The 125,278-nt window shown below is 39.2% G+C and overlaps 2 protein-coding genes across 7 annotated transcripts; one reads left to right on the top strand and one right to left on the bottom strand.

Annotated features, from left to right (window-relative positions):
• The first annotated feature begins 25,406 nt into the window (after positions 1–25,406).
• st6gal2b (ST6 beta-galactosamide alpha-2,6-sialyltranferase 2b) lies at positions 25,407–51,240 on the top strand. 2 transcript variants are annotated; one of them, XM_051712543.1, is made up of 6 exons: positions 25,407–25,680; positions 39,803–40,520; positions 42,510–42,607; positions 42,704–42,805; positions 43,650–43,824; positions 50,400–51,240. In XM_051712543.1, exons 2-6 carry the CDS (start codon positions 39,845–39,847, stop codon positions 50,645–50,647), a joined length of 1,299 nt encoding a protein of 432 aa, XP_051568503.1. In that variant the 5' UTR covers positions 25,407–25,680; positions 39,803–39,844; the 3' UTR covers positions 50,648–51,240. The 2 variants fall into 2 exon arrangements, with proteins under 2 accessions (XP_051568503.1, XP_051568504.1); XM_051712544.1 differs by having other exon boundaries at positions 39,803–40,322.
• On the bottom strand, positions 46,217–71,533 carry tmtops2a (teleost multiple tissue opsin 2a). Of its 5 annotated transcripts, none has more exons than XM_051712551.1 (5): positions 70,495–71,532; positions 56,967–57,292; positions 54,242–54,475; positions 47,367–47,395; positions 47,098–47,236 (listed from the first exon to the last, which is right to left on the bottom strand). In XM_051712551.1, exons 1-4 carry the CDS (start codon positions 70,862–70,864, stop codon positions 47,369–47,371), a joined length of 957 nt encoding a protein of 318 aa, XP_051568511.1. In that variant the 5' UTR covers positions 70,865–71,532; the 3' UTR covers positions 47,098–47,236; positions 47,367–47,368. The 5 variants fall into 5 exon arrangements, 4 of the variants coding, with proteins under 4 accessions (XP_051568509.1, XP_051568510.1, XP_051568512.1 ...); XR_007898691.1 differs by having other exon boundaries at positions 47,118–47,236; positions 47,367–49,855; positions 70,495–71,533; XM_051712549.1 differs by lacking the exon at positions 47,367–47,395 and having other exon boundaries at positions 46,217–47,236; positions 70,495–71,530.
• Between the last annotated feature and the right edge of the window lie 53,745 nt (positions 71,534–125,278).

Raw genomic sequence — 125,278 nt, forward strand, 5'->3', positions numbered from 1 at the left:
CACGAGTGCTGTTTATCACCTGGGCTGGGACACGCTGACACAGCGCTCGCTGAGATTGATTGTTCATTGTGAGCATGACACTTGAACCCCTTCGCTCTCGGCTTGATTTCTTGGAAAGCTGGCACCATGTCCCTCTCTCTTCCTATGTCTAGTGAGGATGGGGTACGGATCATAGAGAAATTAAGGATGTTCTGTCGCCAGCTTGAGCCTGCGTCTTTCATCTTCTCCATCTCAAGTGGCTTGCCTGTTCAGCATGCCCCATGGTGATTTGTAGTTCACTCCATAGCACTGTTATTGTTTACGTCCGGCAGTAGTGCTGATGTCAATGATATTTTGTAAGGGTTTCTTTAGTGAGACAGGTGTGCACTTATCTGAGTGTCATACCGTAATTTCCCCCACAGTCCTCACTGTAGGTTTCATACATTTGATGATGGGGGTGTGTTTGCGGAGTAGGAACAGGCATAAGTGATCAGATTGTCCAATATGGGGGAGGGGGTTGGCTTTGTAGGCATCAGAGATGTTTGTATAAACATGATCAAGAGTGTTCTCTCCTCTTGTAGGGCAAGAAACGTTTTGATAAAATTCAGGGAGTGCTATCTTCAAATTGGTGTGATTGAAATCCCCAGCAATGATAAAAGCGTCCGGATGTGTTGTTTGCAGTTTACTAACAACAGAAGAGAGTTCCTTCGTGGCTAGCTTAGCAATAGCATCCGGGGGTACATATACTGCAGCGATTATGGTAGATGTAAATTCATGGGGCAGGTAAACGGGTCTGCACTTGATAAAGAGGTACTCAATATTTGTAGAACAGTGGGATTTCGTAATAACAGCACTGGTGCACCAAGTTCTGTTTACATAGATGCAAACACCCCCACCTTTGCTTTTACCAGAGTTCACAGCTGTTCTGTCAGCTCTGTATATATTGCGCCCCTCTAGCTCAATCACACTGGTTGGAATGGTGCTACTGAGCCAAGTTTCCATGAAAACCATAATATTGCAGTCCAAAAACATTTGCTGAGTAATCCGGAGCCATAGTTCGTCGATCTTATTTGCCAGAGACGTACATTAGCGAGGAAGATGCTCGGTAGCACTGGGCGATATGGGATGAGCTTTAACTTAGCCCGCAGGCCACCCTGCTTACCCCATCTTTGTTTACGCTCGCGGCACCGGTGACAGGCACATCCTGTCGGACTGGCTGACTCACTCGAGTTTGGGGACCGGAGTAACTCTGGAGGTAGAAGATGGAGGTCTAATGTTGTATCCACTGTGGTGTTTGTGCAGCGAAGTTTGATATCCAATAGTGTATGATGGCTATATGAAGTTAATACAAAGTTGTGACGAACAACTGAGCTGAAAATAACTAGATAAATAATAACTAATTTGCAAAAACTGGAGAGATGCTGAGCCTCGCGTTGTGCATGTGCCGCCATATTACAGCTTTATCTTGTAGTGATGCACTGCTGTCTAGCCGCATTAGCGATTTACAAAAATGCTTGTGCTTTGTCAGAAGGGTGTTGCGCTCGGCCAGGTGGCTAGATGCAAAATTATCATGATGGATTGGGCTTAGCTCGCAAACATGCGTTTCCTCCCATTCATTTGTTGCGCCAGGTTTTGTGCTAAATTCAGGAGGCTGAGGAGTCCATGCTGTTGGTTGCACTGGATTGGCCCAACTGTCCTTTGTTTATGGACCTGGTGGAGCTCTTGGGATGGCTCCCAAATGAAATTTCCACTGATGAGGGATTTGCTCTCGCAAGCGAGAACTGCAATTTGGAGCTGTGGAGACTGCATGTCTGGCCCTTGAACGGGGCTCGTTTGATGCTGTCGGTTTGTCACAGCCGGTGCTTGACACCTTATTAAAGGCCAGGGCCCCCTCGACGAGGTGGCTATATGCCTTGATATGTGAGTTTTGCCGACTGAGGCTCCTCTCATGCTGAGAACCTTGTGTGTTGCCCTGTGCATAGGGTACTGTACTTCTTGCAAGAGTGGTTGGGTGCAGGACGTATTCCATCAATGCTCAAAAGTCTATGTCGCTGCTGTTGTGCCCCTGCTGGGAAGTTTATCTGTTAGCAAGCACTCTATGATTACAGTAAGTCGTTTTTTTTTTTTTTTTTTTATGGAGTAAGGTGGCATAGACCCTCTTGTCCTGCTACTGTTCCGTTCTGGGACTTAATGCTTTTGTTTAACATGCTTACGGGTTCCCCGTTTGAGCCACTTGAGGCGGCAAGCTTGTGCGCACTCTCCACTCTCACCATTAATCGCTTTGGCTTCTGTGAGGTATCTGGGGGATCTACTGGTGCTGTTGGTCCATGATTCTTGTCTAAGGCTGTACTTAAGCCAAGGCGTGGTTATGTGCCTAAAGTTCTGACCATTCCCTTTAGGGCTCAAGTGATAACTTTGAATGCTTTTTCTCCTCCTTTTGAATCAGATGAGGTACAGAAATTGCACATTCTCTGCCCTGTAAGGGTACTGAGTATGTACATAGAACGTACAAGTCAGTTTAGGCTGATGGAGCAGCTCCTTGTTTGCTTTTTGAAGCTGTTTGAAGGGTTTTGCTGTCTCCAAGCAGAGATTTCTTACAGGATTGTTGATGCCATTGCACTCGTTTGCAAGGTGTACAGTATCCCATAGGGGTAAGGCCAATTCTACCAGGGGGTATCCTCCTGGGCTACCCAATGGCTAGTGTCATTGTTGAATTCTAACTACTTTTTTTGGCATATTACTTCCTATTTTTCAGTACAAAGGGGGGTTTGTGTCTACACTTTTCTACAATATTGGTTAGTAGTGGAAGACGTGTGCAATAGCCCAGCGCAATAGATTCCCCATAGCATCAGCAATTGACTCAGCGTCAAAGTGACCAACTTGAAAGGTAATTTTCAGGTTATGACTGTAAACTCCACTGCCTGAAAGGAGGGAATGAAATGCTGCGTATGCTTGCTGCACTACTGATTTCTCTGTGTTGAGGGTTTGAGAGATGCGCTCTCTTCCTTCATTTGAAAATCATAATGAAATGGCATTGTGCTTTGGATTATATGCCCGCGATGACGTGCGCATCAGGAACATAGCATCAAGTGCCATCTGCCAAAAGATTGGTGTGATTGTAAAAGGCTTCAGAGATCGTCAGTCCTGGGAGGAGCTCCCCACAGCATCAGCAACTGACGCAGCATCTTGTCCTCTCCTTTCAATGAACCGAGGTTACAGTCGTAACCTGAGTGTTACCATGGTAAATTTCTGCAATGAATAAAGCAAACGGATAATAACCATGCTGAAAAAAAAATCTGCTTAAGCTGGTTTGCTGGTCTTAGCTAGTTTAAACTGGTCAAGTATCATGGTTCCGGCATTTGTGCCAGCTCTTACTGTTGTTTGTTTTTCTCTGTCCCTCATGTCTCACAGGTGGAGCCGGCATGCATGATCAGCATTTTCATACGAACACACTCTTCCCTTAGCCCATTAAGTGGCTCGCTTTGACTCTGCTTTCTGCAGCTGGCGCCGGGTGCACCTGACCTCATTCTTTGAGAACTTTTGTGTTTAATAAATCCTTTTGAACTGTCATCTCTGCATTTGGGTCCCTTGTCTACCCTCACCCCCTGACAGTCAAGCTCCTAGCCTGGCCAAGCTTAAGCTGGTTTAGATGCTTCAGTTGGTTTAAGATGTTTTTTGTTTGTTTTTTGTTTTTTTAGTAGGAAACTTAGATTAATATGTGATCAGTAAACACATTATATTGCTACACTATAAACAGATTAATAGTTAATGGACATGTGACTATGACAACATGACTATGTGAAAATCAAAGTACCATGACTTTTCTTTTATTGCAATGCACATGCACAAATGATCTGTCAAGTGATTTGTAATGTAAGAATGTTTGTTAATGTTATAAATGAGACCTATTATTAATTGTAATGTCAAAAAACCTTTCACAGACTTATGTAAACACGAGACTTGCCTTCCTAATTGTTTTGGCAGTGAACTACCATTTAATACTGAAATGTTCAGCATTTGGGTTTGGATCAGAAACAAACTTGAATTTCTGGATCTCATTAATTTGTGAAAAATATTTCTTGTGGTTTGTTCTGTATAAATGTATTTGTTTAACCAACAACTAAATAGATTTAACAAAATTTAGCCTTGAAGACATGGACAGGCATTTTGATTGTCAAATACTGGAGATTGTGCACATGCAAGTTATGCACATGCAGTGTTATATTAAAAATCATTTATTAAGGAAATAATGAAATGAAAATCCTCTGTTAGTAATTCTACCCCAACTAAAAAAAACTACTGCACCTCTTATTAAAAACAGCTCATCCAATATAGAGGTATTGAAGGATAGGACCAAGTGTCACTGGCCTGACTCTTGTCATGGGCTGAGTTGACTTTCATTTAAGAACTGCATTTCATTTGTCACCAACCAGACCATCTGAAAGAATCTGCACTATAAAGTTTACCATTGAATCTAAGCCCAGCTTAATTCCTGTTTTTTTTTTTTTTTTACAAGTTATACAATAGCACCCAGAGGCAAGTGTTCTTTTGTGTGGTTAAAAGCTTTCTGAACATCCATCTATCCATCCATCCATCTATCTATCAATCTATCTATCTATAATTTTGTGAATACCCATCCAATATCAGAGTACAGGATATAAGTATGGCAGCTAGATAAGCATTTTGTGAATTGTGCAAGACCAGTATGTTTATTTCCCCCATGCCAAGGTAAGAACTTGCTGGCATAGGGGTGCTAATTTTTTGAAACAGCCTTAACATTCTCTAAACTGTAAGTGCAATTGTCACAACTGTTTTATGGGACATCATATCTCTACTGCATGTCTGCAAAATGTAGTAACTCACCCAAAACGTTTATTTCATGCTTCAAAACCTAGTTATTGTGTCAGTAAATTGGCCAATACCACCAAAATGAAAAGTTTTTTCATCGTGTGAGCCGTACTGGTCAAAATGTTTCGATGTTTTTTCACCATAGCAGTCAACCCTGGAAATATTTGTTTTATACAAATTTAATTTTTGTTCTACTTTTTTTGTTGACACTGACTGCTTACTGTACTATACAAGAATGTCAGTTTTGTCTAGCTGAATGCTATTGTGTATCACACTGAGCTTTTTAGATACCGATTTCAACAGTAGGTAAAAGTTTACTGGGAAAAGTCAATACTTACATTACTGTAGTACACAGAAAAAGAATATGCACATTTGTATGTATACAGTACATTTATTTTTCTAGAAATGTGTTACATGTAAACAGAAAATTCACATTTGAATGTCCATTTTTACACATTTCTTACATGTAAAGTCATACAAATATAGTGAACAGAAAATTGCCACAAAATGACATTATGGCATGGGGGACGTGGTCATGTGTCAGTCTGCGGGAGAGGGAGAGCGGTAAGGCTCGTCACCTGGCTCATAATTATCTCTAACACCAGTCTCTCATTATAGTGATGGCGGATGGAGACTTAAAAGGCACGTCAAACCTATCACCTCAACCTCCTGAAACCATGGAGGGAGGCGGTACCTGTAGCCTTGGCGACGGTAGTTCTGGAGAAGGCGGAGCTCAGGCCAGAGGTATTTCCCAAATCAAGTTCATCCTCCCTTGCGGAGACCCCCTCTCACTGTCGCAGCTTACAGATATTGCCAGGTTGCAAGCGGAATTCACGGATGTTTTTTCAGCCCTACCCGGTCGCAAGAAACTCATAGAGCACCATATCGACTGGCTGGTTACTACCGAAGGTTTGTGCCTAGTTATTCTGATGTCATCAGCCCGCTGACTGACCTTACTAAAAAGGGGGCTCCCGATCTGGTCCAGTGGACAGAGTCGTGCCAACAGGCCTTCCTTAAGGTAAAGTCTGTACTGTGTGGGGGGGCCGCTTTTACATGCACCTGACTTCTCTCTCCTCTTTATTTTGCAGACTGATGCATCTGACAGGGGGCTGGGCGTGGTACTCTCGCAGGAGGTGGGAGAGGAGGAATGGCCAGTGCTATTTATTAGTCGCAAACTCTCCTTCAGGGAGACTAAATATAGTACCATCGAGAAGGAGTGTCTTGCGATTAAGTGGGCTGTTCTGACCCTCCGCTACTACCTGCTGGGGCGGGCCTTTGCCCTCTGTTCTGATCACGCTCCTCTGCAGTGGCTCCACCGCATGAAGGATACTAACGTGTGGATCACCCGTTGGTATCTGGCTCTCCAGCCCTTTAAGTTCAAGGTGATCCACAGACCAGGGGCGCAGATGGTTGTGGCTGACTTCCTCTCCACAAATGGGGGGGGGGGGAGTAGGCAGGCTGGAGGTTGCCCCGGCCTGAGTCAGCGGTGGGGGCATGTGGCATGGGGGGCATGGTCATGTGTCAGTCTGCGGGAGAGGGAGAGCGGTAAGGCTCGTCACCTGGCTCATAATTATCTCTAACACCTGTCTCTCATTATAGTGATGGCGGAGGGACAATTAAAAGGCATGGCAAAGCATCAGAGAGGAGGGGAGAGAGTCCAAAAAGCACGACGGCACAGAGAGAGTGTGGACTGTTTAGAGTGCTTTCATTTAGTTAAAACCATTTGCTTAATTATCGACAGTTACCGTTGATCGTGTGTGTGAGAATAAAAGGACTGACCTTAAATTTGCTTCGTTGTCTCCTGACTCCTCCATTGCCCCGAACTAAGATCCTTTTACAGACATCCATGTAAAAAAATAAACAAATAAACCTGCAACAATGAAAAAACATTCCATGTCATAGATACTTATGGAATATACATGTATGTCTGAAAGATTTTGATAACTGAATGGATCATGTTGCATGTGATGGCTCACACGATGAAAGAATGTTTACAAGCTGTGACGAGTATGACAATTTCACTGAGAATCAACTCATCCGTTTTGATCAGCAAGTCATGTGAATTTAGTTATTGTGCAAACTGTAGGCAATTGTACTTACTCTTTTGCACACATGTGCCAAAGCACGTGCAGTTTGCTTAAATGAATAAGAAATTAAAATCTGGTGTGAACAAGAATTCAATAATATTCAGAGATTTGAACTTAATGTTTTGAAAAAAATAATTCTCATTCGAGAATTGAGCAAAAAGCGATTGAGAAAAACTGTAATAACATAAATGTTAAACAACATAATAATATTAAAACATTATAACAGATAATTAGTCCATTTCATAAACTTGAATGCAAATGGACTAATGATTTGCTCCTCAACTTAGTAGAACACTTCAATACCTGAAATAGGTGTGTCAGATAAGGGAGACATCCAAAATGTTTACTGTTGAGGCTTGATGGGCCTCCAGGAAAATGGTTGGGAATTACTGTATTAGACAATACTGTCTAACGGTTTTTCGGTTTCATAAACACATTGCACTGATTCTTCCCTACATACAAAAGTCCTCTTTATATGTGTATATTCTGAGCATTCATTACTTTATTTTTATATTTTTAAATAATTTCATTAGAATTTTTTAAAATGCATGCTCTATACTTGGATGCACATGTAACTTACCCTATCCTCAGCAAGAGATCACAATGTTAAACTGCCAAACAAAGTGTTTACAAATGCAACAAATACATAAATATAAATATCAAATGAAAGATAGGGATCTGTACGATATCAAACAATACACAAAGTTAATTTTAAATTATATTTTCCATAAAAAAAACTTCCTATCATAGTTGTGTCCTCACCAAGGGCGTAGGTTTAGTTTTAAAGTTGGTAGGGACATATTGCAAGGATAATATTCAAAATGTTGGTATTAAGAAAATGTGAAAAAAGTTATTATTACCTCATATAACAAGTCTCGTTTCTTATTTCTCTGCCCCACAATATTAAATATTAGCCTTTTTTTTTTAAGAATTTCTAAAGAATAAACAAATTAAGAACTGAGTACTAGGGCTGTACGGTTGGGAGAAAAAATGTGAAATGCGATAAACTTGGACAATATGTGAAAATATGATTGTTTAAATCTACTAATTTCAAGGATTGGACGTAAAATACCAATGGAAATCCACATGCATAATCTCCAGAAAATGATTTTTAAACAGTGCTGATAAAAGTAACAGGTGCCATGTGACCACACCATTTATGCTTTGCTTCAGAGGTAGGTAGGACAATAATTTAGACATTAATAATTATACTAAGGACATTTAATAGTTGTTAAATGAAAATGAGAAAACACAGTATAAATTAAAGTATTTTCTGTGTGGTAAAATTGATCAAAGGTTGGTCCGGACATGTCCGATTGTCTGAAAGTTGATAGGGACATGTCCCGTTCATCCCTACCTAAAATTATGCTTATGGTACTCACTTTGCGTCAACTCTGTGAGATTTTTTTAGAATCCTGAATAAATCAGACATTAACTTGGTCAGCTATACCTCTGAGTAAACTTTCACACTTCCTGTTCATGGTGGATGCAACAGTAGGACACGTGGTCTGGTAAGTTTTATAGTTTTTCATATTTTAAATGTATATTTAAAGTATATTTAAGTTTCTTCTGTCACAGCTTCAACAAGCCCACTCCGTCATTCCCATTATGATCATTTCTGTTAGAATTTTGGGATAAATTTTGGCAAGAACATCCCTTGTGTTACCGGCTCTTATACTTTTGAGGCTTGTTGAGGCGGTGACTGCCCCTTGCTGATGTGGCTCCTAAAAACACAACATTACATGTACTTCAAGCTTGAAGTGCTCCAATGCTAGGAAAATACTTACTTTTATTATAGAATTTACATATGGGTCAGGAAGCAGGATTGATTGCGTTTATTTCTTTAATATGTTATTTTTATATAATTAAACACACTTAATGAATGTGCTAATTGACAGCCCAATTAAATATTTAATCATACATATTTTAAAAAGGCCTATTTGTGTGTACCATAAGCTTTATTCACTCTGTTTACCAGTGAAATTGTGCTGTCCTATAAGGCCTACAAATCATATAAAGTTTTACATTTTACATAATTTTATCTGAATCTTTTTTTATTTTATTTTTTTATGTTTCCCCCATCCCTTTTTGTTCCTTGACGTTGAGATTAAGAATAGGAAAGCAAACACTTTTTAACAAAGAGTCACCTGTGCTCTACGCATTACTGCACTTTCCATTTAAAAATATCTGCAAAATAATACCTGGAATGCTTCCACCTGGAATTCTATTTCTTGGAACGTCCTGGTTACTTTCGAAACCTCCATTCCCTGATGGAGGGAACAAGATGTTGTGTCGATGTAGTGACACTAGGGGTCACTCTTGGGAGCCCAAAACACCTCTGATCTTTGAATAAAGGCCAATGGGAATTGGCGAGTGGAATTTGCATGCCACTCCCCTGGACATATGGGTATAAAAGGAGCTGGTATGCAACCACTCATTCAGGTTTTGTGCTGAGGAGTCGAGACAAAGTCCCGGTCATTTCAGCGGGTAGTTCAGTATTGTGGCAAGAGGGACACAACGTCTCGTTCCCTCCATCAGGGAACTGAGGTTTGAAAGTAACCAGGACATTCCCTATCTGTCACTCACTCGACGTTGTGTCGATGTAGTGACACTAGGTGTCCCTATACGAAATGCCACAATAAGCTGAACTGTGTTACGTGGGCTGGCAGTGCGAGACGGGCAGACCGCTATGTGCCTCGTAGCCAGCGCACCAGGCCGTCACGTAACCTCCCCCAACGCTCTTATGAGCATCGAATGGTCCTTCGGGAACAAGTCGACTGCCCAAAAAATAGGGGCAGGCTAGCCCAGTCGTGGCCTCTTTTCCTCTTTTTTCTCCCCAAAAAGAGTGGAATTTGTTTACCGACTGGGGCCATAAGTGTCTACATCGAAGGGGTGTCACTCCCAAGGGGAAGACACCATGGAGACCACACCCCACCCAGAAAGGGGGGGGGGGCATTTTGAGTGGAAATACGTCACATGGTCTTACCAAGTCTTGTCGGAAGTATGTCATGTGGAGAAGTCCCATGGTAGGTCCTACCCAAGAGGGGAGGAACTCTACAAACACGGTGACCGGGGGCAGTGGAACCTCTGCCCAAGGAAGATGCAGTTTACCAACAGCGAAACGATTTAGCGGCAGATATACATCACATGGGGCCACCTATGGGGAACTAGCACATGTGGAGCACCTACCCCAGTACAGGGCTTAGTTAGCACATGTACTGGGCCAGCAGCGAGTTTCTCTGCAAACTTGTTTGCCACAGGGCTAAGGAGGAAATTCATCCAGGGATCGCCACTTTGTGAACACTACTGGGAGTCAACAGCGCACGTCTTCACCTCAAAGGAGGGAAAGGCGCTATGCGCAAGCGGTACACCCAGCCAGCTGTCCCGGAACTTACCTGTTCGTACCTGACAAAACACGACAAACAAACCGAACGGAAGGGTCACTAATTGGTGTAAACCAAACAGTGTGGGGAAGGCTGTTTTGTCATGGGACATCGGCATTAAGGGGATCTGCCAATATCCCTTTGTCAAATCCAGTGTCGAATAAAAGCAAAAGCGAGTTCTAAAGCGAATTGTGTTTAGCTGTAAAGTATGTAATACAGTAAAGAGGAATGCATATTTTATTAACTCAACCTCCAAACATGAACCCTAAACCTAACTGTCAGTAAAGTAAAAATGTAAACCTCTGAATCATTCTCATCACTGATTATACGAACGCAATTACTTCTTGGTTTCAACACAGGACAAGAACATGGGTCTCACACGCTGCTGACGAAACATGCATCTGGTCACATCATAGGAGCATGTAAACACAATTGAACTGATGCAAAAATGTCTAATAAGAAATGCTGCTTGTTAGTAACTTGTCATGATAGGGCCGAAGTCAGGGTACTGGAACATTCGGAAGCAATATGCCGACTTCCCGTGAGGTCATGTTGTCGGAAAATGTACCAGCCACATAAATATTTTCTAATGGCCATAAAACTCTAGTTTGTTTGTATTTATGTACTGTATGTAATGTATGTATGGATGGATGGATGAATGAATGTATTAATTTATTAATTTATTTAAACAAAACACATTAATTAAAAAAACACTGAATCAAAATTTAGATCAGAACATGAGTGCTGGGAAATGGGAAATATTAATTTATTAGCTTTAACCCACTGACCAATTTTGGAGAGATCAGTATTTGTGGTGAGATTAACTTCTGTCCATTTTAATCATATTAAAAGACTGGTGTCATTACCAAATAAGATTCTTTGAGGACATACTGTTGACATTATATTAAAAAGAGCAAGGGCCCCAACATTGGACCTTGGGGAATACATTGAATATACTTATATTTACAGTACAGAGATAAGTGAGGTGACACATAAATTGATTATAAACTATATATAAAAAAATGGAAATACATGGGAGAATTGCAAAATATAGATTGATCATCTGATTTATATATTGGAATGACTTTTCCCAATTTCAGTTGAGGGAATAAGTGACTTATCTGATGGTGTAAAGAAATGGTTGAAAAACTAGAGATTTAGAAAGACATTTCTTTTCTTTTTTCACATTAGGAACATCTGATTTGAAAGCCCATGTGTTCAAACTAAAATAGCTTCTCATGAATCTCCACACCCCATCGAACAGGCAAACTGCTCACAAGTCTAAACTGTCATGCCAATCTTTGTATTGACTATAGAAATGTGTGTTTGTGGCCTGATTTTATAATGTAAAGAAAAAGTGTGCTGCTGACATGCTCTTCCATAAGAGCACCATTTAACTTCCAGAAGAATTTACATAATGCTTACACTCAAAATACAACACAGTGGCTCCAGGCATGGCGACAACCAGACGGATTCTGTAATTGGTACAGTGGGGATTCAATATTGCACAGAGCCTTCAAAGCCATCATGGGGATTGTAGGCACCAGCTGTACTGACCCATTTGGATGACAGCTGGCAGAAAACCGTGCATTATGGTAGAGCATTGTTAATGGGCTGTACGGGGTGGGTAACGCAGCACAACTGTGTGTTGGTCTTTCCAGAAATGCCTTTAAGTTGTCTGCCTAAACATCCTTTCTAACTTCTTAATGAGGAGAAGTGAGTGCTCTAGTTGAAATTCCTGGTGAGGAACCTAAATTTGTATTGAGACAGAGACTGAATAGAATGAAACCGGTCACTGGTATACTTACAGTATGATTGTGAGAAGTTGTAACGCTAAATATGGTGGTTCAAGGAATGGAAGTCACCTTTCTTTTCGACAGAGAAAATGTGCCTGTATGTTTTCACTGAGAATGCACATTTACATTAGCTGGATCAGCCTTTTTTATTCTGATCTGAGCAAAAGAAGCACAATTTAAGATATGATTGTTGTCAGATTTTATTACTGATTTGATTTGCTAGTAATCTTAACCAACCATTGTGGAGATTTTGGTCTTTCACCATTCAAGTAGATAGGACCTGTTCTTGTATCCACAGAAAATAACATTACGAAAATAGCCTGCGAGTGACCTGACTTGCCTTCTGGGGGTTCTGGGATGGTTGGTGGTGGTGGTGGTGGTGGGCGGGGGGGGGGGTTGTGTGTTTCGTTTAGTACTGGGGCATGCTTACCTGTGAATTTTTTTCACTAAAATGATCTATCTATCTATCTATCTATCTATGAGTTATTACTGACATTGGGAAATAATTCAAGTATATTCTTGTGCTGTAATTATAACAGGAGTGCATCATTAACATCTACACAGTATAGGCCAATACCCTGTCAGTCATCAGCACATCCTTGTAGTACATTAAGTGTCCCAAAGCATTTATGATCAAAAAGTTTCCTTACAACACATTACACAGTGCATAATAACAGTTCAAATGAATGCACAGATAAAAAAATAATAATAATAAAAAAAAGCATACTCCTAAATATGTATCATATCAAACATTCAGAAAAAGTTTTCATTCAGAAACATTAACTCTTTCTGAAAATTACAATTCCTGTATAATAGCCTGTCTACTATCCACACTCAGAAAACAACAACTGATCACATCTATGGATACCTTTAACATCTCCACTGACTCCACATATGACTCATGTGATATGTGTCATGTTTTCTAAAATTCATACTATAGTTTTGTTTGGGGAACAGACCTACATACCGAAATGGCTCATGTTGTCAGCCACTGTCTTATGAGACACAAAGTTTTATTCCTGCAGAGGGGTGCTTGACGCTCCGAAAACCGAATCCTCCATGCATCCGCATTTATATATCAGAATGTTTTATATCTCATTGCAGAGATTTTACACTGGATAGTTATTTTTAATAAAAACTGATAATTGTAAGGATTCATACCTGTGAATGGAAACCCACCTCAGCAGTATTTATAAAACTATTATAAAAATCCTCATCCTGTACTAATAAACAACTGTGATTGGCCCATCCTGGCCAGCGCTGAGAAATGTAACAGGTACCACGTGATACAGCCGTCTAGGCTAGAGGGGATTGTGCAACACTAGTTGGGCGATACCAACTTGTAGGCTACAACAGAGGGGTGACTTCAGTTTTTTTTTTGCCTGATTATGACAGACTCACAGTCATTTTATAGTTTACGGATTTGCCCCATTCACTCCATTGTAAGTGCTTCACTATAACCCAGATTTAACATTTGTACCTACTTTTGTTTAATGTACCCACGGAGTCATCAGCATTTTCTATAGACATTATTCACACTAGCATCATCTTTGTTTTTTAATGGGAATGACAACAAGGCTGTGAGGGATAGACTTATAGTCTCTTCAATGGCACAAATGGTATAAAGCTGTATAAAGCTCCTCGATCACATCTGATCTTCCTCAACTCATGTTGTCTGGAGTTCTTTGTATTCTGAATGTTCTTGGACAGATATTTTATCAATGCTTTGTCTGCTTAACAATCCAAAAACACTTTAAACTGCAGTACAGCCCATTGAAGAGACTGTACATCTTTTCCTCACAGCCTCATTGTCATTCCCATTAAAAATCAAAGACGGCGCTAGCGTGAATAAGGTCTATGGTCCATTCTTAACCATCAATCCATTGTCCATGCTGTGAAAACAAGGTATTTCGAGAGTAAATGTGATAAACAGAATCAAATGTACTCTCTTTGGAAAATCCATTATTCCAGGATAAAGAAATATGCTTGGGTAAAAGTACACAATATGAAGATCAGTCTTCACATTCCTGGCCTTTTGATGTGTTTGATTATTTCAGGCGGGGGCGTATTCAGAAAGCTGTTTTGAAAACAATGTTTATTTTTACAAACAACAAAGGCATATTCTTAATTCACAACCATAATTTCTCATGTTTTAAGCACTGTGTTACAGATGTAGATGATTTATGGAACACGGAGTGATGCATAAGAGTTGGGTTTATTTAGTTCGTAGGCTGCTATCACACTGGGCCAATGCACATGTATAGATGTGTCCATCATTTTGAGTTGTCATGGCAACAGCCTAGTTCCAGCTGGTATGAGACATGGTGCACTGCCACTTTTATGTTTGAAACAAAACAAAGCACTCAGGCCTTCACTGAGGATTGTATCACATTAAACATGCCAGTGCTCCCCTGGGTCCCGGATAGAAACTCCCGAAACACAAGATCACAGTGGTGTACAAAGGTTGCAAATGTTTAATTGTGAAGTAAACGGAAACATCATTTTCAAACAATACAGCTATATTTAAATGTCATTGTCAGCTATGTCATTTTTGTTTGTAATAATAAATGGCATACAGAAGTTTCTAGACCGACTCATAATAAGCTAATTCAATCTCAAAACACATTTTGCTGACCCTTTTATAAGATCTTTGTTTTCTAGATACTAACCAGCTTTTTGTTGTTGTTGTTGTTGTTGTTGTATATATTGTTTTTAAAATACCAGTAGTATAAATGCATAAGAGGCATCCATCCATACATTTTAACTAAAGGTACAGAAAAGGTCTCCTCGAGGGTACCACTGATGGCCATTTGTCCTTAAACTGTACCTTATTTCTGAGAGTGTAACCATACCTTTGAGACCAAAACATTGTTACTTCTTTGCACGTGTAGGACCTGGGGTGTGCAGGGCCTCGGACATCAGGGGGCCCCTGGTTGGAAAGCTGCGCAAAACACTCAAAGGGGTGACTCGTTGTTCTGTGTTCACGCAAGGATACGCTATTTTCAGCCAACTCAGAGTGGTTTACGTGCATTGGGCTTTCCTGGGCTTTATCCCAAGGGGGCTCCGATCTCCTAGGTGGGGGGTGCAGTCATGGCACACTAGTCTATCCCGTGGATGGTCGCAGGAGAATGCGTATGTAAAACGCATTCAGTGGGAGACGCTGACAGTACTGGTGTAAACACAGAGACGATATGCAATAGCGAAATCTGTCTGTGTTGCGCATGGTCATAGAATAATGACATCCTGCCTCCAGCACCATTTATTCCAGCAAACCTGTTAAGGTTAGGGATAATTATAACAAAAATGTTTACTCCCCAAAGCTTTACAAGAGCCTGTTAATTGCAGAGGCTGATCTTAATTGGGTCAAGTTTGTTTGCTATTTGTTGATGCCATCAGGATGTTCACAAATGTTTAACTATTATGTACTTTTACATGTGTTTTTGTAATATGTTTTACAAGACTCAAGACAAAGCAGGTTTACGTACTGACATTTCCAAAGATAAGCAGTTCCATGGATAAGCAGGTTTTTTTTTTGTTTTGTTTTTTCACAGGTTGTGTGTTATATCTTTACATTTATGCATTTGGCAGATGCTTTTATCCAAAGCGACTTACAGTGCACTTATTACAGGGACAATCCCCCCGGAGCAACCTTCTGATTGCCAGTTCTATGCTTTAGCCACTACGCCATATCTGTAAGAACTACTCAGACATAAGTTTACATTTTCTGTTACTTTACTATCGTAACACACTATACACTTTTAAACCGGAACAAAAATAGACATAGAGAATCACCGTAGTGTCAACGTCACTCCCTGTTATATCAAAACATTAAAAGAACAGTCATTCATTCTAGTAATGAACACACTATCTTAGCCAGAACACTAGATTATAAGTGTGTTTATGTATATAACAGCGTGCCTATCACAAATTTAATTTATAGTTAAGTTTAACCTCATAAATATACAATTACTGAAAGACCGATAACCCAGTGTACAGTGTGAAACCTTGGAGGATGAAAACCTAGGGTTAATTAAGTGTATGAACAGTGTGAAAATGTTACATGAAATAAGGTAACTAAGAATTTAATTTACCCAGGGTTAAGAATGACCCTGAATGACCTGAAGAATGATTTGATTAATATAATATAAATACAAAGTGTTATAAATGTGCATGAGTCATGATCAGGGGTGGAAAGAGTACTGAAAAATAATACTCAAGTAAAAGTACTGTTACTTCTTAAAAAATGTAGTTTGAGTAGAGTAAAAGTACCTGTCCTAAAAACTACTCAAGTAAAAGTAAAAGAGTAGCTCATTTAAAAGTAGTCATGAGTAGTGAGTATTGAGTACTGAGTTGCAAAAGCTATGCACCTTTATAATAAAAACTGTATGCTGCAATTTAAAAATGTAGCACACATACTGTAATTTACATTCCATTTTATGGCTGTTTGCCAGAAAGAATAAAAATATAGGTATTTTATAGGTGTTTGTGATTGACAACTTTTAAAATACATCACTTATCTATGATACTGTAAACATTACATGAATCTGATGGAAAAAATAAAAATAAAAGTGTGACATGATTACAGAAATGAAAAGATGAAAAAGTTATTTTTAACATCATAATGTATGAAACAATTACATTAAAATCAGTTTATGTGTAATGTCTAAATTTCCCTTAATGATGACAGAGAGGGTTACTGTTGCGCATAAAACATGTTCAAAACAATGTAAAGAATGCAAAAAAAAAAAAAAAAAAAGAAACACTAAAAAAGCAGGGTCACTTGGCGCGTCATGTCCCGCACAATAGAGGGGGTAGAGCATTTGTTTAGTACAAGGGCCACATCGGGCTTAAAAAGAATAATTCATACAAATTAAATTCTCTCATCATTTAGTCACCCTTATGCCATCCCGAATGTGTATGACTTTCTTTCTTCAGCAGAACATAAATTAAGATTTTAAGAAGAATATCTCAGCTCTTTTGGCCCATACAACGCAGGTGAATGGCTGCCAACATTTTGAAGCTCCAAAAATCACACAAGTCAGCTTAAAAGTAGCCTTATCCATAAGACTCCAGTGGTTAAATCCATGTCTTAAGAAGAGATATGATAGGTTGGGTGAGAAACAGATCAATATTTAAGTCAATTTTTACTATAAATTCTCCTCCCTGCTCAGTCAATCTCCACTTTAACTTTCACTTTCTTCTTCTTTTGTTTTTGGTGATTCACATTCTTCATGCATATCGCCATCTACTGGGCAGGGAGAAGAATTTCTAGCAAAAAATGGACTTAAATATTGATCTTTTTCTCACCCACACCTATCATATCTCTTCTGAAGACATGGATTAAGCCACTGGAGTCTTATGGATTACTTTTGTGCTGCCTTTATGTGCTTTTTGGAGCATCAACATTTTGGCATTGTATGGACCAAAAGAGCTGAGATATTCTTCTTAAAATCTTAATTTATGTTCTGCTGAAGAAAGAAAGTCATACACATTTGGGATGGCATAAGGGTGACTAAATGATGAGAGAATTTTCATTTTTGAGTGAATTATTTCTTTAAGTAGCACCTGGGGGGCCACATTTACTCAGATACATTGTATTGAGATACAATGTTCCACACTGATTTAATTATTGTATCTTTTAAGCCCAGAAATAATTGTGTTCTCATTCTAATGCATGATGCACAATTGTCTGAAGTTTGTGACTGGTGGAATATTCTGCTGAAGTATTGCTCTACAAGGGTTGATACTTTCTATCAGGCATTATAAAAAACTTGATAAAGGCTAAGCATAATTATATATTATTTTATCATCTCTACTTTCCTGGTAATTTATTATATAAATTAACAATCTCTACATTAGGGGTCAGAATAAAAAAATAAATAAAAAAATAACTAACAATATTATTAAAAAATGTCACTGTTTTATTCTATTACCTTAATACATTTAAAGCTATTCAAGTTATTCAGCCAAATGTAGTGAGTGGTTTTCTCGTTTCCTTGTTATTGTTGTTTGATTAATAGCCTTTATATGACACAGCCTTCTAGACAGTGCTCAATTCGGTTACATGTACACTTCAAGTCCAACATTTTGATGCAAATACGCTTTTTGTCCCACTGTTTATGTTCACTTTAGACCAAACCGACTGCGTTTACAATAATGCCTCAACAAGACGGGCATTGGAGGAATTATGAAGTGTATTTGACCATTTAGTCATGTACCCGCATTAGCGCACAAACATTAGCTGCCTGTCAATCAAACAGCACGCAGCTACAGACGTCAGGAAATAAAAAGTCAATCTTTTATATTTTATCTAGATCAACCAACCAGTGGTTGTCTTGCTATCACAATCCATGTAATGAACACCCCTGGTCTAGATGTAGAACATAGGCTCAAAAGTTTATCATCAGTATCGAGGACATCTCTCTCTCTCTTTTTCAGATAAAAATCAAGATTGTTTTATTGCCCAGCCCTATTGATAACGCTGCCTTAATCTCTCACAGCAACCATATAATCTCACTGATAGTTAAATTACAGGCTACACTATAGACACAGAATCTAGTAAACAGAAATATGAAATTTACCTCGATATGTTTCTTAAAATTAGAGGCAGGATTAATGCTGATATCTGGCTTAAGCGAGTTAAACTCACATGACACAGTCAAGCAATTGGCCTTTTTCACTGCGAGAAGCCCTTTCAGGTGCGGTCGTGATGTTCAGGTGCTGAACTGTGTTTGAGGCATCCTCCACATCCATTACACTTGGCGCCTGATCTACAGCTGCCGTTCAAGTTTATTATGTGCGATTTGATTTGACAGGAGTCACGAGACTCTCTCTAGCCAACCATGCTGATAGATAAAAATAAAATCAGGACAGGGAAGTAATGAACACAGATGGAGGGAAAATAGCACAGTAAAAGTACAGTTACAGCACTTAAAATGCACTCAAGTAAAAGTATAACATTTTTAAACTACTTAAAAAAGTAAAATTCCTAGGAAAAACTACTTAATTACAGTAACATGAGTATTTGTAATTCATTACTTTACACCCCTGGTGTATCTTTTAATAAAATGATCTCTCAATCAGCACACGTAAATGGTAAACTTATAAAGCATTGTTGTGGTTTAACTTTTAAAAAATAGTGAGTGACGCAAAAAAGAAAATGGCTTCACTCCCACTTGTAGTACCTAATAGAAAGGGATTTGTTTAAATGGTAACATATTATATTTGGAAATGTACAGTATAAGGATATCAAGTGTATCCTCTGGAGTGTATTGGCAAGTTGGCAAGGTGAATAGCCAGGACTCGAGAGCTAAGTAAAGAACCTTAATCACCAACACAAAGAATAACTTCAGCATACTAGGGTGTAACGAGGTAAAACGGAAAGGAGGAGGCGAGAACCGGCTTGACAATATAAATAATTTAATAATAAACTTAAACAAAAACACACAAACATAAACACATACAGGGCAACTGCCCATTATTCTCTCTCTCTCTCTCGAACTGCCGTCTCTGGTCGCCTTTATCCCTGCTCCCCTCATCAGGCTGACTGGGGTCTGGGCGTGCGTCATTCTGGCCCGGCCCCACCCTCCTCCACGCTACATTACTCCCCGTGTTGCCTCAGGCCAGGGAGCACCTCCCTGCCTTGCGCCCCGCCTTCTTCGACCTGGGAGGAGACAGAAGGGGGAAAACAAAAAACTAAAAAACAAAACAGGCAAGGGAAAGGCTAACACAGAGCGACAGTGAGAGAGAGAGAGGAGAGAGAGAAAAGAGAAACTCACTCACCGGTTCTCTGATGCGCCGTCACGTGGTCCTCGATCACTCCTCCACCCTCTCAAAAGGATGACAGCCGCTCCTCCCCGGGTGGGCCGGAGTTAAACCTCCGACCCTCAGCAGACAGAACTCCCCTCTGCCTTTCTGGTGTCACGTGGGGACACTCCACCACCCCTGGCAGCGGCCCTACTGCTCCAGGCGGTTGGGGAGTTGATTCCCTCCTCCCCTCATGGACGGCGGTCTTCCCTTGACCCCTCTGCATTTCTGCTGGCCGGCAGGGCACTCCTCTGCCCCTGACAGTGGCTCCATCTCTCCAGGCGGTCGGGGAGTCCAGTCTCTCCTCGCCTCGCGGACGGCGGCCGCTCCCTGCGTCCGGGCGGTCGGTGTACTCCGTCCCTCGGCGGATGGCAGTGGCGCCCCCCCTGGGAGGACGGCGGTGTCGAGGACTCTACGACGGGCATCCCTCCTCCCTCCCAGGTTTTGCCACCAATGTAAAGGGGTTATAAGGGAAATGAGGAGGCGAGAACCGGCTTGACAATATAAATAAAGTTGAATAATAAACTTAAATAAAAACTTTGTTTAAATGGTAACATATTATATTTGGAAATGTACAGTATAAGGATATCAAGTGTATCCTCTGGAGTGTGTTGGCAAGGTGAGTAGCCAGGACTCGAGAGCTTGAGACAACCAATCACAAGGTTACAAATGTAAAAAAAACAAAAAAAAAAACAAAACAAAACAAAAAAAACACAAAGGCATAAGTAAAGAACCTTGATCACCAACACAAAGAATAACTTCAGCATACTAGGGTGTAACGAGGTAAAAGGGAAAGGAGGAGGCCAGAACCGGCTTGACAATATAAATAATTTAATAATAAACTTAAACAAAAACACACATACATAAACACATACAGGGCAGCTGCCCATAGTTCTCTCTCTCTCTCGAACTGCCGTCTCCTGTCGCCTTTATCCCTCGCTCGCCTCATCAGGCTGATTGGGGTCCGGGCGTGCGCTACATAGGGTTCTTCAGGAAAATTTGATTCCAAATAAAAAATAATTTATTCATAAAGAACATTTAAAGAGACATCTTTTTTTAGAGTGTGGCTTTTCCCGTCATTCAAATGGTACTCAGTTAGTTGTCTCTTTTCCACCCTCTGACACTGTGGTATGATCTAACATTACCGCAATTTGACATGCATTTTAGCCTAGAAGTTGCTTAGGTGTTACTAATATATTCCTTACAGACAACCCTAAAAATGCTTGCTTGCCTTCTGTTTTTTAGGGCTGTCTCACACTTATGCTTTAGACAAATATAAATGTAACTACCCAGGGTGTGGCTGGTGGTAACTGTCTTTTAAAGTTGTAGTGTGAGTGAGTAATGTGCCTCAAAACCAGTACATTGCTGGTAGAACAAACAATGTGTTTAAGGCGGGCCGATTTGAAGTCAGATTTTCCCTCCTCTTAGATGGCTGTGAGCTGCATCTGGTAAGGGACCTAATTTGTCATTTCTTGTGATATGCATGTCCGTGTGGTGATACAGTTCTGGTATTTATAACTGCAGAGAACAACACATATTTTATAAAAAGATAAACGAAACTATAAATACATTACTAAGCACTGCAAGGGTGGTGCCTGTCACAGGCTCTCTGTTGTCTATCAATAGCTTAATATTGGAAAAATTATTTTATAACTGCTGAATAGTTTATTGCCCATCTAAATGTTTCCATTTTCTCTAAAGTGAATTAATTAATAGTTGGAAGTGAGAGCTTTTCACAATGTTGTAACGAGCAGAGCTTCTATTAGTCCTTTCTTACTGTTTTTTTTTTCTTATGAAGATGACTGTGCATTCTGGCTTTCATTATAGAGCTAATAAAAAAAAAAAAAACTCTTCTGTAAATAATTTATTTTAAGTCATGAACTGTTTCTTACATGTGAGCTGTTTCTCACCCTTGAACTCAATCCAAACTGAATTTGAATATAAAAGTAATCGGACAATCACCAGTATGCAGGAACTTCTTGGAACACAGTTTATAATATTCTGTGAGATTATTTTATTATGTATTTATTTATTTATTTTTTGTTTTTAAACGTACAAAATTAAAATTAAAATTTAAATTATGAATACTCACGAGATGACACCTCCTTCATTGTAAAAGACTGTGTAGATAAATAGGTTTATAGTGCATTTACAACATGTTTCCGTTGAGTTCAGCGTGTGCAGTGTGGTTAAAGAGTGCTTTTCGCTGCCTCGTCTCATCTCTCACAACGGTTTCACATATCCTCCTTGTGTGAGGCTGCAGCACGGAGCACCGCACACGCGGCTCACGTGCCCAGTTTAAACTGTAACCTGAAGACACAAACTGCGTACGAAAACTGGAAAATGCTGCCTTCGAAGGCTGTATTAGGATGGATGAAGGTAGGATGAAATAAGGTGCTTTTTAAACTGTTCAGAGAGTTCCATTCATCCAAAAACACTGTTGTTTAAACCATTACATAGGCAGTAGCTCCACGCATCATTCAAATAGTGCTCCTCACGTGCAGCGCACGAGACTCGACTCACAACTGATTTCAATACAGGTGACGTAATGAGCCTAAATACGCACGACACACACACATTTTGCGTAAAATATATGGTTTTGTGTCATGTTAAACTGTTATTTATCAATACTTTTCAGTATTGAGTGGATTATAAAGATATTTATAATATAAATTTCTCTCGCTTTTTCCACCATCTTGGATTTATTTTTCTGCTGAGTTCATCACGGTGCATTCTGGGATCGCCTGCCATGGGAAGGATACATCCGATGCTACCTTAAAATTTGGCCAAGACGATATACACTATATTGCCAAAAGTATTTGCTCACCCATCCAAATAATTGAATTCAGGTGTTCCAATCACTTCCATGGCCACAGGTGTATAAAATGAAGCACCTAGGCATGCAGACTGCTTCTACAAACATTTGTGAAAGAATGGGCCGCTCTCAGGAGCTCAGTGAATTCCAGCGTGGTGCTGTGATAGGATGCCACCTGTGCAACAATTCCAGTCGTGAAATTTCCTCGCTACTAAATATTCCACAGTCAACTGTCAGTGGTATTATAACAAAGTGGAAGCAATTGGGAATGACAGCAACTCAGCCACGAAGTGGTAGGCCACGTAAAATGACAGAGCGGGGTCAGCGGATGCTGAGGCGCATAGTGCGCAGAGGTCGCCAACTTTCTGCAGAGTCAATCGCTACAGACCTCCAAAGTTCATGTGGCCTTCAGATTAGCTCAAGAACAGTGCGTAGAGAGCTTCATGGAATGGGTTTCCATGGCCGAGCAGCTGCATCCAAGCCATACATCACCAAGTGCAATGCAAAGCGTCAGATGCAGTGGTGTAAAGCACGTCGCCACTGGACTCTAGAGCAGTGGAGACGCGTTCTCTGGAGTGACGAATCACACTTCTCCATCTGGCAATCTGATGGACGAGTCTGGGTTTGGCGGTTGCTAGGAGAACGGTACTTGTCTGACTGCATTGTGCCAACTGTGAAGTTTGGTGGAGGGGGGATTATGGTGTGGGGTTGTTTTTCAGGAGCTGGGCTTGGCCCCTTAGTTCCAGTGAAAGGAACTCTGAATGCTTCAGCATACCAAGAGATTTTGGACAATTCCATGCTCCCAACTTTGTGGGAACAGTTTGGAGATGGCCCCTTCCTGTTCCAACATGACTGCGCACCAGTGCACAAAGCAAGGTCCATAAAGACATGGATGAGTGAGTTTGGTGTGGAAGAACTTGATTGGCCTGCACAGAGTCCTGACCTCAACCCGATAGAGCACCTTTGGGATGAATTAGAGCGAAGACTGCGAGCCAGGCCTTCTCGTCCAACATCAGTGTCTGACCTCACAAATGCGCTTCTGGAAGAATGGTCAAAAATTCCCATAAACACACTCCTAAACCTTGTGGAAAGCCTTCCCAGAAGAGTTGAAGCTGTTATAGCTGCAAAAGGTGGGCCGACGTCATATTAAACCCTATGGATTAAGAATGGGATGTCACTTAAGTTCATATGCGTCTAAAGGCAGATGAGCGAATACTTTTGGCAATATAGTGTATCTTAAGAATCTTTTGGAACAGCCTTCGCGTCGAGAGCACGCCTATGGTGTCTTAAAATGCTGCCTCCGAAGGACGTGCACTAGGTTTTGGAACAGACCTCTATTTAATTGTACAGTTTAAGCTATGTATATATTATGTACATGTTAATATAATTTGCCTTTAATATATACAGTGTATATATTGTAGCAAGGTGAGCAAGAGACAGACACAGTGGGTGTGGTGTCAAGCCTCGGGGAGGCATTTATTGGAAATAATAATACAAACAACAAGTCCATAAAAGGGGTAATAAAGTGTCCAAGGGGGAATAGTGTTCATAATAAAGGGGGAATCTGGCATCCTTGTGGTGAGACGGGGCTACATGAAGGACGGGGTAGTGTCCATAGAATGGCCCAGGCATGAGCAGGTCCGAGGAACGAATCCGGCAGCGCATCCAACTCCGAACCCTCCCAACTCTGGTCCTGGGCGTGCGAGGATGCCAGTGTGTGCACACGTGGAGATTTGAAGCCGGCTCCCCGAGAAGAGGTGCGCTCTGTGTTTTAAAGACAGCGGTGATGAAGCATTATTCACATCAGGTGTGCTTCATTCACCGCTGTCAGAACGAGGCTTATTAATTATGCACCTCTTCTCGCTCTCCCGCCCAACTCCCGTTGTGAGCCTGGCTGAAGGGCAGACCTAAGAGGCAGGGCAACGATGGCGAGCCGGAGGGGCAGATCATTCTGCCACAATGTATAGTTCACCCAAAAATGAAAATTCTCTCATCATTTACTCCTCCTCATGCCATCCCAGATCTGTATGACTTTCTTTCTTCTGCAGAACACAAATTAAGATTTTTAGAAGAATATTTAAGCTCTGTAGGTCCATACAATGCAAGTGAATGGTGATCAGACCTTTGAAGCCCCAAAAAGCACGCTTCTGAAGACATTTACCCACTGGAGTCTTATGGATTACTTTTATGCTGACTGAATGTGATTTTTGGAGCTCCAAAGTTCTGGGCATCATTCACTTGCATTGACCTACAAAGATGAGATATTCTTCTAAAAATCTTCATTTGTGTTCTGCAGAAGAAAGAAAGTCAAACACATCTGTGATGGCATGAGGGGGAGTAAATGATAAGATCATTTTCATTTTCGGGTGACATTCCCTTTAATATATTTTGTGTGTAACGCATAGTTATGTAATATTTTGTTGTGTTTTTTTATGGTTTGGGGCACTACTAGAGGCACTAAGTAAGACAGAGCCGCCATTGTCTTTTAGATTCATTAAAGCAAGTAAAATGATGTTGGTTGAGAATCATTGTGCACAATGCTTGTGCTTTGGGACCACGTGCTGAAGGTTTCGGTTTCTGAGCTGAAAAAAATAAATAATTTATAATAATAATAATAATAATAATAATAATGATACCATAAAATAGGCGTGGAAAAACTCACAGAGGGAGGGCTGAGTCTTTAGGACTCTTCCGCTGTCTTTCTCTCTAGTTTTGCGAGCACAAGTAGAGCCTGAATTCAACAGTTACGTTCTGGTTGCGCAGACAAATTGCTCAAATGAAAGTAATGACAGAGAGAAAGGGAGAGAAAAGTTCGGATCCAGGTTTTTGGCGAGGAAACTGTTAATTGGATCTAAGTTGTAGTGTAGTAAACGTTTACACGTGGAAATTTGTACAGCAGTTAAATATAAACTCGTGCTGAACGGAACGGAGCGCGTTCTCGAAACGCGGAATATCTTCACAGATCAGTAAGTGCACCGTTTTCCTGTGTCTGCTATAATGCATGCAGAACTTTCTGCTCTTTTTATTCTGCGCAATATAAGAAATGTAGGTCACACTTTACAGTTTTCATTTTACCCAGTAATCTAGAACTATATACACTTAAAATGTATTGATCTTGTGGAATTGCATGTAGTGTTCACAGCGTTACTGTTATTACTATGACATATAATTTTAGTTTCAATTCAGTTATGCTGATGCCTTGCGCTTGTAGTCTGTTTGAATTAATATCTATGTATTGAGATGACAGTGTTTGTATGGGATTAAATCGGGAGAGAGGAAAAATGGGTCTGGAATCTTCGTACTTTTAAAGGGACTGCGCATTTTTACTTTCAATTCATCAGATTCTGTTCTTTAAAATTAAAACAGGTACAATATATATATATATATATATATATATATATATATATATATATATTGGGCATATATATATATATATATATATATATATATATATATATATATATATATATATGGGGCTGTCAGTCGATTTATTTTATTTTTTTTGAATGCCGACTAATTAATCAAATTAATTGCATACAACTAGCATTTATTGAGAAAAACCACCAAATAATGTTAATTCATATAAATAATGCATATTATTTGCACTTTCAGTTTGACCACATTTCAACGACTTTTCAGACAGTCCCTTACGACGAACTTAAAACATAACACATAAAACTATCCTGATTAGAATTAACAGTCTGCAAATGAAAAAAGACTCTTTAAAAAAAGGGGAACGGATGATAATAGCCAGTGTTTGAACTTGAGCTCTTTATCACTCTGTAGCGAAGTTCACACCAGCAGAGGTCCTGTAAGTAAATTATAGGCTATTTGTTTATTATATAGTATATTATTTAGCCTAAAATGTACGAAGTATCAATCTTCCTTGTCTTTGATTTTCCTGATTTTTAGTTTGGTACATGCGTTTCCCAAAACTGCACTTAACGTAACTTTATAAACATTTGTAATTTACCATGCTGGAAATGTTATACACATTTAACATAATTCATTACACAATTAGCCTACATATTGTTTTGCAATAATTTTGTGTAGAACAATCTATAGGCCTGTATTTTACACAATCACTGCTTCGTTTATTTAGTGTGTGTGGCAAGGAGAAAGGCATGCCCCTAATCAGGCTAATCAAGCCAATGAGAGGGATAAAGGTTCGGGAGAGAGAGAGAGCTACAGGCAGCTGCCCTGTATGTGTTTATGTTTGTGTCTTTTTGTTTAATTAAATATTACTTTGATGCTTCCTCCGGTTCCTCCTCCTTTCCCAACTTTACCCCATTACAGTGTGCATTTTTAATATTTCGTTTTCACAAATTGCTCTGTTGGTCAAGATGAAAGTTTCCAGGATCAGTGAAGACAGCAGAGGCCCTGTGTATGATCCTGCCAATGACAAGCACTAACTGAATCTAACGAGGTTCGCCGTTATTGTAGAGTGCAAAATAAGGAGATGCATGGAAGCGACGCTTTAGGGACATTCACCAATCAAAGGGAGGACTGCTCTTTACTCCCCACAACATGATGCTGCCACCGCCATGCTTCACGGTTGGGATGGTGTTCTTCGGCTTGCAAGCCTCACCCTTTATCCTCCAAACATAACAATGGTCATTATGGCCAAACAGTTAATTTTTTGTTTCATCAGACCAGAGGACATTTCTCCAAAAAGTAAGATCTTTGTCCCCATGTGCACTTGCAAACTGTAGTCTGGCTGAGCAGCATTTCATGTTATGTCGATATAGAACTCATTTTGCTGTGGATATAGATACTTGTCTACCTGTTTCCTCCAGCATCTTCACAAGGTCCTTTGCTGTTGTTCTGGGATTGATTTGCACTTTTTGCACCAAACTACATTCATCTCTAGGAGACAGAATGCGTCTCCTTCCTGAGCGGTATGGCTGCATGGTCCCATGGTGTTTATACTTGCGTACTATTGTTTGTACAAATTAACGTGGTACCTTCAGCCATTTGGAAATTGTTCCCAAGGATGAACCAGACTTGTGGAGGTCCACAATTTTTTTCTGAGGTATTGGCTGATTTCTTTTGATTTTCCCATGATGTCAAGCAAAGAGGCACTGAGTTTGAAGATAGGCCTTCAAATACATCCCCAGGTATGCCTCCAATTCAGTACACCTCCTATCAGAAGCTAATTTGCTAATTGCCTAAAGGCTTGACATTCTGGAAAGTTGCTTAAAGGCACAGTTAACTTAGTGTATGTAAACTTCTGATCCACTGGAATTGTGATATAGTCAATTCAAAGTGAAACAATCTGTCTGTAAACAATTGTTGGCAAAATTACTTGTGTCATGCACAAAGCAGATGTCCTAAACGGCTTGCCAAAACTATAGTTTGCTAATATTAAATCTGTGGAGTGGTTAAAAAAATGAGTTTTAATGACTTCAACCTAAGTGTATGTAAACTTCTGTCTTCAGCTGTAAAAAAGAAGACAGATATGGCCAGGGGCTGCATTAGCTGAAAACTCATCTGTTGATTTAAAAAAAAAAAGATTTCAGATTTCGAAGGGAGGCTGTGTGATTTCATGACTGCATACATCATTCATAACGTCAGTGTGTTGCTGCCAGTAACTGATAATATAACATGATAATAAAGCACATGTACACGATTGAAAAGAAAGTGTGGAAAATTTGCGCACCGTTTCTGCTGGTTATACTTGGTTTGAATCTAAGCTTAAACATGACGTTTAGTGCACAGTTCTGAGTTATTTTAGTGGAGTAGGCTGCCTGTATTATTCAGTTTTAGATGTAGGCTACGTCCTTCTCATCCGTGTCACTGCTTGCATGTTGATAGCAGACATTCTGAAGAAGATTCATGAGGTCTTTTCTTCTTTATTTCATGGCAGGTTTTCTTAATTGTGTTTAAAAGCTTTACTGATTTAAAATTCTCCTCTGCTGTGGATCGCCTTTGTTGGTGTAGGCGTTTGTTTCTCTCAGTGGTACTGGGCACAGGCCAAGTATGAAGGACTAAGAGACAGCACAGCAGGTGAACTTATTTATATCCTCTAATTTGTGATTGTAGTCACATAAAGGTTAAGGGTCTCAGCTACAAAATACAGAAACAAAAAGTTTGCAGTTTAAATCACCTGGGGGTATTCCAGAAAGCGGATTTAGACACTTACCCAGGTAAGTTTACTGAAAGTAAGCGGATGTCCTCTGCTTTCGGTTCCAAAAATGGAGCTTCAGCATTTTTCAAAAAATCTTAAATTGTGTTCTGCTGAAGGAAGACAGACATACACATCTGGGATGGCATCAGGGTAAGTGAATAATGAGAGAATTTTCATTTTTGGGTAAACTATTCCTTTAATACATTGACACCATCAGCAACTGTGGGAAATAAAAGATGATATGTTGCCAATTCAAAGTAAGTTTTCAGAAACCCCAATGTTAAACTGGGTACATCAAATAGTATAAAAAATAAAAGAAGTACATACACATGACATACAGTAAAATAAAATTAGCATGCACAGTACATGGTCAATACCAATAAAATTAACCTTAAAATAAATCAATATAGTAAACTCCTAGCCTTTTATGATAATATTTCTAGAATGTGAAGGTTAATACCTATTATGAAGTTCAGTGCAAACAAATAACATAACGGTGGACCTATTAAACATGAATGTAGGCGAGAGAGTTCTAAAATAAATGTTGAATTAAGCTTTTACAAGTATGGTAAAATGTTATAGTTTTATGAAATACAAAAACTCACAAACTGATTCAATAAAATTTACATCAAGCAAACTGTCCTGAACTGATGCAGTTCTTTTCACTATTACGAGTGAAGAGGAAATAATGATCGTTTGCAGTCATTAAAACATCTTGGTTATGTTCGTAACCTCCATTCCCTGATGGAGGGAACGAGACGTTGTGTCGATGTAGTGACACTAGGGGTCACCCTTCGGAGCCCCAAACACCTCTGATCTTTGAGAAAAGGCCAATAGGAATTGGCGAGTGGAATTTGCATGCCACGCCCCTGGACATACGGGTATAAAAAGAGCTGGCTCACAACCACTCATTCAGGTTTTGTGCTGAGGAGCCGAGACAAGGTCCCGGCCATTTCAGCGGGTAGTTCAGTGTTGTGGCAGAAGGGACACAATGTCTCGTTCCCTCCATTAGGGAACGGAGGTTACGAAAGTAACCAAGACATTTCCTATCTGTCACTCACTCGACGTTGTGTCGATGTAGTGACACTAGGGGTCCCTATACAAAACGGCACAACTAGCTGAACTGTGTTACGTGGACTGGCGGTGCGAGGCGGGCAGGCCATTGCGTGCCTCGTAGCCAGCGCACCTGGCCGTCATGTAACCTCCCCCAATGCTCCTATGAGTGTCGTACGGTACCCTGCACCTAGGGGACAGGTCGACTGCCCAAAAAATGGGGAAAGGCTGCCCCAGCCATGGCCTCTTCTCTTTTTTTCTCCCCAAAAAAGAATGGAAATCTTGTTCAGCTGGGGGCCATTAAGTGTCCATGTTGGTGGGTGTCACTCCCAAGGGGAAGACACCACGGAGACCACACCTTGCCCGAAGGGGAGGAAATGTGTGGAAATACGCCACATGGTCTTACCGAGCTTTGTCGGCAGTGATGCATGTGGAGAAGTCCCCATGGTAGGTCCTATCCAGAGGGGACGGAGCTCTACAAACACGGTGACAGGGGCAGAGAGGACTCTGCCCAAGGAAGATACGGGTCTCGTGAACATGGCTGGGGGGTAAAAGCACACATCTTCCCCTCCAGCAATGACAAGGCTGGGTCTGCCTCCTCTTGGGGCAGCACTTTCAAGTTCACCACCTGATCCCGAAACAGGGTCGTGGGAACCTTGGGCACATAGCACGGTCGGGGTCTCAGGAACACGTGAGTGTATCCCAGACCAAACTCCAGGCACGTGTCGCTGACAGAGAACACCTGCAGGTCCCCTACCCTCTTGATGGACATGAGCGTAGTCAGGAGGGCAGTCTTCAAGGAGAGTGCCTTTAGCTCAACTGGCTCCAGGGGCTCACAGGCCCCGCAGGACCACAGATAGATCCCACGAGGGAATGTGGCGCGGTCTGGGAGGGTTCAGCCTCCTTGTGCCTCTAAGGAACCTGATGATCAGGTTGTGCTTCCCGAGAGACTTACCGTCAACTGCGTCATGGTGTGCCACTATAGCGGCCACGTACACCTTCAAGGTGGAGGGAGACAGCCGCCCCTCCAGCCTCTCCTGCAGGAAGGAAAGCACCGACCTGACTGCGCATCTCTGGGGGTCTTCGCGTTGGGAAGAACACCACTTAGGCAAACAGGCGCCTCGTAGAGGGAGCCCCAGCCTGAGTGATCATGTCTACCACCGCGGGTGGTAGGCCACTCAGGTCTTCCACGTCCTGTCCAAGGGCCAAATGTGGAGATTCCAGAGGTCTGGTCGCGGGTACCATATGGTGCCCTGTCCCTGAGAAAGAAGGTCCTTCCTCAGGGGACTTCGCCAGGGGGCTGTCGCGAGGAGAGTGAGGTCCAAGAACCAAGGCTGGCTGGGCCAATAGGGTGCTACTAGGACGACCTGCTCCTCGTCCTCCCTGACCTTGCACAGAGTCTGTGCAAGTAGGCTCACTGGAGGGAATGCATATTTGTGTAACCCCCGGGGCCAGCTGTGTGCCATCGTGTCTGTGCTGAGGGGAGCCTCGGTCAGGGCATACCAGAGTGGGCAGTATACCGAATGAGACTGCGAACTTGCCCTGAGATGAGCCAGCGGTCTCGAACTCGACCGGGGCGAACGAGCGTACTGGGGAATGGGAGGTCCGCGGGGGTTACCCAGCGGAGCGGCTTACATTGGGGTCCCCAAATTGCCCCCAGTGCTAACTGACATGGCCTCATACCCGTAGGTAGAAGGACCGAGGTGGGGAGCCACTGGGGTGGCTTTCCATATGACGAAAGAAAGCCACGACCAAAACGTTGCCATGGTCATGTTATCGCAGTGAGGATATGACCCGTCCACGAACGCTGTCCCCACGTGGGCAGCGCCCAAGCATGTAAGACAGCTATCGTGGCCATCGGAAGCAGAGAGGTAACGACCGCAACCAGGAATTATACACAGACGGAAATGCATCTTTAAAAAGACGCTCTCCGTGAGTGCCACTCTTTTAGAAGGAAAATATACTCTTTCAGAGGAAGTATATACCCTTTTAGTCTGCTGAAACGACCAGGGGCATTCTCTGCACTCCACCGGTGCAAGAGGGGGAGAAGCTGCTGTAATGGGCCATAAATCCAACAGCTTTGCAGAGGTGAGTGGATCAGTGGAGGAATTCAGTTTGCTGAAACACAACCGCTCAGCTCCGAAGAGAAAATCTGAATGAGTGATTGTGAGCCAGCTCCTTTTATACCCGTATGTCCAGGGGAGTGGCATGCAAATTCCACTCGCCAATGCCCATTGGCCTTTTCTCAAAGATCAGAGGTGTTTGGGGCTCCCAAGGGTGACCCCTAGTGTCACTACATCGACACAACGTCGAGTGAGTGACAGATAGGGAACTTCCATGTTCTAGGTCACTGAAAAATGGCATGTATTTCTTCTTAGCGTCTGTTTCCATGGTGACTTATAGATAAGGCGCTCTGCTGAGAATGCCTTTGTGAATGTGCACAAACTCTTGAGTTTCAAACTCATAGTTGAGTGAATTAACCCAGAACTGGTATTCTGGATCTAATAACCACGAGTAAGCAATGCTTGGGTAAATCAATCAGGAGTTCAGGGTTTATGTCACTGTAAGTTAACCTTGCTTTCTGGAATACACCCCTGGTATGACTGGAGATTTACATGAGAACAGTTCTTCTCGGGTATCAGCTTGTTTTTCAAAAATTGGTAGAGCAGCTTTAGATGCAAAAGAGCAACTGCTAAAAAATAAGACATGAGTAACAATATACATTAGTGATTCTGCCGTTGTACTGGCTCTCCTTGTGATTTTTTTTATCCAGCACAAAGCTGGAATTGTGCACCTGACTCCCACACTTATAAGCCTTACTAAGCATGAAACTGTCTTTTTGTAGCATGTGTGTAGGCAGCTTTTAAAATGCTCTTGGGTGTCTAAATCTATAAAGATTAAATACTCTGCATTTACAGAAGAATATTTTCAGCAAAAAATGTCTAACATACACTATATTGCCAAAAGTATTCGCTCATCTGCCTTTAGACGCATATGAATTTAAGTGGCATCCCATTCTTAATCCATAGGGTTTAATATGACGTCGGCCCACCCTTTGCAGCTATAACAGCTTCAACTCTTCTGGGAAGGCTTTCCACAAGGTTTAGGAGTGTGTTTATGGGAATTTTTGACCATTCTTCCAGAAGCGCATTTGTGAGGTCAGACACTGATGTTGGACGAGAAGGCCTGGCTCGCAGTCTTCGCTCTAATTCATCCCAAAGGTGCTCTATCGGGTTGAGGTCAGGACTCTGTGCAGGCCAATCAAGTTCTTCCACACCAAACTCGCTTATCCATGTCTTTATGGACCTTGCTTTGTGCACTGGTGCGCAGTCATCTTGGAACAGGAAGGGGCCATCCCCAAACTGTTCCCACAAAGTTGGGAGCATGGAATTGTCCAAAATCTCTTGGTATGCTGAAGCATTCAGAGTTCCTTTCACTGGAACTAAGGGGCCAAGCCCAGCTCCTGAAAAACAACCCCACCCCATAATCCCCCCTCCACCAAACTTCACAGTTGGCACAATGCAGTCAGACAAGTACCGTTCTCCTGGCAACCACCAAACCCAGACTCGTCCATCAGATTGCCAGATGGAGAAGCGTGATTCGTCACTCCAGAGAATGCGTCTCCACTGCTCTGGAGTCCAGTGGCGGCGTGCTTTACACCACTGCATCCGACGCTTTGCATTGCACTTGGTGATGTATGGCTTGGATGCAGCTGCTCGGCCATGGAAACCCATTCCATGAAGCTCTCTACGCACTGTTCTTGAGCTAATCTGAAGGCCACATGAACTTTGGAGGTCTGTAGCGATTGACTCTGCAGAAAGTTGGCGACCTCTGCGCACTATGCGGTTCAGCATCCGCTGACCCCGCTCTGTCATTTTACGTGGCCTACCACTTCGTGGCTGAGTTGCTGTCATTCCCAATCGCTTCCACTTTGTTATAATACCACTGACAGTTGACTGTGGAATATTTAGTAGCGAGGAAATTTCATGACTGGACTTGTTGCACAGGTGGCATCCTATCACAGTACCACGCTGGAATTCACTGAGCTCCTTAGAGCGGCCCATTCTTTCACAAATGTTTGTAGAAGCAGTCTGCATGCCTAGGTGCTTCATTTTATACACCTGTGGCCATGGAAGTGATTGGAACACCTGAATTCAATTATTTGGATGGGTGAGCGAATACTTTTGGCAATATAGTGTATATACATATAAACACTGTCTCTCATTCTCTCTGTCAATAAAAACTCCCTTACCGTTTTTTTATTTTTATTTATTTATTTATTATACTTAAGCCCAACCAATACATTGATTGTTTGATATTATTGCCTAAAAATGGCACATAACAGATGTTACTATGTTTGGATTTCCCCAGTTATGTCCACAGTTATTTCAAAGTGATAAAAAAAGAATACGATTGAAAAATATGCATACTAGTGTTTCTTTCAGCGCAGTTCAGAGGCAGCGCTGCCCTTCAACTGAACATATAGCACGACCTGTTTAGTCTGATTCCCGAAAGAATGACTCTAATGAGCTGGTTCTTTTGACTCTACAGCATGAAACACACAATGTGACCAGTCAATATGATCAGCCTAATCTCACAGTGAAATCAGAAAGAGTAGGTCGAAATTATTTAGCAAATATCGGAATATGCTTACCGAAATTTAAAACACTGCCCCCAGCGGCCAAAGCGGTAAGTATTGTAGGGCATATAGGCATGAGTGAGCTCCATTTATGTCCAGAAGAGGTCACCAAAAGAGAGTTGTGAAGCGAGTTCCTTTCAGCTGTACAGGATGTAATACAGTAAAGAGTAATGCATATTTATGAACTGTACCCCCCAACCCAAACCCGAACCTAAATCTAACCATTAGTGGAGTCAAAATTAAATGTTAGGTGGAAAAGTGCAACCTTCGAATCTTGCTCGTCACTAGCGAACGAAGTTATTTCCTGGTTTCAACGTGGATACGAACCCAAGTCTCTCATGCTACTGATGCAAAGAGCTGCCGGTTGAGCCATGTGGGAAGGTAAACATATTGAAACCGATGCAAAAATGTCTGGAGGGAAATGTCGCATTTCAGTGAGTCGACATACTGTCGCCGATCCTAGAGTATTGGGAACGGCGACAGTATGGGATCACTGTATGACCACGCCACCATGTTTGTGACCAATATTCCATATACCTTCATTGTGCTGCGCTGTGAGATGCGACATAAACCTTGTTCAGGAGTTAAAAGAAGCTCCTAGATTCATACAGACAGGATCATCAGATGTTTTTTAATACTGTGACTAAATCAGACCAGAAAACAACACAAAAACATTTGTAACTTTTGAATGAGAGATGTTTACGGTGTTGTGCCAGTGGGCGTGTGTACTTGCCGGTCACACATCAGACTCGCCTGCATTCGTGGATGAATCGTGGATAAAATATCTTTAAATGTCCGTGAAAGTTCAATTTGGTAATATTTATGCTGTCTTCAGACCTGTATTAATGGTATACTGGATTTCAGGCGTCATGCTTTTGTCATGAAATGAAAGAGACATGCTAGTTTTTTTTTTTTTTTTACTAGATCAGGGAAAGTAGTGATGAAAGGGTAAGGTCTTAGTAAAATGGGTGGGGTCCAGTATCTGCCATTAATTGCACCAGGATGCAAATAGCATATAACACTGCAGAGAAGATGCTTTTTGTTGCTATTTACATTAAGTGTAAATAGCTTCTATTGCTTTTCTCACTTAGTGCAAAAAGCCTCTGCCTTGTTTTTTAATGCCTTGTCTCTCCTGTAAGTGGAATATGTGCTGGATCTGTATGGCCACTATGTTCACACAAAACAATCTGTTTAACCATCTGCTGGTTAATCTCAGCATCTCAGTATAAAAAAATGAAAGAATTAAAGTTCACTTTGAAGTTTGTGTGTCTTTGTATTTAGAGGTACTGGCTGATTGTGCGCATGGCTTCTACTGTTTCCTATTGTTGCCTGTCACAATGCAAAGATATGTAAACATTTAACTTTGACCTGAGACTGAGCACTTCCCCTCAGTCCCCAAACTACACTACTACAGCTATCCCTGCCTTTCTTTTTTCTATCACTCTGTAACTGTCTCTCCCCTCTCTATCTATACATTAATTTATTCTTCACTATTGAAAATAAGCTTTCTAACTATTCTATATGAATACATTTAACTCCCCTTATGACAGTGGATGCAGCCCTAATGAGGCCCTACGGTTCCATTATACTCCATTATATTCAGCATATGGGGGTTTTTAAGTCACAGTTAGGGCTGTAACTAACGATTATTTGATTATTCGACGATTATTGAAACGATTAATCATGAGCTCTTAACCGATTATTCAGCTTGTGCCCCGACATAAAAGGTTGAATTAAATGTGCTTACTAACAATAAAAAGGACAAAATCATCTTTTAAAAATACATCTAAATGACATTCACTGAATTAAAGGGAAAAAAAATACTTTGTATTAAGTTTAATTCAGTAAAGAAATTCACTGCAAAAAACTCCTCTTGTTATCAAGTGTTTTTGTCTTGTTTTCCATTTAAAACAATAATTTAAAAAAAATACTTAAAACAAGATACATTTACTTGAGAAGCACCATATGAGATATTTAGACTTGCTTTAAGAGAATGTATCTTAAATATAAGTGTATTTTGTATATAAATGTATTTTTTTCACTTGGTTATACTTCTGCGAGTGCAGTAAAGATAAAATATACTTATATTCAAGATCTATTCTCTCTTATTAATAAAGCTGTGTATTGCCAATTTTCTTCACGATAAGAAATGCACAGTGACACATATAAGTGCATCCGGAAAGTTTTCACAGCGCTTCACTTTTTCCACATTTTGTTATGTTACAGCCTTATTCCAAAATGGATTAAATTCATTATTTTCCTCAAAATTCTACAAACAATACCCCATAATGACAACGTGAAAGAAGTTTGTTTGAAATCTTTGCAAATTTATTAAAAATAAAAAACGAAAAAAATCACATGTACATAAGTATTCACAGCCTTTGCCATGACACTCAAAATTGAGCTCAGGTGCATCCTGTTTCCACTGATCATCCTTGAGATGTTTCTACAACTTGATTGGAGTCCACCTGTGGTAAATTCAGTTGATTGGACATGATTTGGAAAGGCACACACCTGTCTATATAAGGTCCCACAGTTAACTGTGCATGTCAGAGCACAAACCAAGCCACGAAGTCCAAGGAATTGTCCGTAGACCTCCGAGACAGGATTGTATTGAGGCACAGATTTGTGGAAGGGTACAGAACAATTTCTGCAGCATTGAAGGTCCCAATGAGCACAGTGGCCTACATCATCCGTAAATGGAAGAAGTTTGGAACCACCAGGACTCTTCCTACAGCTGGCCGCCTGGCCAAACTGAGCGATCGGGGGAGAAGGGCCTTAGTCAGGGAGGTGACCAAGAACCCGATGGTCACTCTGACAGAGCTCCAGCATTTCTCTGTGGAGAGAGGAGAACCTTCCAGAAGAACAACCATCTCTGCAGCACTCCACCAATCAGGCCTGTATGGTAGAGTGGCCAGACGGAAGCCACTCCTCAGTAAAAGGCACATGACAGCCCGCCAGGAGATTGCCAAAAGGACTCTCAGGCCATGAGAAACAAAGATTGAACTCTTTGGCCTGAATGGCAAGCGTCATGTCTGGAGGAAACCAGGCACCGTTCATCACCTGGCCAATACCATCCCTACAGTGAAGCATGGTGGTGGCAGCATCATGCTGTGGGGATGTTTTTCAGCGGCAGGAACTGGGAGACTAGTCAGGATCGAGGGAAAGATGAATGCAGCAATGTACAGAGACATCCTTGATGAAAACCTGCTCCAGAGCGCTCTGGACCTCAGACTGGGGAGAAGGTTCATCTTCCAACAGGACAACGACCCTGAGCACACAGTCAAGATAACAAAGGAGTGGCTCCGGGACAACTCTGTGAATGTCCTTGAGTGGCCCAGCCAGAGCCCAGACTTGAACCCGATTGAACATCTCTGGAGAGATCTGAAAATGGCTGTGCACCGATGCTCCCCATCCAACCTGATGGAACTTGAGAGGTCCTGCAAAGAAGAATGGGAGAAACTGCCCAAAAATAGGTGTGCCAAGCTTGTAGCATCATACTCAAAAAGACTTGAGGCTGTAATTGGTGCCAAAGGTGCTTCAACAAAGTATTGAGCAAAGGCTGTGAATACTTATGTACATGTGTTTTTTGTTTTTCGTTTTTTTTTTTTTTTTTTATCAATTTGCAAAGATTTCAAACAAACTTCTGTCACGTTGTCATTATGGGGTATTGTTTGTAGAATTTTAAGGAAAATAATGAATTTAATCCATTTTGGAATAAGGCTGTAACATAACAAAATGTGGAGAAAGTGAAGCGCTGTGAATACTTTCCGGATGCACTGTAAGTCTCGGGTCATCACGTTATAATCTAGCTGCATTAAGCGTGTGCGCTCGAGGGATGAGTGTCCCGTGACAGAGTGTGCATCAGCCGGGTGCAGTTTCAGTCTCTCCCCCTTAGATCAGGACACTTCACGTGACTCATTGAAGAGACGCTGACCACACAGAGAAATGCCAGTTTCAGAGTTTGTAGTTATTTACATGATCTGCTTCTGTATTATTTGAACTTTAATAAAACTATAACGCATTAAATATAACTTCATTAAAGATGTAACGCCGGGGTGTTTCCTTTAAAGAGCTCCGACTCTGTTTATTTCACAATGAGAGTGCTTCTGTATTTTCTTATTTTGTATTTATTATAATTCCTCATACTTTGTGATCTACATCAGCTGAAGCTGTTTGGAAAGTTTAGAGTTCATCTGGACTGTGATCTGTGTAATTCTTCCTCTCCTCAGTCAGGTGTGAACTGCAGTGCTGCTCTCAAGCGTCATTATTGGAGTTTAATTTTATCTCATGTTACGTTAAATGACATCAAATGACTATTCGACAACTAAAATTTTTGTCAATAATTTTTTCTTGTACGTCGACTAATTGTTTCAGCCCTAATCACAGATAATATGAAATTTGAATTACTTTGCATCTACACAAAAACACAGGTTAGCCCAACAACATTTCCCTAAAAATGTTTTCCCAATAGCCTTATAGAGTTGTCTGAACGAACGAACGAACGAATGTTGCTGATTTGCAAGTTCCCAGTTGATCTATGATTATAGACTATATGCCCACTTTTATAGCTGTCTGGGTTCTGGAAGTATTTTCCCCATTAATTTCTTCTATAGATGTTTCATGACATCCTCCATAATAGAGTTGTGAGCCATGAACCAAACCAATCAGCTCCAAGGTGAATCACAACATCACTAACTTATTTGAAAATTGGAAAAAAAGACAAAGGTACAAGTGTACTTACCGTCTTTCACGAGGGTACGAACTACAATCCCATGAAGCATTGTGAATGATGTTTTCGAATTAAAAACGATGGAAATATGTAAAACTACTGATTTTAGTTTGTTGATTATAAGATTATAGGGCTTTCCTATAACTAATTTTTTGCAAACTGATTTTACATGCCGCGTTCTACGTTTCGCTGCAGTTTTCTGGTGAAATTAATACTAGAGGCGATGCAAAAACATTCACTTTTACACAAATCTCGACTACAATGGCTGATTGTGACTTTAAAAACAAAACAAATATTTGCTCTATTACTCGCACACTGCTATGTTGTGATATAAAAAATAAAAATACAAAAAAAAGCTGCTATTACACTAATTTGAGAGCTTGAAATATGCGGCCCACATTCACTTTCAGTCTTTGGAAAAGTGTGGCGAATATAATTCAAAGGTAAAAAGGTCATAGAGTTTTGGAACAACCTGAGGGTGAATAAGTAATGAAATGATTTATCATTTTAATCTTATCTCTTTCTGTCTCCCTCCAGGATGAGTCTGGAATGGGGTACTGATAGTTCAGGCCTCATGTCATGAAGCAGTCAGATCAACTGCTGCTGCTGGCCCTGCTGGTCTGGATGCTGCTCTTCCTTGCTGTCTTCACCTACTTTTCTGACTCCCATCCGAACAGGCTGAGTTTCCTCACTGAATCTCAACGCTCAGACTCTATTCAGCATAATTCCCGAAACAGTATGGCATCCCGTAACATCCGCTTGGGTTTGCATGCAGATAGGAGGGGTCCTTTCCAGAGTAGGCGAGTGTTTCGACTTCCTCTTAGTGGAGATAAGCTGCTTCATTTCAGGAATTTTGGGAAAGGTCAGCCAGATTTTAGGAAGCACATTATGAATCCTCGGAAAAGCGACTACAGAGATGAGTATCGGTCGGTGGTTCGTGGTCTGTGGAAGGGACAAGGGTCCTTCAAAATGCTAAGTCAACGACTTCAGCGAGCCATGAAAGACTATGTTCACAACAACAAGCACAAAGTTCTCTACAAAGGCCAGCGAAAGGCAGGTAGGAATAGGCAGGATTTATTGTGTCAGATAAAACAGCAAGCCCAGCTCCGGACTCTAGATAGCTCTGAGCAGCCCTTTGCTCGTCTAGGCTTTCAACGGCTGATTCCGGCTCAGCCCCTTCAGCAGGCGTACAGGACATGTGCTGTGGTAACATCAGCAGGGGCAATCATTAACTCATTACTGGGACAAGAAATTGGTGAGTTGGCCAGAGGAGATATGCATAAACGGTAGCCCTAAAATGCAAATGGACAAAATGCAGACTTTGTTCTTTTCAGTGGCCAATAGTTCAAATTTTCCACTCTTGTTCTCACTTGTTTTTACTTTCTTTCACTTCCTCTCATCCATACTTCCTTTTTCTCTCTACTCGTTAGTCCTTGATTTGGTCTGCTTTTGAATAGACATTGACGCACAAGGCCTAATTGTTGAATATGTTGGAACATGAAAACCGCAGCTGACAGCCAATGACATGACAGATAAGTATGGGAGCAATGTTCCCTGTTCTCTAGAAGCCGTTAAATAGCATTGCCCTGCCTCAATGTCAGACCTCGGCTAGACAGAATGAGAGTGCTGCCAATTGAAACCCCTCAGTGTCTTTACTTGCTCTTATGCTTGTTGAAGGGATAGTTCACCCAACACATTTAAATTCTCTCATCATTTACTCACTCTCATGCCATCCCAGATGTGTATGACTTTCTTTCTTCTGCAGAACACAAATGAAGATTTTTAGAAGAATATTTCAGCTCTGTAGGTCCATACAATGCAAGTGAAAGGTGACCAGAAATGTTGTAGTTTCAAAAATCACATAAAGGAAACATAAAAGTAATCCATAAAACTCAAGTGGTTTAATCCATATCTTCTGAAGCGTTATGATAGGTGTGGGTGAGAAATAGATCAATATGTAAGCCCTTTTTACTCTAAATCTCCACTTTAACTTTGAGCGCATGAGAGCAGGGCTCAGCTATACTCATGTGACAACTAAAGAGAAAGTTTAGGAAGTGAGTCTATATAAAAAGTTCACTGTTTATTGTTGTTTGATGCCAGGGAAGCCCTCAGATGTGGCATGCACTGCAATGTGAATTGTCTTTTGCTGCCCCCTTGTGTTTACTGAATCTCTTGAATGTAAAAGTGTTTGATGGAACAAGTTCATCACAATGAACAGTAGACAGATGCTTTGATTATTCAGGTGTAATATAACTGCCCATCAAATGTGACCAAAACTGTAACATTTTTGTCTTACATCACTAGGAGCAATACCCAAGGAAGTCCATAATACCTGGTGAAAGCTATCCAATAGCATTCCCATTCATCTTAGTGGCAGTGGCTTGGCTGGTGTAGGACCCCTCAGAAGTACACAATTTTAAATATGCCATATTTGCTTGTAGGTTCAGTTTTTATTGAGCCAGTCACCTAAGGTGTAAATGTCGAAAAAAGCGTAGGAAAATTACTTCATGACAAGGCTGATTGACTGATGGTACCACAAGAATGTGCACAGTCCCAAGCCCTCCACTAGTAGTCAGTACACTACTCAAGTCAATTTGACACTTTTGCCCCTCTAAAATGGGCACTAGTAAATAATGTACAGCTTTTGCTCTTATGGAAAGGAATTGGTACTTTTATTCACCAAAGTGGCATTCAACTGATCACAATGTATAGTCAGGACATTAATAATGTGAAAAATTACAATTACAATTAGAATTTTTTTTTCAGAACTTCATAAACTACTTCAAAGAGTTCTTATCAAAAAGTCCTCCACGTGCAGCAATGACAGTTTGCAGATCCTTGTTATTCTTTAAAATTAAAAGTACCAATTTCCTTCTGAAACAGCAAAATCTGTACATTATTCCAAACTTTTGGCTGCCAGTGTATATATATAGTTAAAGAATGAAATATGTGCAATTTATATGTTGCTTGCAAAAGTTTTTATTTCATCTGGAGAAAGAGGCTGTTTGGGTCCAGATTTTGTCATTACAGCATTTACCAGCAGGGGCAGACTGGGTCATGCTAACCAGTCAAACCTTGACTCCTTGTAGGTACCCTGTGATATTAGCCTGTCTTTGGCATTTAATTTTAAAAAAAATAAAAAAATAAACATCATTAGAAGTTTCGTCACCACACACTGTCCATGAATATGATTTTAATAGTGCTTTTAATTGACATCTGTTTTTGCCAAAAATTGGTATTCTAGATTCCCATGATGCAGTGCTACGTTTCAATGGTGCACCCTCCGAGGGCTATGAAAGAGATGTGGGCAGCAAGACAACCATTCGTATCATTAACTCTCAGGTGAGGGTAATTTGCAGTAATATACCCTGAAACAGTCATTCTCTTTCTATCTGCCTGCTGGGGATAAATGGGCATGTCCTTTTACTTTTCTAACAGATTCTAGCAAACCCCCACCACAAATTCAACAGCAGTTCACTCTATAAGAATATTACCTTGGTAGCCTGGGATCCTGCTCCTTATAATGTTGACCTGGAGAAGGTAAGTAATTCACAGTGTTTTAATGAGAATCTTAAAGGAATATTCCAGGTTTAATACAAGTTAAGCTCAGTCGACAGCATTTATGGCATAATATTGATTCCCACAAAAATTTATTTTGACTCATCCCTCCTTTTCTAAAAAAAAAAAGCATAAATCTGTGTTCCAGTGAGACACTTACAATGGAAGTGAATGGGGCCAATTCAAGTGTCTCACTGGAACACAGATTTGTGCTTTTTTTTTTTTTTTAGAAAAGGAGGGATGAGTCAAAATAAATTTTTGTGGGAATCAATATTATGCCACATATGCTGTCGATTGAGCTGAACTTGTATTGAACACAGAACATTCCTTTAATCTAATGACATTCAGCCCAGTTTTGTGTCATTAGCTCAAAAATACAGTATAGTGTATTTGCAGTGTTATCATTTTGCAAAAATGAGAGCCGTTCAGGCAGCCATCTAGTTTCTTTTGTCTTTCTAGTCTAAAATGGTAACTTCATGTTTGTCAGTTTGTTTTCTGATACAATCTAGAACAGCAATTTCTAGAGCTGCAAATTTGAGAGACATACGGATAGAGGATGAGGAAAAAGAGTGGATGGGACTTTGCATTCCAAGTAGTCTTCTTCAGTATGATAGCACTCATCTGCCCAAAATGGGAAATGGCAATTTGCACAATCCGATCACAATGTGTCTTGTGTGCATTTACCCCTGGCTTTTAAAGTGGTCTAGTGCTATCCGACTGTCATCCATCCGATCACCAAAAACACAGTTTAATGCCAAGTGTAAAGGGGGCTCAAGTGTCAGAACGTTCTTTTGAATATGACGTTTTCTTGTTTTCTCGTCCACAGTGGTACCAGCATCCTGATTTTGACTTGTTTACTCCATACATTGCTCACAGAAAGAAGTTCCCTGAGCAGCCCTTTTATATCCTGCATCCTTCCTTTATCTGGAGACTCTGGGATATAGTTCAAAGTAACATGCAGGAGAACATTCAGCCCAACCCTCCTTCCTCCGGATTTATAGGTGAGTCCCTTTTTCTCACACACACGCACATATCAGTTTACAGTACACACACACAGTGTATCCACTTTATCAAGCTCACACTCAGCACAATTGCTGTGCTGCATGTTGTGACAGTAATTTTTTAAAGATTTGCCATGCTATGTGGTTTACTCACATATTCATGTTGTACATTACAAGATCTTCAGCAAGATTAGACGATTCTCTGCTTTCTTCAGTATTTCTGGCACTTTCCATGAATGCTGTGCTCTCTGGTGTCCCATTTGTTTTTGTTTTTTTTGTTTTTTTTAAGCATTAGAGGTACTAATCCCATTGTTTTTGTAATTATAACTTAGATATTTTAGATAAATTATTATTTAACATAAAATTAACCTAGCTGATAAGTAGCTAGTTTTAAACACATCAAATGTCTTCATTGGCCTGTTCCCAAAATCGCTGATGGGGTGTGGTTTTGACCTTCTTAACTGTATATGTACATAATTTTGACAAAATCTGTTGAATTGATATTCATTTAATTATAGTTGTTTTTAACTCTCATGTGGTGTTCGGGTTGACCTGTTTTGATTTTGTATCCTTTATCTGAATGGTACAAGACTTTGTGACTTTTCCTCCACTTGCTATCTGAACACACAAAAAAATCTGGACTTGATTAGATAAGTCTATGTGGTCATAAAAAAGTCACACTTGTGGTTTTTCGGGTCAAAATTGACCCACCATAGGAAATGAATGGGAAATACTAAAATATAGAGCTTTTTTTTATTTCTTATTTGCCAAATAAAAATCAATAAATCAGACACAATGCAGAACACAACCACACGTAAATGAAGGGGTGAGACTATAAAACATCCACAATGCAGAAAACACACGAGCGCACACACACACACACACACGGACACACACGTACACGCATATAAAGTTGTTTGACTAGATTCTCTCATTGACTTCCATTGATTTCATATCAGGCTAATGATATTTTCTATTTCCGAACTCTACCCCTAACCATCGCACAAACGTGCACATTACTAGATTTAAAGATCAACATCATCTGATCCATTTGTTTTTGTTTACAGATGAGGACATTTGGCCCTCACAAGTGTAGACAAACCTGTCTATATGTACCAAACATACCACACAGGTCGAAGTCTGAATCTGACCCCTGTGTGATAAAGTTTATGCTAGAATTTTGATGTTTTTAATAAATGACAGGTAACAAAACAATTACTGTCTTTTCTTTGATACACAATCAGATTTGACTGTGGCAGCATGGTCAGGTTTGACAGCATATTGGAGCATCATTGCAAAACCTGACACTTCAAAACAAGTGGTTTAGAAAAAGTGCTACAATTTGACAAATAATTGTTTTTTTATGTCTAAATATATACCCATTGCGTAACTTGTGATAATATCTAAGAATTAAGTTTGTAATGCCATTGGCATAAAGAGATTGGACGATGCATAGCGCACTGGAGCCATCTACTGGACATACTTGTCATTTCATGTAATTGTTTTTTTATTTATTTATTTATTTATTTATTTTATTATTATTATTATTTTATTCCATCAGATGTCACCAGATACCCCCAATGCATGACAAACTTTGATGTTTTGACTCTTTCAATTTACTGAAATTTTTTTTTTTTTAAGTGAAGATAACATAAAATGTGCTTTTTTATTTGAAAATTAATGGTATAATTAAGAAAGTTCTCCATAGAAGCTGTAACAAGAGGGCACTTACCTTGCTGCAGGCCTCGGCTAACTCGCAGACACAGTGCCCATGGGAGCATAGAGCACACGCATTAATGTGCATGCAATACACGCAAATGCACATGCACACACACACACACACTCTCTCTCTCTCACTCTTCCTTGTTGTCTCCCTTGCAAGTTCATTTCTGAATCTTAATGAGCGAATGAAGCTTTAGCTTAAAAAACACAGAGGGAAATTCACTACACATAAATTGTGCCCACTCATAACATAGTTTGTTTGCACTTGCTGTATGCATTGTTTAGGCACCCGATTCACTGGCAGAATTATGCAAATCAGGTTACGCCACAAACACACCCACATATATAGTGCTGGATGTAATTTGCATGGTGCATTTCCCAATCTCGTGGGTTGGTTCTGAGTGCTAGGTTATCGAGGTTGGGACTGAGTTTTGTGAATTAAGCTCAACCTATAGTAAGCCTGATTTATAAAGAAAGGAGACATGTTTGTGGTCAAAGGAATGACAACCAGTTAATTTAAATACTCAGCACTATATCAGCGCATGTAGTGCCTAGATAAACTGGATTGGGGATGGTTAGTGAATAAGACATTGTTTGGTGCTGAAATACGGTGTGTTGCAACACCCACAGACACACAAGGAAAATAACAAATATTATGGACTCATAGCAGTGAGTTTTTGGGTAATTGCTTTATTTGCATGTTTGATTCACATATAATCAAGGCCTGTGCACATCAGTGCTGTGAATACAAGTTGATGGCTCTCAGATGGTCAACATTCCTAAACCCACCAAACATCAGTGCTGCTCTTAAAGGCAAAATCCAATATCGCTCCTACTTTCAGGGTACTACAACAACAAACAACAAATGTTCCAATGTAGAAACGGCAATTGTTTTGAGGAGCTTTTAAAGGGATTTGAGTGTGATTCTTTTAAAAGTTGTAAATCGTGTGATCATGTGATCGCTACATCCACGCCGCTAGGTGTCAGTATAAGTCCAAGATAACTGCCACATCGGCCTGCGCAACATAAAATAAATAAAAAAATAAAAATGACAGAGTCCATGTTTAAATGGTTTGGGAACACAAAGAAAACATAGGGGCATGCATGTTCACACGTAATGCACCTGCACACGACCCAAACATACCCATATTCACAAGTCACCATTGGCTGTTTGCACTTTGCAAAGGCTTGCATTTTGTAACATTTATACTGACAAGGTTGCACCAGTCCAGGAACCATTGTAGGCTCACACAAATACAAATACTGACTGAAAATGAGCAATGTTTTGTGTCACGAGTCAGACTACACTTTGCCATCACAGGACTAACAGAATGAAAGTGACTGTAGAGATCACACTGGGGATCGATGCAACAGTTCAGCGTTTCTGCTTTTGATGGTTAGGCACTCAACAACACTACATGGGTTACTTTTGTCATCGCTTGGGAAATTGCTCAAATAATTTGGAGTTGGAAAATAAGGATGTGATTTTGGGTGGATTGGTTCAGTCCGATACGGGGGTGCTGCACTCATGTTGGTTGAGACCACTGGAAGGGGGTGCGTTCCCAGCCGCAGTGTTGCTATAAACCCTACGGTTGAGCTGGATGACAGTAGTTCTTGAAGGCATGGAAGAGTGTCCATTCTCTAGAGAGCTGTGTTTGCAATGAAACAGGATGAGGAAACACCTGTAAAACTGCACAAAATCACAAACATTAGTACTCTTATTCTCTCAGAGGCACAACAGAACCACAGCCATTAATATTTTTTTTATACTTAAAGGGATAGTTCACCCAAAAATTATAATTCGCTCGTCATTTACTCACCCTTATGCTGTCTCAGAATGGGATGACTTCTGCGGAACACAAAGATATTTTGAAGGTGTATGAGGTGTTTTTGTCCATTCAGTGTAAGTCAGTGGGGTCCAAAACTTTTAAGCTCCAAAAAGGACATAAAGGCAGCACAAAAGTACGACTCGAGGGGTGTAATACATGCCTTTTTAAGTGAAACAATCGCTTTGGGCCAGAAACAGACCAAAATTGTAATCCCAGTTCACTATAAAACTTGACATCCACAGTCTCCTTGGTGCATTCATGAGAAAAGCTCATTTATACACTTCCTCACACTTGATGCATGCATGGAACCAAAGTCCCTTTCAGGGCAAGTCCTTCCACTCGGCTGCCATCTCGGGAATGCTCCCGAGCAGCTATTTTCTATGGAAACACGCGGCATAGCTCTTATCTACTTGAATGGGGAAAGACCGAAATCTCCAAAATGGTTGGTCAAGATCATGATCAAAGAACATTTAAAATCAGCAGTAAAATCTGACTCTGATATTACTGTATACATTGTGCTTCCTTAGCTTTGATCATGCTAAATAATGAAAGTTTTCAGGCTGGTCCAGTTAACGTGTATGCATGTTCGGCAATTGACTGACATGCCATGCCTGTATCTAAAAGGTGTTTGTCTCTTTTACCTGTAAGGCGGGACTTCCATTTATACATACACGTTCCAATTCTTCTCATTCATTTTAATACAAGTGCTCAATCTCGGCCTAAATATTCTCTGGCAGAACAATGTACAGAAATCAGATATAGTTTGCCTGGTTCACAGATTTCATGGCCAGTTGGGCTATTTTAAAAATGTATACACGTTAAAATGATAAAGTGGGGGGGTTACGTTTTTTTTTTTTTTTTTTTTTTTTTTTTTTTTAAGTACCTCTCCAAAAAGTTGTTTTATTGATGCACTGCATAATGATCCCTGGATTGAGTACCTGGCAATTGCATGCTGCATCAAATCATCAAGACTGCACCTTGTTCCAGTCGTCCCCGCCGTCAAGATTTAAAATGAATAAGGATTAAAATTTTGGTCTGTTTCTTACCCAAAGCGATCAAATCTCTTCAGAAGATAAGGGATATACCACCAGTAAAGTAATTAATCACTAACTACTAATTACATCTTCTACATTGTAATTAGATTACTGTACTAATTACTCTGTCTGAAAAGTAATTGCATTACTTATTACTTTCTAAAACCCTTATCAACCTCGACCAGATGAAAAATACAAGGATAGACATGAAACTGTTCTTTTAATTCTTTCAAGTAAATAATATACAATCAAATAAATTATTCATGAACTGGCCAAAGAATTTAAGGGGGCGGCGTTAAATTAGAAAAGAGTTATTTGAACATTAGACGTTACATTTAGATTTTAAATTCACTATTGTTTTATATAGAATTGTTCTAGAGTTTATACAGTATTTAACACAATTACATCAGAAGTAACTGTAATTAAATTACTGAAAAAATAAGAGTGATCCCTTACTTTACTTTTTCAATGAAAAAGTAATTTAATTACAGTAAGTAATGCATTACACCCAACACTGTATACCACTCGCATCGTTAGGATTACTCTCAAGCTGCCTTTGTGTCCTTTTAAATGATGAGAGTTATCATTTTTGAGTGAACTATCCCTATAATTTTGTGTGTGAAATTTTGCCCAGCTGAAACTTCCCTTTAATTACAACACCAAAGTGCATTCTATATGCTGTTTTAGGATGATTTTGTGTTAATTACTATTAACTGGAATGCTTTGATGGACTCATTCTTTATTCTGTTGGATGTTTGATGTTAGGTATCCCATGTGAAAAGCATACATGGTTGACATTCATGCACTGTTGTCTGGTCAAGGAGAGACGTGCGGAAATTGTATCTGTTTACATTCAAAACTATGCATGCATGTGCCATGTGTTTATCTCTACACAGTGGTGTAAAGTAATGTAACTAATACAAAAACGTTGTTACTGTTACTGTAAGTAGCTTTTTTTACTTTCTTGAGTATTCACATTTTTTGCAACTTTTCCTTTGCTACATTACACAGCTTTAATAGTTTGTCTTTGGATGGCAATTAAATCCAGTCCACCCCACTCAAAAGTCCCTGTGGCATCTCCTATGGCGAACAGCATGATGGGCACTCGCCGCTGATTCTCAAATGATAGCTGCTTGGTTGGTGTTAAGTCAAGACACTTGGATCACTTCATTGCCTTGACAACCTGTAGAAGTGGTTACAGAACAAGCAAACTGTGTAAGGTGATTGGCCATCCCAAGGGGGAATCTCTTATGGCTCCTCTCATTAGACCTGATGTCTCATTGGCTGAGTGTTGTCCCAAGATCCTGGTTGGTCTTCATACTGGCGTGTGACTACAGCCCTGCTTACTATTTGAAGTGTGTGTCCCCTGTGTGTGTGTGTGCATGTATGCAGTGTGACAAATCTCTGATCTCGACAGGGTGCTGTCAGGCAGTGTATGTTGACAGCCTGCGGGCAGATGGCAGAATAACAAAAAATAAATAAAAAAACAACACTTCGCCAAGGTAGCCAACTTTTCAGCACACTACACAGAGCTGATTGAGTACAGTCCTTCATAATGTCCAATCAAATGTAACCACATGATCTTTGCGACCGATGGATCAACACATGAGGCTGTCTACACTTCATCTCAGAATGTTAACTAACATGGACCAATTAGCTGTAAGTTTCTTCAGCAATAGTAAAATGGATGAATAACTGTGTATCCAACTTTATTTTACATGGCAAAAAATCATATACATGATATTTGGGTAAATAAAATCCTCTTATTTCAAAAATTGCAACAGGTCACCCATCAACTGAAGATGCATTATGACACACCACAACGGATAGTTTCAGCGTAGACGGCTTCACTGATTAAAACTGGAGTTATTAAATTTGATTTACTTTTGACCTTTTGCAACCAGTGTGTGACAGGGTGTGAGGCTGATCAATTAATTATTAGTGATTAATATATCGACTTGAATTGTGTGTGTCTGTGTGTGTTTGACAGGTATAGTCCTGATGATGAGCCTATGCGAGCAGGTCCATGTGTACGAGTACATCCCCTCTATGAGACAAACAGATTTGTGCCATTACCATGAGAAATACTACGATGCGGCCTGCACCTTTGGAGCATACCACCCTCTGCTTTATGAGAAACTGATTGTCCAGCGCATGAGCACAGCTTCTGAGGATGACCTCAAGAAAAAGGGAAAGGTCACACTGCCGGGATTCTCTAACGTCATCTGTCCATCATGATGTTTCGCCCCAGACTTGGCCTAACGAGATTTATGAGTGTCCAAGAGAGTGCAGACCCCTCAGACTTAAACCGCAGTCAAACAAAACTTGACAGTCTATTCACTTCCATTCATACGCATGCGAATGCATTAGACAGGAAACGCAAGCTCATGCTCAAGTTTTGTTTTCCACTGCGTACCACAATTAAAATTTGGTGAAATCTGACATAGCCAACAGACATTTGACCAATAAAGGATCTACAGTAAATGTCACAGATTGAGCTTTTCAATGAATTATATAAGAGCACAAACTTAAAAGCCGCATGGTTTGCATAAGTGGAGTAACACTGCATACTGAAGGCCTAGTGTGGCCGCAGAATTAAAGGGGGTTGCACACCGGACATGTCTAGCGGACAACACGGCACATTCTAAAATTCTAAACAACTGTTTTCTACGAATGTACACACACCACCGCCAACAGACGCCGAGTGGCCGACTCTGAGCTATGACTCTGAAGGGTGCTCAAAAGTCTGCAGTGTTATTTTGGTTTGACCGCTTGAATGAAGCCTATTCAAGCCTATATACGTATATATATATATATATATATATATACACTACCATTCAAAAGTTTTTATAATTTTCACATTTTAGAATAATAGTAAAGTCATCAAAACTATGGAATAACATAAATGGAACTATGGGAATTATGTTGTGACTAAACAAAATTTTTAGTACTTTGCCTAGAATTTGCAGACATGTACTCTTGACATTTTCTCAACCAACTTCTTGAGGTATCACCCTGAGATGCTTTTTAAACAGTACTGAAGGAGTTCCCATCTATGTTGGGCACTTATCTTTATTATTTGGTCCAAGTCATCAATTTCAAAAAAGTTTTTAAATTTGAGTTTTATACTGAAATAAATTAATATGGTTGCACAATTATATTTTTGTCTACAAAACTAATTTCAAACATTTAAGCATACACCTTCAGATCAAAAGATTTTTAAGATCATGAGAAACATTTCAGTCAAGTGTTTCAAAACTTTTGACCGGTAGTGTGTATAAAGATACACACACACACACACACACACACACAAAATAATAATAATAATAATAAGTGGAAAGAGGGGATTAAATAACATAACACTGAATGTTGCATTATTATTTTTTATTTTTTATTTTGTCCAAATGAAGGACAATGAGCTTTTTTTATTATTTTGAATGCTGAAGTCTGGTCCTGTAAGTAACAGAATAAAATAGGTCGAGACAGAAAAATACTTTTCTGTCTATCTTTGTTAAATTGTGATAAATAATTTTTAATTATCCTTCTGATCTGTTAGATAACACTTTAAAGCTGTTATTAAGCTATAGAGACAAGGTAATGGGATTCTAACTGTAAAGGAATGATCAGTATTGAAAATGTAATCATTTTATATATTTAATGTGAATTACTACTGACAAACCTATATGAAAGCTTTAATCACTGCTGGAAGAGTTTGACTAAGAAAAGTTTAACACTGTCTCGTGCATATGATTTCGATGACTTTTTCTGAATGATTTATCTGCTTGTTTTAAATAAGTTTCAAGCATTGGCAATATTCATCTGCTGTTATCTTCTAAAGAACTCACACTAAGTGGAGTTTAGCATTATTTATCATTTTTTATAATCAATTTTGTGCTGTACTTGACATTTGTTTTTTCTATAGTCAGGTGGTGGTTTTTCATCCTCATTGTGGATGTAGTTTTATACTGTAGTGTAGTGTATAAGACAATAAAATCATAACAAAAATTGTATGCATCCATGTAGGGCTTTTCCGGGGGCAATTTTTTACCACCACGGTTGGTCTTATACGGTGGTTGAAGGGCAGATCAGGGAGTGGCTGCAAATTATGCATTTATTGCACATCAAACTTGCGCCATTGAACACGAAATAAAAATTAAACTCTTGGTAAATATCACAAAATATCCCCCCAAAAAAATACAAAACTTTTTGCATCGGTTTTACATTTCTTATAATCTTATAGGCCAATGTTTTTCAACCACTGTGGCACACTAGTGTGCCGTGAAAGATTGTCAGGTGTGCTGTGGAAAATTCTCAAATTCCACAAAATAAATAAATGCATGAAAAAAAATTATAAATTCAGGGATCCAAACTCCTCACCTTTTGGAGAAATTCGCCGTTTTGAAACCATAATCGGTCACTTTTGTGATAGTGAAGAGCAATGATTAACGTGCAAAAGTGAAGATATTTATACGCATTAAGGGGCGTTCACATGACTCGTGTCAGCGCTGCAGTATACACTGAAGTCTATGAAGTGACGTCACTTTACACCAAAGTGTTTTTCACATATACGTTTTTGCTTCACCAATAATGTCTTTGAGAGTACTTAGCAACAAAAAATATTTAAAAACTGTCCAAATTTGTGAAGAGGCATTGAATGTCTCATAATTTCTTTTAATTCAATATTACCTTATCGTTTACGAATATCAGAGACCCCAGTTATCGAACTCATTTAAATTCACCAAGAAAACGCTTTTTACTTTCTGCTATCAAAGCAACTGCAAGCTTTTTTTCTCTCTTCCAAATACATGTTTTCAATGTTTATTGTGCGCACCTCCCGCTTTTTTATGTGGCAAACTTGTAAAACCATCCCTCTGTGACGCTTTCTGCAACTCGTCATGTGGAGCAATACGGCGCTTGACGCTGGTGTTGAACGGAGCGTTGACACCTCGACTCAACTCATGTGAAATGTGCTTTACAATGACGAAAGAACATTATTGAAACTCAAAATGATTATTATTTGTCTATTATTGTTGTATTTATTATAAAAATCATGCCCAGCAGACTTGTAGGAAAATGATACCGTAGATCTGCGTTGTGTTTATAATTCTTATACTGAAGTCAGTAGATTTGTAGCCATGCAAGTTTTAATAAAGGAGAAGGACGTTATTGAAACTCACTATTATTAGACTATTATTGTTGTCTTTTTGGATGAAAGATCATGCTCAGACTGAAGGAAGACTATAGATCTTCTTTGTTCTTTTAATGCTTTACACTAAAAAGTCTCTTGGTAGATTTTTAATAACCTTTTTAAATGCGTCTTGTATAGAATATAGCCTATATATGAGCTTAACCAGCCGTATAAACAACATTAATATAATACTGTAACTTAAATCTGTGAATCAACGAAGGCAGCGAATGCACAACGGAGTTCTAGATAGAGCGCATAAACAGGCACGAGCCCTTTCTTTCATGTTGTTTGTTGACATGTTATCATGAAAAACGCAAAATCAAGAAGTCTCTAAAAAACTGAAAATGTATATATCCCACTTAATAATCCACAGCACAGTTACTAAAGGTCTAATACTTTATTAATGATATTATTTCAGGAATTTATTTCAACTTTTCATAAGGTCTTTTATGTAAGTTGATATGTTAACGTCATGTGCATAAAAGCCTTTGGCACTCCCTAGTCTACCACCACGGTGGGGCAGTTGTCACAGTGATGCTAGCAGCCCTACATCCATGTGGTTTTGCATGTGAAGCCTATATGAGCTGTGAAAAGACTAGATATCCCAGGACTCGAGGGTAATTAAAAAGCTGGAAATGTCTAACCTGTTTGTTCATAAGGATGTAAATTAGAGGGTTGATGACTGTGCTGCTTTTGGCTAGGAGGGAAGGCACCACGCTCGCAATGGGTGTGATGATGCCCGGACGTCCAAATGTGGCCATCATTGCAACTACCCCATATGGCATCCAGCACACTAAGTAGCACACCACTGTGGTGATGACCATAAATAAAATGTGGTACTCTCTTCTCCGGGCTGCTGTCTTCCTGATGTGCCCTACCTGAGGAAACACATTCACATTGAGATTAAGATGTATTTTCTGTTTTCCCCAGCAGATGATTCAGAAGCAGTCGTCAGTAGACACAAATGAAAAGATTAGACACACATGAAAACATTTCTGATCCACTATTGAAAGAACCTGCAGCCTGGTTTAGAGGAACCGCTGACTCATAAGGTTTAGGAATAGGAATGTATTCCTAACATTCATATAAACTTACTATAATCTCAGCAATTTTGCATTTGAATGAGGTGTATGTGGTACAGATGTAATTACATGCATTCCAAATATAACTTAGGAGCTACTTTAAAGGGGTCATGAAATGGAAAATCAAATTTTCCTTGATATTTAGACATATAAGAGGTAACTGTACTATAAAAACAAACTGTGCATTTCATAACTCCCTAGTCTAAAAGAGGATTTATATGTCCCACCTTTCTGAAATGCCTCGTTTTGAAAACTGTGTTCGTGACATCATGAGACATTGCTCAGTTGTATTTACAAGCCCCACAACATGTGTCATTGCTCCCTTAACCCCGCCCACTGGTGTTCAGTTCATATCGTAAACAGAGAGGGAGATAGAGATAGACAGGTCTAGTGTGACCAAATATTCTTGAACACCAAAAGGAACCCATTTGGACTATTTTGAAATAGTTTTTTTGCATATACTTTAACATGCATTACACAGACATCTTTGACAGTTGTCATGTTTATTGCGCCACTTTTAAAAGACGAGGTGTCAAGTTGCAACTCAGAAAAGGAGATGCCATTCAGTTTCATTCATCTGCTTTGCGTCTTGCTGTTCTTGCACCCATCTGCACTATTTTTAATTGTTAGTGTATGTAAACAAGCACTAGCTGGACATCTTTGACCTGTTGAATGCATTTCTGGCGATCTGCGCCATAGTGCACCTATGTAGTATGTGTGTCATGGTTCACCGTGCTATGGACTGTGTTTGTGCGGCTAATATCAGCGTGGTCATAATACGATTCAAGCTTTGCAAAGAAACTGTTATTGAAGAATGGGGCAGTTAAAAATACTTGGAATTGACCGCAAAACCATAAGTAAACAGTTTCATTCATGATTATTTCATATGTTATGAATGTTTGATAGTTTATGTTGCTGCTTGAGTGAACATTTTGATTTTATTTTTTTGGTGATATTTTTCCCCTTTTCCTCCAAATTTGGAATGCCCAATTCCCAATGCGCTTTAAGTCCTCATGGTGGCGTAGTGACTCGCCTCAATCCGGGTGGCGGAGGATGAATCTCAGTTGCCTCCGCGTCTGAGACGTCAACCCGCGCATCTTATCACATGGCTTGTTGAGCGCGTTACCTCGGAGACATAGCACGTGTGGATGCTTCACGCCATCCACCGCGGCATCCACGCACAAATCACCACACGCCCCACCGAGAGCGAACCACATTATAGTGACCACGAGGAGGTTACCCCATGTGACTCTACCCTCCCTAGCAACCACACCAATGCTTAGGAGACCTGGCTGGAGTCACTCAACACACCCTGGATTCAAACTCGCAACTCCAGGTGTGGTAGCCAGTGTCTTTACCACTGAGAGTGAACATTTTAATATATTTGGATGCAATGTGCATTATGTGTAACCCTGACATTTAGTTTTATAATGTTGTGGAGCGCTTGTGTATTCTCTCCCCATTGCGTTTCAAATATGGCTGTATTCGAGCACTGCACAATGTTAGCCAATCAGAACAGTGAGTGTTTCCATTGATGTTTAAAGAAGCCGCTGAGGTCAAAACCATGCGTTTCAGTCCGAGGGCCAGAGATAGGGTGGAAAATGATCATTTATTACTAAAATATTACAGTTTTGGTGCAAAAAACTTTACTGACATTATCAGTGGACCTCAGGGAAGATAATTTAATTATTAAAAAAACTGCATTTCATGACCCCTTTAATATTTAATCATATTGGGTCTGCTTGATCATTTAAAATAAAACATGTTTTCTGTCCACTTTAAAAGCTACAGTCTAAAGCATATTTTAGGTACGTGTACACCCAGACTTTTCTGTCTATTTTTCATGAGGCCACATCTCTGTGACCTAAAGTATATTTATTATAGGTCTAATATTTTTAACAAGTGCTTAATACACCTGGTTTATCTCATGTTTAGCATACTAAAGAGTGTGGATTCCAGATAACACTATTTAAAGCATCGATTGAGGCGGTTTCCTGTTTATCTGGAGTCACAGATACTGACCTAGTTTGAGAACTCTGGGCTCGAGTTGGAGAGACATTGTTTAGTTCCAGAGAAGACTGGAAACAGTGCACTGCAGGCAATATAGTTCTGAGTTTTGATATCTGATGTATTTAAACTCTAAAGCCCTACTTAGTGTACAGTATAAGCTGGGAAATCTTAAGACTGGTTCTGCAGTTAACCCTTACTCTGTTGTATTGAACTTGTACAGACAAGATGAAAGTTTAATGGTTATCGCTATGAATTTTAAGGCCATGACTGAATTTACCTGTTTGACAGCACAAAGGAGCCGGCTGTAACAGTAGACCATGACCAGCACAGGAATTCCCAAACAGAAAATGAACAGACAGATGATATAGGAATGAGATTGTGGGGTGTTGGCGGTCCATGTGACCGAGCAGCTGGTGCCTGCCCCTTCCAGTCCATAGCTACTCCAACCCAGCAGGGGGGGTACTGTCCAGAACAGGGAGTAGAGCCAGGAGCCCCCAACAGCCAACAAGGGCTTACTGTAGTCTGGGGCCCTCTTGTTGTAAACCGTTAAAGTGCTATAACGATCATATGAAAGGATTGCCAGAGAGATCAATGATACAATCCCTGTTAAGAAATGGAAAGAAAAATTAGTCTGTATGCCCATGCTTACTGTTAAACCTGCAGAGCTACAGCTAATAAAGAACTGGTGGTTATTTAGTCAAGGGTCTACAGTATATTTGGTGTTATTTTGCATTTTGTTCACTTTTTTTCATGTTCAATACAGAAAAATCACACACATGCAAAAATATAAATAGATACATTTTATTGTTTTTTCAGTCAATCAGCACTCCTCACATTTTGCTTGAAAGGATGTTTTTCATCTTCATTTATGTAAATGATAAAAATCAATCATGATGTCCATCAATTCGTAAATAATTATTTTGAGACTTATGTTGTTAAGAGCCAGAGAATAAACATAAAATCTGTTTTTTGTTTACTTCAGGTCTCCAGAGAAGCACTTAATGTCCAAGCAATTTTATGATTTAAGAAACAAAAATTGGAAATAAACCCCCACATGGCTATTTCAGGAAACTGAGCACATTTAGAAAGTTGGTAAACTACCATTTTGTAGCCAGAATTGCATATTAATGGAAATGCCATAAAGCAACATCCATTCCCTGATGTTGTTCAAAGGGCTAGCATGATCATTTTCAAACTGGCTGATGAGACACATCCACTGTTTCAAGAGATTGTATGAAAATAAATTAATTCATATCAAACCAAAACAGATTCAGAAATCGAAATGCATTGAGCACATCAATTTACAATGACATGCAATGACAGAAACCCAAGCAATGAGCACCTTCTAAAGGCTCTTTGCAGATATAGCCTTTACTATATCTTTACTTATAACTATAGCCCCCCAAACCCTACAAAAAAAACCACACCCTCCAAGCCTGAAATGTTCAGTCCGGTGATTAAACAAATCTGTCCAAGAACATCTGGGTGGCTCTAACCAAAATCCAGTGGGTATTGTCCACAGTTCTTCAGGCTACAGCCAGTTCTCTCACCGGCCCCCAGGATTTTCCATTGTTCAGCAGACTATAATGACAGAACAGTAAAAGGCTCTAGCTCAGGAGATAACACCTATCTCTCTGAAGAACAAAAAAGGTCAGCCCTCTAAGACCCACCTTGGATCTGAGGATCTGAATTACAAACACAATCTCAAGGAATACAGTTTCAGGATGCTACGAACTTCTGATGTTCTACACACCATCGGACCAGGAGATTAGATCATGGCAATAGATCTCAAGGATGCTTACTTTCACATTCCCATCGATCCCCAACATGCACCAAAATGAAAATTCTTGGGTAAAATAGAAAATTCTGGACACACTGGGCCTAAAACAGAAACCGAAAGGGATTATTTTAAATTAGACTTTGTTTTGAATAATTCAATTCTAAATGTTATTATTAGGGATGCACAACAACTACTTTTTCTATACCTACAGTACGCATTTCATTATAATATAGAGTATGTGTAAAAATTGTGTAGCCTTTTTTTTTTTTACATTGTATGTGGACCTGGAATGTGAAATGGATTTAAACTACATTTTTGCAAAGTGACTTCTATGTGCTGCGTTCTATATTTCGCAGCAGTTTCCTGGTGAAATTAATACTGGAGGCTCTACAATAACTGTGTTTTATTAACTTTCACACAAATCATGACTACAATGGCTTATTGTGACTTTATAAACTCTTATCTTTAGCACTTCTATTCACACGCTGCTATGTTATGATATTGAAACACTTTAACTCTAATGCATCATTTGAAAAAATATACATTTTAACACTTGTATTACAGACCCATCTACATTAACACACTTATTCCAACATGGTTAGCTTGTGCTGTAACTTTCCTGATAGTGCTGGACTTTGGAATCCACTGCGGTACAAGCCCAGCCAAGCACCCACGCTGACACGTAAGACGAAAGTGTCATGGAAGCGACAAGAAATGACGTGGTTGCTTCAGAAATTGTGCTTTTCATGTTGCATTTGCTTTTAGGACACTATCGGTTAAGCTTAGGTGTTGGTTTAGGATAAGGATGTCTGTTTTGTCCACCTATCATTTGCTTTTACACTATTGGTTAGGCTTAAGTTAAAGTTTTAGGTTAGGGGGGGTGCGTTTTTCTCATTAAATGTTCTATCTAATATTCACATTAAAAACCTTGTCTAATTACGACACCATTTCACTTGCTTTTGGTGCCCCCCCACTGGAAATTTCACTGGGAAACTACAGTGAAACGCGTAATGAAGCACGTAATTTCATTTTGCAAATATGTTGCTATGGTCGCGTAATACTCATGAGATCAGGCTGAATTGATTCTTTAGCGGATCTCTTTTGTGTTTATTTGTAAAACAATATCACATTACTTTGAGATGTGTCTGTGCGAACAGACTGCCCATGTAAAATGATGACATTGTTATGTGTCTGTGCCAACAGACTGCCCATGTGAAAAGATGGCACTGCTTTGTGATATGTCTGTGTGAACACTACTGCAAATATGGGTGTATAAAATAGTGTTAATAGGCAGAATACAGACAAAAGAATGATGATATGCATATCTTCCTTTGGGCAGATGGCTTTCCCTGCAGATAGCACATGAGGTAATGGGCACTTCAGAATATTTGAGTAAATTTGATTCCTTCTGTAGACTAATTATACTAAAAAAAATTGCATGACATGGTCTTGGAAAATGTCTACTCGAACGATCGTACAGATGTGGGTAAGTTTGCACCAGCTCTCCAATAACTCTGCACGCCAGTGTGTTCATGTTAACAGATCTTAACTAACTGAACGGGAATTAGCGTCTGCCTCAAAGTAGGTGGAGCTTTAGGTCACACCTACCAATGACGTGGATCAATAGCAGTAAGGTGTTTGGCAGTCGGTAAAAGAGGTTTTCCTGAATGTTTGCCCTGGCGAGCTGTTATAAACTACCGATACAAACTCAAAAGCACCTTAGTTTTGGCCAGATTTAGTTCTAAATGACGTCACACCCATTCATTCTTTGATTTTGTATGAAGTGTGCAGCGGCTTTTAGGCTGCTATTTGAGAATGTGTAGGTTTATGACAGCAAAACACATTTGTTAAGGAAGCTCCTTCCGTAAAGAGCTCTCTTTAAAAGCAGACCTAAAGGTGCAGGATCCATCTGGATCCCTATTTTGTCTTCTCATCTACAGTGGTTTCAAATCAGCCCCTGGGCACCTCTGTCTTTCATCTGTTCCCTGTGTGCACTTCTATCCTGCGAGCAGAGGAACGTGAATTATTTGACACTGTGAGGTGCTATTTATACCTGATTGGACCCTTCATGATTAATTTTATTAGAGTAACCAATATAGTCAGGTTTATTTCGTTAAAAAACAAAAAAAAAAAAAAACAAACGTTATCACATGAAGTTAACTGACAAATTATTTTTATAGTGTATTATGCAGTATACTGTAAGTATTAAACTAAAACGTGTACCATATGAATAAATGCACACTAATTGCTTGGCCATATGAATAAATCCACTAGTGACTAACAAACTGTAACAGCCATGTTTAATCAGAAATGCACAACGCATTCAGTTCGTGTTGAGGGGCATAATGTGTGCCAAGAAAACATTCCACACAACATTACACGATCACCTGGAGCATCCTAATCTATGGAATAGTCTCCCTTTCCATGTGAGGTCAGCTTCATCATTAGCCATTTTTAAATCCTCTTTAAAAATATATTTTTATTCTGTAGCTTCTGAATAGATCATTGAATAGTTTGAAATGGATAAATACATGATGTTGTATTTAAATGTTTTATTTATTTTTATTATGTTTTATATTTAACTTTAAATCAATCTGTTTTTATATCGCTCTGTCATTTTGTTTGTTTGATCTGTAAAGCACTTTGGGACAACTTCTGTTGTTTTTAAATGTGCTCTATAAATAAAGGCAGCCTGATGGCACACATTTACATTACATGCATTGTATGGACAAACTGAGCTGAAATCTGCTTATAAAAATCTTTATATCAGTTCTGCTGAAGAAGGTTAAAGGTTAATTTTTGGGTGAACTATCCCTTTAAAGTATATAATTATATGACAGCATAACAGCCTTAACTGTCTTAAATTGTATTAACATAATTGTTCTGCAGGTGCTTGTATAAATTTATGTCCATAAGATGCTCTTAATCTCTCTTCGATTTCTCCAGCATGCTCATGGATCTATGACGATTTTCAAGTACTGCTTAAGTTTTAACATTTTCAAGCTCTTGCACTAGTGAGGAAAAGTTGGTGAACTTAAGTAAAAAATGTCAAGTATGTTTAATGCTGTAAAAAGAAAAAGGAATTCTCATTGACAGTGTGTAAAAAAAAGATGAAAAACTTATTTGCATTATTTCAAACTTGTTGAGGTATTATAATTGATCATTTTGATGCTGTGAACTGCTTATTTACTATTGCTTTTACTATTACATGAATCAATACATAAATTAATTAACATTCAGTTATTAGCTTCAATTTACCTTGGAGCAAATGCAGATGTTCTCGCTGATGTTATACATGTTTATTTGGGAATGAGAGATATTACAGTTTAATCCATAGCGTGCTCTTCTTGACATTTATTTAAAGTTTTTTTTTAAAAAAAACACTGCATGCATCCTCTCTGGGTACTACGTGTCGTTATTACAAGTGACCCGACAACAAAGTGTTTTAAATCCCCCTTAAAACTACTGAAACACAAATTGCTACCGTAGGCTCTCATTGGAAAATAGCAAACATGTGTCAGAGTAATGGCAGCATGGTAACAGTTGCTAAGACAGGACTGGTCAGAAATGCTTTTAAGACGGGGCTTAGCAAAGTCAATTAAATTCAGCCAACAAAGAAAGGAAATGATTACAGTTTTATAAGACCCATTCTTATGTTATTTATACATAAATTGAAAAACATTATTTATTTCTTACACTGATAAATAAAAGTCCCATTACAGAACTGTATTGTACTGGGACACATGCAGCTGTGTCCATGTAAAGGTTCTGTAAATGTCCATTTATGGGGGATTTGAAAAGATTTATATGTCTTAAAAGTTGTTCAAATGCTTACATTTTAGATGCTGTCAATACGAAGATATTGTAAATTTCAGTGTCTATTAAAACGTACAAAAACATAAATGTAATGTTAAAAAAAAAAACCTTCCTACAATTTCTCATGAGATCACCCTGGTTAAGAAGACATACATATTGTAAATTAACCAAATCACGTTTATTTTAATTTTGTTTACATTTTTAATAATATTGCAACTGTCATATATCATGATGAATGGTGAATTGGATGAATATGATTTCTATTAGTTTATATATATATATATATATATATATATATATATATATATATATATATATATATACAATTTTTATATACACATATGGATGACCTGTATTATATACATGTGTAGGGAGGAGTGAATTCTGTGTAGGAACCCTCTGAATCGGAATGCAGTGTGTCCACAACAGGACATCCATGTTCTAATGATCTGCTCAAACATCAGTCCAATCTCACCAAATCCAATGGCAATGAAATCTGAACTGTGCAGATCTAACACGATTACTCAATACTTGTTCCCTTGATACTGTGTGACTTTCATGTTCACATGAGCGAGCTGCGATCATTAACAATCGATCAGTTCTCAGATTGTATCTGCTTCACCGAATCATGTTACCTGTGAGACAGAACAATCACTGTATTATTGGAGGACAATTAGATATTAGGAACTGAAATAAAAAAATTAAAAAAATTGTTGATTGGACAGGACTGGACATAGAGTCTGAATTCTTTGTGACAGGGGTACATTCAAACTTTCATTCTGTATGAGCGAAAGATGGAATAATTACACAGGTCTTGACATCAAATAGATACTCTGCTTCACCATTATGGTTACTAATTGGAGTGACTGATCAGCAGTGGAACACAGGTGGGTGGCATGATGATACATAATGTCATGTATTGCAGATAAGACACTGTAATTGTCATTATTATAATTTTGGAGTGGAAATATTCTCCCAGCATCAATCATCAGACGTGAATTCACATGGCTGTTGTCACTTCCTCAGCCTCAGCTTTCCATGGGAAAAGGAGTTATGCAATAAATTCCCAAACATTCCCAAACAATTTCTCAGTCCTCTTCGAGGCCTCTCATCGAACGGTACAGCATGTTCTAATCTTCAAAGCTGTTTAATCATGTTTACCTGCACTTAAGAGGGTACTCTCCTCATAAGGATTTATTCCAAACACGCTTGAGTTAAGACAAGGAATAAACTCAATTTGAGATTAACACGGATACAGTACAATGTGTGCATCTCTCTATCCTCCACCTCAACACACACACAAGAGAACACAACATCACAATAAATGATAAGTGCGTGACAGCTCTACAACTCCCAGAAGTTCTGTTTAGTTAAGGTTCTTGACAACAGAATGCCAATACCTTACCAAAGAAGTTACCAAAGAACCACGGAAGACAGAGAAACCTGGGCGTTTGAATGAGCGATCTTATGATTTTTTCCTTAAGCCCAAAGTATACTTCGATTTTGATGCGAATGCTCAGAGTCTGTGTACAGTCAAACGGGAACCTGTCAAAGTATACTCCATTTGACTGTGCATGCATTCACAGGCGGTTGGCGCATGCACACTATGACTGTACGAGACACCGGACTATTTCTCTTAAGGAGTTTAGACACATAAGTTCACTTTATAGTCCTTCAGACTTGAGTTATCCAAATGCAGGACTCTCCAGTCCTCCTCACACGTGTTCTTGACGTGCACATCCACTGTTGACGTTTTTACCTTCGTCTCCTGTTGTTTACCGACGATTACATCTTCAAGCGCATCTTCATGACAACAATGGCTCAAATGTGAGTGTTGCCACCTTTTTGACCCATGTGCATTCTGTGCATTCAAAGACGCGCGGTTAGAAAAATTGGCCTGCGCACATTCAGTGCTAGAGCACTCTGCTGATGACGAGAATTGCATAACGCGTCCTGTACGCAGAAGCTCAGCGTTCGCATCTGACTGAAGTATACTTTGGGCTTAAGTTTAACTCTGAACCCAGACCCCAAACCTAAACCTAAGGCCATGTCCACACCAGGGGAAGGCTACCGGGACTTAAGCCCAGAATGTTTTCAGTAAAGCCCTGAAAGATTTTATCAGCTTGTTGTGATTTCAAAAGTACCAGTGCTTCCGTAGAAAATTGATACTAAATATTAAGTAACGTATACATAAGTTAATAACACCAGTCTTTCTACAGTATAATACCGATCTTGTTGGTGGCTGCTTTCCAGCACTCTTGCGCATGTGCACCTCACAATTGTGGCTGTGTGTCTGTCTTGATGAGAAATTGAAAACTGCGTTGAGTTGGTCCATCCAGATCCAGTAAATACCAAATATTTAAATATTTAACCCTGAAAACAAAGAGGGTATTTACTCTTGGTTGCTTCATGCATTTTTGCTAATCAGATTGCTATTCGATCATGAAAAGACCAAGTGTAAATGCCCTCCAAGGTGGATTCAAGACAGATATAAATCCGATCACTTGCAGAGCAGACAAACCTCGGTCAAGTATAAATGCATCTGGCTGTTCAAGCAACAAATGTAAACTTTCCTCAGCTGAAACAGCGCTATGTTAGCATAGGGAAATGCGAAACATAACAGCTGTTCCTGAGTATTTGCATAGGACTTGCATCTCACAATAAATAATAACAAAGAAATGGATGCGGGGGCCTGGGTATCTCAGCAAGTATTGACGCTGACTATCACCCCTGGAATCGCGAGTTCGAATCCAGGGTGTGCTGAGTGACTCCAGCCAGGTCTCCTAAGCAACCAAATTGGCCCGGTTGCTAGGGAGGGTAGAGTCACATGGGGTAACCTCCTCGTGGTCACGATTAGTGGTTCTCGCTCTCAGGGGGGTGCGTGGTAAGTTGTGCGTGGATCGTGGAGAGTAGCATGAGTCTCCACATGCTGTGAGTCTCCGCGGTGTCATGCACAACGAGTCACGTGATAAGATGCGCGGATTGACAGTCTCAGAAGCGGAGGCAACTGAGACTTGTCCTCCACCACCCTGATTGAGGTGAGTAACTGCGCCACCATGAGGACCTACTAAATAGTGGGAATCGGGCATTCCAAATTGGGAAAATAGGGGATAAAATTAAAAAATAAATAAATGGATGCACGTTGTAGGAGAGACAGAACTTTTTACTTCATTTATTTGATGCAGATCGCTGACGAAACTGAAACTAAACACTGACAGTAAGTGCAGCTGACTTGCATGGCCAGTCTCGAGGGGAAAAATACACAGGGTGCACACACAGATACCCGCGGGCAGGGCAAAGTCACTTGGAATCAAAAAAGAAATCACATATTTTAAGTTCACTGCCTGGAATTAGCATAATCACGGAAGTGAACTCGTTCATTTGCATATAGTGCAGAAACTGAAGATTAGATTTTTATCTGTTTGATGAAGACATCGATGTGGCCAATTGTAAATGGAATGTAGTTATTCATTTGGATAGCAATTCGATCAATAAAAAAGCATGAAGTTACAAGAGTAATATATACAAATGTGTTCTAGGAATTTGTAACCTTTAAGTCATGAACCAGGACATTTGCAAACTTTGGCAAATCTAGCATCTATTATTTATTTTTTTATAATTACCTTATGGAGGTGAGGGCGTGGTCAAACGCCCGTCTGGAAAGAGAGAAAGCAGTAAAGAGAGATGAATTACTACTAATTACTGTTTCTATGCTCGCAGATAAAATCGGCCCAGTCCACAGAAAGAGAGAGAGAGAGAGAGAGTTGCACACCAGAGACTGTGTTTCTGTGTTTTAGAGTATTGTGCTGAAAAGCCAATCTGTTTTACCATTTATGCTGGAAAGCAGTTTTGTGTTGCATCAAGCTGAAAAGCGTGTTGTGTTTTACATTAATAAAAAGTTACTCACATGGACTGTGGAAACCGGCTCCCGCTATTTTAGCCTGTTTGCAGCCTGCTGGCTTCTAAACTTACTTAAAACACCCAACAAATCAAAAATAGACTATTAAACTGTCAGTTGTACCCAATAGCCGCTTTTCCACTATCAATAGCCTCGGTTCGCCAAAATCGCTCTGCATTCCCACCATCGGCCAAAAGCCCCGCAGCGTTACTCTGAAACCCCTATTTAATACGCCACCCTGGTGCAAATGTCACACACCCTGCCCATTTCACAAGCTAAACCAAATATGCATGTTATCTAGTTATCTATATTATCAAGTTTATATTGTATGTAAATGTTAGTTAGCTAGTTAGACAAGTTAACGTTGACAACTCTCAGACTTTAACTGCCATGGTGTCTCGAGTGTCTCATCACACCATCCATGATCTCGAACCATGGAAAGTCCTTTCTTTGGGCACCACTTTGTCCATAGTGCATCTTAACAGATTTGTAATGTGTCCGCAATTTTTTCGCTGAGATGCAGGTGCGTGACATCACACAAACATGACGGCACCCAGAGATGCAAAAATATAGTGATAAACATTCACTTTTATTAAGTATTATCGATCAACGAGTCAAAGTTCCTTCATAAAAGATATTAAAGCTTGTTTAACAAACATTTGCAGAGTCAGGTGTACAAAGCACACTTAATTAAACACTTTTGATAATCGTACACCTGCAGCACAAATCCGACTTGAATAAAATGCAGCATGAGTATCTCTCTAAACTCCACCTTTGACATTGACTGCGCCTCAATCCCCAGTTGGCCTTCTTGTGCCCAAGAGTAATCGGCGGACCACTGGCCATTGTCCCTGAATAAGCCCCGGGAGTGACAGTGGGAACGCAACTGGCACTGGCACCCACTAGCTCGCCCTCATTTGGCCCGACAGTGAAAACACGGCTAATGTGCGTCGAACTATGGAAAGCCGCAAGTACATAATGTTAAAAGCACACAGCTTCTGATCTTTGAGCGTATCTGACGCTGTGACAAATGTTTGTGGTAACTTTTAGTTTCAGTAATATTTAAAGATTTACTTTATGAGACCCCACAGATGTAACATTTAGACTTTCATTATAAAGTCTATCAGATAGCGATATTTTTTCGAAGAATGGCCCCATACTTGTCGACAGAGGTCTGGGCTATGCCCTGAATAACCACTGACCCTAGAACCACCTCTGGTCCACACTAATACATTTTCATTTGAAAATGCATTAATTTTGCTACATTTATGCCTTTCATTCACACTTAAAAAAAAATTTCATGGAAAATAGAGTGTTTTGAAAAAACTCTCAATTAACACATACTTTGGAAATCGATGACGTTAGGAATCTGAAAATGAATTAGTGTGGATGTGGCCAATGCCTAACCATAAAGTCCAACCCATTACCCAAACCCTTATCGTAACAATGATTTTATATATTTATTTTTTTTTAAATGAAAAAACAAAAAAACATTGGGGTTTGGAACAAGACAATGGAAGCATGTTCAAGATTAATGACATAGATCAAACATTTGTTTTGCATAAATAAATATGGAATGAGTAATAAAAAAATTTCCAGTGACATTTTTTTTATCTTAAGATAAAGTGTTAGATAGGAGGCTTACTAAAATTTGATACCTGTATTGTGTCAATTTGAAATTCTGTTTGATGATTGGTTAGTGTCTCTGGGAATAAAACGTTTACCTTTTTGTGCCAAGTCGTATGATATCTTACAATTTCACCATTTCGTACGGATTATTACGAGCTGCCATGAGATCATTAAAATATCCCAAAGAAGCCTTTGTAACGCTATATAGAATGCAGCCATCTAAGTATGTTTCTGTCACTCACTGTGGTAGTCAAGCACTTCTTACATCAGGCAAAGTCCATTAATGTCCTGCCAGAGCCCTAACATTGCATCCCATGACCTCCACATCGCAGAGGACAGCCCTAAATAATGCAACATGGGGGGAAATGTGTTAATTATTAATTACATGATAATGCAAAGTGCATCAACTTTGTGAAGTGTTACTGGACTACATGGCAGGACATGGGCAGTGTCTTTTGGGCAAACCTGGGTGTTGCATCACCTGTGAAGTGTGACTGTTCTAATATTCGGAGAAACATCTTGGCATTTAAAACTTCTCATCGGCCACCTTGGAAAGAAAAGGGTGGACACATGGATGTGCATGTGTGAGCTATGACCGGTTTATGCATGTTAACAGAAAAATGGCACAAAGTTAGTTGTCTGCACATTAAACTCTTTGTTCAACAACTACATTGTACTAGCTGTTTGCCATGCACCAGAGTGTAACTTTTTCTGTCCAATGCGCAAGAGACTTCGATGAGATTAGATATACAGAACATTTTGACCGTACAAAATAAATATTTAAAAGGATATTTATAACACTCCAGAGATGAACCCAAGATAATTAAAATCTATTAGTAACTGATACTAGATGATTTAAAGGGCTCATTAATGCTACTGAAACATTCTAATTAGACTGATTTATACAGGGAGGATTAGCAAATTCTAATTAATAATAACTTGGACTATTACTGGCATATTCAGTCCAGAGAAGATGGGGAGAGAAAGGGATGTACAGCACATGGGTTCCTGGCTTTGCTCAAGTAGGCCTTTCTATACTCTTATCCAAAAGCCACATGCTATGAGTTACATTCAAACCTGCAGATAAAGCCCTTATCACCTCCTACCATGCTTACGACTTTCAGTTTTTTCACAGCACATCATGTGATCTTTCCAGCTAACCATTAGTCTGAGAAGCTATTTGAATATCTGTATTAAGTGAGTGTGAACAGAACAAGACTCATGCAATGTCACAAAATTAATAAAGTACTTGACCCTAAGGCTTACTACTCTGCCCTCAGCATATTTAACTCTGCAAAACATGGGAATTACATTTTTTCTCTCTCTATCTCTGTGTAGTGTTGTATGAATATAAAACAGGCATGTCATCTGTGATGAGGGTCAGCTGAATTGTTTCTAAATATTATTTGACTGTATACTCATTGCAGTCTCTTTGTTAAGCCCCCCAGCTTTAGCCCAAAGCATATGAGTATTCATTTAATAAGTGCTATCATTACATTTGGCTTTGTGTTCAAAGAACAAGGAACATTTCAGAAGGAAACCAACAGTTTGCCCCCTATAAGACGAGCCCGCTGTTAATTTGTTCTCATAAAGGGACACAAGGAAAACCTGTCTTCTATGGTCTGTCTTTCTCTTGATCAGAGACTGAATCTTAAAAATGCCAATTGAAAACGTAACTTTTACAATAAACCTACTTTTCATTTTTGATTTTATTTAGCCCTTTCATGTTTTAAAGTTATTTCTTCATTTTTGTATCGATCCCTGTGAAAAGGTTAATGACAATAATGTAGTCTTTTTTACAAAACAGCCTTGACCGTACATCATTTGTATTTACAGTCTGGCAATAGAGCTTGCACAATCATATATTATTTTTATGAGTAAAGTATTTACCTTAGATACCATAATTTATAATCTAATTTATATTTCTCAGGGTAGGTTTATTGATGTGCAGACACATAGGCAACCTTGATGGATTGACTACAACACAGCTAATAAGTGAGCAGACATTTTCACCAGTACCAGTTCCTTGAACATTGTTGTCCACACTACAGTGTATGGGGTAAGTTGTCACGAGGAACCCATTGCTGTAAACAGTCTGTAAGCTTCTTAGCAAAATTTAAAAAAATAAAATAACAAAAAATTTAAAAAATGACACAGTATGTAAAAAAAAAAAAAAAAAAATGAAACCGTTGTTTTGTTGACAAAAGTTGCTGTTAATACATGTATAACATTTCAAACATTTGATGACTTGCCCCAAGTGACCACTTTTATCAACTAAAATCAAACATGTTTACATAATTGATCCATTATGCCTGTGTGGTTTTATTGTGTTCACTTGTTTACCCAACAGTGTAGAAAGAAAAAAAAAATTCATTGGAATTTAAGTTTGAAGGACAGACAGGTAATTAAAACCAACATATCTGTGCATTGGACTTTTGTATCAAATCCGTGTATTGCTCTTGTGACAACTTCCCCGTGTGACAACTACCCCCTACACAATCTGCTCAATTTAATCTGCTATTGAAGTATAGCCTGCTTGTAGTATACATTATGTTGTTATCAGGTAAAGTGTGATTATTTGTTCAACTGAAAGGCGTTCGAGTTTCCAGTGACTTTACCACCTACTTACACATTTGTGTTGTTGGTAGGCTTAGCTACTTGCATGCTTTTCTTTCTACTCACCAAAGCAGGAGTTGACGAACCCATACCACATGCACCCGTGTCTCCCCACCAGCCACCGGCCGCGGATACTGGCCGCGAAGCTGAGCGTGGTGCCGAACACACACACGAGCATGTCACTCACACTGATATTGAGCAGGAGCATGTTCACTGGAGTCCGCAGAGTCTTGAATTTACAAAAGAGAACGAGGACGATGCAATTGTTCAGGATGCCGAATATCATTATAGATCCCAAAATAACGGCGACCACGTTATGACCCGTCCGTGATAGTCTCTCAGCTGGAGTGTCGCTCCAGTCTTGATCCAGCGCAGACAGCAAGTCCTCATCGGTCCCATTGAAGGTATAACTCAAATTTGCCTCTTCAGAAAACATCTTTTCTTAACATTTGCATTGAGCTCATATTACTTTTATTGCATGCATGATGCATGGAGGTGTTGCCAAGAGCGAGTTAGGAATTCGTTTTGGAGCTTCCCCACACCTGAGTGAGGGAATCATTTAATCACATCTGACCACGAGACCATGTTGTTCATGTGAAGTTTTGCAAAGGATGTCAAGAGGATAAACTCGTGCCTTTTCAGCTGGAGTCGTCAGACTCAAACACAGTCGTCTCAGCAGCGCAGGAATTCAGCTGCAGTGCTCAGGACCTCAAATAAAAAAATCGCAGGTGCTCCTAGAGTCCATCACAATACATGTCGGATGCCGCTGTCGCTTCTGTGTGTGTGTTATAATCTCACGGATCCCACAGTGGCACAGCTCATTTTAAATCACATATCAAAAGGTATTGATTTAGCATATACAGGACAAACATCACTGACTGTAAAAAAGGTTTTTTAGTAGTTTACAAATCTTATCTTGACACGCTGTTCACTTACTAAAAAAGTAGCAGTTACCGACAAGCATCCGATTTGAATCAAGTAACGCGGCGCGCGCCTCTTTTTCCTCTTGTGGTCCTTTAAATGCGTTGATTTGCGTTGCTCGTGCAACTCCAGTTGCTGCCTGTTCAATACACTTGTACAACGCCAGACCTCTTATGTGTGTACAAGAAGCCTTGAGAGCACGATGGCGATGACGTCGATACTTGATAGGTGATCATCATGCATAATGCTTTACATTACAGTGTCCATGAGTAATAGGCCTGCATGTTATGACAACAGAGGAGCTGCTCCAAAAAATTACTCTAGGCTACTACATAATAGCCTACTGTAGCTAGACTAGAATTGTTACATTCTAAATGTCCTTACACACAGTTTCCGTATACCTACAGTCTCTATACCCACTGTAAAACCATTCTAAATATGGACAAACAATATGGGACCTCATTCAAACATAGCAGAACATAGCAAATGTTTTCTTTCATTTTGTTGAAATTTTATTTTTGAGTATAATTGAGCAGATTAGCAGTTATAATTGAAGTAGCCTAATAATAACTGTAATGACTATGCTATTTTCACTGAAACTATGGTTATTATGTAATATTATTATTTTTTGTATGGGAAACTAAGGTGCATCTCAATCAGCTCACTAGTTCAGTATGGGGCTGTCCCATTTGCAAAATTGTTCCAGTACTCTGAAATGTTTGCTTTCTAAAACTTCCCAAAATCTACTGTAAAAACCAGTGGGCATCTTTGTTGCCTTACCAGAAATGTTGTCATGTCTTCTGAACACTCTCAAATCATTACAGAATGAGCACAAGTGTAAATGTATGATTTTAAAGCATTCTGCCTTTAATCATTTTTTATTATCTTTCATCCATAATGTGCACAAATAGAAACAATCGTATAAAAGAGTTATTAGGGTATGGGGGCCTGGGTAGCTCATAAAGTACCACCCCTGGAGTCACGAGTTCAAATCCAGGGCGTGCTGAGTGACTCCAGACAGGTCTCCTAAGCAACCAAATTGGCCCGGTTGCTAGGGAGGGTAGAGTCACATGGGTAACCTCCTCGTGCTCACTATAATGTGGTTCACTCTCAGTGGGGTGCGTGGTCAGTTGTGCGTGGATGTCACGGAGAATAGCGTGGGCCTCCACATGTGCTATGTCTTTGTGGTAATGTGCTCAACAAGAAACGTGATAAAATGCACAGATTGACAGTCTCAGACGCAGAGGCAACTGGGATTCATCCTACGCCACCCGGATTGAGGTGAGTCACTGCGCCACCACGTGGACTTAGAGTGCATTGGGAATTGGGCATTCCAAATTGGGGAGGAAAAGGGGAGGAAAATAAAAAGTTTTATTAGGTTAACCCTTTTCATGTATGTTCCTTTTCTTTAGAGTAAAGGGGCTCATTAGTAATTCATATTTAATTTACCAATGCATTATAAATACATGATTTGCAGTAATAACAACAGGCACAAAAAAGGGTGACTTTCTTTGCAATACCTGCCAAATAGTGAGCCATTTTACCTGACAAGTTATAAATGGTTAATAACACTTATTCAACATTGGTAACCTTTGAAAATGTACCTTAAGGTAAAATGAGACACTAATGCATAATTTACTAAGGAGTTGCCAAAATGAGAAACATATGCACATAAAGTTCAGCATGGTTTAATGGTCATCAGGCTATATTATGTTTATTAAATGAATAAGAATGAAGACCTAAAAAGTGTTTTTGCAGAGGACTTACAGTAAGATAACTAGAACTAGGTAAGCTGGGACACCACTCGCACCATTCTTACGATATTAATGTGATAAGGAAAGTGACAACACAAGTGAAGACATAACAGTAATTAAAATAAACACAAAGCAGACTATAGCAAAAATGACATGCTCTCTGTTTTTAATCTCACTATAATAGTCTATTTTTGCTGCATTCTGACATAAATCATGAATTAGGAAATTGTATGTTTTTGATTACCATTAATTTGAACATGAGTGTATATTAAGCATTTATAATATGTACGTACATTAAAATGCTCACTATTTGCAAGTATAGCATCAAAGTTTTCCTTTTTATTCAGGTTGTTATAACTGTAGATCAATGATTTATAATGCATTTGTACAATAATTATATAGTCATTAATGAACCCCTTTATAAAGCCTTAACAAAGGGAACATTAATGTAAAGATTTAATATTACAACCCCATTGTAAATCTATTGGCAAATGGCGCTTTAGTTTCTGCCCCTGATGTTCATTTCAATAGGATATTTCAACTGAAGGCAAGAGAGAGCTTCTCTCTTTCCCTTAATAGTGAGAAATCAGTAGTGCGGCAGTGTACACAGCGTCCAGAACCCAGGTTACAGTAGTAAATGTAAATAGTAGAGAGGCATCAACATAGTCTTCCTTCTTACTGGAAATATAGCAATGAGACTCCATGCAGGTTAGTGAAACATTGTGCAGAAATACTCTCCCGCACTGTTGTGGGAAAAGAGTTCAGAACGGTCAATGACCGACAGAATAATGTAATGCCACTAACCAACAGGGTAGTGATTAGGGGTGGGTGACATTCTGGTAGATATGATAAACTGGTAGAAATTTGGCAACCATATACATTTTGGATTATCGTCTGTGTCGCGGTAGTGCAAAATCGGCACCGCGTGGCAAGAAATGTGCACCTCATTCTATTCACATAACACATACGTGGTACACATTCTGTCGGAGAAATAGAGAAGGCAGTGAGACTGAGAGAATTGAAGAAACAGGGTTTTTCAGGTACTGACAATTTTTCAGCGGCCACAAATTCAATGACATTCTTCTCGTGTTCTATATATGCTTCTCATCTCACACACGTGCGAGTCCACTCCAGCAGGCTTCCAGTTTGTGCTCCACAGAATGCAGAGCGTGTGATCACTTGCGCTACTCAATCCGGTTTCTCTCTATCACGACCCAACTTCAAAACTTGTGTGACCCATTTGAATTAATAATTCCTTACATTTATATAGTGCATTTCTAGGCACTCAGAGTGCTTTACGTAGTATAGGGGGAATTTCCTCAACCACCACCAGTGTGCAGCATCCACCTGGATGATGCGATGGCAGCCATAGTGCACCAGAACACCCACCACACACCAGCTATTGGTGGAGAGGAGAGTAGAGTGATACAGGGATGGGGGTTATTAGGAGGCCATGATAGATAAGGGCCAATGGGGGGAATTTTGGCCAGGACACCGGGGTTATACCCCTACTCTTTACGAGAAGTGCCCTGGGATTTTTAATGACCACAAAGAGTCAGGACCTCAGTTTAACGTCTCATCCGAAAGATGGAGTTTTGAGTTTTTAACCTTAAAGCGCAATGGAGGAAGACAAACATATCAAAGGGCGAGAGAGCCTGACATTCTAACCAACACTGACGTGCTAAACAGCTAAAACAATGTGTCATGCACCAACATTTATGTGTCATCTGTCATGCAGGTTTTTTAAATTACACCTCATCACCCTTAATAAAATTCAATTAAAATGATATTAGATATTAGAAAACAAACCGGTTTTGCTTTCAGATATTTAAATATTGTCTACAGAGATGACTTAAAATAGCTTAATTTATCAAGGATAGGAAAGTTATTTTTTACTCATTAATTATTTCCTTTGTTTCATTGCTTTCAGAAGATGTCACATTTCTTGAGGAAAGATTTATAATAATACTAGTCAACAATATCAGACTGAAATATGAAATTTAACTTGTGGTGCTGTTGATTACTACCAATTAATTTGTTTATTTTTTATTTTTTACTCTGACTATGTTTGTCAAGTTCAAAATAAAGAGAAAATTATATAAGAGGAAGAATTTTCATTTATAAAGCATTTTAATTAAATGACTGGATTTTTCAAAAATTGGCATTACAATATATGTATTGATTTTTATTGATTTATTTTGAAAAATGTAACTATATCGTGATATCGTTATCAGGATAGAAAATTAGTAATATTGTGATATAAGATTTTGGTTATATCGCCCACCCCTAGTAGCGATCATTAAAAATATGACGCTTCATATCCAGAAGAGTCAAAGAAAGGCAGGTCATGAGATCAGTGGCAAATACACAATGACACCAGCCCTCAGGGCGGTGAACAAAGAGAAATTAAAGGAATAGTTCACCCAAAAAAGAAAATTATGTCATCATTTACTCACCTTCATGCCATCCCAGATGTATATGACTTTCTTCTTCAGCTGAACTCAAATGAAGATTTTTAGAAGAATATTTCAGCTCTGTAGGTCTATAATGCAAGTGAATGGTGACCAAAATCTTGAAGCTCCAAAAAGCACTTAAAGGCAGCATAAAATTAATCCATAAAACAGTGGATTAAATAATGTCTTCTGAAGCGAAACGCTAGGTGTGTGTAAAAAATAGCTTCTGGCAAGCTGCCAAACTGCCTCTCGCATGACGTAAGCCCATTGGCATGTCGATATCGTTGGATCGCTCAGCTGGTCTGAAATCGTCAGGGGAAAAATGTTCACTGCACACCCTCAATATTTTGAGTGACTCAATTGATATCCCAGTGGACAACGAGCAGCCATAGCTTCAGTCGCTCAGGATCACTGATAGAAAATCTGTGAAAAGTTAGTCTTTCCTCTTGCGATGATGCCTCACATTTTTCAGTAGGTTGAGGCATCCAGGAAAAGCACACACAAGCACCGCATTGAAAAAACTGATACAAATTCAAATCTATAGCTTGACCAATTCAGCTTCTGTATAACATTCCTCCTCTGTTGTAAATAACACTGCGCTTCCGTATTTTATGTATTCCACGCGTCAGTTCTCATGTGAACTTTCCAACACGTTCACGTCACATGGGAGGCAGCATGAATTCGACCCTCGTGAACATGCATACCACAGCTGGCCGGAAGCGAAGCTTTATAGATAAAAAAGTTTTTAATATTGATCTTTTTCTTTTTCTAGCGTTTCAATTCAGAAGACATTATTTAATCCACTGGAGTCATATGGATTACTTCTATGATGGCAAAATGTGCTTTTTGGAGCTTCAAGATTTTGGTACCTGATAACTTGCATTGTATGGACCTACAGAGCTTGACATTCACATGAGATTGACAGAAGAGCACATGGCAAACGGACACCATCATAAGAGATAACAGCTGTATTTTCACAGTTTTATTTAAATACACAAGCATAAGTTTTTTTTTTTTTTTTTTTTTACACATCAATCTCAGTTGTATTCATGAAGGTATCATTAATTGTTCAAAACTAACAATAACAGTAGCAGCATAAACACAACGAATAAAGTTCCTTCATTACTGGGAGTGAAAGAAAATAGAGAAAAAAGATTGGTCTAATCTTATGTTCACTGTAATGTTAAGATGTTGAAATAACTTTATCTAGTCTTGACAAAAGACATGTCTGCACAATTATTGGAACCATTGCAGACACTAATATAAATAAGTAGGCGCAACATGCCATCATTAGAGATTGTAGGACTATTATGTCTGTCATATACTGTATATGGTACAAATGTTTTCTTTGAACTATCCAAATTTGGAGTCTTGATATTCTATTATTCTTGATATTCTTTTGGCTGAGAAACACAGATTCCGAGTTACTTTTTTTATTTTATGTATATGTCTTGTCCTTGTCCAGGCATTTCAATTTACCATTCTTGTTATTCAAGGATTTGTGCTCACTCTGACCCTGTCTATGTTATAGACAGTCATGGTCTGGCAATTACACCCATGCTTAAGGCTAAACTTCTTTGTTGAAGGCCTGTAAATTTATAATGCATCGATTAACCTTGTTATGTGTCTTCCTGCTGTCTGATATCCAGACATAATACATACTGTATGCAGTAAATACATCACCAAACCACATGACATCACGTTAGTAAAGGCACACCTCAGCGGCTACGTCACGTGACTTATCGGCTGGGCAAAACGTTTGCGGCCGACAGAAGCCTCTGTTTTAGAGATGTTTATTCAATTATTTAATATACCTAACCAGAGATGTTTTAATCAATATTCCAGTCTTTATACAGTGGCAATGGATAGTGCCTAACTTAAAAGCTTAAAAATGGACCCAAAGGTATCATGTCTTCTGTGTCCTATTCCAAGTCATCTTAGGGTGTACTCATACTAGGCCCGGTTGCCTTGTACCATGCCCAAGCACGACTGTCCCCCCTCCCTACTCCCCCGCTGGCCTGCACTCACACTGCAGCATGCTTACGTCATTATGATGCAACTTATTGTTTTGAAGAAAACAGGAAGAAAAGCACTCTCGCACAGCACAATGGAGTCCATCAATGTAACGTTACTTACTCTGTGGCTTATTCTGAGTCGTTTGGCTAATTGGCGACACCATCGTACACTGGAATGTGTCCTTTTTGTCCGACGAGCAGCCAGATTTACAGAGTGCATCCCGTACCTTCAGATACTGAACCCACAGTTTTTCAGCTTGTCACATCATTGCTCAATGGTTCTTTGATATCCACGTGCACGAAGATGGTCACGAATTTGACCAAATATCTCGGAGTTCTTGTGTGTTGTATCCCATTGTTCCTGTATAATGAACCGTGCCCAAGCCCACCTCTTCAAGTGGGTCACGGCACAGTTCAGGGTACTGTGCCTGGGCACGGTACATAGCAATCACACTAGTCAATCGAACTGGACTTTAGGGGTCAAACGTGCTCGGCCACGGTACGGATTGCCTAGTGTGAGTACACCCTTAAGCTATAAGAGGTTTTGGTGAGAAACAATGATACATTTTATGATACTTTTGGGTCTGTTCAATAGAATTACCTAAAGAATAGAAGTAGTATGCGCACATCCAAACATTAAGGCAGGTGCACGATCAAAAAAGGACAAAATTCATAAAAAAGGAGTGAGCGGCACACTGCTATAGATTTCGACCACTTTAGTCTTCGTCAGGCAGTAAATAAACATCAGGTATTGAAGGCCTATATAAATACTTACACCTGGCAGTGGGTGTGGGCAGCAAACAAGCAAACAATTATCCAATGAGGACATACAACAAGTCAATTATCCTATCTAAAAACAATCACCAGTGACCTACAATAAAGATCATACAACACCACCAATTATACCAATCCTAAAAATGCATTACAAAAGCAAATTAAACTTTACAATTAACATTATGAATAGATTCATGATATTCAAGCAAATGAAGTATAAACCAATAACATAAACAAACAAGCGTAAGAAAACCAAACGTTTGGATTGGATAATTGTTTGCTTGTTTGCTGCCCACACCCACTGCCAGGTGTGAGTATTTATATAGGCCTTCAATACCTGATTTTTTTGACGAAGACCCAAGGGGTCGAAACTTTGTTTTATCTATTACATTACATGGGAGCATCTATAACAGTGTGCCATTCTCTCCTTGTTTTATGAACAGAATTACCTGCCATTGTATTGAAAAATGCAGCATAATTAATTAAAATGCATCCTTATATGTTCTGCATAAGATAGTCATATAGGTTTAGAGTGACATGAGGGTGAGTACATTATGACAGAACTTTCATTTTGGGGTAAACCATTCCTTTAAGGTTTCTCATGGTCATGACTCATGGACCACTGAAAAAAAGTACAGTAAGATAGTATGATCTTTCATCTTGAGAAGTCTGACATTTGAGATGACACTGAGGTCCATTATTGAGTCTGTCTTTGGCGCTTATGATAACTGTAGTGTGGAGAGTCTGATATGACATGAGTGAAAGAAATGCAAAACAGACCAAAAGGTCATGAATCTAAAAAGATCTAGAATGATTTGATAGTAAACGCCAACAGGAAAACCGATGACTGAATAATGCTGTAAGGCAGCAGATTGTCATCCAGTAGCTAATTAGTTCCGGTTCTCTAATCTGATTGGACAAGCAGCATTCTGGAGTACTTATAATAGTTGCAACAGCACTGGCATGCATCACTATTTGTGTCACTCCACTTATTTGTGTTCAGGCAGGCTGACGGTCAACGTGTTGCTCAGTGAAATGCAAGGGTTGATCCAGCTTGATCTGATGAAAATTACGTGACTGTGGTGTCAAGTGGTTCCTTACATGTACCGTGGCAGTTCTGAGGTGAAATGTTTGTACGTAGGGCAACGTTCTACCTAAGTTTAATGGTGCAATGCTCAAATATTTAGTATTGCATAAATGATGAATTACTGCCTATTTATGCCACAACTAGGCTAAGTTGTAACTTGTGTATAGCTGGTGCAACCGGCCCCAGGACTCATACCTTTGTCCTTTGCCTCACAAGTGCAAAGCTCTATCAGTTTATCTACCGCACAATTTCATTACACTTGAACAAGCTTGTAAATGTAGTTTGTTATGTAATGCAAACGTTACGTTTTGACTTGCAGGTCATTCACTACAGTAATGGTGTTTTGATTTCATAAGATAGCATTGTGTGAGGAACAGGGCAAAAAAAAGTGTTTATGAACAGATAATCTGCTGTTTTACTTGAGGGAACTGGGACTAAAAACGATTCAAGGACTGAAAACCGAAAACAAACGAAATTTTTAGCAGAACGTAAAAACTGGATCAAAGTGATTTTCGATTGTTCCGGAGTGAAAACGTTATTTTTTAATGCTGGTAACCTGTTAATTTCGTTCTGATAATTTTTTTTCACGAAACTAAAGGCCAAAGAGTTTTTCACAGAATATAATTGGAACTACACCACTATCATGTTGCCCGTAAAAATGAAAAATGTGTTTTGATCCTGAAGGAAACTGCTGCATCACACATTTCTTTGCCTAATTGGTCATTGTGGATGTCGCATTCTCTGAATGAAGACCTTTTTAACAACTATGTATGAATACTACATACAGTATACATACACTGCTAATCCAGATACAATACAAACATTATTAGAGGTAAAAAGTACATTTCTCAGCTGTTTCCAAGTCTTCACTGAATTATTGTTAGATATGATGCATTAATACAGATTTGATGCTGCCGGGTTTTGACTCAGAAGCAGATCTGTAATTAAAATTATACTTAAATGTTAATTAACTGCTTGTTATGATTTCCATGCTGATAAATAAAATAATAAAAAGGCTTATTTTCACTTATGTTGGTGAGGCAAGTGGTGTATTTTGGGCTTGTTTTTCCAGACCATGTTGCTTGTTTCTCTTGTGAGATCTGGCAACACTGTATATGGTATTTCACCCACCCCATAGCACAGAGTACTGTCATTTTAAAAAGAACGTTATTAACCGTTCTTTTATTTTGTTCTAACCGGTCACCTTTTGGAAAGGAGGCTGCAGAACTTCTGAACTGGAACTAAAAAAATACAGTTTTTGCACAGAACGTAGCGAAATGAATAACACTTTGTTTTAAGTCCCTGAAAGAGAATAAAAGCTGTTGTTGTAGCACATCTAGTGTTTATTTCACTAGGAAACTGCCGCAATACATATAAGGAGCCAAGTAAATATCATTCTGCAAATATGTTGGGATAGTGGCATGACTTTATAAGACCAGATTGTGTTGATTCTGCTTTGACAAAGATTGGAACTGTTTTTGTTAGTAGAAAAATAACTTGCCATATTGTGTTTAAAATGTAAGTTACTCAATTTTAATTTTTGTTTATAGAACTGCTGTATAAAAGCAACATCATGCTCACAATCATGCTATTGTACCTAACATCAGCATGACTGTAATTACTTGCAGCACTCAGCCTGTGCTTTATTCCCACGGCCAAATCAAAGCAGTGCTGAAATCCAGTGAAGGATCAGAATACAATATCTTGCTCATGTGATATTGCTTAAGCACATACTGTACTTCATGATAATACTCAGTATTACCATCTTACAGCCTGCCAACATTTTGGTACAAATTAAAAGTTATACTGTATATGTTTAAAATATTATATTCATATATATATATATATATATATATATATATATATATATATATATATATATATATATATACATACTGTATATTATATTTATAGTGGCAGTGTCTGGACAGCCATTTGCCAGGTTTACATAATGAATAATTCACTGCTGCTGGAAAAGACCTTGCTATTGTCTTACTGATGACAGGATCCTAGGCTTCATGAATATACTGGAAAGTAACACAGAAAAACAAAGCACAGATGAGATGAACCAGTTTGGTGGGATAAAAATTACTAACTCTGTAGCACTGGCATAAAAGATGGACGTGGTGTCGTGGTGCTACCACGTCATTCATTCTTAGCAATGACTCCTGCCTGTCTGCCTCTGCATGCCAACTGTTGTATGTTATCATGTTCACCTTTCCACACAAGCATCATGCATGATGATACAGTTTAAACAAATATTTTATTTATTTATTTATTTATTATTTCTCCCTTTTTCTCCCCAATTTGGCATGCCCAATTCCCAATGCGCTCTAAGTCCTCGTGGTGGCGTAGTGACTCGCCTCAATCCAGGTGGCGGTGGACAAATCTCAGTTGCCTCTGCATCTGAGACCGTCAATCCACGTGGCTTGTTGACCGCATTACCGCGGAGACATAGCGCGTGTGGAGGCTTCACGCTGTTCTCCACGGCATCCACGCACAACTCAACACGTGCCCCACTAAGAGCGAGAACCACATTATGGTGACCACGAGGAGGTTACCCCATGTGACTCTACCCTCCCTAGCAACCGGGCCAATTTGGTTGCTTAGGAGACCTGGCTGGAGTCACTCAGCACACCTTGGATTCGAACTCGTGACTCCAGGGATGATAAGTTTAAACTAATATTAAAACAAGCTAGCCTATTATAGACATATGCTCTATTATAGACCTTTCGCTAAGAGCCACACCACTGGTCCAATGACAGTATCCAGCGGAGCGTTGAAGGTTTCTGCTTGTTCATCTTTTTGGGCACGTGTGGTTTTATGCCTTAAAGTATTTGGTTTAGTTAAAACCGTATCTGACTCCATTATTTATTTGTTCTGACTCCAATTGTATTACACCTCGAATTTAGGTTGAGATTCCAATTATTATTGATGATTAATTGAGGATTTATCTAGATTTTAATACTTGATCATTCTAGTTAATCCTATACTTTAAATTGCACTTGTTCATTCGGAATCCTGTAGCTTACGGTCTCGTGCCGGACGAGGCTGCATACTGAGGTAGGATGAAAATAAGGTGCCTTTCAAAAAGCCATTGCAAGCTTAAGTTGATCGTAGAGACCATTGGCGCCAATGGGTTTTGGGAAACACAGCCCAGTACATTCATACAAAACACTGTTGGGTAAGCCAGACAGCTGCCTCAGATTTCCAATGCAGCAAGTGCATTCAGTCCTGATCTTCAGGTTAGGATTTTAGTTCCAGGCTGCAGATGATTTGAATCATATGGGGTTGATTATAAGGATATGTGTCTTCAGAACCCTGACTGAACTTCAATAGGACCTAATAGGATAGACACAGGCACAGTCACATCAGATTATGTAAGAAAAAAATGTTACAGATGTAGGAGGTGAGTGTGATGGGAAAGTTTCAGGAGGAAAGATTACCTCTGTGATAACACTAAGCCAAAAAGACAACATTTGATCTTGTCCTCCAAGAGAGATATACGGAATAAGTTCGCAATTCACCTACAATGATTCTCTGTTGACATCTCCGTCTATATAGAGCATGGTTCAAAAGTCTGTCTACACTGAAAATCTGGGATTCAAAAATCAAATTTAAATGTAGAAATAAACAAGTTTTTAAATGTTGAAAAATTGGAAACAAAGAAACATTATGATTCAAAATTCATAAGAAATAGTCAAGATGCACTAGTTTTAGGTCATATATACAATAAACAAATTTGTGACATTGACCATGTTCACATCAGCATGGTTGGCTGCCATTGGACTATGTTGACCATTACATGGATTCAGAATTGATGAAGCTAATTTCTGATTGTTTAGATGCTACAACACTGGCTATTACTTGTTTGTAATGCATAACTGGTAATCAGAAGGTTGCTGGTTCAATCACCACAGCCATCACCATTGTGTCCTTAAGCAAGGCACTTAACTCAAGGTTGCTCCAGGGTGATTGTCCCTGTAATAAGTGCACTGTAAGTCGCTTTGGACAAAAGCGTCTGCCAAACGCACAAATGTAAATGTAAATGTAAATGTAATGCAGAGAGAGAATATTGAGATTTTTCTGCCGAAATAGAGAAACATTTTAACAAACAATTTGATATTCAAAGCTAACTTTCTATAGCTTGGTATTAACTGAACATTTTAAATCATAGACCCGCTGTCCCCATAAGAGGACATACATTTTAAAAGCAAACTATTTGCTGTTCTTAGAAATTGCTTTGTTTGCATGGTTATCAGATGCTTCTAGTTACAAACCTTAAAGGGAAATAGAAAATGCATACAGCAATCTTGTCCGGGTCCCAGGAGGCTAAAGACAATGAATCTGTGGTCATGACTCAAAGAGAGAGGATATTGGGGTATCGACTCATTTCTCTTTAGTAAACCAGGTATCGACATAATCATGTATTTCCTGCAGCATTATGCTGAAGTCGATGAGGACTGCAATATGAAGAGCTTTACAGAGCTAGTATTTTAACAGAATTTGTATCTTTCTAGGACATTAGCTATAGTAGCAATGACAAAGCCTAAATTCAATTTACACTTTAAAGGGATAGTTCACCCAAAATTAAAATTCTCTCATCATTTACTCACCCTCATGCCATCCCAGATGTGTATGACTTTCTTTCTTCTGCAGAACACAAATGAAGATTTTTAGAAGAATATCTCAGCTCAGTAGGTCCATACAATGCAGGTGAATGGTGATCAGACCTTTGTAGCTCCAAAAATCACATAAAACAAAACATTGAAGTAATCCATACGACTCCAGTGGTTAAATCCATATCTTCAGAAATGATATAATAGGTGTGGGTGGGAAACAGATCAATATATAAGTCCTTTTTCACCCTAAATATCCACTTACACTTTCACTGTTACATCTGAAAGTCACATGTGGTGCCTGTTTAGTTTCATTTTCACACCTGAAAGTTAAAGTGGAGATTTAAAGTGAAAAGGACTTAACTATTGTTCATTTTCTATTATATCACTTCTGAAGATATGGATTTAAACACTGGAGTTGTATGGATTACTTTTATGCAGCCTTTATGTTTTTTTTGGAGCTACAAATGTCTGGTCACCATTCACTTGCATTGTATGGACCTACAGAGCTAAAGGTGGCGTCTCACTTGCCGAATTTTTCCAGTGATTTTCAGGTGTTAGCTTCATTAACATAAACACAATCAGAGGGAGACAAAGTGTGCATTAGCGTCTCTCAGCAGTAGGTGTCAGTCACTCGACTGTCGGGACTCCCTGCTGAGTTAATTGCTTCAAATACTGAAAAACACATCCGTTTGGTTTGAAAAAATCATTCTGTCACTGAGACGGGGTCTTGTGTTCTCGTCCAGTGACCAGTCAGCTTCTTCTTTTACTGAAGAACGGACAAGACGTCAAGCTGATGTGAATGTTTTCATCACACTCAGATTCTGTCACCAAGCTTTTTACGTGCACTAAAATGATCTGGGATGATAAGACTGTCCTCCGTTCTGGGTGAACTAAAGGTGATATTTGCCATTGATTAAAATGTTACCTCAGTGTCTATGAGAGGGGATGAGACAGACATAGATTATAATCAAGTTACCCAAATTCATTCATCATTAAAGACATTCAGCACATGCCTTTTTAGATGATCATGTCATTATACTGAATGAATGTAATTCCCAGTTGTATCATGATTATGAGTAATCATCATTATCATTATTGGTTATACTGTACATGATCATTATTATTATCCATAGAATCACCATCATAAACAGGCCCACACATAAGCTACGGCCACAGTACTCTTAAAGTCTTTACATAACTATTACATTTCCAGCATTTCAGTGATATTAAATCTCATTTATCTGCTGATTCAATATGTAATCAACAAGCCCTTCCAGCAGTTGGCTGAACCCTTCTTATTAAATCATCACATTTTTCCAGAATCTCTGTGTCTCTAGCCTTACCAGAGGGACAGTGGGTGTGCAGAGGGATGCAACAGTTCCTGATGTTTGCATCCTTCTAAGGGGACTTTGTTAACCATGTGCAGAAGGCTGATAAAAATGGATCTCTATGGGAGATTCAAAAGTTTACAAAGGCTCAAGGAGTAACTGTTTTCCATGAGAGATGCAGGGTATTACCTGTCAAACAAACAAACAAACATTCACACTACAAGGAAAAGCAATGAGTCATCATGTATAGAGGCAGTCACAAATGGCCAAGAACTATAGCTGACCTTATTATATTTATAAAATTGTGTTCTACCAAAATATTTGGAAACTTATTAGATACTAACGAGGACAAACTCATTATATGATGCCATGCACGAGTTCAGATGTCAAGTTTAGATGATCCTGCTTTATTTTGAAGCACAGAATTCATTTTCCTTGAAAAAAGAGACCTGTCTCAACGTAGGCAAAAAGACAAGACTGGAGTCCCCCCCCCCCCCCCCCCCCCCCCATGAAAAACCTGAGCCTGTTGTTTGCCCTCAGGATACTAATTAAGACAACTTAATAAAGGGTGTGTCTTCTCCTGTCTCAGGGGTATAAAAAAGTCATAATATTATTGATTTTATCTACTGAAAGGATTCATGAAAAATAAATAACATTGAAAATATATCACCAGCTTTAAATGAGATTAAAACATTTGCCTGGTATTTTTGAAATATCACATTGCTTGTGGCAAGAAACCATAGCCACCTCATGGGATGGAAAGCTGTCAGTCAGCAACTACAGGTGCATCTTAATAAATTAGAATGTCGTGGAAAAGTTCATTTATTTCAGTAATTCAACTCAAATTGTGAAACTCGTGTATTAAATAAATTCAATGCACACAGACTGAAGTAGTTTAAGTCTTTGGTTCTTTTAATTGTGATGATTTTGGCTCACATTTAACAAAAACCCACCAATTCACTATCTCCAAAAATTAGAATATGGTGACATGCCAATCAGCTAATCAACTCAAAACACCTGCAAAGGTTTCCTGAGCCTTCAAAATGGTCTCTCAGTTTGGTTCACTAGGCTACACAATCATGGGGAAGACTGCTGATCTGACAGTTGTCCAGAAGACAGTCATTGACACCCTTCACAAGGAGGGTAAGCCACAAACATTCATTGCCAAAGAAGCTGGCTGTTCACAGAGTGCTGTATCCAAGCATGTTAACAGAAAGTTGAGTGGAAGGAAAAAGTGTGGAAGAAAAAGATGCACAACCAACCGAGAGAACCGCAGCCTTATGATTGTCAAGCAAAATCAATTCAAGAATTTGGGTGAACTTCACAAGGAATGGACTGAGGCTGGGGTCAAGGCATCAAGAGCCACCACACACAGACATGTCAAGGAATTTGGCTACAGTTGTCGTATCCCTCTTGTCAAGCCACTCCTGAACCACAGACAACGTCAGAGGCGTCTTACCTGGGCTAAGGAGAAGAAGAACTGGACTGTTGCCCAGTGTTCCAAAGTCCTCTTTTCAGATGAGAGCAAGTTTTGTATTTCATTTGGAAACCAAGGTCCTAGAGTCTGGAGGAAGGGTGGAGAAGCTCATAGCCCAAGTTGCTTGAAGTCCAGTGTTAAGTTTCCACAGTCTGTGATGATTTGAGGTTCAATGTTATCTGCTGGTGTTGGTCCATTGTGTTTTTTGAAAACCAAAGTCACTGCACCCGTTTACCAAGAAATTTTGGAGCACTTCATGCTTCCTTCTGCTGACCAGCTTTTTAAAGATGCTGATTTCATTTTCCAGCAGGATTTGGCACCTGCCCACACTGCCAAAAGCACCAAAAGTTGGTTAAATGACCATGGTGTTGGTGTGCTTGACTGGCCAGCAAACTCACCAGACCTGAACCCCATAGAGAATCTATGGGGTATTGTCAAGAGGAAAATGAGAAACAAGAGACCAAAAAATGCAGATGAGCTGAAGGCCACTGTCAAAGAAACCTGGGCTTCCATACCACCTCAGCAGTGCCACAAACTGATCACCTCCATGCCACGCCGAACTGAGGCAGTAATTAAAGCAAAAGGAGCCCCTACCAAGTATTGAGTACATATACAGTAAATTAACATACTTTCCAGAAGGCCAACAATTCACTAAAAATGTTTTTTTTATTGGTCTTATGATGTATTCTAATTTTTTGAGATAGTGAATTGGTGGGTTTTTGTTAAATGTGAGCCAAAATCATCACAATTAAAAGAACCAAAGACTTAAACTACTTCAGTCTGTGTGCATTGAATTTATTTAATACACGAGTTTCACAATTTGAGTTGAAATACTGAAATAAATTAACTTTTCCACGACATTCTAATTTATTGAGATGCACCTGTATATTCTGTGATTTTCAAAAAGCTACGTTAATGTGCTTTTCAGTAACTCAACACACTAAGATTGCCACTTTTGAAGTTGTAAAATAAGGAACACTTAAATGGCACTTTATTTGTCATCTTTATCTTATGTATACATTTTGGTTGGTTTATATGTTTTTATTTATTTATTTTATAATTAAAAAAAAAAAAATATATATATATATAAAACTTTTTTTTTTTTTTTTTTTTTTTTCTCTTCACCTGTACTTGTCTATAGGAAAAAATCCACAGTTTTAGCACCATTTGTGGACTTTTTTAGACGGTCCCTTACCCACCATAGGCTAAATGTTCAACTTACAGCAATGTTAGCGATTTGGAGCGATTTCACCGTGATGCCACCTGACCAGCTTAAATACGGGACAAATCGCGTCCCGTATCGAATCAATACGGGACACGATATCTTTAAATACGGGACGATCCTGTATTTACAGGATGGGTGGTGGCAACCCTAACACACACACACACACACACACACACACACACAAACACAGATACTCACACACACACAGACACACACATACACACACAAAAACAAATACCTGACACTCTGATGCCAGAGACCCCATTATATAACACTTCTAAAGACAAAGATCGAATAACATCACTGACAGATACAGTGGGGTTCAAAAGTGCGAGTAAACTTTTGAAAATGAAAATTGTTTTTTATTTGAAACACAAAAATGCATTTCTATTTTCCCCATTACAAATTATATTATTAGCATAATTTGACATTTTGAGTGAATTAGAATATAAAAGTTACATTAAACGATTATGAATTCTAGAATTTCTTTGTAGTAGGCCTACAGTATGCTACCTTTTGCTTTAATGACAACATGCACTTAAGGCTGGCTCTACACTAGCTGATTTTTCCAATGATTTTCAGATGTTAGCTTCATTAACATAATCACAGCCAGGCAGTGGGAGACAGAGAGACCATTAGCATCTCTCAGCGGGAGGTGTTAAGCACTTAACTGTCTAGACTCCCTGCTGAGTTAATGCCTTGAAACACTGAAAATACACATCCGACTTGCTTGAAATTATCACTGGCTGTGGGTGGGGCGGGAACTCACCACCAAGGCAGTGACCAATGAGTGCAGTTCATGTATAAAGTGTTTTTTTGCCGGAGGACAAAAGCGATTTTTTCTTCTGCAGAAAAAGCATGGCGTCTGGAAAGTGCTTGTGGATGGTGCATTTGGAAGAGAAGTTTATTGCTCTTTGGAGTCAGCATGTATGCTTGTATGACATATCTAATATGCCATATCATTACAGACCATTAAAAGAAAAAAAGTGGTCGGAGATCGCTGCCGAACTCAATATACAATAATGATTATGGGTAGCCAGGTTGTAATTAACATTTATACTATTGCTGCAGTGATAAGACACAGGACATTGTAAATGTTTATCGACCTGTTTCGTTTGATTGTTTAGGGGTGCAAACTATTCCCTTTCAGCTAAAGACACCTTTTCTGTGGCCAAATTGTCCCTATTTTTTGGTAAAATTTCTACATGTTCCTTATTAAACATAAAAATACAACAACAAAAAATCTGTAAATACAGCAAACAAATCAACCGAAATCCATGGAAAACGGGTTTGCATCCCTTTTGTCATTTGTAATGTTGCAATGTTTATAGTGTGCTTCGTGGGAACATCTACTGGTATTTATTTGGCTCAAAAGTGCTTTTAATGAATATCAGTTCATACACTATATTGCCAAAAGTATTCGCTCACCCATCCACATAATTGAATTCAGGTGTTCCAATCACTTCCATGGCCACAGGTGTATAAAATGAAGCACCTAGGCATGCAGACTGCTTCTACAAACATTTGTGAAAGAATGGGCCTCTCTCAGGAGCTCAGTGAATTACAGCGTGGTACTGTGATAGGATGCCACCTGTGCAACAAGTCCAGTCGTGAAATTTCCTCGCTACTAAATATTCCACAGTCAACTGTCAGTGGTATTATAACAAAGTGGAAGTGATTGGGAATGACAGCAACTCAGCCACGAAGTGGTAGGCCACGTAAAATGACAGAGCGGGGTCAGCGGATGCTGAGGCGCATAGTGCGCAGAGGTCGCCAACTTTCTGCAGAGTCAATCGCTACAGACCTCCAAAGTTCATGTGGCTTCAGATTAGCTCAAGAACAGTGCGTAGAGAGCTTCATGGAATGAGTTTCCATGGCCGAGCAGCTGCATCCAAGCCATACATCACCAAGTGCAATGCAAAGCGTCGGATGCAGTGGTGTAAAGCACGCTGCCACTGGACTCCAGAGAAGTGGAGACGCTTTCTCTGGAGTGACGAATCACGCTTCTCCATCTGGCAATCTGATGGACGAGTCTGGGTTTGGCAGTTGCCAGGAGAACGGTACTTGTCTGACTGCATTGTGCCAACTGTGAAGTTTGGTGGAGGGGGGATTATGGTGTGGGGTTGTTTTTCAGGAGCTGGGCTTGGCCCCTTAGTTCCAGTGAAAGGAACTCTGAATGCTTCAGCATACCAAGAGATTTTGGACAATTCCATGCTCCCAACATTGTGGGAACAGTTTGGGGATGGCCCCTTCCTGTTCCAACATGACTGCGCACCAGTGCACAAAGCAAGGTCCATAAAGACATGGATGAGCGAGTTTGGTGTGGAAGAACTTGACTGGCCTGCACAGAGTCCTGACCTCAACCCGAGAGAGCACCTTTGGGATGAATTAGAGCAAAGACTGCGAGCCAGGCCTTCTTGTCCAACATCAGTGTCTGACCTCATAAATGCGCTTCTGGAAGAATGGTCAAAAATTCCCATAAACACACTCCTAAACCTTGTGGAAAGCCTTCCCAGAAGAGTTGAAGCTGTTATAGCTGCAAAGGGTGGGCCGACATCATATTAAACCCTATGGATTAAGAATGGGATGTCACTTAAGTTCATATGCGTCTAAAGGCAGATGAGCGAATACTTTTGGCAATATAGTGTATCAATGACTAAAGTAATGCATACGGTTTAGATCATATTCAGGTTGATTGGCTGGAAAATGGGGCGTGACAGTGAAGTGTTGAGAAAAGTCAAAGGCAGAAGTTAAGTGTGACACCTTCCCTCTATTTTTAATCGGTAAATGTGACTAGGAGGGCAAGATTAGCAAAAACAGTCATTAAGTGTGACCCTCCCCTCCCAATTAGAGTTGTTCTGAGTCTGGTATGTGTGGAACCAGCTTAAGTTAGTGTAACGATCCTGCTTGACCTGCCCCGAGCGGGATTTGAACTGGGTCTCCAGCATGGGAGGTGGACGCGCTAACGAGGAGGCTCAAGGCTGCAACCTTTTAGCGTCAGTCGCTAGTGCACCTCTTGAGGCCAGGGGAGTGAGGTTTGCACATATTGCACAGTTATCATGTACCAGCTGGCTCCTGTTACACTGGCATGGACTCACAAGTTTGTGCATAAAGTGATGATGCATGTTATCCCATCATGATATGAAAATGTTCCCAAAGCTTGAACAGAAGCAAGGAAATATGACCTCTAGTAGTAAGGCACATGGTCATTGTCACAAATTTGTTTATTTTATGACCTAAAAATAGTGCATCTTGATTATTTCATATTAATAGAAACTTATAAAAATATAAAACGTATGTTTATTTTCACGTTTACTTACTCCTACCATACTCTATATAGATGGGGATGTCAACAGAGAATCCTTGTAGGTGAATTGTGAACTTATTCCGTATATCTCTCTTGGAGGACAAGATCAAATGTTGTCTTTTTGGCTTGGTGTTATCACAGAGGTAATCTTTCCTCCTGAAACTTTCCCATCACACTCACCTCCTACATCTGTAAAATATTTATCTTACACAAACTGATGTGACTGTGCCTGTGTCTTTCACTAGGTCCTATTGAAGTTCAGTCAGGAGACACATTTTCCCATAACTTATGTTAGTGTTAATGACTTTTTTGACATGACATGAATTGTCTTTTCATGTTTCTTCTTAGAAATGTGGATGACTTTTAGAATGCTAAATGTTTTTAGCAGTTAAGAATTTTCTTCACATGTTAAAATCTAAATTAATTGATTTTATTTAAGTCAAAAAGATATTTTAATATGACTGTAACAACCTCAGTATATTATTTAGTTCTGTTTTGGGTCTTGCCGTTCAGCCTTTTTAATAGCCCGTAGCACATTTACGAAGCACATGGAAGCAACAATCGTTCCTCAGTTGATTTTGGCTCACTTGGAGGAGTGAGCCATGACTCACAGATATTTGCTGCTTGCATACTTGGCTGATTTGGGGCTCAGGGTGATCTTATTAGGAATGGAGCTTGAAGTGGGCCTGGGTAGCTCAGCGAGTATTGATGCTGACTACCACCCCTGGAGTCGTGAGTTCGAATCCAGGGTGTGCTGAGTGACTCCAGCCAGGTCTCCTAAGCAACAAAATTGGTTCGGTTGCTAGGGAGGGTAGAGTCACATGGGGTAACCTTTTCATGGTCACGATTAGTGGTTCTCTCTCTCAATGGGGTGCGTGGAAAGTTGTGCGTGGATCACAGAGGGTAGCATGAGCCTCCACATATGGAGTCTCTGCGGTGTCATGCACAACGAGCCATGTGATAAGATGCGTGGATTGACGGTTTCAGAAGCAGAGGCAACTGAGACTTGTCCTCTGCCACACGGATTGAGGTGAGTAACCGCACCACCACAAGGACATACTATGTAGTGGGAATTGGGCATTCCAAATTGGGAGAAAAGGGGATAAAAAATGAAAATTAAAAAAAGGAATGGAGCTTGACTCATGCACTGTGAAGGCTCACCTCTGTGTTGTACATTTCAGACAATTCGGCAGAACCTTTCCCTGTTCAAACCAGGACTGAACCTTCCACTTCACCCGTTCCAAAGTTTTCTGGGGCTGATGGCTACTGTGGCTGTCGTCATCCCTCTCTGGCTACTCCACATAAAGCCTCTTTAATGTTGGGTGAGTGTAAGTGTCCGCTGTTTCAGCCACATTAAGTCACATTGCCGGCTCAGTTTATCCCTGCAACTCAGGCTCCTTTGGTAATAGTCACTCTAACCCACAAGTGGCCTTTGGGCTGTGAGTTTACATTACCTCCCAAAAGGTGGTGCACCAAGTTTTGTTCAGGAAAAACAGAGTTGATTCTGTTGGAAGTGCCACTGTGGCCCAAACTGCTGTGGATTCTGATAGCGAGCCAGGGCTTGGCGCCTCTGTCATTGACTATTTAGCATTCTCATGCTCCCTTGATAAGGTGCTCTATGCGTTTGAATTGCAATCGTTCACAACATGGTGCTCTTCTCATAATGAAGACCAGTTGGGCTTCTCTGTGCAGGCTGTTCTGCAGTTCCTTCAGGATCATCTGGATGTAGCTCTTGTCCATGTGCAAGTAAAATAGCCATGGGCCACACTACGGTGATTGGTCTGTCTGTGTGCAGACATTCCCTGGTTTGCCGGTTTTTGAAGGGGGCACATGGTGCTCTCTCCCCCTTTGCACATTCCATTGTCAGCTGCGCTGGAGGTGTTTAGAGCCCCTCAATTTAAACTATTGGAGACTATATTTTTGAGACGTGTTGGTAACCTACAGGCCTTGTCCATTAAAAGTCCCTGTCTTGAGTTTGGCCCAGGTTTCTCCAAAATGTTGCTTCAGCCACAGGTTGGTTATGTGCCCAAATTGCCATCTACCTCTTTCCAGTAGCAAGTGTTTGCCTTACAAGCCTTTTGCACTCCTCCTTTTAGTTCAGACAAGGATGAAAGGCTGCATCTGCTCTACCCTGTTAACATTTTAGTTCTCTCAAAAATGAAAATTCTCTCATTATTTGCTCACCATTATTTACACGCCAACGCGATTACGTCACACTCGCATACCGCTGCTGACCGGAAGCAATAATTTAGAGTTAAAAAATGTACTTAATTTTTATTTATTTATTTTATTATTATTTTTTTTATCCCCTTTTCTCCCAATTTGGAATGCCCAGGACCCACTACTTAGTAGGTCCTCGTGGTGGCACGGTTACATCTCAATCCAGGTGGCGGAGGATAAGTTTTAGTTGCCTCCACTTCTGAGACAGTCAATCCACCCATCTTATCACATGGCTCATTGTGCATGTGGAGGTTTATGCTATTCTCCGTGATCCACGCACCCCATTGAGGTCTAGAACCACTAATCGCGACCACAAGGAGGTTACCCCAGGTGACTCTACCCTCCCTAGCAACTGGGCCAATTTGGTTGCTTAGGAGACCTGGCTGGAGTCACTCAGCACACCCTGGATTCGAACTCGTTACTCCAGGGGTGGTAGTCAGCGTCAATACTCACTGAGCTACCCAGGCCCCCCCAAAAGTACTTAATTATTTAGCTTTTTCGCACCAAAAGGAATCGTGTCACTTTAGAAGATATTAATTTAACCGCTGCAGTCCAATGGGTGACGTATATGCATGATGACGTCTTTTTGCAGCTTCAAAAGTCTGATCACCATCTACTTGCATTTTAAGGACCTACTGAGCTAAGATATTTTTCTAATTTTCTTCAAATGTTTTCTGGTGAAGAAAGAAAGTCAGACATACCTGGTATATCATGAGGGTGAGTAAATGATGAGAGAATTTTCATTTTTGGGTGAACTATCCCTTTAAACTTACCATGGGGAGCTCCGGGACATTTTCCTTGTGCACATTTAGAAGTGGTAACCTGGAATTGTTTCCATTTTCTACTTGATATAGACCTTGATAATTACTGTTGTTGGTGTAACCTAACACAGTCAGGTTGATTAATGCAAATAATATTTTGGAAAAATTTTTTTTGGCTACCTGACAAAACATTTTTTACACTGTGGGCCAGTCAACATATGAGCCAGTTTTCAGAACCAAATTTACAGACAATGCAAATATACAAAGACTAACAGGGAATAAATGTTCTAGCATAAGCAACATAGGCAGTCATTCTTTAGGGTGGCACAGAGTGCCCTTCTGGCTGCCCTCATTGAAAATGATTGTCCTAGCAGAAAACATTTTCCAAACAGCTTTTTATCCTATGCTTACCTCTCCTCCACCGACCACCCCATCCCACTTCATCTCTCTGATGAGTCTCCTCACCTGCTAAAATCCATGGTGAGAATATGAATGTTATATGAACAGTACCGTACAGTACAGTTGAAGTTAATCAAGTCAATAGAATCACAAAATAAATACAATCAAATGTAGCTGCTCCTTAGTAATTATTATTATTATTATTATTATTATTATTATTATTCTCTCCCCTTTTCTCCCCAGTTTGGAATGTCCAATTCCCAGTGCGCTCTAAGTCCTCCTGGTGGCGTAGTGACTCACCTTAATCTGGGTGGCGGAGGATGAATCTCAGTTGCCTCCGACGTCAATCCGTGCATCTTATCATGTGGCTTGTTGAGTGCGTTACTGCGGAGACGTAGCACGTGTGGAGGCTTCACGCTATTCTCCGTGTCATCCACGCACAACTCACAACGTGCCACACCGAGAGCAAGAACCACGAGGAGGTTACCCCATGTGACTCTACCCTTCCTAGCAACCGGCCCAATTTGGTTGCTTGGGAGACCTGGCTGGAGTCACTCAGCACGCCCTGGATTTGAACTCGCGACTCCAGGGGTGGTAGTCAGCATCAATACTCACTGAGCTACCAAGGCCCTATTATTATTATTATTATTATTATTATTATTATTATTATTATTATTGACTGTTCAGGATTTCAGCTTTCCATGATCTCATCACAAGACTTACCTTTATACTACCTAAACTTTTATTTATTTAATTTATCATTTAATTTAAATGTGCTGCCTTTGGAATGCAAAAAAGGGCTTTTTCCTCACAAATATACAGCACTGTAAATACAATCAACTAGATAATACAGCAGACCATACATAGTTAGGAATTAGGTGGACAGTGATGGATTATCTGCTGTGGTTTATGATGGATATATTGAAGGTCGATAGCTTTTAGTCCCATTTCATCTCTGTTGCTAAGCATAGATACAAGTAGACCTATAGCTTTGGTCTACATGAAACGAAACATATGGAGAACCTGAGGCAGTGAACTTGACAGAATCTTGGGAGTGGAATGTTGCCAGTGGGAAGAAAGAAAGATGGAAATGTCTTAAAGTGGTAACAGGAAGAGAATGTAAGGTTATTTAAGGAAACAGTTTTGCTTCTTTGATCATCAACCTATTTCCCATTAACATAAATAAATGGGAAACTAGGTTATAACTGGTTGTAGACTATTTCTTGTCCAAAACCACCTTAGTTTTGTCATAGTTTCATAGTACCTACTGTAAAAAGAAATAAAGTGACAGGAGTTAAGTTTCTGAGAAATTACTTTTACCATATTTATCCTGATAGTGATACTATGCATGCACAACTTACCATAAATACACAGAAAATGGTACACAGTCTTACTGCATTATTATCATGCTAAATGAGGATCCTAAGACAAGCACGCCATTTACTCTCTTCTTTTGGTAGCAGTTTGGACAGCTTGGTGTCAAGTGTTCAGACATTTTTTGGGATCAGTCACTGACAAGGGTAATAAATTATCAATTGTGTTAGTGTTTAATTAGCCGGAGGGTTCAACACAGCTGAGGACACCAGTATTCAATCAGGGCATAGTGAATCTGCTTGCACAAACAATCTTTATAAGAATTTGTCTGTTTCTATCAAGTTGTTTGTATAAGGATATCAATAAATCTCTCAAAATGTATCAGTCTAATTAAAATCACCCTGTTGTTATGATATGTGCATGAGTCAGGCTACTCAATAAATATTTCTTTGGTTTAGACCAAATGAGAGTCTGATGGATAAATATTAATTGAGAGATGAAGTAAATAGGCAGAAGGTGTTTCCTTACAATTTAACTTGTTAGATGGACATACAGTAAGGTGATATGAAGGTAGAATCATAGCAAGGACAAATTATGTACAATATTTTAAGTATAATTTGAAAAAAGCATATTAAAGCAAATATTAAAGAGGTTCATGATGTTCACTTTAACTTGAATTGGAGGCCCGCAATACATAGTGAATGTTCATCATAGATGTGGAAGTTTTAATCAATTAAAGGTACCTGTTTACATTTTCTTATAATAAATGTGTTTAGCTGGAGATAATTCAAAGTGAGCAAAAATCAAATGTGAGATTAAACAGTACTTAATCCACTGAGGAGTTATCCAAATACTGTGGGGCATAAGAGCAGATGTGCAGATGGCCATATTTTTGGTCAGTCACTTCATGGTGCATGCTGCTCACAAACACTATTCAATCTGCAGTCTTATAAGCTATCTGTTGTCTCTTTTTGATTTACACACAGGAAATATTTAGTGTGGGCATAGCATCATTTTTCCATGATCTCCTTTGTCACTACATAGCCTTGTCATATCAGAATCAGAATCAGAATGAGCTTTATTGCCAAGTATGCTTACACATACAAGGAATTTGTCTTGGTGACAGGACCTTCCAGTACAAAACAATACAAAAACAGCAACAAGACTTTAAAAAAATAATTAAAATTGAATAAAAAATAGATAAATATTGAAAAGAAAAAAGTATATATAGAATACACAATAGACAAAATTTGGGGATCTCTTGATACCAAGCCAAGGTCAGGTAGACCGAGAAATATTTCAGCCACAACTGCCAGAAGAATTGTTCAGGATACAAAGAAAAACCCACAGGTAACCTCAGGAGAAATACAGGCTGCTCTGGAAAAAGATGGTGTGGTTGTTTCAAGGAGCACAATACTTGTTGACCCCTCTCCAAACATAGCGCTTATGGTTGTGACCATAAAGCTCTATTTTGGTCTCGTCACTCCAAATTACAGTGTGCCAGAAACTGTGAGGCGTGTTAAGGTGTTGTAGGGCATATTCTAACCGGGCTTTTTTATGGCATTGTCTTCTTTCTGGCAACTCGACCATGCAGCTCATTTTTGTTCAAGTATCGTCATATTGTGCTCCTTAAAACAACCACACTGTCTTTTTTTTCTTGCAGTCAGCGGCCGTTCCTCCACTCTCAGGTGGCCAGGTTCCTCCGTCCCCCGGCGGATGGCCGCGGCTGCTTTGTTGGGGTGGATGGTAGTGGCAAGGACTCTACTACGGTGCATCCCTCCTCCTTCCCGGGTTTCGGCACCAGTGTAACACATCAATGGAATGGAGGAGGCAAGAACTGGCTTGACAAAATAAATAATATTTAATGATTAACTAAAACAAAAGCACAAACACACAGGTGTCGGACAGCTGTCCGTAACTCTCTCTCTCTCTCTGACACATTGCCGTCTCCAGTCGGCCTTATCCCTCTTGGGCTTAATCAGCCTTATTAGGGGCCGGGTGTGCGGAATCACAACCCAGCCCCGCCCTCCGCCCTGCTACAGTATGCAAACTTTTGAGCAAAACTGTATACACACACACACATACATACACGTACACATATACATACATACATACAGTATATATATATATATATAAATATATACACACACACATACATACATACACACATACATACATATACATATATGAATATATATATACATACATATACATACATACATACATACACACACACATACACATACGTAGTGCAAATCTAAATACAAATTGGTTATGTACAGTGCAAGGGAATGTAATGGCAGAAGAGGTTGGATGTGTTGGATAATATAAAAAGACTAAGCTGTGTATTGCACATTAATTATTGCTCAAAGGGGCAGTTTTAACTGTTCATGAGATGGATTGCCTGGGGGAAAAAACTGTTCCTGTGCCTGACGGTTCTGGTGCTCAGAGCTCTGAAGTGTCGGCCAGAAGGCAACAGTTCAAAAAGGTAGTGGGCAGGGTGAGTGGGGTCCAGAGTGATTTTTCCAGCCTTTTTCCTCACTCTGGAAGTGTATAGTTCTTGAAGGGGGGGGGGGGCAACCAATAATCCTCTCAGCAGTCCAAACTGTCCTTTGTAGTCTTCTGATGTCTGATTTCATAGCTGAACCAAACCAGACAGTTATTGAAGTGCAGAGGACAGACTCAATGACTGCTGAGTAGAACTGTATCAGCAGCGCCTGTGGCAGGTTGAACTTCCTCAACTGGCAAACAACCTCTGCTGGGCCTTTTTCACAATGGAGTCAATGTGGGTCTCCCACTTCAGGTCCTGTGAGATGGTAGTGCCCAGGAACCTGAATGACTCCACTGCTGCCACAGTGCTGTTTAGAATGGTGAGGGGGGACAGTGTTGGGGTGTTCCTCCTAAAGTAGACAATCATTTCCACCGTTTTGAGCGTGTTCAGCTCAAGGTTGTTTTGACTGCACCAGACAGCCAGCTGTTCAACCTCCCTTCTGTATGCAGACTCATCGTCATCTCGGAAGAGGCCGATGACAGTGGTGTCATCTGCAAACTTCAGGAGCTTGACAGAGGTTTCCTTGGCGATGCAGTCTTTGGTGTAGAGGGAGAAGAGTAGTGGGGAGAGCACACATCCCTGGGGTGCACCAGTGCTGATTGTACAGGTGCTGGAAGTGAGTTTCCCCTGTCTCACAAGCTGCTGCCTCTCTGTCAGAAAGCTAGTAATCCACTGACAGATAGACGTGGGAACAGAGAGTTGGTGTAATTTAGTCTGGAGAATAACTGGGATGATGGTGTTGAAAGCCGAACTGAAGTCCACAAAAAGGATCCTTGCATATGTCCCTGGTCTGTCCAGATGTTGCAGGATATGATGCAATCCCATGTTGACTGCATCATCCACAGACCTGTTTGCTCGATAAGCAAATTGAAGGGGATCTAGAAAGGGTCCAGTGATGTTCTTCAGGTGGGCCAACACCAGTCTCTCAAATGACTTCATGACCACAGCCATCAGGGCGACAGGTCTGTAGTCATTAAGTCCTGTAATTTTTGTTTTCTTTGGGATGGGGATGATAGTGGAATGTTTGAAGCAGCATGGGACTTCACACTGCTCCAGTGATTTATTGAAGATCTGTGTGAAGATGGGGGCAGCTGGTTAGCACAGGATCTAAGACATGGAGGTGAAATGCCATCTGGGCCCTGTGCTTTCCTTATCCTTTGTTTTTGAGAGTCGCGGCTCACATCATCTTCACAGCTCTTAAGTGCAGGTTGAGTAGCAGGAGGGGGGTTGCAGGAGGTGTTGGTGTTTGTGTGAAGTGAAGGTCAGAGTGGGTGTGGGTTGTGAGATTGGGCCTTTCATATCTACAGTAGAACACATTCAGGTCATCAGCCAGTTGTTGGTCCACCATAGGGTTGGGGGTAGGAGTCCTGTAATTCGTAAGCTGTTTCATGCCACTCCACACTGATGCAGGGTCGTTAGCTGAAAACTTGTTTTTCAGCTTCTCAGAGTATCTTCTTTTAGCCACTCTGATTTCCTTGTTCAGTGTGTTCCTGGCCTGATTGTACAAGACTTTATCCCCAACTCTGTAAGCATCCTATTTGGCCTGACGAAGCTGCCTGAGTTCCACTGTAAACCATGATTGATCATTGTTAAATGTTAAATAAGTCCTAGTAGGAATGTACATATCCTCACAGAAACTGATATATGATGTAACAGTGTCTGTGAGCTCGCACGCACGCACGCACGCACGCACACACACAGAGCATTTTAGCACTTATAAAATTCACACATTATTCTTCAGCTCTCTCAAAGTAATTTTACTATCACTTGCATGCTATCGTTAGTGCAGTTTCATAATTTGACTGATGCTTTCTGGCATGGCTGTCCATCACGTTGTTTAGATGTGACCATGAGCAGAGCAGTCAGAGTTTGGCTTGTACTCAGTGGCTGATCATTCCCGACAGATCCCCAGAACCCTGCTGAGTCCTGGTCATGGCATAGCATCTCACTGGCCATTGTATGCATTTCTTATAAACTGCCCTCTGCTGACAATAGCATAACACTTAAGACCAAACCTGGTGTCTCAAACCGTTTTCTCACGTAACTCATAGATGAAGTTACTGTTTACAGACAAACTTTCCACTCTGACACTTCCAGTTTCTTTTTGCAGCCCAGAAAAAACTGCTTTTAATGAGTTGAAAATAACCAAAAAGTGCTGTTTGTGGTGTTGAAACACACTGTTGCAGCAGATTATTGGATATTTTGGGCTTTAAATTTCCATCAAGATTGTTGGATCAGGAAAAACTTATTGTTATCGAGTCTGCTCTATGAGATCCAATTTCCCTGCAGTGGCTGTTGGAAGAACTTTTTAATGCGGAAATCACACAAGCTCTGATCGCAAACGCTGTTTTTTTAAAGTTTTTTTAAATGTAATACTGCATGTCATGTACCCTTTTAATCCCACTGGTTACAATTGTGACCAGGGTCTAAAAGGAGTTGTTGATGTATTTGTTGATGTTGTCAATGGTAAATGACATCTGGATGAAGCATATTTTATCCACTCATGTTTATAAAGATATTGCGATTAATCATGATTAACTACAAAATAAATCATGCGATTAATCGTGATTAAATATGTTAATCATTTGACAGCCCTAGTATGAACACATACCAATAATTAAAGATCAGATAACAATGCATGCCATTTCTTATATAGGCTCTAAAACTACTGGTCTCTTAAATTCAAAGATAACTTTTTTTTTTTTTTTTTTTTTAAGCTTTATTTCAGCTTCAGAGACTGGTCACAGTGTTGCATTTATTTTGAGAGCAACCTTACAATTTGTTGCATTGCTAGTTTTGGGGTACAAATTGTACTATACTGGAAAAAAATTTAACTTAAAATGTGCTGCATGTGGTAACATCTAAATTAACTGGTTAAATTTAAGATAAAAATGTTGTTCAACTGAATCAACCTGAATACATTAGCCTCCTGAGACCCCCGCGTGACTGTTGTGTGCATTTTTTCATTTCCCTTTTTGATTTGTAACCAGTAGCACCTAATAAACATGCAAAAGACAAAGAAATCTAGAGCTAATTGTTTTCTTAAAGAAATAATGTCCACACATGTGGACAGGGGGACTAAGTTGTGAAATTTATAGAAAGTCAGATTGTTTTCATCAAATAGTTTATTATGTGTCCAGGAGTGTTGATTTTTCATGTTTTTGAGATGTTACACACGTTACAGCTGATTTTCTATAAAGTTGCTTTGGAACAACAAAGGGAAAAGCACAAATAAAAAAACAAATATACAAATAAAAAATGATTTGACTTGATTTTACTTTTATGTTACAATTTGTTTTATTTTATTTTTTCAACTTTGGCAACAAAATCTTAACCTGTGTGGACCCCGCGTTGTATTTTGGCTTAGCTATATGCAACGCATAATTTAAATGAATTAAAATCAGCTGAATACTGTTCACAAGAACACTGTTCACAAGACTATACACTGTCATTTGAGGGTTAAACTTCTGGCGCACCGCATCATGTGACACAACAGCATGACGTTGACGGGCACAGCACCAACAAAAGTGCCTCTGTTAAGAAGCCCCTTTAAGTTTTTTGATTGAAACCTATTTGGCTATAAAGAGGAGTGTCTCTAGTTTCGTTTCATATGCAGCTTTAAAAAAATCCATTCATTTTTCATGCGTCAGCGAGCTGATAAATATAAAGTCCACATATGTGGAAAATGGGACCATTTTCCCTCAAAAGTTGAAAAAACATGTTAGTTATTTAGAATAATTTTCAGCTGTAACACATCTGTGGGTCATTTCACTTCATTTTAATATACATTTTGTTATATTTTATATTGTTCTCACTGTATAATACGGTTCTATTCATTAACATTAATAAATGCATTCATATATATTTACTGTACATTATCACATTGAGAATAAATGTATTCATGCAAAAGCTGACAAATGTTGCTTTTAGAGGCTTTATATGAAGTTAGGATGAAAATAAGGTGCATTTCAAACTGTTCTGAGACCAGTGCAGACAGACAGCACACTGGAGGTTAAGTCATTCACTAAATAGGGAGCAAGGGAGCATCCTATAGCTCTCTATGCAGTTAAGTGCATTCACTCCTAAAATCTGATCAAAAGTTCAGTTTCAGGCTGCAGATGATGTTTGGATCACTCAACATGTTTGACAGACATGAGACAATGATAATCAGTACATAGATTCAGAACTTTAGAATGCTAAATTTTATTTGAACATGGTTGACAGTGATTTGATGATTCTGGCCATTACTTTGAATCAGAATTAATTATTCAGCTTTATAGACTTTCTTTAGCTTGGTATTAATTAAAATTTCACAACTTAGTCCCGCTGTCCACATATGTGGACATACATTTTTAGCAAAACTATTTGAAAACTATTTCATAGCACTATTTTTTTTCTTTTATTGTATTTGTTCTTGTTTATTAGGTGCCACTAGTTACAAATCAAAAAGGGAAATGAACAATGCACAGCAGTCACATGGGGGTCTCAGGAGGTTAATGTTCTCTCTTAGCACAGTTTTGTTTTGTTGTAGAAATAGCTCTTTAAAGGTACAATTCCAGCTTACCACTTTTAACTGTGTATCTGAAAAATGACCTAGTGGGTTCACTTTTTAATGCTTGTCTTCATGATCTTCCACAAGAATGTGAAGAGTGAGGAGAGAAACATATTGGTGAATTATATTGCCTGGGGGATGCAGCTGGGTGCCGCCACAGAATGCTACGCTCAGCTGGACTGAAGAGGCCTACAGTCCCTCCTGGTGCTTCAAACCAGCAGATAAGCCAAAAGTTCTCTAAAATCCTGTGCACTCTGCCCTCTGTATCTTTGACAACTTCTGGGAACACGATTTCCCAACAGAAACATTGCCAACATTCTACTGTGTGACGTGCAAGTAGGATGATATGTTCACAGACATTGTTTGAGGAGAGACAGCTGGATTAGAGTGCTTTTCCAGAATGGGATGTCCAGATAGAGGAAACAATAACTTTACCTAACCCTTTACATAATCTTAAAAATAGAAGAAGAAGAAAAAAAGACTTTCAGGTTCCATCAACCCACAAGGAATAATAGAAAGAGAGTTCTTTCAGTTCCCTCAGAAATATATCTACATTTCAGAAAATGATAAGGAGTCAGTATAATTGATTGGGCAGCAATAAAAAATAAGTGTAGTGCAACATAAAGAAGCTGTCCAGTTCTGTTCACATGCACTCTCATGAAAGTGCAACGGATGTCAAGGTTTGTACTGAGTAAGGACTATCATTTTGGGTTGTTTGCCACTAAAACCTATCGTTCGTCTTCAGAAGACTTGGAATATGATACACGAGTTGTATGGTCTACTTTTATGATATATTTGCTTGCTTTTCGAGGCTTGAAAGCCAAGTCACTATCCACTGCCATCGTATTAAAAAGAAGGAAGAAAGCCATACAGGTTTTGAACGACAGGAGGGTGAGTAAATTAGGACAGAATTTTTATTTTTTGACTTTTTCATTAGCTTAAACTTTATTGTTTAAATGTCCAAATATAATAAAAACACAATAAATGTGAACACTAAACTGTTAGCCATATAATAAAAAAATAAAAATAATTTCCCTCAAAATTGTGAAATATTGACATTTCTCAAAACAGAGTAAACATATGAACGGTGAGGATACCATGCTGACTAGTGGTTGAGGTAATTATCTTTAGTATACCTTAAATAGACTGTGATCATGTCTGAGAACATAAGCCAACAAGATCCTCATCCAGACCAAGACACCAAGTAATGAGATTCAGATCAAGGCCATGTTGTGGTCTCGGGAGGTCTCAAGAGCAAGAAGACAACAAGATCAAATCTCCAACTCTGATGGGAATGGCAATTGCGTGGTTGCTAGCTCAGTCTGAAAGATGTTATACAACATGTTGGTCCATACAGCCGATCCCCCGCTTTCACAGCCACCACTGTTGTTGCTGCCCCCACGCAAGCACTGTCGGAGCTCCCCAACTGCAGTGAGTAGGATGAGATTTAATTGATCTTGGCATTATCTTGAACCTCTTATTTTTCAGCAAAACACCACCAAGATGCTTCCAGCTTGGAGAAGATATTTGTGGTCCCTCACTCTTGTTTTGACAGAGTTGCTTTGACACCTGTGATAAACTGACAGGAATCCACACTGACAATTATAATGGGGTCACTTTGCCAAATTCTCCCATTTGATTACAGGGTGTGACTTACTATGAATTTCAGTAGAGCTGTAACTGACATGTGCATCATATGGTGAAACGTAGCCTGAAGTAAGGTCAATATGTCCCGAGGCAAATATAGGTTTACTACTAAATTAACATATGCATCTGCATCTGCATTATTTACAGGCTTCTGTGAATCAAGTGTGTGCATACATATTTACAAGAATACATCAAAACTTGTATTCCTACTAGAACCTGAGAGAGCTCACTGGAATCAAATTCCGTTTGTGAGGAAGTGTTGCTCAATATTACAGTTTAACAGTAGCCTATTGCACAAAAATCATGAGCTCGTGTTTTAGAGAGTTCAGTCAGGACCACTTCCGTCAAATGAATACTAACTTGAATACTTGAATGAATACTTTATTGATTGTGCACAATTTAAGCATTTGTTGGTGTTGGCGGTATGGTTCTGTAAAACTCCCCGCCCTTCCATGCACCCAGGGGTAACAGAACAGATTCAGTAGAATTATTACAACATTATTCAACATTTATGACAGTGGTACAATTGCTAATTTGCATAATAGATTCAATGGACACTTAATAGAAATTTACATACTATATATATATAAGTATATAAGAACAAGGTGCATTAAACAATGAAAAAAGGAATTTAAAACTGGCAATCAAATGTATTCTGAGGGCACAGAACAACAAGACAGATTTAGAGAAAACCAAAAGACAAAGCTGTAATACAAGAGGCGGAGCTGGGGATGGAGGAGGGTGTTAAGTGCAGCTTGCATCCATGCAATGAAAAGGCAGCTGAGAGAATGAATGAAGGGAGGACTTATAAAGGACAACTTGATTGGAGTCTGAATTGCTGATTGCAAGCTGACTAACATGACCTGCCTGAACTGACACTACGCTTGATATTTCAGGAGTTGAATTCAAGGCAAATAAACAAATAAATAAGTTTACCTCTTCTATATAATATTACATTAACATATGGACTACTGAACTGACTATAGATCAAAGAAAAGCATTACTGGAAATAAAAGTGATAAAACTGTTATAGTTAAACCAGCAGATAAGGGTGGCTCCACTGTAATTATGAATTTTTATGATTATGATCAAGAAGTGAAACAACAATTGAGTGACAATGTCTTTTATCAAAAATGTAATTCTGATCCCACTAAAGTTTTTATGACTGAGATTCATGAATACTTGCAACATTGTTTGGATGGGGGTGAGGTCTTAAAACAGGAGTTTACTTTCATGAAGTTTGATCACCCAATTACCCCAGTTATTTATATACTTCCAAAAATACATAAAAATCTTGAAAAGCATCCAGGAAGACCCATTATCTCTGGGATTGGGTCTCTTACTAAGGAAATGTCGACCTTTGTTGGTTACTTTTTAAAACCTATTGTGTCTTCATTACCCTCTTTTGCAAAGGATTCAACTGATATGATTAAGATCTTGAAAACTATTGAATTATCTGATGCTACATTATTCGCCACCTTTGATGTTGAGTCTCTTTATACTAACCACACGAGGGAGGCATTGAAGCTGTTGATGCTTTTTTATGAAATCCACATCAAAACAAAAGACCAAGTATGATTGTATCAAAACATTAACCAATTTGGTGCTAACAAAAAAAAATTTAGATACAAAGATGACTTTTTTCTCCAAAATAAAGGTACAGCCACGGGAAGCACTATGGCACCAATTTATGCCAATTTGTATGTGGGTTTCTTTGAACAAAAACACATTTTCAATTGTTCTCAGAATCCGTTCTTTTCGCAGATAAGACTCTGGCGTATACACATTGACGACATTCTTGTGTTGTGTTCCGGTACTGAAAATGAACTGCTACAGTTTCAGCGCTTTCTTAATGCAAGTGATGAACATCTTCGATTTACTCTCAATTTTGACTCGTCCCAAATTAATTTTCGTGACATTTTGATTATTAGGGTTGGCGATAAGATTTCAAAAGATCTGTACAGAAGACCGACTGATCGTAATACACTCCTGCATGGACAAAGTTGTCATCCTACCCCTCTGAAGCGTAGTTTGCCTATTAGTCAATTTAATCGGATACTTCGTATTTGTAGCTCTAATAAGTCTTACGCACTACAAAGCATTGACTTAACTAAAAGATTTAGAGAGAGAGGTTATAATGAAAATTGGATACAGTCTGCTGTTAGGAGATTTGAAATTAAAAATCAGGATGTATGCTTAACCACAAATCAGGTTAAATCTGAAGAAAATAAAGTTGATTGCTCGTTCCAATACTCCCCTATTTGTACAGACTTCAAGAAGATTGTCAACAAACACTGGTACATTTTATGTTTGTTTATCATTCTTTGTGAGTCAGCTAGATTTGTATACAAACGTCCCTCTAACATTCATAATCTTGTTGTGAGAGCAGATTTGCCTATGGACCGTCCCACTCATTTTTTGTCATCTATCCCATTTGGCAATTATAGTTGTGGTCACTGTGCCCAATGTAATTTTACCATTAAAACGAATGTTTTTTCCCATCCCCATTCGGGTAAAGAATTCAAAATCGAGGGTGTCATCACTTGTACTACAAAGAACGTTATTTACACGATTAAATGTCCTTGTGGATTAGCCAATATTGAAAAAACACAACGTGCCCTAAAACAAGGATTGCGGAACATCGAAATAATATATGTACAAATGATCAAATAAATCCTGTGGCAGTTCATTTTAATTTGAAAAAACATAATCTTTCAACTCTTAGATACATAGGTATTGAACATGTCAAATCACCCAGAAGAGGTGGTGGTGTTAATACCATTTTATTAAAAAGAGAGGCCTATTATATTTATACACTTAACACTTTGTATCCTAACGGTCTTTGGATTTTGATATCCATCTGCTCTTGTGACTTACTGACTTTTTGGGATAACGTTTACATGATTGACAATCATGTGATTCAATTCATGTAATTGTGCGAGACTGGTGCATGTTTTGCTGACGTTTGAACTCTAATTAATTGTTCTCATTAAGTGAGATTGAATGATCATGAGATAATTGACCCTGATTATTAACAGGTGAACATAATGATGTGTTTGGTTGTAACAAAAATACTTAAATTGATGTGTTGCCTATTGATGTGTGTCTGACGAAGATCATTCTGATTGAAACATTGCTGTGATTTTTCAATTAATAAAAGGGAATAATTAAACAGTGTGTGGATCCACTTCAGTTTTATTTCAATGCTTTTTGCCTTGATCCTGCACCTGTTGCAGAATTGTTGGATGTGCATGCATTCCCCCCTCCCCTTTCTGGCACTCATAGCCAGAAGCTCTGTACTTCTGGATACCAGAGAGACATTTGTTGTATGTAGCTTAAGGGTAAATTAATTTCCATATACAAAGTCTGAGCTTCCCACTGTGATTTTCTTAATGAATTTGTATCCAGTCAAGATCATGTAGTTAACATCAACAAAGTGGTATCATTGGGACAAAACAGATTATGATCAGTCAGTTCATTAGTATTCATTCTTGGATGCAATATACAGTATATATACTGTACAGTGTATGTATATATATATATATATATGTATATATATATATATATATATATATATATATATATATATATATATATATACTGTATACAAATACAGTATATATTATGCATGGGTTCTGCTTTTTTCAGGTATAGTTAATCAGAAAATGTTCCCGATGATTATCGATTTATATATCGGCATTGCTTTTCCAGATATGAATCTGGCTTCTTGTTGTACAATAGCTTTTGTCTCTTCATACATATTTCTCAACACAACTTTGCTATTATGTGAGCGCCAGGTTAACTTAAAGGGGATTGCGCACCGGATATGTCTGGCGGATGACATGGCGGACTCTAAACAATTATTTTCTATGAAGGTATACACACCTACACACACAACATGGTGCCCAGCTAAGACAATTAACTGGCATAGTTTTCCATTAAATTCGACCAAAATCATTAACAAAGGACATTATTTACTCTAGCTATCACTGGATTATATATTGTGTATTTGTATCTTTCACATAGCCTACACCAATTATTTTCAGTCACATGTCTTTTTGTGGTTTGGCAGCTTAAATGAAACCTATTCAAGCCTGCGTATAAAGATTGCATAATAAACGTTGCTATTTCTAATCATTCCAGTTTGCGAAGTGACACCAGTTTCATACACTAACCTGCAAACTCATCAATGTCACTTTGTTGAAGAAGTACAAAAACGTTTGTTAAATTTTGTGTGTGGTGACTAGATTCCCAACTTTGGACTGCCACCTGCACCCCATCGACGTGTCCTGTGTGTAACACCTGTGCCTTGTTTTACCGGTGACGTGGCACTTCTCTTCCTGCTTCAGTATTAAGTACAGTAATTGTTACATCACCCTCTTGTGGTCTCCCAAATTTATTACGCCATGATTCTACTGTAAATGTCAGCTAATGTTAATATATTGATGCCTCAATATACAGTGGCAGCCAAAAGTTTGGAATAATGTACAGATTTTGCTGTTTCAGAAGGAAATTGGTACTTTAATTCACCAAAGTGGCATTCAACTGATCACAAAGTATAGTCAGGACATTACTGATGTAAAAAACAGCACCATCACTATTTGAAAAAAGTTATTTTTGATCAAATCTAGACAGCAGCCATCACTCCAACACTTTATCCTTGAGTAATCATGCTAAATTACTACTTTGTTACTAGAAAATCACTTGCCATTATATCAAACACAGTTGAAAGCTATTTGGTTCATTAAATGAAGATTAACAATGTCTTTGTGTTTGTTTTTGAGTTGCCACAGTATGCAATAGACTGGCATGTCTTAAGGTCAATATTAGGTCAAAAATGGCAAAAAAGAAACAGCTTTCTCTAGAAACTCATCAGTCAATCATTGTTTTGAGGAATGAAGGCTATACAATGCTTGAAATTGCCAAAAATTGTAAGATTTCACTACAGAGTTCAAAGACAAAGGACAACTGGCTCTAACAAGGACAGAACGAGATGTGGAAGACCAGATGTACAACTAAACAAGAGGATAAGTACATCAGAGTCTCTAGTTTGAGAAATAGACGCCTCACATGTCCTCAGCTGACAGCTTCATTGAATTCTACCCGCTCAACACCAGTTTCATGTACAACAGTAAAGAGAAGACTCAGGGGTGCAGGCCTTATGGGAAGAATTGCAGAGAAAAAGCCACTTTTGAAACAGAAAAACAAAAAGAAAAGGTTCGAGTGGGCAAAGAAACACAGACATTGGACAACAGATAATTGGAAAAGAGTGTTATGGATCTTAACCCCATTGAGCTTTTGTGGGATCAGCTAGACTGTAAGGCGCGTGTGAAGTCCCTGACAAGACAGTCACATCTATGGCAAGTGCTACAGGAAGTGTGGGGTGAAATATCACCTGAGTATCTGGACAAACTGACAGCTAGAATAACAAGGATCTGCAAAGCTGTCATTGCTGCACGTGGAGGATTTTATGATGAGAACTCTTTGAAGTAGTTTAAGAAGTTCTGAAATTTTTTTTTCTAATTGTAATTGTAATTTTTCACGTTATTAATGTCCTGACTATACATTGTGATCAGTTGAATGCCACTTTGGTGAATAAAAGTACCAATTTCTTTCCATTAGAGCAAAATCTGTACATTATTCCAAACTTTTGGCCACCAGTGTATATAATATATATATATATATATATATATATATATATATATATATATATATATATATATATAGCAGTATATCAAGACAGTAAAATACTTACTCCTTCAATTTTGATTATATTTTTTAAAAAGTTAAACCTATTTTTTGACAGTCCATTTATTTTTCCTTCTTTGAATTTGAGTTGTCCTCTGTACAATTTGCTCCATACTGATATTCTAATTTTAAATGTCTAAATGTTTAGTATTAAAACATATTTCAAGGCCATAGTTCCTGGTCATAGACAGTTCATTTCAGCTTTCATCAGAAGGCATTTCAAAAGAAAGCTTTTTTTAATATATAAATCACAGTCATTATACTGTATATGGAGTAAATTATCCCTCATGCAATTAGGTCAGAATGTGTACAATTTTAATAAGTAATTTTCTTTTGTCCAAAAATGAATGATATTTCCAGACACTGACATCTTCTCAAACATAGCCTACTGCTGTTACATACTTAGTGGTGTATTAGATATAAGAGCAGTGATGTCACTTTTATCAAACAAAATTAAAATATAATAGTGTCTTTTCATATTCACTGAAATAGCCTTCAGTCAACATGTGTACAGTCTTCATAAATAACTTTATTTTGTCCTACAATGAAATAGTTTCCTGAGATAAAACATAATTATAGAACATGTTGTATCAGTTAATTATGAGTCACACTGATAAAACAAACAAACAAACAAAAAAAGATCATTTAAAACAGTGTGATGGCAATGAAAGTCTCCATCTGTTTAAGATTTCAGGATTTAACAACATTATTAACAACAACATAGTTTGTCAACAGTGTCAACATCCAGTTTATTCCAGTTCTAAGTCATCTAGTTTTATCAAATTGTCTATCATCAATAGATTGCCATGATGCCAACCATAAGCAAATCATTTCTATTTCATCATAGAAATGACAAACATAAGCTTATGCACAAATCCACATTTTAGTTATCGCCGTGGTAAGAAAAAGTTACCCAAACAAAATGTGTCTATACAAGGTCTTTAGGTATCAATGATTATTTTCTTTGCTAATAAGACTTCATCTGTCTCTCTTGTGGCTTAAGTTCTCTCTTTACAGTTTTAGGTGCATATGCTAGATAATTTCTTATGACTCCTGGGGCCATTACCAGAGCCAAATAAGAAGAAGCATCAGTCATGTATGCTTTTCACAGATGTTTCTCAATCTGTAAATCATAACATAAAGAACTGACATCATATGTAAAATTAAGAAAGAAAATGAATGTTGCATCTGAATATTTGAGATTGTAGATGATTTGTTTTAATAAACATGAACTTTGAAGGAATTAACAGTCACCCTCTGTTGTTGAGTTGTAAATTTGAGTAAAGGGTTAATTGGGCCTATTCTGCTATCTGCAAAAATATGACAGTACATCGACCATTTATCAAACCTGTTACCTGACACCAAGAGTTGCAAAATGATATTCATATAAAGTGGCCCAGCAAAGTATTTGGGCACTTACTGTAAGCCACACTTATAAATGCATGAATGTCAATGTATTAGACAACAAAATATTAAACAAAGCAGCATTTATTTTAAAGAATTTATCTAATCAAAATAAATATTTCACAAAATGAAGTTTGTTATGTTCTGAATGGTAAAATAAGGCATTAACCCACAAGAGGATGTGCATTATAGTATTTTTATAGTATTTTAAACACAGATAACGGGTGTTAGATATGATGTGAAGTTTCAGTATTAATATTAATATTATAGTGTTTGGTCACAGGTGTGTGTTTATAGTCATTTTACAACGGCTTCAAATGTGGCTCATGCAATCAAAATTTACAGTTGAAACTATCCATATTATGACAATAAATATGTCTGTTCCAAAGCCTAATGAGCAGTCACCCTGCTGGATTTTGTGGATTTTGGAGCTTCAAAATTTTGCCACCCATTCACTTGCATTGTATGGACCTACACATCTGGGATGGCATGAGGGTGAGTAAATGATGAGAGAATATTCATTTTTGGGTGAACTATCCCTTTAAGGGGAACTGACTTCATACATCTACTAGACATGACCCTGGGACCAGTTGGATATATAATACAGTATAATTGTGAATGTTATCCTGTATCTTTGTGCACTTAAACAAGTTAAAATAATAAATAAATAAATAAATTGTGCAAATACAGGACTATGATGCTGTTTATTTGATTTCTGCATCCAAGCTGGTCCTCAGTTCTGCACTGACATATAGTACATAAACAAATAGCTACATAACATCCAAAGTACAGAGGAGTGAAAATATTGTGGCATAAAAACAGTCATGCCTCCTAAAAACATTCATTTGTGGATAAGAAAAAAAAAAGAAGAAGAAAAAAGAAAAGGAACTTAAATATTTACCCTTAAAAATTTTGTGAGCTTTTCTCTGTCTCTCCAGAATGACAGGATTAATTATTCAACATATCTAACATTCACAACCTTTTTATAGTGCACTATGAGAACTTATATAAGTTATATACTAGTTCATCAAGGAAATGATAACAGACATATTAAAAGTTTAAAACTCAGCAGAAATCTCGAAAGAACGTTTTTTGATTACAACATAAGGGAACTTTGACTTAAAACTGTCTTAAGCAACTTTCAATTCTCTGAGGTTGTTTTGACCCACAAACTGGTCAGTCTGGACCGTCAAGACACAAAGAACAAAAACAACAGAGAAAATAAACACTCCTCAAAATGTTTGCTTTCTCATCAAATTGATAAACCCATGTCACAATAGCTTTTTTGTAGTGTTGCTGTACCCACTAGATAGCTGAACTTTCCAACATTTCACACGCCACATGAGTATAAACAACAATAATGATAATAAACTGGAAGAAGAGAAGAGAACAATTCACTCCTCTATCCATGAGTATGTTAAACAACATCAATGCATCCAACCAATTCATACGTCAATTCATATACATGCACCAAATCCACAAATAAATGAACACCAAATAAAGGAACAATGCCATGTTTCTTTAATTGATTCTTACATGTAATGCACAAATCTATTTTGTTTAAATGTAAATAATAGATCTTGTTATGTCTTGTTTATTTGTATTAGAAAGCAGCAAAGCACTTGTTTGCATTAGTATTAAGAAGCACTTCTTTTCCCAGCAAAAAACATCTGAATTGCATGTTTCCACATTTGTTGATCGCCACAATCTCATATGTGAAGCTAAGGCATTATGGGTAAGAACGTCTGCTAAATAACTTTTTGTGCATGTTTTTTTCACTTTTTGCATTTGAAGATACTTTAGAGACTCGGTACAACAGCATTACTCAGCATAAGGTAAGATTTGTAATGCGCAGTTGCTGTGCAGTATTTTGCAACTGTCACACAATTAATTTCATTATGATAAAAGGAGGTTTGTGCAGTTACATGAAATAGCCTAAGCCCTGATATATTACCTGTAAGAGTAGTAACATTAATTGATTGCCTATGCAGCGTTTAATATGATGCTGAGTTGTCCCTTGAGTATCTGCCTTTCAAAGGCTATGAAACAGGATGTGCCAAACAATCTGTAATCAACTGCTTCTTTGCCCACAGTTCAGGACACACCCACATGTCTCTCCAGCATAGGAGGCTGCATATTAAATAGACATGAAACTGTCATGATCTTCTTTTCATAAGATATATTTATACAGAGGAAAAGGAACAGGATCAAAACAAAAAAAGGACAAACACCAACTCCCTTTACAGTGTGCTCCATTATTTCATTAACAGGCTTTTATACAGTATAATATCTTTATCGAATCATTAACACATCTTTTTTTTTTCATAAGGACATTCTGTTAACATTATTTCCAACATTGCCAATATGAATCCAATATACAGTATGTTCCAATATGAAACTTTTCTAACAAACAAGGACTTGCCAACAGCCATAGTCACTTCTAGCAGTGCCAGTGCCTTTGCTAGAAAACATTGTGTCATATTTTTGCTAGTCACATTTGGTTCACATATTGATGTTTAATTTTTCATCAGCAAGATTTCTTCATTTATTAGGCTTGCCAACTCTACACCCTTAAACACTGTTAAAGAAGATCAGTCTAAGAGTCAGTTCTGACCAATTACTGCTTAGTTATTTTTCCAATTACAGGATGCCTTTGCACTGTAAAGAGGACCATTGGAAACAGGAACACTGATCTACAGTATTTTTTCTAGGAACTTCATTGCACAGTTGCATGAACTATACATCTTGTATGTTTTATCTATGCTGTGAAAAAGGGAAATTTCAGAGAATTACCAAATTAACCATTGTAAGTAGGGCCGCCAATCAATGAACATTTTTAATTAAATTAATTACATAAAAGCCAATTAATTAATCAAATTAATCACATATATCAACATTTGCCAAGAAAAGCCCTCACATAAAAATTATTCAGTATATAATGATTAAATAATTACAACTATATTTCAATAATTAGAATTCAATAGTCCTCCATCCAGCTGTGTTTGAACACAAGAATGTGTCCTCATCTTGTGCTGTCTGCTGTCAGTAAGTGTGGTTTGAGGCCTGTACAACTGGAGTTTTGCTTACTGCCCCCTGCTGACTAGAACTCATATAGGTGGTACTTCAAGCTTGAATTGCTCCGATGGTAGGAATATTTCATATTATGCTCCGGTGGCATGATTAAATGTGTTTGGGTTTCTTTTTTGGTTTTTTTTAACACACGTTTTTATATATAATTAAACACAAGGCAGTATGTTTACAATGCCAAGGGAGTCTTTAAAGACTACAACCTCAGTCAACATTTTTCAAGCAAGCATGCTAACTATGCTGTTAACCTGTCAAGTCATGTCAGGTAATTTTTATTTTTATGGTGCTTTTCACAACACACATCGTTTCAAAGCTGAAAATCATGCTGTAACAGAAAATGAACATGTCTTAAAGTCCTCGATGTGTGGTTTAATTGAATAACGTGATTGTAGTTTATTTCTTTAAAGATTATTTGTCTTTAGGCCCCCTGTGAGCAAGCAAAAGGCAACTAGCAAGGAACACAAAACTCCAAATGGTGTTAGTTAATGGAGAAAATAAACTTGGGAGAAACAAGGCTCTCTGGGGGAGTCAGTTCCCCTCTGGCTAAACAACATAAATATAATATCAATATTACTATGTGTAATACAAGTCATGGTTTTAATTAGTAAACTGATTAGATGTTTGTGGCTAATGTTTATACTGAAGGATTTTTTACTGATAGCAGACATTCTTTTTATTATTTTTTAAAAGTCTTGTTGCTATTTTGTATTGTTGTGTACTGGAAGCTCCTGTCACCAAGACAAATTCCTTGTATGTGTAAGCATACTTGGCAGTAAAGCTTATTCTGATTCTGATTCTGATTAATGACTAAGTGTCTTTGAAGTCCATCCTGAATTAACTGTGGAAGTGCACATAAGATGCATTGTCCTTTTGTTATTTGGCTGATGAACGCTTTAGTTGGCAGTCATTTATTGTCAATCTTTTACATTTAAAGAGAGTGTAGTCCACCCTATGACCAAGACAATACAGGCAGAGGTCAGTGAGGTGCATCGCAGTCTGGCTAGAAGCTTGTGGCAGTTCATTTGAAGTATCCCATGTCTTACAGTTGGAATTGGCAGCAGTTTATCCTCTGTGATGTCCATCGTAGAAGACTGAAGTGATGTATGGCTGGCATAGGCTGCAGTTAGTAGTCATCTCTCAGCGACACATAGTGTCGGGAGTGGGACATCGGGCAGGACCGGAGCTGGATCTGGCAGGCACTGGTCACCTCAGGATATGTAACCTGAAAATGAGTCAGGAAAACAAATAGCATAATATAAGCATAGATGACATATAATTTAAAGCAGAGTTATAGAAAATGAAATGTGTTTCCAGTTCCGGCAGTCCTATCTCAATAACTGTGAGTTGAGGGATAATTTAGGTGTATGCCTGGCTGAAGAGATGAATCTTTACTTTAGACTTAAACTGAGAGAGTGTCTCTGAGTCCTGAACAATGCTAGGAAGACCATTTCATAGTATAAGAGCAAAATAGGAGAAGGATCTACCTCCTTTTGTAGATTTTTATATTCTAGGTATTATTAACAGGCCAGAGTTTTGTGATTGTAGTGAACGTGAAGGATTATAGTGTGATAAATGGTTGCTTAAGTAATGTAGAGCAAGACCATTCAAAGCTTGTTTAAGTAATAAACAGAATTTTAAAATTAATATGAAACTTAACAGGCAGCCAATGTAGCTAAAATAAAATGGGGCTGATATGATAGTTCTTAGTTCAGGAATACACTCTAGCTGCAGCATTTTGAACCAACTAAAATTTATTTTCTGAACCTGTGGGACATCCTCCCAGTAGTGCATTTCAATAATCAAGTCCTGAGGTCATGATCACATGAATTAGTTTTTTGGCACCAGAAATGGAAAACATGTCATAACTTAGCAATGTGTCTGAGATGGAAGAGTGCTGTTCTGTTTATTTTCAAAGAACAGATTGCTGCCAAATATAAAACCAAGAGGCAGATTCACTAAACAATTGTGCCATTTTTTGCATGTGGTATTTCAGTGCAAAAACCTGCATCTTATTCACTAACCACCCACAATCTATTTTAGTAGGCACAATCAGCTCTGAAATTGTGCTGCATATTGAGTATTTAAAATAAGTCATTGTCATTCCATTCCATGCAAACACACCTCGTTTTTATAAATTAGGCTTATTGTAGATTGCACTTCATTCACAAAAATTGCCTTGTGTAATTTAGACCGAGCTGTTATCGCCAAACGAAAGTAGGCAGTAAAATGAATTTTATTTAAAAGAGATGTTTGTGAACATTGTCAACCAATCATATCAGCAGTAATTAACCGAATAATCATCAAATGATGTATAAGAGCATTATAACCAAGCATATATCCAGATGTGTGGTGTTGTCAAGCGCACTTTCAGTATGTTTAAGAGATGATGGGTGTCTGGATCAAAGTGATGCTCTACGGGGCCTGGGTAACTCAGCGAGTATTGACGCTGACTACCACCTCTGGAGTCACGAGTTCGAATCCAGGGCATGCTGAGTGACTCCAGCCAGGTCTCCGAAGCAACCAAATTGGCCCGGTTGCTAGGGAGGGTAGAGTCACATGGGGTAACCTCCTCATGGTCGCTATATGGTCGCTCGGTGGGGCACATGGTGAGTTGTGCGTGGAGAATAGCGTGAAGCCTCCACACATGGTTTGTCTCCAAGGTAACGTGGCTATCAAGCCATGTGATAAGATGCGTGGGTTGATGGTCTCAGACGTGTAGGCAACTGAGATTCGTCCTCTGCCACCCGGATTGAGTCACTACGCCAACACATGGACTTAGAGAGCATTGGGAATTGGGCATTCCAAATTGGGGAGAAGAAAAAAAAAAAAAAGTGATGCTCTACAGTTCCGGCAGGGTGTGCAAATGCGGTGGTCTGCAGCATCCTGCATTATATAGCTTGGAATCGGGTCACAAGATCAGAATTAAACACAATTAGTTCAACACAACAAAGGACTGTGGATAGGCTAACAGTGAAGAGATGGTGTGAGACCGTATTGTTCAATTCACCTAAATTCAGAGAGAAGTTGTTGAATCAGGTCACTGACTTAACACTCGAGAAGGCAGTTGATATAGCGCGGTCCCATGAAATCCCTCAGAATCTGAGAGAAAATCTGCACTGGCAAGAGAAGGTGTAAATGTTGGAAAAACTTCTAGCCTTTCGAGCCAACATGAAAAATCAAATGACCACATGGAGTGTTTACACATATGGAAAAAATTAAATTTTAGGCTTGAACATTAAAAAACAGTGGATGGACACCACCAGTGGAAAATCTTAGCTGATACTATGCATTGGCAGCAGGTACTACAGCAACGCATCAGTCTTGTGCGAGTGATGGTGACTCAAAATTTAGTATTTCGTGGTAGTAATAAGTTGTTTAAGCCAAACAGTGACAAATTTTAAAATTTGTGGAGACCACTGGGCTCTTTGATAATGTAAATTCAGTACATACAGTATCAGGAGAATAACCTAGCAGGAAATGCATAATATAGTTATATTATTTCATAATATAGAATATATTATATACTACAAGATATCACTGCATATGGCTAGGGTTAGGGTTAGGGTTAGGTATGAGTTTTGTTGTAAACCATGGTTAGTCATTGTTGTATGTTACATAAGACCTAGTAGGAATGCAAATATCCTCACAGAAACTGATATATGATGTCACAGTATATGTTAGCTCATCCAGATTGGTGTCTGCACCCTCAAATACACTCCAATCAGTGCAGTCAAAGCAGGCTTGTAGTTCTAGCTCTGCTTCATTGGTCCATCTCTTTACAGTCTTTAATACAGGTTTAGCTGATTTTAGTTTCTTCCTGTAGGTTGGAAAAAGATGAACCAGACAGTTATCAGAGAGTCCCAAAGCTGCTCTAGGGACAGAGCGATATGCATCCTTTATTGTTGTGTAGCAATGATCCAGTGTATTTCTGTCTCTGGTGGGGCATGTAATGTGCTGTCTGTATTTTGGCAGTTCACAGGTGAGGCTGGCTTTTTTTAAATCACAGAGAATAATAATAATTGAGTCTAGGTATTGTTGCTCCATGTCTGTGATCTGATCAGCCAGCTGTTGCAGCGCTGCATTCATGCACGCGTGTGAAGGAATATAAACACTCACCAGAATAAACGAGAAAAACTCTGAGTAGAAAGGCTTACAGTTGATAAAGAGCACTTCCAACTTAGGACAGCACATCTTTTTTAACACTGTTACATCTGTACAACTTTCACTGATGTAAAAGCATGTTTCATCGCCTCTCATTTTTCCCGTTATCTCCACAATGTGATCTGCTCTGAACAGCTGAAAGCCCGGCAGATGTAATGCACTGTCTGTGATGGCTTTACTCTGCCAGGTTTCTGTGAAGCACAAAGCAGCAGAGTTTGAAAAGTCCTTGTTTTTACGGGTAAGCAGATGTAGTTTGTCCGTTTTGTTAGGGAGAGAGCGGGGATTCACTAGATGAATACTTGGCAGCACTGTTTGAAAGCCGCGCTGTCAGAGCTTGACCAGTGTGCCGGCTTGCTTCCCTTGCTTGCATCTCATGGTGCACTTAAACAACACAGCTGCGTCTCCAACTAAAATGTCCAGCAAAAAGTCAGAATAGTCCAAAACCAGGAAAATATTTTTTTTTCAGGCCAACGAGGATGGTTACAGAAGTGGGGATACAATTTTGTACAATCAGGCCGGGAACACACTGAATAAGGAAATCAGAGTGGCTAAAAGAAGCTTTCCTGATAAGCTGAAAAACAAGTTTTCAGCTAATGACCCTGCATCAGTTTGGAGAGGCCTGAAAGAATTTACTAACTTCAAGACACCATACCCCAACACTGTAGGGAACCAACAACTGGCTCATGACTTTAATGTGTTTTACTGTAGATTTGAAAGGCCCAGTCTCACACCCCACACCCGCTCTGACCTTCATTTAAAACAAACATCAACACCTCATGCAACCCCCCTCCACCCTCTTCCTGCTACTCAATCTACACTTAAGATATGTGAAGAGGAGGTGTGCCATGTCTTCCAGAAACAAAAGACAAGGAAAGCACAGGGCCCAGGCTGTGTTTCACCCACTTATCTAAAATCCTGTGCTGACCAACTGGCCCCCATTTTCACACAGATCTTCAACAGATCATTGGAGCAGTGTGAAGTTCCCTGCTGCTTCAAATGCTCCACCATCATTCCTGTCCCAAAGAAACCCAAAATCACAGGACTTAATGACTATAGACCCGTTGCTCTGAAGTATGTGGTAATGAAGTCATTTGAGAGACTGGTGTTGGCCCACCTGAAGGACATCACTGGACCCTTTCTAGATCCCCTTTAATTTGCTTATCGAGCAAATGGGTCTGTGGACTCAACATGGGATTGCATCATATCTTGCAACATCTGGACAGACCAGGGACATATGCAAGGATCCTTTTTGTGGACTTCAGCTTACTTCAGTTTCAACACCATCATCCCAGCTATTCTCTGTACTAAATTACACCAACTATCTGTTCCAACGTCTATCTGTCAGTGGATCACCAGCTTTCTAACGGATAGGCAGCAGCTAGTGAAACAGGGGAAATTCACTTCCAGCACATATACGATCAGCACTGGTGCCCCCCAGGGATGTGTGCTCTCCCCACTACTCTTGTCCCTGTCTACCAATGACTGCACCACCAAGGACCCCTCTGTCAAGCTCCTGATGTTTGCAGATGACAGTACTGTCATCGGCCTCATCCAAGATGATGACGAGTCTGTATACAGAAGGGAGGCTGTATGGCTGGCTCACTGGTGCAGTCAAAACAACCTGGAGCTGAACACACTCAAAACAGTGGAGATGATAGTGGACTTTAGAAGGAACACCTCAACATTGACCCCACTCACCATTCTAAACAGCACTGTGGCAGCAGTGAATTCATTCAGGATCCTGGGCACTACCATCTCACAGGACCTGAAGTGGGAGACCCACACTGACTCCATTGTGAAAAAGGCCCAGCAGAGGTTGTACTTTCTTTGCCAGCTGAGGACGTTCAACTTGCCACAGGCGCTGCTGATACAGTTCTACTCAGCAGTCATTGAGTCTGTCCTCTGCACTTCAGTAACTGTCTGGTTTGGTTCAGCTACAAAATCAAATATCAGAAGACTACAAAGGACAGTTCGGACTGCTGAGCAGATTATTGGTTGCCCCCTGCCTTCACTTTAAAAACTATACATTTCCAGAGTGAGGAAAAGGGCTGAAACAAATCACTCTGGACCCCACTCACCCAGCCCACTACCTTTTTGAACTGTTTCTTTCTGGCACGAGAACCGTCAGGCACAGGAACAGTTTTTTCCCTCAGGCTATCCATCTCATGAACAATTAAAACGTCCCCATTGAGCAATAATTATGTGCAATACACAGCTTAGTCTATTTATATTTATCCAACATACCCTATCTTTTCTGCCATACATTTACTTGCATCTGTATATAACAGATTTGTGTTTGTACATGCGTAATTATATATATATATATATATATATATATATATATATATATATACATATTTTGTCTTATTGTGTATTTCTATATATACTTATATTTTCTATTCACTTTTTTATTCTATTTATTGTTATTATTATTATTATCATTATCATTATTATTATTATTATTATTATTATCTCTGTCTTGTTGTTGTATTGTTTGTGCACTGGAAGCTTCTGTCACCAAGACAAATTCCTTGTATGTGTAAGCATACTTACTTTCTGAATATTAAAAATCTGAAGTGCAATGCCAAATTCTCTCTTCGCTCAAGTCTACAAAATATTTTTCAATCATTTTGGACTGTACACCTGATTTCAGCAAAATTGAGCATATGACTATGATAGTCCATTTTGTCAAGATTGAAGAATGTGTACAGATAAGTAAGCATTTCCTGGAATTCATTCAACTGAAAGAAACCACAGCTGCTGGTATGACAGAAGTGCTTATGTCCAAGCTAGAGAAGCTGGGTCCTGATGTTGGGATCATGGGAGGACAAGGCTATGATAATGGCTTGAACATGAAGGGGAAACATAACAGAGTGCAGAAAAGAGATTGTGACATTAACCCCAGGGCTTTTTTTGTTTTGTTTTTTGTTTTTTGTCCCATGCAGTGCCCACTCCCTTAATTTGGTTGTTAATGAAATGAAATCAAATCTCTTTATTGTCACTCAACCATATACTCAAGTGCAACAGTGGGTGAAAGTCTTGGGTGCAGTTACAAGCAACATAGAAGTCATGACAGTGATGAGACATATACCAATTTACAATAAACATCAGATTTACACAACACAATTTACATATCTAATATACACATAATTACACAAATTACAATATACAAATAATAATATACTGTTGGGCCTCATGTATTCAGATAGAAGACAAAGGCAGGCCTAACAGTCATAAAAACATTCCTCAAGCCCCCACCTTCTTAGTCGTAAATTTTACTGATAAAAATCGCGCCAAAATCAAACAAAGGGAGTCCAAAACAGACTACAGATCCATGAAGCCTTGCTCACTAAAGGATCAAGCGCTCAACTCCTATTGGATGAGGCACACCACAGAACGTCCCTCAAACATGACATCATCAGGACTTCAAATAATTCTGAAATGCTTCCAGAGTTGCTTCCAGCGACTTAGTTCACCGAATACGGACGTAGCTTTTTGCTGCTCTCCGGTGCAGCCTCGTGGCATAAGGAAGTAATGTCCGACTTAAAACTGTAGCCATACAATCTCCATCTTGCTGGACGAGTTGAGATTACTCTGTGTTCAACCGAACACTCTAACGGATCCGAAGGAGACCGCCGAGCAATTCACATCTTCATCTGTTGGCCTACAGAAGTGAAGAGATTAAAGATTTCTCTTCCATCTTCAATCAAGTCGACATTTCTGAGTTCTCCGCCAGCCCGCCGAGAATCAACAGCCGTACCGCCCACCGACAGAGCAAGGAAACGGCCTCCCGTCATCACCCGAGCCTCAAGGAACCGGGTCAGAGTTAAAGGACGGAGGAAAACACATTCTACCTGTGTCCTCATGCGATTCAAGTAAGAGGTTTACGTCTGGGCAGAGATAGAATATTATAGCGTGTTATTCTTGTGTTTCAAGGTTTTTGCTTGTACAGTTTACGGACCGCCATGTCCGCTCATTATTAATACTCAGGGTATTAATTATCACGAATTTGTTTTGCTGTATTGTGGTCCAACCAAATTGGATTGTTGTGCATTTTCGCCATTGCGGGTGAGACAGCAACTGAGTTCATCCATTAAAGTCAAATAACACAGGACTTTTACGAGCCCCGCTCGTAAAACCGCGTCTCTGAGTGATGAACACGGCTGCTTTATCTCCAGCTATCACGAAATCAGCTTTCGGGCTGTCACTGAATAATCTCTCTCTCTCTCTCTCACTAACCACACTGACACACACACACACTGTCACACACACACCTTATGTGTTATAGGATTATTTTTATTTCCATATCTAATCATGTCACTGTTTAGTTTGTAGTTGTAAGTCGGAAGTTTATTGACTGCATTGTATTAATTATTAATTGATATTACTGCATAAATAAACTTTTGTTTATATTACAAAGAGAAGTGTTTTGGTTTGTTTTGCATACGCCTGTGTCATGCTGACGGGATGTCAGTGCTCGGATTCAAACCTTCATTCATTGTTTTTTTTCCCGAAAATCGATATTCTTCGGATGTCGATTTTCCTAAGAAAACAGTCTAATATTGAGACTGTTTTAATATTCGGTTATTAGTCCCTGATTCCAGGGTGGTGCCCCGTCAATGTTAATCCTTATTAATATTCTATTGATTTTTGATAATTGATAATTATCTTTGATTGAATTTGAATGATCAATAAGCTAGTGTTAATTTTAATGTTTCATCGATGTTAACAATTAACGATTATCTTTGATAAGTGTTGATTTTAAAGGATTAAAAAAAGCTAACATTGATTCTCATCAATGTTCTATTGATTTTTATAATTAATAATTATCTTTGATAATTATTAATTATTGCTAATAACCAAACTTGTTTTGTACATTTACTGGAGTCCCATATGAGGTTTTAATGAGTTAGATCCAATTAATTAACTTAAATATTGATTAATAACTACAGAAATAATTATTAATTATTATTAATAATTAATTATTAATTATTTCTGATAGTAACACTGATCTAAACAACCAGTAAAGCCCTACAATACAATGTACAGTATTCAATACACACAATATAGAACACACATACACAATAAAAATAGAATAGTATATATACAATAAAAATAGCATATATAAAATATACAGTAGGTCGTATGTGCTGTATTGACATTCAGGCTGTCGGATGATAGACAGTTGCCAGTGTGTTGTTAAGAGAGAATATAATTTATGACAGTCCAGTGTGAGATAATAAGATTAATAAAGTGCAGTGCTTTCAAGAGTTCAAAAGTCTGATTGCTTGGGGGAATAAGCTGTCATGGAGTTGGCTGATGTGTGTCCTGATGCTGTGATACCGCCTGCCTGATGGTAGTAGTGAGAGCAGCCCATGGCTCGGGTGGCTGGAGTCTCTGATGATCCACTGAGCTTTTTTCACACACCGCCTGGTATATACACTATATTGCCAAAAGTATTTGCTCACCCATCCAAATAATTGAATTCAGGTGTTCCAATCACTTCCATGGCCACAGGTGTATAAAATGAAGCACCTAGGCATGCAGACTGCTTCTACAAACATTTGTGAAAGAATGGGCCGCTCTCAGGAGCTCAGTGAATTCCAGCGTGGTACTGTGATAGGATGCCACCTGTGCAACAAGTCCAGTCGTGAAATTTCCTCGCTACTAAATATTCCACAGTCAACTGTCAGTGGTATTTTAACAAAGTGGAAGTGATTGGGAATGACAGCAACTCAGCCACGAAGTGGTAGGCCACGTAAAATGACAGAGCGGGGTCAGCGGATGCTGAGGCGCATAGTGCGCAAAGGTCGCCAACTTTCTGCAGAGTCAATCGCTACAGACCTCCAAAGTTCATGTGGCCTTCAGATTAGCTCAAGAACAGTGCGTAGAGAGCTTCATGGAATGGGTTTCCATGGACGAGCAGCTGCATCCAAGCCATACATCACCAAGTGCAATGCAAAGCGTCGGATGCAGTGGTGTAAAGCACGCTGCCACTGGACTCTAGAGCAGTGGAGACGCGTTCTCTGGAGTGACTAATCAC

This window comes from Myxocyprinus asiaticus, chromosome 12 (genome assembly GCF_019703515.2).
Source record: "Myxocyprinus asiaticus isolate MX2 ecotype Aquarium Trade chromosome 12, UBuf_Myxa_2, whole genome shotgun sequence".
NCBI lineage: Eukaryota > Metazoa > Chordata > Actinopteri > Cypriniformes > Catostomidae > Myxocyprinus > Myxocyprinus asiaticus.

Bases quoted from the DNA above. Each gene is read 5' to 3' on its own strand.
- st6gal2b (XM_051712543.1), top strand. From the start codon at position 39,845: ATGAAGCAGTCAGATCAACTGCTGCTGCTGGCCCTGCTGGTCTGGATG. The intron at 42,806-43,649 runs GTAAGTAATTCA...TCTCGTCCACAG, and splicing joins ATAATGTTGACCTGGAGAAG to TGGTACCAGCATCCTGATTT. The intron at 43,825-50,399 runs GTGAGTCCCTTT...TGTGTTTGACAG, and splicing joins TCCTTCCTCCGGATTTATAG to GTATAGTCCTGATGATGAGC.
- tmtops2a (XM_051712549.1), bottom strand. From the start codon at position 70,864: ATGTTTTCTGAAGAGGCAAATTTGAGTTATACCTTCAATGGGACCGAT. The intron at 54,476-56,966 runs GTAAATTCAGTC...GTGTTTCCTCAG, and splicing joins TCCTTTGTGCTGTCAAACAG to GTAGGGCACATCAGGAAGAC. The intron at 47,237-54,241 runs GTTAGACATTTC...GATTTTGTGCAG, and splicing joins ACATCCTTATGAACAAACAG to TTTTACAGGTGTTTCCTCAT.